This window comes from Orcinus orca, chromosome X, assembly GCF_937001465.1.
Source record: "Orcinus orca chromosome X, mOrcOrc1.1, whole genome shotgun sequence".
Taxonomy (NCBI): Eukaryota; Metazoa; Chordata; class Mammalia; order Artiodactyla; family Delphinidae; genus Orcinus; species Orcinus orca.
The window spans coordinates 36,787,004-36,931,182 of NC_064580.1; the positions used below are offsets into that span (position 1 = coordinate 36,787,004).

At 40.7% G+C, this 144,179-nt stretch overlaps 3 protein-coding genes across 12 annotated transcripts in view; 1 reads left to right on the forward strand and 2 right to left on the reverse strand.

The window, feature by feature from the left end:
• Positions 1 to 457, forward strand: part of MPC1L (mitochondrial pyruvate carrier 1 like) — a 472-nt gene extending 15 nt beyond the window's left edge. The window contains 2 exon segments of the mRNA XM_004286925.3: positions 1 to 263; positions 265 to 457. The exon segment at positions 1 to 263 is cut by the window's left edge and continues 15 nt beyond it. Coding sequence (XP_004286973.1) covers positions 1 to 263; positions 265 to 457 — 456 coding nt within the window.
• Positions 458 to 6,053: 5,596 nt separating this feature from the next.
• CXHXorf38 (chromosome X CXorf38 homolog) lies at positions 6,054 to 23,674 on the reverse strand. Of its 6 annotated transcripts, none has more exons than XM_004281350.4 (7): positions 23,415 to 23,671; positions 23,119 to 23,253; positions 16,840 to 16,959; positions 15,493 to 15,642; positions 15,011 to 15,190; positions 6,905 to 7,067; positions 6,054 to 6,303 (listed from the first exon to the last, which is right to left on the reverse strand). In XM_004281350.4, the coding sequence occupies exons 1-6, from the start codon at positions 23,628 to 23,630 to the stop codon at positions 6,906 to 6,908; spliced, it is 963 nt and encodes a 320-aa protein (XP_004281398.1). In that variant the 5' UTR covers positions 23,631 to 23,671; the 3' UTR covers positions 6,054 to 6,303; position 6,905. The 6 variants fall into 6 exon arrangements, with proteins under 6 accessions (XP_004281398.1, XP_033264398.1, XP_033264397.1 ...); XM_033408507.2 differs by having other exon boundaries at positions 6,885 to 7,067; positions 16,840 to 17,028; positions 23,415 to 23,669; XM_033408506.2 differs by having other exon boundaries at positions 16,840 to 17,028; positions 23,415 to 23,666.
• A 2,320-nt stretch (positions 23,675 to 25,994) lies between these two features.
• Positions 25,995 to 101,276, reverse strand: MED14 (mediator complex subunit 14). Of its 5 annotated transcripts, none has more exons than XM_004281351.4 (31): positions 100,706 to 101,259; positions 95,896 to 95,922; positions 92,233 to 92,338; positions 86,966 to 87,139; positions 86,181 to 86,310; positions 85,586 to 85,714; positions 85,163 to 85,270; positions 84,500 to 84,632; positions 83,372 to 83,522; positions 82,819 to 82,930; positions 79,022 to 79,147; positions 77,114 to 77,192; positions 68,181 to 68,340; positions 64,357 to 64,551; positions 63,833 to 63,967; positions 61,381 to 61,457; positions 55,940 to 56,100; positions 55,707 to 55,853; positions 54,526 to 54,617; positions 53,068 to 53,220; positions 52,259 to 52,528; positions 48,287 to 48,427; positions 46,615 to 46,726; positions 43,491 to 43,622; positions 41,333 to 41,515; positions 40,181 to 40,416; positions 37,931 to 38,110; positions 37,725 to 37,832; positions 31,522 to 31,647; positions 30,909 to 31,101; positions 25,995 to 28,296 (listed from the first exon to the last, which is right to left on the reverse strand). In XM_004281351.4, exons 1-31 carry the CDS (start codon positions 100,915 to 100,917, stop codon positions 28,223 to 28,225), a joined length of 4,362 nt encoding a protein of 1,453 aa, XP_004281399.1. In that variant the 5' UTR covers positions 100,918 to 101,259; the 3' UTR covers positions 25,995 to 28,222. The 5 variants fall into 5 exon arrangements, 4 of the variants coding, with proteins under 4 accessions (XP_004281399.1, XP_033264455.1, XP_033264454.1 ...); XM_033408564.2 differs by lacking the exon at positions 100,706 to 101,259 and adding an exon at positions 100,318 to 100,625; XM_033408563.2 differs by lacking the exon at positions 52,259 to 52,528 and having other exon boundaries at positions 100,706 to 101,260.
• Between the last annotated feature and the right edge of the window lie 42,903 nt (positions 101,277 to 144,179).

Genomic DNA, 144,179 nt, shown 5'->3' on the forward strand with positions numbered 1-144,179 from the left:
GCACTGTGGCGGAGGGCGGTGGAGATCGTGAAGACCAAGGAGTTCCGGGAGTACGTGACCAGCACGCACTTCTGGGGTCCAGTGGCCAACTGGGGCATCCCGCTGGCTGCCATCAAGGACATGTGGGCGCCGCCGGACATCATCAGCGGCCGCGTGACGACGGCGTTCATCTTATACTCGATGGTCTTCATGCGCTTCGCCTACCTCGTACGGCCTCGCAGCTTGCTGCTGATAGCGTGTCACAGCACCAACGTGGTGGCGCAGTGTGCAGGGGGGCCGCTATCTGATCTACCACTACGGCGGCGCCACGGCGGCCACAGCCGTTGCTGCCTCTGTCGCTTCTCCCGGCTCTACCGCCGCTACCCCCGCTACCACCCCCGCAGCTGAAGACCCTGTGACTGACGGCGACTGCCTGGAGGTCACCGACTACGATCCGCTGACCCCAGAACATGATTGAGAGGGCCCTATCAAATCTTTGCAGCTTGCAAGCACTGAACTGTTATTCCTAAAGAAAAGATCAATAAAAAGTTTGGTTTTGACTCTGAAACAGTGCGAATCTGATTGAAACCTGCAGTTCTGTTAATAAAAAATGGCAAATAGCACAGAACTGAAGCTGTTGAGTGTTGTTTATTTCGTGACAGGGAAATAAAATGGTTTTTAGAAGGTGAGGGTAGATTGGCTAGTCTTCCTCTCCACGGGACCTGCAACTCGAGGGTTAGTTTATGTAGGGGAGGAAGGCTGAACGAAAGACACTTCAACTTAGCTAATTTATTTTTTTTTAAGCTCTCCTGGGAACATGCTTTTGTTACTTGTTTCGGGTGTCCGGGCCAGATAAGCCACAATGTTTGTACACCAAAAAATTCCAAGGGCTACTTCTACTGAGGGAAATACTTCCAAGGGGGTTTAAATGAATTCAGTGAAATCCAGCTCAGAGTTTTAAGGAGTACTTAGCAAGAGAACCTAGAATCTGTTGGTGACCGGGAGCAATGACAGAACCTTCAATGGAATCAGGATAAATAAACAACTCAGGTCAGTGGCTGTCAACCCTAAATTCTAGGTAAACAGAAAATAAAAACAAGATTATCTTTTCCTCTTTTCCTCATGCCTAAAAATGGGGGAACTGACAGTTTGTAAAGGTGGTGAACCTATCACCCTGTGTTGCACTGTAGCTAGGGGTGAGGGTGAGGGTCAGTGGTAAACAGTATTAGCCCAGGGTATCCCCCCTAGGAATCCTGTGGGTGCTAAAGGACTCTGCTTGGGAGCATGAGGAGGGAAAAGAGAAGGGTGGGGCTTTGGGTGTAAGGCCATTACCTCTGCAGCAGAGGCTGCCCTTCAGGATTTGACCCCCAATCCCCCCTCCCTCTGGAGAATGCGGGAAGTTCCAGGGTGGTCTACTGGGGAACCCCCATGTATGTGATCAAAACCCCTACTTTTGTTAAAGATTTCAAATGCAAAGATATTGAAAACAACTCTGAAATTTTCTGAAGACATCAGGTTTTGGACAAGACAGGCACTTTACCTTCTGTGGCATCTAAGCAGTAGTCCTCTTTGTAGGCAGTTTCTGCATTTCACATTCTGCATACAGGGGGAAAAACAAACTCTGGAAAGTGACAGTGTATGAGTTATCTATTGCTGTGTAACAAATCACCCCCAAACTTAGCTTAAAAAAACTTAAATATCTCGCACAATTTTGTAGGGCCAGGAATCTGGGAGGGGCCTAGTTGGGTGCTTCTGCCTTAGGGTCTCAGCTGTCTGCTGGGGCTGCAGTCTCTGAAGACTTGCTGGAGGATCCACTTCCAAGCTCACTCACACTGTTGTTTGCAGGAGGCTTCAGTTCCTTGTCATGTGGGCCATAGGGCTGCTCACAACATGGCTTCCCCCAGAGGTGCTCCAAAAGAGAGAAAGCCCAAGATGGAAGCCATAGTCTTTTATAGCTTAATCTGGGAAGTGACATACCATCACTTCAGCTGTGTTCTCTTGGTCACATGGAGCAACCTTGGTACGCTGTGGGAGGACAACACAAGGGTGGGAATAGCAGGAGGCAGGGATCATTGGGGGCCATCTTGGAGACTGGCTACCACAGCTCTGACATAAAAACTCTCCTGCCTTCCTGAAACTCAGTAGAAAGTAATAAATCATGTAAGGTCATCGCCCACCTTCCCCAAGAGATTTCACAAAATGCTCAGTTTACAGTTTTGTGGTCATTACAAACATGCATATATGACAGAGGATGGGTTTGAGAAGCAGGAAAGAAGTTTCTGGAAGATAGGTGGTAGCTCATAATATTTTAGACAGTTCAGACTATCATAAAATAAAAAGCAGTTCTGAAAGTTCTGAAATGAATCATAACCTTGTATCGAGATTTTTATTAAAATTTTAAAGATTTTCCCCCTTTGCTCTTACATGAGTGGAAATTAATGCATTTTTAGATTTGTTTTACAAAATGTATTTTGTAATTTGACTCTTGTATTTCAGTAAAAGGCCACTGTCTGTTGAAGACATATCAGAGCAGGTACGTTTCTAATTAACCTGGTAAGGGGAAAATAGGTAATCCCTGCTGATAATTTCCTGTCACTCTACATTTTTAGAGGGCAAAACGATTAGAGCAAATATCCAAAAGATTGCAACACCGCCATTCTAATGCAATGCTCCACTTACAGGACCTAATTTGTAGCATGCCCACCCAGCTAAGAGCTCTAACCCTTTGTTGCCTAGGATATTAGTGTTTAAAGCCATGTAAGTGATTAATACTTTAATAAAAACACACCCTTCAAATCATTAGGGTAATAATCATTTCATAATCTCCCCAAACTCTCAAACATAATTCTTTCTGGTCTTGGCAATTTAATTTAAACTGTCTACAGGTCTCTACCACTACTTTATGAAGCCAAAAACATTTTCCAAATAGGCAGAGCTATTTTTTCAGAAGCTTTTGTTATTGACACACTTTTGTTACTTCCCAGAATTTGGGTTTTATACTGAGTTCAATAAGTAACATCTTCCTCTTTAGGTCCTCTGACCTTCCTGGCAAAGCCCAGACTAAAATCCAACGAACTGCCTTATCTTTGCAACTCTAATGCTACAACCATTTTTCTCCTCTAATTCTTTCAAAACTATGAACCTCATACTGTGTCTCAGGGAGAGGCTGGGAACAAATCACATTGCTGGACAAAGACAAGGCACTTGGAGATGATGAAGCCCTGTGCGGGAAGGAAACCACTTCCTGGGCCTCTCCTGACCCTGATGACTCACGAGTGCCCCTGGAGGTGGAGCTGACCCCCGCAAAAATGGAGGCTACAATATATTCCAGGAAACGTGACATGTAAGTCTTGCAGTTTGAATTTATGCCTATTATTTTGAAATGCAAAATTTGAATGGAAAGTTTTCAAACTACAGGAGTGCAGCTTTGTTGTAAAAATGTCATACGCGAGTGTGCAAAAAATAGAAAAGCCAAATTCGACCCCAATTCCTTTGGCAGTGGTAACACGGCAAAAAAGCTTGGGAAAAGTACACAACTTTTCAGACCTCTGTTATTTGAAAATACCATAGTTTTTTGAAAATACCATAGTTTTATAGCATGCTATGCATTGTTACACATTCTGCTTTTCTATCTATAATGTCTTACACGTCATCCCCTATCATGGCATTGCAGCCTTCTTTTTAACAGTTGCATAATACTCGGTAGCATGGATGTGCTGTGATTAACCAGTCCCCTCTCTCTTTTGTCCATGCCCTGTGCCCACGTGCACAGACACAGATCTGTAGAAGAGAGTCCCACAGGGCTGATGTCCCTGGATCAACCTTTAAAGCTATGTTTGCTATTTTTTTTAATTATAGTTTTTTTAAAAAAATAAATTTATTATATTTTTGGCTGCATTGGGTCTTCGTTGCTGCGCACAGGCTTTTCTCTACTTGCGGCGACCAGGGGCTACTCTTTGTTGTGGTGTGCAGGCTTCTCATTGCAGTGGCTTCTTTTGTGGAGCACGGGCTCTAGGTGCTCCGGCTTCAGTAGTTGTGGCATGCGGGCTCACTAGTTGTGGCTTGCGGGCTCTAGAGCACAGGCTCAGTAGTTATGGCACATGTGCTTAGTTGCTCTGCGGCATGTGGGATCTTCCCGGACCAGGGCTCAAACCCATCTCCCCTGCATTGGCAGGCGGATTCTTAACCACTGTGCCACCATGGAAGTCTTAAAACTGTGTTTGCTGTAAAGCTACGTTTGCTTTAAAGCCCCCTCCAGGCATGTCTTCCTATCTTCGTTTCAATTTTAATGTAATTAAATGTTGCCAGAATAATGTTTTCTGAACAATATCTTCTTTTTTTTTTTTTTTGGCCGCACCTCCCGCCTTCTGGGATCTTAGTTCCCCGACCAGGGATCGAACCCGGGCCCCGGCAGTTGAGTGACAGTGCTGAGTCCTAATCACTGGACCGCCAGGGAATTCCCTGAACAGTATCTTTAATTCATCAGAGCAGACAATAAATCCAGTAAGATGACAGCTCACATACCATTGTCCATACCTTACATATCCTCCATTTGCATCAACTTCAGTGCCTGGCATGTGGTTGGTACTTGATAAAACGTTTCTTGGGTAGATAAGGAAAAGCTAAATAGATACAAGAGGTATGAAATGAAAGTGTTCATAATCCAAAGTTCCTAAGGTGAGAAATCAGATCTTAAATTGGTTAGTGAATCAAGATTTAATGTGATCCCAAGTTTTGTTATCTTACATGTAGAAACTAGGAAATATTTCATGGAGTATCTTAGTTTGTGGGAAGTTGCAAGATGAAAGAAAATTGTTACTTTACTATTGAAGTCTTCTAAAGGAACTCCATGAAATGAAGGGAGAAAGAAAATGTAAGATTAAAGACCAAATAGTAGCAGGAAAGATGAAAGCAGGAAGTCACAGGCATATGTGGATTCATCTAGGTTTTACAGAACTACATTAAATGCATTTCAGGGTAAAAATGCATCCCCCCACCCCCATTCTCTAAAAATCACATCCTTGTTGGGCAGCTGAGTAAGCAAAGGAGCAGGGCTTCACCTGGGCTCGAAACGGAAGCACTTCCTCCAGGCAGTGGGGAATGTGGCAATTCTGTCCCTCAAGGTCCAGGGGCGACAAGGCCCAGTTCAGTACTGCTGGCTTTGGAAATGAGCAGAGGTGGGGGAAGGTGAGGGTAGAGCTGATCCCACAGATCACTGCATACAATGGGACAGGGGTTTTGCAGTTTAGGAAACAAACAGGACAAAGTCAAAAGTGTATGACTTTTTGGGTAAAAGGAATAAGGAAGTATGAATGAATTTGTGAATTTGCTGAAAGAAAATGATGTCTTTGAACTTCCATAAGAATATTAAAGTTTCATTCCTCAATCTCATAACAAAGGACAAGGCTTAGTTAACAGTGTAACTAACATCTGCGTCTATGAATACCTCTAAGCTATCAGTTGACCCTTCAGTTAATGAATATTCATTGAGCACGCAAGGGCCAGGCCTTGTGCTCGGCACTCAGGTTATAACTGAACCGGAAGAGCTGTGACTGCCACCAAGGCTGACTTTTCTTAAGAGTGCCATAAACAAGCCAGCAACCTCAAAACTTTCCCGGACATCCCTGCTTGTGATACTGGCCTGGGCCCTCCCCCTGCTTTGGTCAGTCAAGTTACTGTGTTCTCCAGCCCACCTCTTTGTCCTACTGCCTCAAGCTACCAGAAACAGGTAGTAACAGTTCTGTACTAACTGGAAATGGCTAGAAAATGGCCTTTCGGGCACATTTTTTTCCTTGCCTGCTGGCGAAAAGGATTTATATCTCAACATGTACATCACAGCCCACCCTTGGGCATCCTCATGAATGAGACTTTCAGGCAAGGGTGTGGGCATAGGACTTGCGTGCCAGTGGGCAGAGAACTCTGCGTGGCCCTTCACACAGGCCTGGCCGAACACAGCCTTTAGTGTTTAAGCAGTTAGAGTTTTAGGACCAGAAAAGAATCTCACCTTTTAAACAGCAAAACCAAACCAAAAACAAAACCCAAAAAACAAACAAAAAAGCCCGGATGACAGCAAGTTTGGCACAAGAGTATCTAATATTTTTTGGCTGGTACAGATCACATAACACCAAGATTAGGAATGTAAAAAAAAAAAAAAAAAAAAAACTCCCAAAGAGTTAAAGGAAAGTCCAGGAAAAGATGACACAAATTCCTTTTTGTTTGAGTGGAGTACTTGGGTAAGTTTTCCCTTTTGCACAGAAAAGGACGGCTGAGATGGAAACCCGGCTGACTTTCACAGAACATGCCTGATTTTTGTTGAAGGTCAACCTAAAATAAAAGAAAATATTTAATTTTCTTCATTTGAGGAAAAAAAAGTAAAATACTGAAGATAGTTACTTATTTTAACAAGTATTTTTTAAATTAATTAATTAATTAATTTGGCTGCACTGGGTCTTAGTTGTGGCATGAGGGACCTAGTTCCCTGACCAGGGATCGAACCCGGGACCCTGCATTGGGAGCGCGGAGTCTTAACCGCTGGACCACCAGGGAAGTCCCAACAAGTTTTTCTTATGAATATAAACAAATTGCTATTATTCATGCCACGGCTAAGAGTGAGGCATCACTGGCATCACTTTAGGGCTGAAATGCTTCTTGATTATGTCATAAAGTTGATTCATTTAAGACTAGACCAGTGACTTCAGGTATACTTGACTGAACAAAGCTGACAGGGAGTTTATCCTGAACTAGTTCACAGATGTGAGAACCATCAATCAGAAAGAGCACAAAGCTCAGTGTCCTTTCTTTCAAATAATAAGGACATAGGGAAACTTCAGATGAGACTATGTGTGTTATGGCCTTACCTAAAAGAACAGACATTAAAGAGATGAGGCTATTCTGTCCTTATTTACCATCATATGCTTAAACTCACTTCAGGCCTTCCCTTCAGGTGTCTGTGCCCTAGGTTCCTTCGAATCCAGTTTTTGAGGCTGTTGATGGAGGCTGTCTAGCTTCTGCATATCTTCTGTAAGACCATTTCTAAGATCCTCGTTGTTTCTCAGAAATTCTTTCACCACTTCCAGTTGATTTAAGATCTGTGAGAAGAAACCATACAATGCACACCTTAGATAATTTTATAGCAGACTTAAAATTCAGATGAGAAACTTACTAGCTCCAAGACTGGCTCCTGTTCATGTGTCTACCAATAGCTGGTACTGGGGCCACACAAGGGCGTGTTTGCTTGTCTCCTTAACATTTTTTGCTTTTAGGGGTTAATATCCAAAATATATAAAGAGGGACTTCCCTGGTGGCGCAGTGGTTAAGAATCCGCCTGCCAGTGCAAGGGACACAGGTTTGATCCCTGGTCCGGGAAGATCCCACATGCCGCGGGGCAACTGGGCCCGTGGTCCACAACTACTGAGCCTGTGCTCTAGAGCCCTCGAGCCACAACTGCTAAAGCCCGTGCGCTCTAGGGCCCGTGCTCCGCAACAAGAGAAGCCACTGCAGTGAGAAGCCCACGCACCGCGAGGAAGAGTAGCCCCCACTCGCCACGACTAGAGAAAGCCTGTGCGCAGCAGCAAAGACCCAACACAGCCAAAAAAAATAAAAAATTATACACACACACACACACACACATATATATAAAAAGAACTCACACAATTCAATAGCAAAAAAACCAGACAACCCAATTAAAAAATGGGCAAAGGACCTGAATAGACATTTTCCCAAAGAACTGAATAGACATTTTCCCAAAGAAGACATACAAATGGCCAACAGGTACAGGAAAAGGTGCTCAACATCATTAATCACCAGAGAAATGAAAATTAAAACCACAATGAGGTATCACCTCACACCTGTTAGAATGGTCATCATCGAGAATCCCCTGGCGGTCCAGTGGTTAGGACTCTGTGTTCTCACTGCCAAGGGCCCGGGTTCAATCCCTGGTCGGGGAACTAAGACCCCACAAGCCATGCGGCACGGCCAAAAAAAAAGGACAGTCATCATCAAAAAGAGGTAACAAATGTTGGCGAGGATGTGGAGAAAAGGGAACCCTCGTACACTGCTGGTGGGAATGTAAATTGGTGTAGCCACTCTGGAAAACAGTATGGAGGATCCTCAAAAACTTAAAAAAGGAACCACCAGGTGATCTAGAAATTTTACTTCTGGGAATATATCTGAAGAAAACAAAAACACCACGCTGAAGAGATATCTGCATCTCCATGTTAATTAGCAGCATTATTCACAATAGCTAAGACAAGGAAACAACGTGAGGGTCCATCAACAGATGAATAGGTAAAGAAGATGTGGTATATATATATATATATATATATATACAATGGAATATTACTTGGCCATAAAAAAGACGAAAATCCTACCATTGGAGACAACATGGATGGACCCAGAGGGCGTTATGCTAAGTTAAGTCAAACAGAGAGAGATAGATACTGTATGATCTCACTTATATGTGGAATCTAAAACAAAAACAAAAAAATAAACTCACATAAAAAGGGATCAAATTTGCAGTTACCAGAGGTGGGAATAGGGAATTGGATGAAGGTGGTCAAAAGGTACAAACTTCTAGTTTACAAGATAAATAAGTACTAGGGATGTAATGTACAACACAATGACAATAGTTAACACTGCTGTATGGTATATTTGCAAGTTGTTAAGTGAGTAAATCTTAAGCATTCTTATCACAAGGTAAAAACCACTTTTTTCCTTTTTTTGGTATCTATACGAGATGACAGACGTTAACTAAACTTATTGTGGTAATCATTTCACGATATATGTACGTCAAATCATTATGCTGTATACCTTAAACTTATACAGTGCTGTATGTCAATTATATCTCAATAAAACTGGAAAAATATTTTAAAAGATGATTTTTTTTTTGCTGTAAAACTTCCTGCATTTGTACAAAAGGGCTATATGTCTATACCTATATGTGTGTGTGTGTGTGTATACACATATATACACACATACGTATACATACACATACATATATATGTATATATAAAAATAAAATAAAGCCCTTTCATTTTGAATTTTGTACCCATTTATTATGATTAAATACATTTACACATACACATATATATATACACACACATATATACAAATGTATACACTCACACATATAATGCTCTTTGATTTTGAATTTTGTACACACTTATTACTAGTAAATATGTATACATATATACATTTACTACTATTCAATATTTATAAAATATACATACATATTTACTAGTAATAAATACACTGGTACAAAGTTCAAGATGAACACAGGGTACAACGTAAAAAGTTGGTCCTCTTCCACATCCTGTCCCCAGTCACCCAGCTCCTCTTTTATTTTATTTTTTTTGCGGTACGTGGGCCTCTCCCTGTTGTGGCCTCTCCCATTGCGGAGCACAGGCTCCGGAAGCCCAGGCTCAGCAGCCACGGCCCACGGGCCCAGCCGCTTCGTGGCACGTGGGATCTTCCTGGACCGGGTCACGAACCTGTGTCCCCTGCATCGGCAGGCGGACTCTCAACCACTGCGCCACCAGGGAAGCCCCCAGCTCCTCTTAAAGGTGACCACAATGAAGTTTCTTGTGTCTCTTCCAGAGATAGTCCACGCATTTACACGTGAGCATATATGTATATACGTGCACACCTTTTTAAAATTTCCGCTTTATTGAGACATAATTGGCACATACACATTTTTAAAAACACAAATGGCAGCATATTAGACATTGTTCTTCAACTGATTTTTTTCTATATCAGATTGTTAAGAGTGGCCTCATTATTTTTTTTAATGGCTGAATAGTTTTTCAGTTATGGACGTCTCATGTATTAACATATTATTTCAAACCTTCTGCTAAGAGAAATACTGCTGCAGTAACTAACCTGGGACATGTGTCATTTTGCATAAAGTGACAGGCTATTTGTAGGATCTGTTTTTAGAAGTGGAATGAAGTTTTAATTGATAGAGTTTTCTGTTTTAATGTTAATAGATTTTGCCAAAACTGTCATCTCTAGAGGTTATACCAATTTAAACTCCCACCAGTAACATCCTTCCTGACATTTAAACTAATAAAAGCATGTATTCTTAGAATAGTACCACGGAAGTGTTTTCACTCGGCTTATCCGAGGATACCCTCACTGGTCACTGTGCTTAATACAAAGAAGAGAGTTATTAATATTTTGGGGTGTGGTGAATTGTTTAAAATGAGGGACCCCCAATTCCAAGCTAAGTCAAGATGATCGACATCTAACGAAGGAAAGTGATGGAGTACCCTACTCTTAGCAGAGTGGTGGTTCTTAAACTTTAGAGATGTACACAATGGACTCTGGTGCAGTAGGGCTAGGGCAGAACCTAAGCAGCACCAGGTTACTGTGATGGCAGTGAGTGAGACGGCCGGTTGCAGAACGATGGCTGCCAGGGATGGGAGGGCGGGGAAGACTGCCTGGGGCTTGTGACCAGGATGAACAGGGAACAGGGAGGGCCAGGGTGGAGCTGAGGATGACCAGAGGTCTTCAGACAGGTTACTAAGTAGATGGGGATGTGCCCTTCAGCTGGAGCTGTTTATTACATGGCTAGAAACAAGCCTACAGCTCCTGAAAGATACCTGGGCTTTAAATAATAAATCTGGAAACCATAAAAACGTGAAATGAAGATTACATCAATGACATAATTCACAGTGTACATTAGTAATTAGTAATTGCGGGTACTGCACTGTTAGCACTCATTGCCTGTGCCGGGTGCTCTAGATGCACCCCAGGGTTCTTCCCATTCCTTGGTTCCCATCAGATGCCCGAGACCATGCCGGCCTGGTCTGTGCATCACACATACCCTCCAAGATGGAGTGGGGTCCTCCCTTCCCATAGACCTTCTCATTTCATGACTTGGGAGCTATGATCCTTTGTGCTGTCACCTCCTGACCCTCTCTGCTCTTGAAATGTGCTCAACAGGGGTGATTATTTTAGCTTGGGGGGAGGAGAAAGAGTCAAAAGGAGTTTTTAAATAAATTTATTAAGAATGGGGAAGGCTTATGCACGTTTATATGTTAAATGGGGAAGGAAGTAAAGATGGAAAAACAAAGTGCTAGAAAAGTAGTCAGACAGACTTGGATATTGAAGCCCAGCTTTGCCACTTAACTAGCTGTGTGACTTTGGGCAAGACACTTGACCTCTCTGAGCTTACTTCCATATATGCAAATATAGGATGATGATACCAACACCACCAAGCATTCCTGTGAGGATTAGAAATAATCTAGTAAAAGCACCTAGCACTGTGTCTGGTACATTCCTCCCTTCCGACAATCATTTAACAAAAGTGTACCGAGAGTCTACCATGTGCCAGGCAGGCGCTGTTCTAGGCAAAAGATGCTTAGCGCCTCCATACTCCCAGGCACTTAAGCCAAAACCCTTGGACTCGTCTTTGACGCCTTTCCTTCTCTCCCACACCACACGTGCCCCCCTTCTCACGACCTCTACTCTTCACCCTTCCACCCTGGTCTGAACCACCACCTCTCTGACCTGGTACCTGTGGCAGCCTCCTAATGTCTCCCTGCTTCCATCTTTGGCTCCCGGCCCTGCATCCTCCACACGGCGGCCAGCGTGCTCCCTTCACCGTTCTGCTGCTCAGAACTCAGTGGCTGCCGCCTCAGGAGGAGGAGCCTGGATCCTCCCAACGGCCCACAAGGCTTCCCTTCGCTCAGCTCCTCACCGCACTCCAGCCAGCCTGCTCAGCTTGCCCTGCCCTCCGCCTGAACGCTCCTCCTCCAGAAGCGCACACGGCTGCTCCGCACCTCCTCCAAGGTATCGCTAAGTCTCAGCTTCCCAATGGGGCCTCCCTGGCCACCCCGCGCAACCCAACCCCCAGCCCCATTCGGCCACTCCTGGTCCCCACACGGTGCTCCACACAACCCTCCTCCTTCTACCTCGCCCCATCATTGCTTATTATGCTGACCGTTTACCATCTGTTTTGTTCACTGATGCACGCCAAGCTTCTAGAACTGTGCCTGGCAAATAGTAGGCACTCACTCATGAAATAAATCTGGCCTATAACCAATGGAGTGTCACTTCTATCCTTTCCCTGCCTGCCTCGACTGCATTCTGTCACTTCCTCCCTGAGTTTCCCCCTGAAAGCGGTCCCCCCACCAGGGTTTAAGAAGTCAGTAATGATTTTCAAGAATGTGCAAGTTCTTTGCATGTTTTTTAGCCACTTACTGCGCTCAACGTTCTCTGGCTGAATTTTGAACCCCCCAGATCCTAACAGAGCGCCGAGGGCCGGCAGGTGTGTGTGAAGGGCTCTTGGGCGGCAGCTGCTGCTCCCATTTGGCTCTGAGGCGGACCGCGTTTTACAATCACAGTTATGCACGCGCAGTGTATTTTAATGGGAGCCCCCTTTTATAATGTTATCATTAAGGCTCGCCAATTGGACAGAAAAGAATGGAGATGATGAACTCTCTGCTTCGTGGTCCCTGGCACTCACTCCCGTGCTCCTTTCGGGGGACTGTCGCACTAAATCACCACCATTAACCCTTTCTTCTCAACTTGGCTTTCCAACCCGAGCTCTGCTGTTTTAATGAACACCAGAAACAGGTCTTGCTAAACATTCACACAAAAAGTGCCGCGGTCATAATACGACCACTGCATTTCTTGATTCCTAATTGCACATTTTTAAATACTTTAACATCTCGAATGAGAATGCGCCTTGCCATTGATAGTGTCTTACAGGAAATTGGCAGCATTTTTTTTTCTTACAAGTGACTGACTTAATGGTGTGTCTTGCAATTCATAGTGTTTTAGAGTCACTGAAATTTGGTTTACCAAATCCTCTGACTTTGGAGACTAACCCAAAAGAACATGAATAATCGTATTTGCTGCTGAACTTTCAAAAGAGGTCTGTTCCACACATCGTGGAAAGCCATCCTTCAGCTTCTCAGAGATAACGTGCCAATCAGTCCGAACTTACAACTTGATCAATTGAAATATCAAGAGAAATGCCACGGTCCACTGAACAGAAAGCATGAAAAACGAGAATTTATCACCTTTATCTAGAGACTTGGGGACCCAGAGGACAAGCCAATTAACCCCAATTTCCTCTCTGTAAAACAGAGATAATGAAGGGTCGAAATGTACAATTGCTAGCTGCTCGGTGACATGAGAGCCGCTGCACGGCACGTGGGAAGGCAGGCCCAGGGCCAGAGCGGGAAGACCCCCGGGCCAGCCCTCATACCCCAGCCGTGAGGCCTTGAGCCCATCAGCACCTGCCCCTTAGGGTTGCTATAAAGCAGGGTATTACCCAGGTCCCTTCCCGCTCCCAACTTGCAGAGACTCCTGGTTTCAGTGTGTTGCTACTGATGCATTTTGCTCTTTGTTACAGAAACAGGAAAAGAACTGCAGCTCCCTCAAGAAAGAGGAGAGAATTTCTGACGACTCAGGGACCGTGAGCCTGATGCCCCGGTTTTCTTCTGTTGTCTGACTCTGCTTTTAAAAGGAGCAGTGGAGAGAAAACTGGGGATGGTTCTAATGGCATTTTAAAGTAAAGCCAGATGAGGGACTTCCCTGGCGGTCCAGTGGCTAAGACTCCGCACTCCCAATGCAGGGGGCCTGGGTTCGCTCCCTGGTCAGGGAACTAGATCCCACATGCCGCAACTAAGACCCAATGCAGCCAAACAAATAAATACTTTTTGAAAATAAAAAAAATAAAGCCAGATGAAACAGATGGATTTAGAAAACAGCTTTAACAGCCTTATTCGTCACTTTAAATACCTATGGTGTGCCAGGGTGGCTGCACCCCAAAACCACTGGTACCCAGTCCCTGTGCTAAAGGAGTTCATCAAGCTGAGTAAAGCACCTGGGTCAAGGTCAGAAGAGTTAGCGTAGGCATATGGACCAGTACAGAGCATAGCCTAAAAAATGAAATACACACTTTGTATTAAAACACGCTGTGTTTCACGAGGTAGCCAGTAAAACTACTTTCCTCGGACGAGGTGGAATTGGAGAGGTAAAATGATCTGTCCAAGACATCCTGGGAATCTGGAATTCTAATCCAGCAAGTGCTGGGCTATTTCTGAACCTTACCAAAATATAATTCTACTACTGTTAGTTTTTTTAATATCTTGCATGTAACAAAGGGGACTCATATCTCCTGTACTTGAGACGATCATTAGCTTGCAGCGTCCGGAGCTAGAAGCCTTGACGATCCTTTAACCCCTCCTTCGCCACCTCCCGCCAGCCCCGGGCCACGCCCCAAGTAATCTAACCAGCCACTGCGGCTCGGCCCCAGTAGTGCCTCCCGCACCCGGCTCCTCCCCCACACCTCTAGCTTCTGTCCTCTTTCTCTCACCCTCACACAACTGCCAAGAGCCTCCTGGCTCGTCTCCAACCTCCAAGTGCCATTAAGACATCACTTTCTAAAAGCCCTATCTGATCTATTCATTTACTCTCTCCTGATTTAAAACCTCTGTTGGCTCCCAACTGCTTTTTGGGAATTAGGTCCAAACCCCTTAGTGAGGCATAGAAGACCTTTCAAAACATGGCTTCGACCTACCTGACCACCCTCACAACCGACCATACCTCCCTCCTACGTCGCCTCGTCACTGTCTGGCCCAGGCTAGTCTTTCATGTCTTGGCAAATGCCTTCTGCCAAGAATGCCCTTCTGCTCTTGCCAATTTGCTGAACTCTGATTTGATTCTCAGTCCCAGCTCAACAGCGCCTTCTCAGCAAAGCCTTTTTCTGCAATCGCCCCTCTGAGCTGCAGAGTCGCGGGAGCCTGCGGTTCAGGATTCTGTGGCCGCCCTTCCTGTGGTCTTCCACTCTGTGGCATATATTAGGCACCCAAATGTTTGCTGATGGGGTGAAAACATTTGTTTAAGGGTAACAGTAATCTGTGCCAAAAGAATATCCATTTCTGGAAATTATTTGACTTTTAAAGCAGAAACATAACCGTTAACAAGTTAAAATGTGCTACTCTTCCTCCCTGGTGCCTTTCTGTTTTGTTTACTCACACAGGGGATATAATGTGGTTTTTTTTTTTTTTTTTTTTTTTACCTCTTCAGGCAACACCTCTTGTCCCTTTGCTTGAAGATATAGCTCTTGAAGTTTTTCCTTTAGTAACTCCATTTCTATCTCGTTTACTTGGTGCTCACTCAGGTAAACTCCTGTTTCATAGTCACACCCATCTGGCTGATCCTCCTCAGGGATGTAAACAGCCCAGTCAGATGTCAACAGCTGTTGGGTTACCGAACAAATATATGAACTGATTGAATGGAAAAGATATTCCAAAAAAAAAAAGATATTCAAAGAATTTGTAATTAAACATCGTTGACTGGATCCAGTCTAATAACATCCCGTGACCACAGAAAAGCTGCTCAGCCCAATCACGATTCTGACTTCATATCAATATTGTTCCCCTACTTACATTCTAGAATTTTGTTTAAATCTAATAAGCTTCAAATTCTAAATGAGTGACTGTGATTCCTTTTTTTCCCCCTTAGGTCTTTATGCAGGAACTGTTAAACGTGATTTTTTACCTGTTCTATTCGGGAGTATACCGCCACAATCTCTGGGATATTCTTAAATTCATTCAGAAAATTTTGGATCTTTATCTGAAAATCTCGAAGCCACACAGAAGATACTTTCATCTCTGAAGAGTGCATGATCTCGTTACGACACTTAATCACCTATAGAAAGACAAAAAAAAGAGAAAAGCCTTCAAAGGCCAATAGTGGGGTAAACTGAGATTTTGTAGTTCCAGAGAAAGACTGTTGAAAGGCCTTGTTAATTCTAAAATCCACAAGTGTGTGGTCTGCAGGTGCCGTCAAGGCTCGAGGGGGATGTTCAACCCCCAGCCACTTGAATAAATTAATTGGGGTAAGAAATACAAACAAGCCTATAACTGTCGCTAGTCCTTGAAATCTCGTGGCCGGGTGGGTATCTCTCGCACAATCCCCCAAATGCCCTAACTTAAAACAACCTGCCAAAGAGCAAAACTATTGGCTACTGGCTCTGAGAATACCCAAAGGCCACGGCAGACAATGCAAAACTCTTTTAATATACATTTCATGCCAAGTCTTCCACACTCTTGGTTAAAAGCTACCAAAGGGGTTGATTTTATACTGTGATAGTTTTTGAGTCTGCTGATGATAAAGGATTCTCAGTCCTTTCAGCTGCTGGCATGCTAGCAAAATATACATGCATTTTCTCTACACATTATAAATAATCCAGGTATGCTATATACCCTTTTCAAGGATCCTTAGAGTAACAAATGTGCCAGAGCTGTTCTCTGGTGAAACAGAGATAGTCTAAATCTCCCAGAGGAAGTCTGACAAGCGTAGCGATCTGTTCTGACACTGTTTATCCATTAGTGTTTATATTTTCCTCAGTTCTAGGTAAATTGGCCTTGCAACTGTTTAGCCAATGAGATTGAGAAGGGCAGGATTCCAATGCTGGCATCCAATGGACAGAATGACGCATTACTCTGTATTTGTTGTGTTTTTTTTTAATATGGAAGATTACTTTGCTTCTGTTTATGGCAGAACAGGGAAGAGAAATTTGAGGCCTGTCGATTTAGTGGCAAAGAGTGCAACAGCAGGTTGTTGGAAAAGTTCAACAGGGTAGGGTTGAAGGGTCAGTCTCCTGCCTGCATTCGCACAGGGGTTCTGGGACATCACAGAAGGTGCATGTGATGTGAGCCCTGCTTGCCTGCTCAGCGATGACAACTGTGGACCAAAGTCTAACTCCTTCGCACACCACTGTCTGGGGAGAGCCGTGAGCTCTGCCCACACGGCTGCTTTAGCAGCACGGGGTGTGGCTCCTGGCTGGTCTTCACAGTACCCACCCGACCAACTCTGTCTGCTTTTCAATCTGACAGTTCTTACCTCTGTGACTTTCTTTCGATCAACCTCGAAGTGATCACAGGAGTTGATGAGACTTAGAAGAGCAACCGCGTCACATTCCTCGGGTCCTGTTTTGTCTGCCAGTCCTCGGGGCATGAAGGCCTGCAGCAGGGGAGGCCCAAGGGGCACCCGAGTCTCCTCCAACCCTAGGAGACATCTATCTATATGGGGCTAGTGGGACAAATGCTATGTGCCTGTTCCCCAAATGATGACTGAAACTCTCTTACTGAGGTTTCGAGTTAGAGCCTCATGAGTCCAAAACACAAGTTGGGAAACAGTGCGGCAGCCAAGCCTCAGCCCAGGGCAATAACTGAAGAGTTGCTCCATCTGTCCACTTGCCATTACAGACGCTTACACACTTGACCTAACTGTCCTTTCTTAATGGCATATAAGCAGGAGGTAGGGGAAGAAACCACCCTTTTCTTTTCCTTACTGAAGTTTCAGTGGCTGAGTTGTTAAAGAAGATTTAAAAGTAATAGTTATTCCCAAGTGGACACTTTAAAATTACTCGAGAAAGTTCAGTATGGTAGTAGAAAGTTAAGAGTCTGGGCTGTGGAATGCGACAGACCTGGGGTCCCAAATCCCAGCTCTGCCACTTGTCAACTGTGTGACCTTGGGCAAGTTACCTATCCTCGGATTCCTCATCAGTAAATAGGGGCTAACTGTCCTCATCTACCTTGAAGGATGTTTCGAGAATTAAATGAGTTAATGCGAGTAAACCACTTGCACGGTGCCTGGCACATGCTAATACACAGGCCACAAATGTTGGCAATTATTATGCTGATGGTGCAAGGTGAGCAGGACCTACACAGGCGTTACAGACGGGGTCCCAGGGTTTGAGATACTAGATACAACAGAATGGCCTCATTCGAGCATGATCTTTCCTTTTGTAGCATCTTATGGTGTGTACCCCCAAAATGGTGTCATAGCAAGGCTTGGGCATATTTCTTTCCTGAAGTATTTCCAAATTTACATCTGAAGGCAACCACTTTACCAAGCTACGAAGCTCGAGAGTACATTCCTGCCAAGGGACTAGAAGAGATGACATATGAAAAATGACTCGCCAAAGAAGAACTCTAAATAAAGAGACCTGCTCCCTTGAAAACAAACACATTTCCGTAGGCAAGCAACCATGCTGCTTCCTACAGTGCTCACGGTGCTATGCGGAAAAAGAAACGTGGTATGGGCCGACACCCCCCAAGGAGAGTCAGGGCTCCGTTCCTGATGGTGGCAGAATCACACACCTCGGCCTCATGTAATTGAGGAGAATTCTACACACACTGGATGGCCCCTATCAAAAGGTACAGTAGCCAAGACCATCACTGTCTCCGGCCAACCCGCTGAAAGTAGATCATGGATGTTACAAGTGTTAACAAAGAACTAATGTATCACAGGCAAACTAATTTGATGAAATAGAGGGAAAAAAGAGGAAGAAAAGAAACACTGCTTATTCCAACTGTGGCTGAGAGGAACACCCAAAGTGGGAGGGGCCTTAGTTGCCTCAAAACCAGAGTTTTTCTTTCCCATTACAAGGTATGTCCAGCCTGGCATTTTCTCACCAATATAAACCTGTCTCTCCCACGTCAAGGTTTTATTCTAGTACTTCTTTCCTTTCCTCAGAACCAGAAGCCGACAGAGGCTCTGCCGCCTCCTTGCCTCTGAAAGCTGTTTCTTAAAATGGTATCGCCTACCGCCAGTTTCCGTATGTGACAAGCACAGGGTGAGAAACACACGCTATTGCCTCTCACTACCCCCTCCGGTCTCTTCACTGAGTAGTAGGAGACAAGGTTGGAGAAATAAACAGGGGCCAGACGTGCTGGGCCTTACTGGACTTGACAAGGAGTTTGGAGTTTACTCTAAGGATATCGGGAAGCCATCCAAGGGTTTTGGGCAAAGGAAGAAAGCGATCTGATTCCCACATGAAGACCGCACATCCTGCTGTGTGAGGGACCAACCAGGGGTGAGCAGAGCAGCAGAGGCGGCCAGGTGGGAGGCTGGCAGGAGAGGGGGTGAGAGCTGTGATGCAGAGATGGCGAGGATGATTCCAAAGATAATTTGCACGTTACAAATAAGAGGGGTGGTGGGGGGAAAGAGGTGAAGCAAGAATGACTGTAGGTAGGTGGTGGGGGGGCATGGGCGCAGGCTGGCGGGGAGAGATGAAGAGTCCTGCTTGAGAAGAAAAGACGAAGTACCCAGGAGGTGGTGAAGTGGAGGCATCAAGTAGCAGCTGGGTATGGGCCCCCGGAGCGCAGAACAGCGCATTGCTAGGGGTACCAATCTGGGAGCCGTCAGCAGAAACGTAGTATTCAATATTTCACTCCACGGGCCTGGGCAGTATCACCAGGGGAGAAGGCGGGATGGGGAGGGACAGAAAAGGCCCGAGGAAGGCCAACCGACACTCAGAAGGAGGCTAAGGAGGAGCCGGGGAGACAGGAGGAAACCCAGGAGGGGAGGATGTCACAAAGCCAGGGCTGTTTCAAGAAGAGTGGCCTGCAGTGCGGCAGCGCCGAATAGCTGAGAGGTAGGAAGGGCGAGGCCAGAGAACGGAAGGTCACGTGTGCCCCTGACAAGACATGCAGTGGAGTGGCGGGGCAGAAGGCAGAGGGGAGTGGGTTGAAGAGTCAACGGGACCTGCATGAACCCTGAAAAGAGAATTAGGCATAAAGCACTTTTTGAGAAGTTCTACTGGGTATGTATGTGGGAGGCAGTTAGAGAAATGGGGAGACAGCTGGACGGAATGGATGAAGGAAGTTTTTCTTTCTTTTCAAATTTTATTTTCCAAGTATTCACTCAATTCTTTTTTTAAAAAAGCTTTATTAAGATGTAATTCACATACCATATAATTCACCCACTTAAAGTACACAGTTCTTCATGGAAAAGACTCTGACAAGTACAGGTTTCTGGTAACTGACTATACTGCTGAACTGAATGAATAAGCATTTTCAGAACTCTAATGGAAAACTGATGAATTCACAAAAGTGCTAACAAAAGATCAAGATGAAAAAGAAAATTAATTACATGGGACTGAGTGAACTGATGAGGATGATTATAATTTTTGTGACTTTCTGTGTGAATTAAAAAAAAAAAAATCCCACAAGGACTCAGAGGCAAAAAATATACAAATCAATTTTCACTGCAAAGTAAAGGAGCTGTTACCGTGGAGGATTACTGGACTGAACGCCAATATCATGACATAGTATGAGTGTGTTTCGTGTTCGGTAATTGCAGTCGTTGTTGCTTTTGTTGTGGTCATCCATTTACAATGCTTGGTGTCAGTTTATTTATCTCTTGTAAAAATAAAATACAGTGTGTGTGTGTGTGTGTGTGTGTGTGTGTGAAAAAAAAAGAATATGAATACAGGGAACTTTGGGAAACTAGAAAATCTAGAAAGGATTCATTGGTAATTATTTATTTTCAATGAATAAAATAAAATGTAATAATACGGCTAAAAAAATAAATAAAGTACACAGTTCTTTGTGATGACATGGATGGATCTTGAGGGCATTATGCTAAGTGAAGTAAGTCAGACAGAGAAAGACAAATACCATATGATCTCACTTATTCGTGGAACCTAAAACAAAAACCCGAGCTCGCAGATGCAGAGAACAGACTGGTGGTTGCCAGAGGTGGGGGGTGGGGAGTGAGCAAAATAGGTGAAGGGGGTCAAAAGGTACCAACTTCCAGTTATAAAATAAATAAGTCCTGGGGATGTAATCCACAGCATGGTGACTATAGTTAATAATACTGTACTGCAGTATTTGAAAGTTGCTAAGAGAGCAGATCTTGAAAGTTCTCATCACAAGAAAAACAAATTTGCAACCACACGTGGTAGTGGACATTAACTAGACTTACTGTGGTGATCATTTCACAAAGTATTAAATATCGAATCATTATGTTGTATACCTGAAATTAATATAACGTTACAATCAATTACACCTCAATAAAAAAAATTAAGCATTTACAGTTTAGTGGTTTTCAGTATATTCACAGAGTTGCACAACTATCAGCACAATTTTAGGACATTTTCATCACCCCAAAGAGAAACCCTCTACCCATTAGCTATTGCCCCCTCTCTCCTTCAGGCCCTGGCAACGACTAATCTACTTTCTGCCTCTACAGAGTTGGCTATTCTGGGCGTTTCATATACATGGAATCACACAATACATGACTGGCTTCTTGCGCTTAGCATCATGCTTTCAAGGTTCATGCAGTACTGTAGCATGTATCAGTACTTCATTCCTTTTTATGGCTAAATAATATCCCATTGTATGGATAGACCACATTTTGGTTATCCGTTCATCAGCTGATGGACATGTGTGTTGTTTCCACCTCTTGGCTATTGTGAAGAGTACGGCTATGAACATTCGTGCACAGGTTTTTGTGGGGACACATGTTTCCACTTCATCAGGTATGTACCTAGGAGTGGCACTGCTAAGTCATATATTAACTCTATACTGAAATCTCTTTCTTTAAAAAAATTGAATAAACCAAGGCAGTACTAAGGCTATTTGTATGGTGATGGGAATAAACTGGGAGGTCGCAAGAGTGGAGACTCAAAGTCCTTGGGCAGGTGGGAGGGGATAAGGTCCAACGCTCAAGTGGAGGGACAGGGCGGTAAGAGGAGAAACGCCCTTCCTCCTTTGTAGCAGAAGGAAGAAGATGGTGCACATTGAGGTAGGTTGGTAGGTCTGGTAAAAAGATAAGAAAGCGAGAGCAAGGTTAGCAGCTGGGATTGCAGGTGGGGGAAGAGGAGTGGGAGCTCAGCGAAGGAGAGGCAGCAACAGTTGTCTCCGGGAACAGGAACCTACGGAGAGACAGGGCCAGGCTGCTGGGCTCGTGATCAAGAACTGAAAGCGAAAGATCCCTCGAAAGATTCTTCCCCAGAGCAGCAGGTGTGGTGTCATCAGGGCTGGAGCTGGGCCTGGCAAGCGCAGAGAAAGGAGGAAGAAGACCGAGACAACTGCAAGGGACCGAACAGAATGATGGACTGTGGAATCTGGGCTGGCTGAGGAAGCAAAGGAAGCTGGGAGGGCAGAGGCTGCTGGGGATTGGGAGAGCTGTGGACTTTGGAGAGGGACGAGGGGTGGGGCAGAGGTGGGGGCGGGTTGAATAAGTACACCGAGGGCAAGCAGGATGTTGGACACCGCAGCTCCCTGTGCTGACACAGTCCGGGTGTGAGCATGCAAGTGGGAGGCTGAGGTCGAGAGGATCACAGGATGTTTGAGAGGGGAGTCCAGCTTGGGGAGAGAATATACACATGTGGTTGGACTAGGTCTGCAGGTGACAGCAATGAAGAAGGGAAAGAGCGGCAGAAACAGGTGGCATGGGCTTCAAGAGGATTCTGAGGGTATGAAAGCAGTGACAGAAAGCAAACAGGTGAGGGACGGTCATAGCAAAGGGTAGAGTTTTAAGTTTTCTTCTTTTCTAAGTAAAAGCAGAAGTTGGCAATTCTATGGCAGCAACAAACAAACGGGGGAGAGGGTACGATGGGTTTACTGGACCACGATAGCCAAAAGTCTGGGGGCCACCGATATAGTCCAACTTCCTCATTTTTGAGGTTAGGGGACAGAGGCTGGCCCAGTGGTGCACCACAGCAGCTGGGCGGAGATTCTGATCCCTGCTTCCCAGGCACCAAGCCTGTGCCTGCTGGTAACTAGCATGTAGACTGACGCCAGAGGTGAATTTGTGTTAGGAGGCTACTTCGACTCCCCCTCCCCCCCTCCTACTGGGCTTCTGGCAAATATCAAAAAAAATTCTTCAATCAGCCCAGCTAGTAAGTCACATCACCAAGATCGGAAAACGGGCCGAACAGTCCCCTTTTATCTGGCTGCCTACCCCACCCCTACCTCCCCAAAGTTTTACTCCTTAGCTAGGCACTTAAGGTCCTTTCTATCTTAACCCCAACTTCCCTTGGCTTATTCTGCCATCCTCATGGCACCTTACAGACAAAGTGAGCTACGCAGGGAGCCTACCCTCAAAAGGCCTTGCCTGCTTCTCCCTCTGTGCCTGTACCCATGATGCCCACTCTACATCTTGCCCCAGCGTCTCTTGTTGAAATCTTCTACTTCACTAAGCTGCGTTGGGTCCGATATAACAGCCCTGAGCCGCCTAGACACTACACCCTTGATCAAAAGCCCAATCTCTCTCTGCATCTGTTTATGGGGGCCCAGCTCCCACACAGACCCAACAGACGCCCCGGGCTCCAGGTAACTCCTACCTGGTGGGCCAACTCCTCCTACCCTCCCGACCGCAGGTGCTTACCTTGGCCACCTCCCAGGCGTCGACCGGCCAGCGGACCGGCCGGCAGTTTCCCCAGTGAACGTCTCCATTTCTGCTGGTGTGATGTTTCAAAATCTCCCGTTTCCACTCTGCGCACACCTGACACTGAGGCTGAAACTACAGGGGGCGGCGGTGAGGAGGGGCCCGGGAGGGAGGGGCGGCGTCTGGGCATCTGAACCCCAGGCACGGCGGTCGGCCCGGCTCCGGGGAGGGCACGAGGCACTGCGCCCGCGGACGGGGTGAGGGGCGACGGTCAAGACCCCGGGCCGGGTGCTCACCTGGCGGGCGCGCGGGCTGCACCGCGAGCCGCTGCGGCAGGTGGCGAGGGGGCCCAGGCCGGGGGCGGCGGCTAGCAGGCTGCGGTGGAAGGCGAGCACCTCGCGGCCGACGAAGCCCTGCAAGCAGCCGCGTAGCAGTAGCAGGCAGTGGCCCGCCTTCACCCAGTTCTTGTACTCGGCGCAGTTGAGGCGCGCAGCCAGCTCAGAGAGCACCATGCCGGGAACGAGCCCGCGGGGCCACGGAGCGAGGGGCGGGGCGGACGGTCGTGCGCAGGCGCGGAAGTCTGGGCGCGCCCGAGGCGACGGCGGCGCTCTGGGCGTGGCCCCGCCCGAAGGCGCCCCGGATTCCCCCAACCGCCCGCAGGCGGCAGGGAGTTCTAGTTTCCGGGGCACGTCGGCCCCACCCCCGTCTTAGATGGCGACCGACGCGTTATGTACTTTGGTGCTCGCCCAGAAAGCCTCTACTCTGTTCCCCCAAACTGAGACCTCGCCAGCCAACGATTGGGCTCCCTCTCCTGAAGCCTGTGCTCCTGTTCTTTTTTTTTTTTTATTGTAGAGGTGTAAGACGGTGCTCAAGACAGTTATTGAATTACTTACGTTCCTTGTGTTATACAATTCTAGAAAGTTTATTTAACTGGATCCTAAGCCCGCAGGTTGGCTGTAGCCTATCTGGACATTAGTGAAATTTGACCGTTGGCTGTCTGCACCGCGCACCTGTTAAGCGCCTGCGGTGTGCCAAGGTGACACAAAGCTCAGAGACATCCGCCATTGGGCTACCTAGCAGAGGCAAAACAGGACGACACATCACCCGGATTCTGGAGGGCTGCATCGCCCCGAGTGGGATGAGGACTTCTTCCACTATGGTCTTGAAGCATCGAGCTTAGATGACTTAGTACTCTTGGTTATATGATAATTAGAGCTCCTTGCATAAGGTAATCTAAGTTCCAAATAAGTGCCATGAGGGTCAGAAGGCAATGGCTTGTCAACTCCGAATGACAAGAGGTCATCTCAATTTTAGTTGCTTTTAGTGAGCTTGAGCTTGGAAAACATTTTAAAATTGTGTGTAGTCAAAAGGCTCTGAGGGAAGAGCCTAAACGTTGAAGCCTTCCCCTGACTTTGTTTCACAGCAAAGTGGCAGTGTTCAGGAGGGTCAGCTTTGGACTCAAAGTGCTGCTTCTTAGCTGTTTGATCTTAAGCAATCTTAATTTGATCTCAGCAAATTACTTCATTTGTCCAGGCCTCAGTTTACTCACGGTAAAAGGAGGCCTACCCTGTTGGGTTGTTGTGACAATTAAATACAGTCTGAAATACTTAGTGCCGGGCAATAGTAAGCTCTCAGTAAATATTAGCTATTATTTTATATTGACCTAAACGTGCCCTTTCATCAATCAGTCATTCCTGGGCAAAGTATTTTAACAAATCACTGGCCACCTGGAAATGGAGGCAATTTATAGAAAACCGTGAGCAGATCATAGCCTCCTGGAATTCTGCAGCACAATGCGGGCTGGCCTCTGCTAATTTTTTCTTAAAAACCTCCATAGTAAATCCATCCCAAGTAAATTTCAAATCATTCCCTTAGACAAACTGTCCATTCCCATTAAACCACATGAAAAAGGAAATTCCACAGGGAACAATGAAATATACATTAACATCTTTCCTTTCTGTCCCTTAAGTTCCCTGAGTATAAATTCTCTTATCATTTTCTGTGTATTGATTTTATATCAGGAACACTTGGATGATAGTAAACTGGATTAAAGTAAAATGTAATAGGTATTTCTTCTGAGGAAGAAACCATGAAAGAAAGGAATATCTTTTTTTTTTTCTTCTTTTTTTTTGCTGTACGCGGGCCTCTCACTGTCGCGGCCTCTCCCGCTGTGGAGCACAGGCTCCGGACGCGCAGGCCCAGCGGCCATGGCTCACAGGCCCAGCCGCTCCGCGGCATGTGGGATCTCCCAGGACCGGGGCACGAACCCGCATCCCCTGCACCGGCAGGCGGACTCTCAACCACTGCGCCACCAGGGAAGCCCCAGGAATATCTTTTTTTATGTTGAAATTGGACCCAGATTTAGAGTAGCAAAATTATATTTCTTGAAGTTATCAAATTAACCATGATCCCAAAAATGACTAACAGACTATTTAGTATCTCGTCGCTGAACAGGTTACTGTGTTAACTACAACATAGTAAAGTTATTAGTGGTGTTTAAATTTAAAATCATGTATATTTTAGTTTATGCTTGCACTTAGCTCACTCAGTGTTAGTTTTCAAACAAAGTTCAGCGCTCCTGTTATTAATAACTTGATATGTTCTGTTAAAGTTTTCGCTTTCTTCCTCTCTAATTCTGAAAATACTTCTAATACATTGTTTTTTTTATCTTTTGGCCGTGCCGCGGCACGTGGGATCTTAGTTCCCCGACCAGGGATTGAACCCGCGGCTCCCTGCATTGGAAGCGCGGAGTCCTCATTTCAGCAGATGGAAAAAAGAATGTGGCAAATCAGGACCAATTTCTTCAAGGTTAAGCTAATAATAAACCAGACTACTACCCAAAACATCTTCATGAAAATTAACTAGAGAGTTGGTAGTTCTCTGAAACTTGTATGAATTTTATTTATTACTGAAATTTCTAAAGTCACATTGAAATACACTACAGACCCAAACCACCTATTAGGCAAAATCCCTATGGGCATACAGTCCCTTCGATTGAACTCGGTTAACAGAAGAGGCAAAAGACATAGTTTGTGATGAAATCTAAGATTCAAATGCTCAGTGTTTTCAAGCTGTAATAAAGTATGCATCAATTCCAAGTATCAAGCGTGATATCAAAATTCACATCCATGGGTTTTCTCTTCATAAGCATCAAAAGCAAATTCTGTTCACTGAATTCTATCTTTTGATTTGCACAATGCATTCAGAGATGACTTATAATAAGGAACAAAGTATCCACTGACTGTATCATGTTTAAAAATGCAATTAATATTTCAAAACCACAATTAAAAGGGAAAATGCCTGAAAATTTAACTCTATTAATAAAATTATTTGAGACAATATTATCCTGCCGATAAAAATACATTTCTTGTATATACATGTAGATTTCTACATGAAAGAAAGGATTCAGCTCCAAATAGGAAAGGGCTGACCCTTGATAAAAGACATCTCAGACTGCCAAACTGATGTGATTACCATTGTAAGGTGAACCAAAAACAGAAGGATAAAAGGTAAGTTAAGGGAAGGATAAAAGTTTAGTCACCTGCTTCTGCATAGTGGCAGAGTTGGGTGAGAAGCAGGAGATGAAGGCAGAAATAAGACATAGAAGAAAGGCAAAGAAGGCCTCAGTTCCGACCAGAAATGAATGGAGAATCAAGCAAAGTTGAGAACAGATATTAACTGCAATGAGATGCTTGAAACTAGAATTTGGCAGTTGATAGTCACAGAAGCTCAATTAAATCATCTTAAAGTAGAATTAGATAAAGCATCTAAAATTTCATGGAGAACAAGTATAACAGTGATCAGATAGCTCAGCATGGTATTACCATTTAAAAAACTTTCCCAAATAACATCAAGTCTCCAGAAGACCTTTGCTTTGGATCATGTTCTTTGAAGCTTAAAAAAGTTCCCGACGGACTGGGAGAGACAGCACAGTGCTCCGAACAGAAACTCTGCTGAGATGTGTAACAGAAACTCCATTTGACCCTGGACAGACCCTGGGTCTTGGATTCTTCCAAGTGAGTGCACTGCACCAGGCTTCTTCCAGGTAAAACATTTCATCATTTTGTTGACAATAAATTAAATTGGGATTGTTTAGAACCACCCCAATTCTGGTGGGGAAGGCAAGGGGGAGAAGTTAATCAAGATAAAGAAACGTCACAGAAATTTCATGCAAGGGTAGAGCATTCAAGTTCTTGGTTTCCTAATTAATGCTATATGCAGAAGTATCCTGTAAACTAAATTTGCCTAACAGAAAAGTTCCCACATCCTCAACAGAGAATGACTGCAGTATTTGGGATCCTTGATCAATATGAACTACTCACTGTTTGTTCTCAAAGATTGGGTTCTTTCTTTTTTACCCAAATCCTACACTGAAAGACAACCAAGGTCCTAAATGTTAACCACCAGTCAAATTAGGAATGTTTAAGGAAAATAAATTAACCTTGAAACAAAGATATTTTGGTCAAATTTCAGACATGTATTATTAGAAATTAATTACTGGCCCCACCAGGTTAAAGATGAAGGGAGGCCCTGAGAAGTCTACAGAGCTGATATACACACAAGTGAGGGGTCACTTTTTTAACCTAGTTTTATTAAATATTGCTTCTTTGGGATGTGTTTATAACAACTCCCAGAACATTTTCATGTAAGGATTCAAAGCGGTCATATTAAAATACAGCTTCAATATAAAGTTTATCACAGTTTTACAGTATTCAAAAATGACAGACCTGCCTTAAAAAACAAAACCCAAAAAAGGACTATTACACCCAAAACATAAGAAAACAATTAAATAAACAAATTTGGCATTTCCATAATTTTATAGTATAAAACAGAATATTAAATCTATTACTGGCAAGCGGACACTGACGTATTACCTAATTTGAAATGTGTCCCATTTAAACACACTATACAAGTTCACTATACAAAAGATTGATGGTCTTTTTGATGAAAGAAGTGCACCCTGAAAATTTTTGCCACTTTAGAATATTCAGCTCTTAAAGTCAAAAAAGTCCTTTTGCTTTTTTAAACTGAAGGCTGAATTCAGATTTTTTTTTTTGTTGTTTTGTCTCTTTTGTCAGCCTTCCTGGTTTAAAAACAATAGTATCTATGGACGCCCACCAGGGGGCAGTGTAAGATTAGCCATTAAATCACGAACAGCTGCAAATATTGTGCATTCACCTGCAACAGAGAAAAATGGTCATTAGCTATTCGCAATACAGGAAAGATGATGTTAACACACCGGTGGGGGTAGGGGTAATTACGTCTAAGATTAGCAAGAACTTTAAAGACCAAAACAAAAGACTAGATTTTAACTGCACGGATTATAGGGGATTAAGCGTTAAGTATCAGATGATACTTGGTTTGGGTTTTGTTTTGTTCATCATGAAGACATTTTGGGCAACTCCCAGTTAGATCTGAATTTAAGACAATATGCCTAGAGTTTCTCTACAGAAACACTGGAGCATTGGATAAGACTTTGAAGTCGGACTTCAAGGCTCCTGACGACCTTTTCTTGAATCTAATGCAAGATCTAATTTTATATTTATATATTAGTTAACAACATCAATCGTGTCCTTCTGATGTTGCATTAAAGGCCAGATAAAAATGTCTACGACAGCACTAATAGAACCTTCTGTGATGACAGAAATATTCTATATGTGTGCTGTGGCTACTGAATACTTGTAATACAGCCAGTGTGACTGAGGAACTGAATTTTACATTTTATTTGATTTTAAATAAATTTAAATAGCCACATGTGAAGAGTGGCAGTTATATTGGACAGTGCAGGTCTATGACACCTATTGGAGTCTCCCTCAAATTTCCAGGAATTGATCAACTTCTGGAGTTCAACGTTAAAATCAATTAATACAAAAATAGAATGATTCCTCCTTCACCGGGGAGGAAGTGATGAGTTTGGGAGGAGGGGAGGGGGGGCTAAAGTACAGCACACCAACAATCCCAAAACAAGATTCGTTTGTGTGCGTGTGTATGGGGGTGTGGTTGGGGGAGGTTAATGATTCATCCTCTCAATTTCCCCTTTGCTCAAAGAACGAAACACCCTGCCTCTTACTTATTGTGTGTGTGTGTGTGTGTGTATGTATGTGTACATACACACACACACACACACACACACACACACACACACGTATCTCAAATATTTCAATACAATAAACCAAAACCAGTTGTAAATATTAGAAACCCCAAACCGGGTCCTTTCCCTAGAGCATGGCCTAACGCTACAGTGGCTGAGAGCGAAGGAAGTGAAGACCTCAATTGAATAATGGCCTTCCGGCAAAGGGCAGGATGTGCAGTGATCCTGCGCAAGTCACTGCAACCTTCTCTCCAACTACTGGAAAATTAAGGTACAGAAAGAAAAATCCAAAGGTTTAACCAGTCTAAGGTCAAATAAAGGAAAAAAAGAAATATACTTCCAAAATATCGCAACAATTTCTTAAATAAAAGAAGTTACAACTTTTTATTTTTTAAAAAACACATTTTCGTTATTGATAGGGAGAAAAACTTGCTCGATCCCAACAGGATCAAACATTCTTTCCTTTAAATTTTAAATTCCATGAGACATAATAATGATAGTCATCTGCTTGCGAAGGAATGGTGTTTATTATCAAAGTTACACTGAACTGCTACTTGGAAAATGCTGATAGCTTTAAACTTTGATTCTGAAGGACCTATTCTGAGCTGAAAGAAGAGAAGTCAAAGGATGAAAGCAGAAAATTATAAGAAGTGGAAGAAGCATTACAACAAAAGAAGCACACCCTTCTCTACTGCCCAGTGTGTTCCTTATAAACTATATGTAGGTGAGAACTTGTCTATGTATACAATATGGGGCAACAAACAGCTGAAAATATAATTTCTCCCATGATTCCTGTGTCTAGTAAAATTTTGACACTGTGGTACCTAAAAAATGTTTCAGAGAACAACTTTCCCTCATTTAAAAAATTAATTCTGTTATCATACTATTCTAAACAGAACGATACAGAGGACTTCCTTAATATTAGAAATAAGCAAATTTTAATTTAATTTCCTTAACGTTAGACATAAGCAGAATGGAAGAGAAGTTCTCTTTGCTGAGCTTTATGTTTTATAGTAAAAAATTTAGCACTGCCAGAAGTTCCGTGTTAAGCATAGGCTACTCCGGTATTGAAGGGACCTTGTTTATCTACCAGAATCATTCTGGTCTCTTCGAAAATGTTCAGTTTGAGAGCTTCATTGTGCACTTGGTGAAAAGGTTCACTTGCACCCGCCTAACACTTATATAAGAAGCCCAAGGAGCAGTGATGCCATTTGTATCAGCTTTTATTCTTCACAAAACATTTAGAAGATACAGAAGTTTGAGTGATATTATTCTATTCATGACTGAACCATGAAATAGGAGAAACCAACATGCATTTCAACTTGGTGATGTACAGAGTGGCAGGTATCGATGGTGGGGCAGGAATTCACAGCCATGGAAAATTCTATCATCCTAACCTAGGGCTTTGTGGCAACGTGTGCTATAAATACAAGCTTCTGGCATTAGCAACTGGGTCAGTCCCAATAGTAAATCACTAACAAAAATAAAGTCCAGGCAGCAGAGACATGGACAAAACTGAAGAACCAGTGAGAAAGGAAGAAAGCGACAGGCAGACATTAAGAGGGCCACAGCAACCAGAGCTCTACTACTAGGACTGGGGGGCAAGGTGGGTAAGGAGGGAGCAGAGGGGAGAAGGGGGATCTCTCAAAAGAACGTTTATAACATATATGCAATAAAATATCATCTACTTGTCATGTACCTTGTCGTGGTGGGTTCATCTCTGCAAACCTCTTCAGAATGTTGCTGACCATCATGGGAGCAGCAACAGAAGAGTTCTGCTGTCTGGGAATGTCTGCCTGCTGGGTGGTACCTGAAGCCATGTCATAAATGATTGGAACTATAATACTAACGGGTTCTTGGGGAGGGACCGATGTTTTCTGAGTTAGCTGAAGCTGTAGACACAACACAAAACAAAAGAGAATAAAAACACAGTAAGAAAACAAAATATTTATGTAAATGTATCAAAAGTACTATCATTTACTCTACTGTCAGATTAAGATACAAGTAAAAGAAAATTAAATAGAACAAGAAAAGTGACAAACAACTAAATATTATGATTAAGATGCAACTGTGTCACACAATTACCTAGTTCAATATATTCCTTACTAAAGGAACCAAGGTTATGTGAGGTCTAAACTGACAATTAAGGGATCTGGGCCTATATTTGGCAGCAACAGGTAATTTCTGTAGGTACCCAAAAGATGCTCTGTTATCCTCAAATGGAGTCTCCCTCAGAAGCTCTGCACACCTGCACCCATATACACACACACACATACACACACAAACACAGGTGCACGCCAGGTGGTACTTACAAAAAATAGCATTTTGGATTTCAGCACCACAGCAGGTGTCCCAGGAGGTGCAATTGGCGGTGCACTGGGAGGGATCGTCAGGCAAAACTGAACGTTCCATTTTAGCTGTGTTGCCTGGTCAGGAAACTGTTTTGAAAAGAAAAAAAATTATGATAAAGTCATATGAACATTTAAAATTATATTCTAGTGTAGGAGCCTGAAAGGTTAGAGGGAATTTTATACTCAATTATCAGTAGATCATAAAGTTGATAACCTGCCTTTTCTCAAAGGAAATATACACATGAAGGTCCTAACTGAAGAGTCAGCTCTGGATTCATGATATGTTCACCTTCCTTCCCTCCCACTTCATTAATTCCCAAGGCCTGCGGGTTCTCCTTCCTCGGTGTCTCTGACATCTGTTCCCTCCTCTCTATTTTCACTGATGCCACTGAGCTCAGGGCTCCGTTACTTCTCCCGTGGCCCCCCTAATGGTCCTTTCCATTGGCTGCCTCTCCCAATCCATCCTTACACCACTGCCAGACAAATGTCCTAGAGCATGGTTCTAATCTAGCTGACAAATGCTCAGTGACATGCAGTGATCCATGCTGCCCCCCTCACCCCCCAAGGACCAACACTGGCATTCAAGGCACTTAACTGGTGCCAATCTAGACTTCTCAGTCTCATTTCCAACTCCTTCCCTAAAACAAACTGCATTAATAATTTTAAACTATATCTACTGGAGCTTTTTTAGTGACATAAATATTTACTCCTTTAAAAACTCAAATGGATTTTTTTAACATAAATAATGTTTCCTATAGCCTATCAGAGCAGAAGCCAAATGCTGACACTACTAGCAAAAGAACACTGCCGTCCCAATATTAATAATAAAACACCAACTGAAAAAAGGAATGAGGTATTTGGAATTACCCAAAGCAATGCTAGAAACATTAAAATGAAAGGCCTACTGCAAGACTGGAAAAATAAAATTAGCTGCCATCTGGATTCCAGCTATATAACTGTATACTTTCATAGGAAAGAAGAGGCATTTAAAAACCTCCCCAGAGGGAGAGAGGGGGAAGATGGCAGAAGAGTAAGACGCGGAGATCACCTTCCTCCCGACAGATACACCAGAAATACATCTACACGTGGAACAACTCCTACAGAGCATCTACTGAACGCTGGCAGAAGACCTCAGACCTCCCAAAAGGCAAGAAACTCCCCACGTACCTGGGTAGGGCAAAAGAGAAAAGAATAAATGGAGACAAAAGAACAGGGATGGGACCCGCACCAGTGGGAGGGAGCTGTGAAGGAGGAAGGGTTTCCACACACTAGGAAGCCCCTTCGCGGGCGGAGACTGCGGGTGGCGGAAGGGGGGGACCTTCAGTGCGGCGGAAGAGAGCGCAGCCACAGGGGTGCGGAGGGCAAAGCGGGAAGATTCCCGCACAGAGGATTGGTGCCGACCGGCAATCAATCATCAGCCCGAGAGGCTTGTCTGCTCACCCGCCGGGATGGGCGGGGCTGGGAGCTGAGGCTCGGGTTTCGGTAGGAGCGCAGGGAGAGGGCTGGGATTGGCTGCGTGAACACAGCCTGAAGGGGGCTAGTGCGCCACGGCTGGCTGCCCGGGAGGGAGTCCGGGGGCAAAGCCTAGAGCTGCCGAAGAGGCAAGAGACTTTTTCTTCCCTCTTTGTTTCCTGGTGCGCAAGAAGAGGGGATTAAGAGCGCTGCTTAAAGGAGCTTCAGAGACGGGCGTGAGCCGCAGTGATCAGCGCGGACCCCGGAAACGGGCATGAGACGCTAAGGCCGCTGCTGCCTCCACCAAGAAGCCTGTGTGCGAGCACACGTCACTCTCCACAACCGCCTTCTGGGGAGCCAGTGCAGCCCGCCGCTGGCAGGGTCCCGTGATCCAGGGACAACTTCCCCCGGGAGAACGCACGCCACGCCTCAGGCTGGTGCAACGTCACGCGGGCCTCTGCTGCCGAAGGCTCGCCCGGCATCGGTACCCCTCCCCGCACCCCCCCTCCCCCCCGCCTGAGTGAGCCACAGCCCCTGAATCAGCTGCTCCTTTAACCTCGTCCTGTCTGAGGGAAGAACAGACGCCCTCCAGCGACCTACACGCAGAGGCGGGGCCAGATCCAAAGCTGAGCCCCTGGGAGCTGTGCGAACAAAGAAGAGAAAGGGAAATCTCTCCCTGCAGCCTCAGGAGCAGCGGATTAAATCTCCACAATCAACTTGATGTACCCTGCATCGGTGGAATACCTGAATAGACAATGAATCATCCCAAATTCAGGAGATGGACGTGGAGAGCAAGATTTATTATTTTTTCCCCTTTTCCTCTTTTGGTGAGTGTGTATGTGTATGCTTCTGTGTGAGATTTTGTCTGTATAGCTTTTTTTTTTGCGGTACGCGGGCCTCTCACTGTTGTGGCCTTTCCCTTTGTGCAGCACAGGCTCCGGACGCGCAGGCTCAGCGGCCATGGCTCACGGGCCCAACCGCTCCACGGCATGTGGGATCTTCCCAGACCGGGGCACGAACCTGTGTCCCCTACATCAGCAGGCGGACTCTCAACCACTGCGCCACCAGGGAAGCCCTGTCTGTATAGCTTTCCTTTCACCATTTGTCCTAAGGTTCTGTGCGTCCGTATTTATTTTTATTGTTTTACTTAAAAAAAAAATTCTTAATAATTATTTTTTATTTTAATAACTTTATTTTATTTTATCCTCTTTCTTTCTTCATTTCTTCCTTTCTACTTTTTCTCCATTTTATTCTGAGCCATGTGGATGAAAGGCTCTTGGTGCTGCAGGCAGGAGTCAGCGCTGTGCCTCTGACGTGGAAGTGACAACTTCAGGACACTGGTCCGCAAGAGACCTCCCAGCTCCACGTAATATCAAATGACGAAAATCTCCCAGAGATCTCCATCTCAACACCAACAGACAGCCTCACTCAACGACCAGCAAGCTACAGTGCTGGACACCCCATGCCAAACAACTAGCAAGACAGGAACACAACCCCACCCATTAGCAGAGAGGCTGCCTACAATCATAAGCCCACAGACACCCCAAAACACACCACCAGACGTGGACCTGCCCACCAGAAAGACAAGATCCAGCCTCATCCACCAGAACACAGGCACTAGTCCCCTCCACCAGGAAGCCGACACAACCCACTGAACCAACTTTAGCCACTGGGGACAGACACCAAAAACAACGGGAACTACGAACCTGCAGCCTGCAAAAAGGAGACCCCAAACACAGTAAGATAAGCAAAATGAGAAGACAGAAAAACACAAACCAGATGAAGGAGCAAGATAAAACCCACCAGACCTAACAAATGAAGAGGAAATAGGCAGTCTACCTGAAAAAGAATTCAGAATAATGATAGTAAAGATGATCCAAAATCTTGGAAATAGAATGGACAAAATGCAAGAAACATTTAACAAGGACTTAGAAGAACTGAAGATGAAACAAGCAATGATGAACAACACAATAAATGAAATTAAAAATACTCTAGAAGGGATCAATAGCAGAATAACTGAGGCAGAAGAACGGATAAGTGACCTGGAAGATAAAACAGTGGAAATAACTACTGCAGAGCAGAATAAAGAAAAAAGAATGAAAAGAACTGAGGACAGTCTCAGAGACCTCTGGGACAACTTTAAACGCGCCAACATTCGAATTATAGGGGTTCCAGAAGAAGAGAAAAAGAAAGGAACTAAGGAAATATCTGAAGAGATTATAGTTGAAAACTTCCCTAATATGGGAAAGGAAATAGTCAATCAAGTTCAGGAAGCACAGAGAGTCCCATACAGGATAAATATAAGGAGAAATACGCCAAGACACCTATTAATCAAACTGTCAAAAATCAAATACAAAGAAAACATATTAAAAGCAGCAAGGGAAAAACAACAAATAACACACAAGGGAATCCCCATCAGGTTAACAGCTGATCTTTCAGCAGAAACTCTGCAAGCCAGAAGGGACTGGCAGGACATATTTAAAGTGATGAAGGAGAAAAACCTACAAGCAAGATTACTCTACCCAGCAAGGATCTCATTCAGATTTGATGGAGAAATTAAAACCTTTACAGACAAGCAAAAGCTGAGAGAGTTCAGCACCACCAAACCAGCTTTACAACAAATGCTAAAGGATCTTCTCTAGGCAAGAAACACAAGAGAAGGAAAAGACCTATAATAACGAACCCAAAACAATTAAGAAAATGGGAATAGGAGCATACATACCGATAATTACCTTAAATGTAAATGGACTAAATGCTCCCACCAAAAGACACAGACTGGCTGAATGGATACAAAAACAAGACCCATATATATGCTGTCTACAAGAGACCCACTTCAGACCTAGAGACACATACAGACTGAAAGTGAGGGGATGGAAAAAGATATTCCATGCAAATGGAAACCAAAAGAAAGCTGGAGTAGCAATTCTCATATCAGACAAAATAGACTTTAAAATAAGGACTATTAGAAGAAACAAAGAAGGACACTACATAATGATCAAGGGATCGATCCAAGAAGAAGATGTAACAATTGTAAATATTTATGCACCCAACATAGGAGCACCTCAATACATAAGGCCAATACTAACAGCCATAAAAGGGGAAATCGACAGTAACACATTCATAGTAGGGGACTTTTAACACCCCACTTTCACCAATGGACAGATCATCCAAAATGAAAATAAATAAGGAAACACAAGCTTTAAATGATACATTAAACAAGATGGACTTAATTGATGTTTATAGGACATTCCATCCAAAAAACAACAGAATACACATTTTTCTCAAGTGCTCATGGAACATTCTCCAGGATAGATCATATCTTGGGTCACAAATCAAGCCTTGGTACATTTAAGAAAATTGAAATTGTACCAAGTATCTTTTCTGACCACAACGCTATGAGAGTAGATATCAATTACAGGAAAAGATGTGTAAAAAATACAAACACATGGAGGCTAAACAATACACTACTTAATAACGAAGTGATCACTGAAGAAGTCAAAGAGGAAATCAAAAAATACCTAGAAACAAATGACAATGGAGACACGACAACCCAAAACCTATGGGATGCAGCAAAAGCAGTTCTAAGAGGGAAGTTTATAGCAATACAATCCTACCTTAAGAAACAGGAAACATCTCGAATAAACAACCTAACCTTGCACCGAAAGCAATTAGAGAAAGAAGAACAAAAACCCCCAAAGTTAGCAGAAGGAAAGAAATCATAAAGAGGAGATCAGAAATAAATGAAAAAGAAATGAAGGAAACGATAGCAAAGATCAATAAAACTAAAAGCTGGTTCTTTGAGAAGATAAACAAAATTGATAAACCGTTAGCCAGACTCATCAAGAAAAAAAGACCTGTATGCAGAAAATTATAAGACACTGATGAAAGAAATTAAAGATGATACAAATAGATGGAGAGATATACCATGTTCTTGGATTGGAAGGATCAACATTGTGAAAATGACTCTACTACCCAAAGCAATCTACAGATTCAATGCAATCCCTATCAAACTACCACTGGCATTTTTCACAGAACTAGAACAAAAAATTTCACAATTTGTATGGAAACACAAAAGACCCCGAACAGCCAAAGCAATCTTGGGAAAGAAAAACGGAGCCAGAGGAATCAGGCTCCCTGACTTCAGACTATACTACAAAGCTACAGTAATCAAGTAAAGATGTAAAAAAAAAAAAAAAAACCTCCACAGAAAGGACAGATTTTTCAATAAATGGTATTAGGGCAGTTGGGGGCATCTGAAAAAATTGGACCCATACCTCACCGTTTGACCCCAAGATATATTTTAAATGGATCAAATATATAAGTAGTTTACAAAATGATTCCGTAACAGTATTAGGAGAAGCCACGGGAGGATTATTTCATGATCTGGGAGTAGGAAGAGTATATTAAATGTATCTTTTTATAAGAGAGAAGCCACTGATAACTTGGATTGCCTGTGGGGAGGAGGACTAGATGGCTGGATAGGGATGGATGTGAAATTTCCCACTGTATTACCTTGTTCTAAATTCAAAAGATATAAGAGGATTGTGTTACCTACCCAAAGACAAATAAAATTTAAGTTAAAAATTAAGGATGCAAGAGAAAAATGAAGTACATAACATAAATGGGTGAAAACCAACATATTACTGTTCCCACCAACTCCAACCTCCTCAGACCGACCTGGCTAGAAAAGTCTGTGTGTCTCTGTAACTTACCAACTCTAGCTTCATAATATGCACACAGTCCCTGAGGATGTGTGTAGGAGCTCCTAACAGCTTGGTGAAAGCTATTAATGTATTGGCTTTAAATGGCGGTCCTGCAACCTACAAGGATAAATAAAGCAAGTTAAGTTACTCTTCATTCTACCTTGACTCCTCTGTTTCACCGACTGTATTAAAATTATGCATTAAGAAACACATACTCTTGTTTCAAAGAATTTCTCTAAAACTTGAAGTTCATCAGGTTTCCACTGTCCTGCATTTTCGGGTGTCACTTTCAGCTGAAGTGTTTGGTTGGTTTTGGGACTAAGGGCTACTCTGCATTTCAGCGCATCAGTCTTAAACATGATCACTCCAGGTTCATTGGAATTTATCAGCTGTAGCTGAAAAACAAGAAGCATGCATCAGATTAACATGTGAAATAATATGTAAGTCAAAGGGAAAATGGAAATGTTAACTAGAGAAATGTTTCAAAAGGAAAACAACTAAGTTGGTACCTGTTCCACAAAAAGGTATCTAGGCACTGGGCACCAGCAATTGCTAACCATATAGCAAAGAGAGGCAATCAGACATTATGTGTCTCCTGATGGAAGAACATAACACCACCTATCAAAACCACAACCAACTTGAGCCTGAATTCAGTAGTCAGATCCACAGGGTTGATCAATATTACAGAAATATGGAGGTCAAAAGAACATGTTAGATGATTCCAAAGGGATGCGATCAGCAAGATCCAGACTGAGAAACTCCACAGGACAAATGATATGGCTTCTTCAACAAATACATTATCTAATGAGAAATGGAGGGGGAACCTATTGTTTAGAAAGGACTTAAGAACATGTATGGATTTTGATTCAGATGGTAAAACCTGTGACAACTTGGGAAATCTGGACACCAATTAGAAATCTGATGATAAAGAAACTATGGATGAAATGATGTCAGGAATTTGCTGTCAAATCTGGGAGGAGGAGTTATAGGTGAAACAATGTTAGTGTGAGTTCACTGTGTTGAAGGTGGGTGATGAGAACAGACAGGTTTATTATATAATTCTCTCTACTTTTGTATATGCTTAAAATTGTCCACAATAAGTTTTAAAAAAAGATCCAGTAGGAAAAAAGAATAAAGAGTTCAATTACAAAATGTTAGATCTGGACTGGGACGATATGCTAGTCCAGGGGTTGGTAAATATTTTAGGTTCTATGGTCTCTGCTGCAACCACCCATAGACAATATGCAATTGAATGCGTGGGGCTGTGTTCCAATGAAACTTTACAAAAACAGGTGGAGGGCAGGACTTGGCCTCCAGGCCCATAGTTTACTGACCTCTGCACTAGCCTAATATGCTGATTATGCAGATGAGAAAAATGAGGTTCAAAGGGCTGAAAGCTTACATGGCTTTTAAGTGGCAGAGGTGAGGCTAGATCACAGGTCTGATGATTACTTTTGAATGCTAATTTATTTCAACTGACGTTAAAACTTTTCTTTCTTTCAAATTTGAATATAAAGGTTGCAAAATAGCTTGGCGCCATCTGTGGTGAGGCTATTTTAAACGCTCACCATTCTGACTACCTCATTAACATAAATATCAATAATAATTATTATAAATAATATGTAACTGAATACCAAAACATTATGTAAAGGTTTTATATGAAGTTATCTCAAATTTCCACAACTGTTGTGAGTTAGGTAGATACTACTATCTACTATTATCAAAAAAGGTGAAGAAATGTGCCGAAGCTCGTACCAGCCAGTGGCATGGCCTGGCTACAAACTGGGGTAGCCTGACTATAGAACTGGTGCTCTCAACTCTGAACTGTCTCCTAAGGGTATCACCACAGGATAGAAGTCTTTTTCTATAAGAGTTTTAAATCAATTCAGTTGCTCATGTGTTTTTTTAAATACTTATTTATTTATTTATTCTGGCTGTGCCAGGTCTTAGTTGCAGCATGTAGGATCTAGTTCCCTGACTAGGGATCGAACCCAGGCCCTGTGCACTGGAAGCACGTCTTAGCCACTGGACCGCCATGGAAATCCCCAATCGCTCGTGTATTTAAAAAGTAGCTCTCATCCTTGTGATCATAAATAATTTCACGATCACAGATTCCGATTCAGCCTGCCTGCAGAAGCATTCCAGAGGGCAAATAGTTCCTCGTATGCTATTCTCTACCAAGTCAGATCCTGGGTGCACTTGTTCTACGGTATCGTGGGGACCTATCTCCAGGTCCATGATAGCCACAGCATGGCAAATTATAAGTGAAGGAATTTGTTAATGTAAGAATGGAAAAGAAAATAGTGGATCCATTTTTAATGCTAGGGTGGAGGGCAAAACACAATGCTAACAGGCTGGTTAAAGGAGGTGAGGGAATAGCACTTCAGTTCAGATCCTACTCTAGGAAGCAACTTAGCACCTGCTTTGACAATCACCACTTAGGAATTCAGCAGGTACCCACATACCGTTTCTTGTTGAATAATTCTTTGAAGGTGTCGTCTCATGATGACGGATCCAAGGAATCTCTCAAGCGGAGAACAAAGGTAACTACCTGCTAGGCCGGGCACGAGGCCTGGCGTTGGAGAGGGCAGCAGTAAAATATTCAAGGCACTGTGAGTGAGGATGGTAGGGATGGAGGCCGCCCAGGAGCGCTGAGGTAGTTTACGAGGTGGAGGCATGTTTGTGGGCATCGTTTGGGAACCTTTTGGGAAGGAAAACGTCATTTTTTTTTTTACAAATACACACAATCTCGTTGTTCCCTGTTTTGCTTTTATTAAACACCTTTACTTTTCTATAGCAATCCATACTGTTTCCGTTACTCCCTGTGGTGTTAACAATCACATATTAGTTTCCTTACAGTTATTCTCCTCCCTGCAGCCAGGTCCCTTGCAGTGTGACTTTGCAGCAGTTCCTTCAAGGAGTGGGGTCTACTTCTTTACTTGGGATCTGGGCTGGCCTTGTGACTTGCTGTGGCCTACAGAATGCAGTGGAAATGACACAGTGCCAGCTGCAGGCCTAGGCTTTTACTGACTCTCTTGGAATTCTGTCTAGCCCCAGGTGAGCAAGCCCATGGTCAAGTATGAGACCACAAGAAGCAGAGAGAAGCCAGGCCCCAGCCAACCCAGGAGCTGACCACAGATGCATGAGTGAGCCCAGCAGAGCCTGGAAGAATCACCCAGCTGGGCTCAGCCCAAATTGCCAATCTGCAGAACAGCGAGCGAACATATGATTGTTGTTTTAAGCCACTAAAAGTCACATGGCAAAAGCTAATGAACATATGTGTACAATTCTTCTTTTCTGTGTTAATTTGCATAACCTTGTCAGTTACCTTTAGGTATCTTTTAAGGTCTAGTAGTGCAGCTAAGTTAGTAGTCATAACAGAGGTACAGGGTTCACCTCAGAAGACTTCTGGAGAAGACATTCTCCTTTCTTACATTTTGCCCGACTTTTACAAATTTAACTACTGTTACAACTAATTTACTAAATGGATAAAAGTTTAAGTTACTGAGTATCCTTATTAAGTCATGACTTTCAAATGTGAGGTTGAGGATAGAATGATTAAAACAGGTCATTTATGTTATTCTAAAAGCTAACATAAAAGTGTCGATGACACTCACTTGTTCCAGCTCGAGGGGAATGAGAAGCATCTGGAACTGGAGAATGTAGTGATGGGTTGGCTGGTGACATCCCAGGCATGCGTGTTGCTGGTGAGGGGCCAGACACTTGAGGAGACCCTGGCCAGTTCCCTGCTCGTCCACTTGGTGACACCATAGTGTATGGAGAACTAGGGTCCAGGGTTCCTGTAAACAAGTAAACAAATGGTTTTCAAAACCTATACTTTAATAGCTGAAAAGCTATTAAATAGCTGACAACATTCAAATGCTTAAACCCCACGTGGTGATATTTTGTCTTTCAGTAAGATATCTCACTGAAGCCTGATGCACATGGCACATTTGAATCTCTATTTGGTGTAGTTTTTGTACTTTTGAACATGATAAAAAAAATTAGGAAGGTAAAAAAATACTGAGAAAGGATAAAATTTACCTTTACACAAGCTCCAAGATGTGTAATATGTAACAATCTACTTTACACTATATAACAAACACTGTGTTTGAAAATATTAAGCAAAAAAATCTCAAAGCTCCTTTAAGGGTAGAAATCTTATATTTTTAAACTAACCCTGACAAATTATGTTTTCATTCTACTCAGAGAAGGCTGAAGAGAGGGAATTTTCCATTTTCTTTATTTAGTAAAGGGTACAGTGACTAAGAAATGCACCAAGAATCAAATTTTGAAAGCAGTGACCTCCTGAACAATCTGATATTTAAATTTCACCCTGCAGATACTTTTAACTTATTTACACCTCTTTGTAACCAAATGACAAAATGAGAAAATACTTCTACCATATATCAGAGAATAAATGTTCCTTACTTAGAAATCTTACAAATCGGTAAGAAAAAACACAAGAATATAGGCAAAGGATATAAACTGGCAGGTGTACAATAAGAAACACGAAAGACTAATGAACATAAAAAAAAGTTCAACTTCACTAATAATCAAAAAACCACACATCGAACAGTAATATGCCATTTTTTACCTATCAAAATGACCAAGATTTTAAAAAATCACAATACCCCTTGTTGGCAATGATGCAGGAAAACAGACATTCTTGTACAATACTAGAGGAAATTGGTACGGCCTTTTAGGTGAGCAATTTGCAGTATGTTTCAAAAGCTTTAGAATTTCTCAAACCCTTTGAGACAGCAATTCCACTTCTAGGAACTTACCTAAGAAGATAATCCTGCGAGCAGAGAAGACACCATTTTCAGTTGTGAAAAAATAGAAACATTCTAAACGTATCGTAATAAGAGAACGGTTAAATCATGGTATGCCCAGACAAGGGGATACTATGAAGCCATTTAGTATGATGATGTAGTTTTTACTGACAGAAATGTTCCTGCAAATATTAATAGTAAAGAGGAAAATCACAGATGCTACACAGCTGTAAAACCTGAGGAAGCTCTTTATGTTCAGATTTGGCACGGGATTCATGATACAGTTAAGTGACGAACGCAAGGCACCGAATACGGTGTGCAGTATGCTGCCATGTGTGTAAAAGAGAGGGGGAAGAACAATCCGCATAAGACATCCCTCCAAGAATGCACGAGAAATCAGTAGCACTAAATGCCTTTGGGAGGAAGAACTAGGTGGTTGGTGGACTCGAAAGGAAACACCTCACTGGCTACCTCTTCTATTCTTTCTCTTTTTGAACAAATTCAAAATAGAATTTTTGAGTTAAAAAATTCAAGTCTCAAAACAATACATATGGTAGGGTCCCAATTTTGTGTGTGTGGGGGGTGGTGTTTAAGGGGAGAGAAGAAGATGGGTAGAGAGCAAGATAGGGCAACAGAGATTTGGGCGGGCAGGCAGGCAAGCGGGGGTGCGTGACAGGCCGAGTGAGGGGGAGAGAGAGTGCGAAGCAGACAGACTAACTGGTAGATCTCTTCGTTGTGTGATTAGGAAAAACGTATTCTTATTTTTGGCCGCGGCACGTGGGATCTTAGTTCCGAACCCGGGCCCCCTGCAGTGGAAGCGCGGAGTCCTAACCACTGGACCACCAGGGAATTCCCAGGAAAAACGTACTTTCTTTCGCTATTTCCCCAATACACAAGTGCTAATTTTGCAAAAAGAAAATTTATTTAACAAAAACTTATTTAACAAAAACTACTTTCACATCAAACTCTTATGTTCTAGCAATTTCCGGTATGGACTCACCATGTGGACTAGCAAAACTGGCCCCTGGTCCTATTGAGATTCCATGCGAGGAAGGGGGAGGAGTTGGAACAAATGATGCTGGTGATGGGGCTCTCAAAGCCCCACTGGGGGAGCTGGCGGCATGCAGATTTCCTAATAAAGGAAAATAATTATAGATGATCTTGCAGGACACATATTATGTCCTGTCCAAGGACCCCGAGTTAAGACTCTCTACAGACTAAAGAAACAAGTAGTAAAGCTCCCGTAAGTAGCACAAAGAAAAACTGGAACAATTTCAGTATGGAAAAAGAGAGACATCAATTCCATGGGGTCCAAATTCTAGCTCTTATATTGACTGATGTTTAAAAAAAAAAGCCAGTGTACTTTTTTATCCACTCACTCACTCATTCAACAAGTAGGCATGAACATCAATTTCATGCCAAGCATTGTTGTAGGTACTGGGGATGCAGCAGTTAACAAGAGACAAAAAATCCTGCCCTCATGGAGTTTATATTCTAGTATAACGAGAAAGACAAACAAATATATGTCAGGTTATGCTAAGTGCTATGGAGAAAAACAGGGCAAGGTAAGGGGGCTATATCGTGTAGTGGTGGAGGTGGGTGCTGTTCTTTATATAGAGCAACCAGGGACCTCTCTGAGAGGGGGCTATGTGGGCTGAGACATGAAGTGAAGGATCAGAAGAGCTAGTGCAAAGGCCCCAATGGTAGCAGCAGTTATAAATAACAGGGGGAGGCCAGTGTGGCTGGAGCAGCGTGAGCAAGGCGGGGAGCGGGGAACGGAAGACAATCAGGTCAGAGAGGTGGGAGGAGGGTCCCAGATCACACAGGGACTTGTAGGCCACTCCAAGGACTTAGGGTTTACCCTGAATGAGATGGGAGGCCACTGCAGAGTCTGGAGCAGAGGAGTCATGACCTAACTTCTGTTCCAGAAGGATCACTCTGGCTGCTGTTGAAAAACAGACTATAGGGCAGGAGGCAGCGAAACCAGTTAGAGGCAACTGCAATTACCCAGGTGAGGGATGGCTAATGACCCGGGAAAGGGTGAAGGCTGAGATGGTGAAGGTGGTTAGATTCTGGATAAATTCTGAAGATGGAGCTGACAGTATTCGGTAACTGACTGACTGTGGGTGTGAGAGAAAGAGGAGTCCAACATGACTCCTACAGCTTTGGCCCAAGTAACAGGAAGGAAGGAAGAAGCTGCCACCTGCTGAGATGCAGTGCCTATGGGAGAAGCAGCACAGGGCAGGGTTGGGGGGTGTTAGGAATTCAGTTTCAGCCATGCTGAGTTTCAGATGTTGACTAAACATCTACATAGAAATGCTGAATAGTTAGCTGGAAAAGACAGGACTCGAGTTTGGGGGAGAGGCCTAGATGGAGCTATAAAAAACTCGGAGACATGAGCTTAAAGATGGTATTTAGCCACAGGACTAGCTTTAATTTAGGATGACGAAGGGTGGGGACTATGGCTATCAAAACTATCAGTGCAACATTAAAATACTTGCTACATTACCATGACTATCCTCAATACCAGCAGCTTTCAAATTCTCTACTATGTAAGAGAATTTCATATTTTTAATGTTCTATTAATATCTAATGCAGTACTAATTCAATACAGTATGAATTCAATATTAACATTGATATTCTATAAATGTTAATCAACTTGATTAACCTTTAAGTATTATATTTACATATTTAGCTGTGTGATCTGGACTAGTGACTTAACTTCTCCATGCCTCGGTATTCATTTAACCGTTTATTCCCTAGGGAATAAACGAATTCGTTTAATTTGTTTAATCCCTAGGCATTACCCGTTTAATGCCTAGGGCTTAAACGGGTAAAGTGCTTAGAACAGGGCTTGGCACACAGGAAGCACTATATACCTGTCTGCTACTAAAATTATTTCAAAATAATCATCTCTCCTTCCTTCTATACGAAACCAGTCTCAACCCACATCCTAGAAACTCCCTCCCCTCGGGTGCTGGGACCCCGCTTCCCGTTCTCCCCCTTGCTCCCCAGCTGCTCCTCCTCAGGCTCCCACACTGTCTACTGTCGGAGCTTCACAGGGTCTGAGTCTCCCACCAGCTCAGGGTTCAGGGGCCTTCAATGACACGACAATGACTTCCAAGTCTTCACCTGGGGTCCCACCACCTCTGATGAGCAGGGAAGGGCTCATCTACGCTAAAAATCCGATACCAGTGCTCCTCGCTAGAAGGTAAGCCCGAGAAGCAGGACTGCTATCGGGCTCACTGCTGAATCCCCAGCACCGTGCAGCATTAGACACAGAGCAACCACTTAAGACAAACCAACGAATTAACTGTTCTGTTGAAAGTCAAAATTTGGCATTCTCCCGCAATTTGTTTTTAAAGCTTTTTTTTTGATGTGGACCATTTTTAAAGTCTTTATTGAACTTGTTACAACATTGCTTCTGTTTTATATGTTGGTTTTTTGCCCGCGAGGCATGTGGGATCTTAGCTCCCCGACCAGGGATCGAACCTGCACTTTCGTGCATCGGAAGGCGAAGTCTTAGCCACTGGACCGCCAGGGAAGTCCCTCTCCAGCAGTTTTTACAGCGTACTTCATGGGGTCGCCAACAGAGCCATCTTGTTCAGACAAGCAGGTTGTGGCCTGCCTGACTCTGAGGTGGGGCACTGTTCACATACACCTGGGCTCTGCCAACTCCTTCTGTAAGGGGGCTTTTCTGAAACGGGTCGTCGTAGCGGGAAAGCAGCCACAGACACTACATAAATGGATGTGGCTGTGTTCCGATGAAACTATTTACAAAACCAGGTGGTGGATAGGATGTGGCCCACAGGCCTTAGTGTGTCGACCTCTGACATAGATCATGTTGTGATTCTTGGAGTTGCGCCATGAGTCTGGCTCTGGGTGACAACAACTCCACTTAACTCAAACCTTTTAAAAGTGCTCCTGAATCATGAACATAGATTTCACAACCCTGCCATAATGAATGAATGGCAAATATCCAGCCACGGACTAGCAAAGCAGTTCCCTCTGACAGCTACGGCTACATCTGTAGTATTTCTCACGGTGTGTGTGCATGTGTGTATGCGTGTTGTCTATCTTGGATCTGAAAGTTGAACACAACAAGAGAATAAGTAATATCTTACCTGGAGACTGTGTGTGCATCATAGAGGGAGACTGGTTAACTGTGCTGTGATAAGATGTAGGGGGCGAAGTTAGAGGATAAGCGCCTGATGATCCTGGCTGCTTTGGAAATGGCTGAAAAGAAGAACATTCCATGTTGGTAAAATGGCCAACCATGCAGATTATGTGAGTGTGGCTTTCCCCAATAAAGAGCTACAGTGTTGACATTTACACACATCACTGGTTACCAAATAGGAAAGGTGAGGTATGAAAATGCCCAAAATTCACATCAATAATGCAAGTTTTAAAAAACTTCCTTTCAAAATGTTTTAAAAATAGCAACAGTCTCATTCCTGACCTTGCACTACCACTGCTTATAGCCCCCAAGATGCTTTTTGCTCATTTTATCTACCATATAACTGACTTATCTATATTATTTATCTACCATTTGACTGAATCTAAGATAAATTTTCCCCATATTTTAACATCTCTGAAATCAGTGTGTGTCTTCCAATTCATGGCATGTCGTAGTTGAACTGGCAGTGTTGTTTCGGGCGGTACATAAAAACAATGCATTTGGTGGAGTTTTAGAGTCAGTGAAATATGGTAGTTCAGCCTGATCTCTACTCACCTTCACCTTCATCTCCAGTAATGACCATGTAATTCTTCCTAGTCTATGTTTTTAACTTGAGGTATGAATCACATACAGTAAAGCACACGACTCTTAAATGTATAGTCTGATGAGTTTCTATAAATGTAACTGCCACATAGATCAAGATACTGAAGGACATTACCAGAAGCCCAGAGGCCTCCCTCACCCACCTTCCAAGTCTCTATCGCCTCCCCAAACTCTGACTTCCATCACTCAAGCTTGGTTTTGCCTGTTTTTTGCATCTCATATAAATACTGAATGTACTCATTAGTGTCTGGCTTCTTTTGTTCAACATTACGTCAGTGAAATTCATCATTTCGTTGCATGCAGCAGTAGCTTTTTTCATTTCTGTAAAGTATTCCACTGTATGAATATACCCCCGTTTACTCATTCTACTGTTGCCGGATATTTGGGTTGTTTACAATTTTTGCGTAAATAATGCTGCTGTGAACATTCCTGTGTTTTTTGGCTGCATTTCTGTTGCATATATACCCAAGGTAGAACTGTTAAATCACAGGCATGCATAATGTTCAGCCTTAGCACTCTGGAATAATGCTGAACACCACTGCAAGGTAGCTGTACCATTTTATACACCTTCCAGTAGTAAATGAGAGTTTCAGATGGTCCTAATACCAAATGTTGGCAAGGACTATCAATTTTCTTTTCCTTAAAGACATTTCTGTGGGTATGGGGTATTACCTCACTGTGGCTTTAATGTATAATTCTGTGACGCCAGATGACACTGTTCACCTTTTCTGTGCTTACTGGCCATTTGGACATCATCTTTTGTGACCACATGGGTGATCACCTGACATTATTTTAAGTGCGGGAGTCTGAAGTTAATGCTGTTTCTGGTACTATTTACTTCCCATCACTAGAAGCCTCCTCCTGTCTCCCTCTGTCACTATTTCTTCATATGAATTTCTTGGGCATCTCGGGTCCACCAAGGACCTCCTTGCCTTTCAGCAAAGAAGCAGAGCCACCTATGGAACCTGTTAAGTAACACAAATATGACACCGTTTGGAATGGCAGCTAGACATCACCTGTTGCTGGGGTGGTGGCTGGAGTTGTGAGATTAAAGAATCCATCATATCTCCTCCAATGGGAGAAGGGGGATTATCATCCTCATTTACAGACCTTCTTCGAGCATCCTGATTGCTGTCAACAAACATATTCAGGAATGTCTATGGATATAAACAGGTAAAATTTAGATTATTTTACCTAACTTTAGTAAGATATTCTTAATCACTGAGAATGTGTTAACAGAAACAAACATATTATGTCCATTATCTGAAATATAAGTTTGACACGTGGCCACTATTGTTAGGCCAACCTAGAAGAGAGAGTGATCAATTTGAAGAAAGGGGGAAAATTGAGGAAAAGTTAAACACAACAATAAAAATCACATCTAAGTTAAAATGTTATTATGTGAGCAAAAAGTTGAAGGAAGAAGTTCACCCTGGCCAAAATATTTTCTTATTAATTTCTGAATCAAAAACGTGGAAAAGAATAAAAAGTTGTATGGTAGGCATATAAGTAACTTCAATGACTCGGAAAACTTCCTATTTAGTGAGAGTTCTCACTTTTTAAGCCAGAAAATATGAAAGAGGAAAGCTGAATAAAGAAACTAAGCCACCTTTTCCCTTTTTATTTTATGTGACTTAATCTTAAACATCAAGAGTGGGACAGTCTTGTTTTATAGGTTATGTCATCTAAAATTAAGCAAGGCTACCAGAATTTGTGTCTCAAGAACAGATTCTCTTTTTTTTTTTTTTTTTTTTTGCGATACGCGGGCCTCTCACCACTGCAGCCTCTCCCGCTGCGGAGCACGGGCTCCGGACGTGCAGGCCCAGCGGCCATGGCCCACGGGCCCAGCCGCTCCACGGCATGTGGGATCCTCCTGGACCGGGGCACGAACCCGTGTCCCCTGCACGGGCAGGCGGACTCTCAACCACTGCGCCACCAGGGAAGCCCCTCTTTTCTTTTTAATATAAATTTCATTTATTTATTTATTTATTTTTGGCTGCGTTGGGTCTTTGTTGCTGCGTGCAGGCTTTCTCTAGTTGCGGTGAGTGGGGACTACTCTTCGCTGCGGTGTGCGGGCTTCTCATTGCGGTGGCTTCTCTTGTTGTGGAGCACGGGCTCTAGGTGCACAGGCTTCAGTAGTTGTGGCACGTGGGCTCAGTAGTTGTGGGTCGCGGGCTTTAGAGTGCAGGCTCATTAGTTGTGGCACATGGGCTTAGCTGCTCCACGGCATGTGGGATCTTCCTGGACCAGGGCTCGGACCCGTGTCCCCTGCATTGGCAGGCGGATTCTTAACCACTGCACCACCAGGGAAGTCCCAGATTCTCTTTAATATGCTCCACCTTCCCAATCTTCAAAAATATAGATTACAAGCTTATCAGAATTACTGAAAAGCTTTTAAAGGTACAAAGTCTGATTTCTAATTAAAGATAATAGATTATTCACAACACACATTTCATCTTCTCTCAACACCCCACTGAAGCTCCTAAAAAAATTTTTTTAAGCAGTAAGTCACCAAGACAAAAAGAATGGGATAAGAGAGAAATAGCAATAAATTCTAGGAGGTTGCAGAGCAGATGGTTGAGTGGTAACTGAACTATCTGATGTGAGGAAGTTTCTTCTTAAGCAAGCAGTGGGGAAAGCCAAGAAGCAAAGCTATTTCCATCCAGATCTCCAAGATACACAGGAACTGGCAGCATCAGATACCCCTGGAAATGGAAATGAAACAGACTAAGAGCAGAGGACTGGGTGAAACGTCTTAAAGACAGTAGTGAAACCCTCCAGAGCCTCTGGCACTCCCACTGAGTTAGGCTGACCTTTACCACCCAGGTGGAAGGTCTCTGATTGGGGGCGGGGGGGGACCTCTAGGATCAATTGACAGCAGGGGTACCATACTAAAAATAGAGATTAAAGTTTACATACTGAATGCTGAGAATACTAGTTTCCTTCTCTTATTTGACTTGCCAAATATTGGGAGCCAGATGCACAACAGCTATGCAGAGTCTTGATACTCTTCTCTTGGTACTCACACTGGCCCAACAAAAAGACCTGAAGCTACTGACATTGGGAGTTACCCAATGAAATGGCCCAAGCAGATCATCCTGCAGTGAAGATTACAGTCAGCAAGTGTCACCTTTAAATAAAAGCACAGAGTTAAGAATCACTTAATATTTGAAAACTACTAATATGAAAGAGATGAAAACAAAAAAAGGTGGATGAAATGGAGATTATGTAGGAAGAGGTAAGAGAAGATAATGCAGCCATATAGAACAGGACGTCATAAAATGAACTTTCAGAATCAAAAAGAGCTCTCGGAATTTTTTTAAAAGATGGCAAAAAAAAAAATTCTTGATGGAAATGAAAAATAGAAGGATTGGAAAAAAACAAAAAAAGGAAATCTCCCAGAAACAGAGAGATAAAAAACAGGAAAGATAAGAAAATTAGAGGATAAGTCCAGGATGCCCAACTTCAGAATAGCAGGGGTAGCAGAAAGAGCTAACAGTGAACACAAAGGAAAAGACTCGAGGAAGAGCACAAGGAAATTCCCCACAACAAAAGGATGTAAGTTTCCAGACTGAAAGAGTCCACTTAGTCACATAAGGTTCAAGAACTGGAACAGGATGAAATGTCTCAATGGTCACAACAGAAGCTAGGGCACAATGGGGCAATGCCTTCAAATTCTCCCAGAAAATGACTGCAACCTAGAATTCTACACCTAGCCGCTCTCTCAACTAGATGACGCTAAACTAAAGATGCTTTCCGACATACAAGGTCTCAAATTAACCTCCCGTGTATCTTCTCCCAGGGAGCTACATAGAAAGTATTCCACCAAAACAATGAAGTAAACCAAGAACAAGATGTGGGGTCCAAGCCACAGGGCATGCAACACAGGAGAGAAGTGAAGGAATCTCCTGCTTCACCACCCTTCTGCAGATTCCTAAATCAAAACTGGGCAAAAGGTCTGGAGCGCTACCATTCCAGACTGGAGTTCAGAGGACTGTGGAAGAGATGTCTTCAAGATGAAACTGGTAAGGTATCTGATTTGTGAACGTACTGAGGGGAGAGTTACATACATGGGAGACTTTAAGGTTGAGTTAGTGATAAGTACAGAGAGAGCTAAGAAACAAAAAAGTTAATTAATAGTTCCCAGGAAAATAAATGCTGAGTAAGAAAGGAAAAGTAATCATAGTAAGCTTGGTAGAATAGTGTTAAATACTCATAATAATGTGAACACTGAAAAATTACCTAAATTGCTACCTAACCATATCACAAGGTTGGAGGAAAGAAAGAAGATGAATCGGTACTGGGAGCAGCCTGAAAAGGGGAAGGGGCATATGAGAAAGAACTGAAAAAGAATTAAATCCTCATCTTCCATTACAAGAGTCAGATAATGCCCTCAACTAAGAAGTCAGCAAAGAGCAATGAAAGCATGCTATTTAGAGGTAAGGATGTAAATACCAAGAGAATGAGCTATACTGTATAAGAGTTGAAAACAGCGTAGGAAACTGGCAAGACTGGGACTAATTTTCAAAACAGGCCATTTGGAACTATTTGACTCTAAACTATAAGAACATACAACTGAGCTGTCATACCAAAATCTCCAGGGGTTGTGGCCCAAGACCCTACATTTTAAAAAAAGTATCACAGCTGAACTGATGAACAAAGCTTTTCAATATTCACTGATAAAGACTACTTTTAAAGTTCCTTGAAGCTCCAAAGAGCAAATAGGACTCTCTTTAGTATCTTCACTCATTACATGGTAAGGAAATAAAAGGAAGGACATCTTATCATTTCATATACCTAGGCACAGCACTTTACCAGAAGTTCTAGCTCCTTCAGAATGAAGTTGCAGAGATGATGAATTAACATGGCTACTCATTAAATTTAAACAGGAATTTGTTGCTTTTCCTCCCCGTTATTTCCCCCTCGAAGGAATTGTTTTAGAGATCACATTTATGTTTACTAATGCTGTAAACACTGAAGTCCATTACCTTGAGTCCTGGTGCAGGATAAAAACCTTCAACTAACTTGCTATTATCAAAAAGACTATAGGCCCCATCGCGTATTGCCACAACGCCTCGACTCCGGCAGTATATATCAATGCAATACATGTTCCTGAAGGCCAGTCTGATGTGGGTGGACGACTGCGGCAGGATGGAGAAGCACTGGTAGGCAGTGTTGGTTCTCTGGGTCAAGCCCAACATCGGCACAGTGGGCAGTTTGTTGATGGCATTCAATGGAGCCTGAGTATCAAACAGTACCTACAAGGAACAAATGCAGTGAGAGCAGCCAGTTTCTGCTAAAACCTCAGAATTTTCAACGTAAAATCGTCACAAACGAGACAATGTCCTTCTGGCACATTCCATAAAAACTTTCGTCGTTAAAGATAAGTTAAGTCCACATGATTTTTTCCTTTTAGTTAAGGGTACTTTAATTAATTAATTTATTTATTTTTGGCTGTGTTGGGTCTTCGTTTCTGTGCAAGGGCTTTCTCTAGTTGTGGCAAGCGGGGGCCACTCTTCATCGCAGTACGTGGGCCTCTCACTGTCGTGGCCTCTCTTGTTGCAGAGCACAGGCTCCAGATGCGCAGGCTCAGTAGTTGTGGCTCACGGGCCCAGTTGCTCCACGGCATGTGGGATCCTCCCAGACCAGGGCTCGAACCCGTGTCCCCTGCATTAGCAGGCAGATTCTCAACCACTGCGCCACCAGGGAAGCCCCCAAGTCCACATGATTTTTTGAGGAGTTTTACACGAGACACTAACACTGAGTCTTATTTTAAATAGAAAATGAACTTAATTACCTGTAATAACTGAACCACATTTGGTGTTTTGTTGAACATTTCTTGAAGCTGATGGAGAATGGTATTGTGACAGTTACTGCATCCTGAGTTTGGACCAACAGTTCCCAAAGAAATGTGAAATTTCTGATGTATGGAATTCCACTGGATACTAATCTAAATCAAAGAGATTACATGTTTCAGAAACCGAGAAAGGAACGGAGTCAATCAGAAGAAAAAATAATGTTTAAACAGTAAGGCAAAATGCCAAAGATCTAAATGAGGTCTTTTTTGGAAGCAACTCATGAGACCCTGTAAACTGCAGATGTGCTGTCCCTATGGACATTCACTGAGTATGTGTGTGTTAGACAGACCACTTCTACTAAATAAAACAGAAAGAGAAGGTGCTAAAGAAAAAATTTTGATTAAACTTTATTTGAAAATTGTCATTGTTTCTTATTTTTCCATTTTCTCTTGAACGGAATAAGAGTCACCCCCTAGGTGAGTACCGTATTAAAGGGAAAAGGAAGCCAGCCCCAACAGATGCCACCTTCGGTTAACAGATTTTAAAACACTCAAGTAATTTCTGATATTACTTTATGTGGAAGAGTCCAGAAAGAAGCTAGCTGGCTGAATTTATATACTAAATTTCTAGGACTTTATATATGGGGTGGGGAAAAAAAATAAGAAACTACAGATTATGGGGAATACCTTCAAGATTAATACAGGATCAGATAATGTTAACAACCATGTGACTAAAAGCACAGACATACCACACTGTTCAAGACCATTCATATATAATCTTCATTATAGTAATCACGCTGCTAAGCAGATTTGAAATCAGTGAAGGAAAAAAACCCCATAAATACCAAAAGTATATTACCTTGCCCAAAACTCTTCAAGAATACATACTCCAAAGAGGGTATAGTTTTTGTTTTCAATTTTAAAGAGTTAAGCATTATAGTATATTTTTTATCAACAAAGTATTTAAAATTTACCATTTTATCCCTAATTTTTACTTGAACCCTCAATTATTTCAAGAAAGTTTTCATAATTTTTGAATTCTTGAGTTTTTAAAGATATATGAGAGGAACTTTAGTTTTTTTGGGGTTTTTTGTGCACCCCACCCCCCCACCCCGCCAAGCAGACACCCTGAGACCCCTGGAAACCCCTCTGACCTCCACTCACCGTTGCCAAAACGCCCCAATCCCCACAAACGGAGTGTTTAACCCGTCCAGGGAACCCCCTCGCCTACGCTTCGCACTCAGGCAATCCCCACCCCATCTGAAGAGGTGGAGCCCCTCCTGGGGATTCCACCCCAACTCCCCCACAGGAGTCATCTCCACCAGCCAGGCGGCTTCTCCGCCTCCTCCTCGCAGCCGCAGCCGCCGCCGTCGCCGGGAACCCCCACAGCTCCTCCCGCTCCCGCCCCCGCCACCCCATCCCCGAGGAACTTTAGTTTTAATTAATTCATAGACTTACTGAACTTCCCTTGGTGGTTCCATAACACAAGATAAGTTTTCGGTAATTATAAACACGAACTTCTGAGAAAATGTTTAGATGAGTGGGTATGTCTAAACAGAAAGAAAACAAAAAAGTTTAAGATTATACATACGAAATTTTAAAATATATATTTGAAAAAGAGGGCATCTTGGCAATAGTATATGCCTAGATAGAAAGGTCTCTGTATATATAACTTAGTTTAAAAAAAAAAAAAAAAAGAAAGGAGAAAAGATAGTAACAGCATAAATAGGTAGTAGGTAGTAGGGCTTCCCTGGTGGTGCAACGGTTAAGAATCCGCCTGCCGATGCAGGGAACACGGGTTCGAGCCCTGGTCCGGGAAGATCCCACATGCCGCGGAGCCACTAAGCCCATGCGCCACAACTACTGAGCCTGCGCTCTAGAGCCTGCGAGCCACAACTACTGAGCCTGCACGCCTAGAGCCCGTGCTCCACAACAAGAGAAGCCACCGCAATGAGGAGCCCGTGCACCGCAACAAAGAGTAGCCCCCACTCGCCGCACCTAGAGAAAGCCCACGCGCAGCAATGAAGACCCAACGCAGCCAAAAATAAATGTAAAAAAGAAAAAGAAAAATTTCTTAAAAAGAAAAAAAAGCTGAAAGCATTTCTAATAGTTTACTTAGTTGGTTGACAATAGTAATAAGAAGAAATAAATAAGTAGGTAGTAGGCTTCAATTTCCATTTCGACAAAAGGGGGCCAGGGCAGGGGCAGAGATGTACTGAAGCAGTATAGCATAGTGGTTTATGGGTTCCAATTCCAGCTCTGCCCTTTGCTAGCTACGTGAACTTCAGCAAGTTTCTTAAGTCTCTGTGACTTGTTTTCTTCATTTGTGAAATGAGGGATGATAAATTACCTCATAGGGTGACTGTGAGGAGTGAATGAGTTAATACAAGCGTTTATTACATTGTGTGGCACACAGTAAACTCTCAATAAGCACTATTATTATAATCTGGTATACCTGTGTGTTAAAATTTCTCAATATATACGAATCATCACAGTGGCTGTCTCTCGGGGATAGACTGATGATTTTTTTTTTTTTTTTTTTTTTTTACAACGTGCATGTTTCACTTCCTCAGTTAAAAAAGGCGGTGGCGGATGCTTCCCCCCCTCCCTCCGCACCAAAGGAAGATTATCACTTGTACCTGGTAGAGAACGTGCAAATTCCAACACACACTCATATAATCGTGCAATGCTATTCCAGTCATTAAGGAACATTTCAACCACTTTTCTACCACCAACAGGTTCAGACAACAGGTTTTCATATGTCAGATAAACATGCCGGGATGGTCCTACAGATTAAAAGAAAAGATTAATAGTAATCAATACAAAAAACAACCCAGAAATATGCAAAGACAAAGTGTGTGAAGCATCTCACCTTGCTCCCTGGTAGAGGTGCCATTAAGTGGACAATTTGCAAACACTAACTCTGCCACCCAGGTGCGGTTATTTCTACCTTGTAATCGGAAAGTGCAATCAAGAAGAGAGCGGTCCAGAGCCTTTTGCGTTTCCTCATTTACACCCTTACAGGGAGGAATTCTGGTGATGAAAGACAGCATATGAAGTGTACTTCGTATCACAGAAAGACAAAAGCACAATCTACACAATGACAGGCAGGGTAGCATATTAGAGCTTTGGTTCAAAGTCCACTACTAGGCAGCTTCTGCAAGAGAAGGAAACAATTCACAGCAGTTAATAGCATTTAACCCACTTCCATTCATATCAATATGGATTAGGACTCTCATTTTAACAGTGATGCTCGCCTTCATCCTTAATCTTGTTATTAGAAAAGACCACAATTTCTCAGAAAATCAAAGATACTGGCTTTCTATGAAATCTACCTAGAACATCCTCAAGGAAAAGCTAAGGAGAACAAAATATTTTTAAGACCACTCTTTGAAGTCAGGATGACACAGTGAAAAGAACAAGGGCTTTGGAGTAAGGGACCTGCATTCTAATTCTGACTCAGCCACATTCAACCTCTCTGAATTGCAGTTTTGCAACTATAAGATGGAGATAAATAACTACCTTATGGGTCTCTGATTTTAAAACATGACAAAACATATATATAAAGTACTTATGGTGGCTGATACAGCAGGTATTCATATATGTTAGTTTCTCCTTGCAGTAAAACCAAGTCTTGCTCACTGACTGCCATGACAAAATTTCAGGTTCGTTATCTCCCCCCACCTTCTCCCCTCCTCCTCTGTAGAGGTAACTCACTGTGATGGGGCTACACATGTATCAACTCATTTAACATACATACTGTCACTTATATATACCACATATACAAGAGGAATGTATTAGCTTCGGTGTCTTAAAATACCCATCTCTTGCAACTTTATGAACTATCTTATTTGTCATAAAACATGATGAGGTAATATATTTTGGCTGTTTTTTTCAGTAATGGATGAAATAATGAGATAATATTTAATTACACATTACCCTTTAACTCACAGGGAAGGTGAGTTAATTATCAGACTTGGTATAATAATTATCAAAATCAGCAAAAAACAACAAATATAACTAGAAATATGGAATTTGGGTTCAGGCCTCTCATTCAGATATAACACCTAGACCAGGCTTTCTCAGGGTCGGCAATATTGACATCCTGGGCTGCAGAATTCTTTGCTGTGGAGGGCTTTCCTGTGCAGGTTATCCTACCCTGGCCTCTACCTACCAGCTGCCAGTAGCACCTCCCACCCCTTCTTCTCAGTTAATGAGAACCAAAAATATCTCCAAACATTGCTCAATGTTCCCTGGCAGGGAACACTGCCCTGAGGTTGAGAACCACTGACCTAGAATAAACAATTTAAGAGAGAAAAAAGAGACAGAGATTGTATATGGTAAAAAATAAAATCTGTAGGGGGAAAGAAAGTTATCCAGGTTGCATAAAAATAGAATTAATGTACTGAAATTTTCTCAGTAAATTAAAAATTCCACCACAGCTTGTTTTAAATGTACACGTTTGGGCTTCCCTGGTGGCGCAGTGGTTGAGAGTCCACCTGCTAATGCAGGGGACACGGGTTCGTGCCCCGGTCCGGGAAGATCCCACATGCTGTGGAGCAGCTGGGCCCGTGAGCCATGGCCACTGAGCCTGCGCGTCTGGAGCCTGTGCTCCGCAACGGGAGAGGCCACAACAGTGAGAGGCCCGCGTACCGCAAAAAAAAAAAAAAAAGTACAGGTTTTAAAGTTTTTTCAAAAGTTAGTATTTCATACTACATACTTGTTATCACTCACTACCAAGAAGATTCTGTCCAACATTATTTCGGGTAGTTATTATAGAAATCGCATACACTGCACATATGCTTCGAACTTCGGGTATACTGAAGACTTTTGCCTGCCCTTACCCCTCAAAATGTACCTCTAAGCCACAGTAGTTATAAAGCAGCCAATTCAGATAGATTTTTTAAATCCTGATTTTGAAAATATAAATGCAGTACATTATCCTTCTTTCACATAAAATAGGTATTTCATGAAATCCATCTGGTTAGAAAATGAACACATAGAAGTCAGCATGTTTGGAAGTAAGAATTAAGTAAGACTCCTTCCAATTTATGTTCTCAGGGACAACACGACCCTGAAAATGCATTCTATGTCACTTTCTTAATCTGTGATACCGATATAATTGGCTTTATTTCAAGGAACCTGCAAAATATGTACTTGCTTTTAAGGTTATACATGTAACAGAGAGAAATAACAATAACTTTAATCCTCCCTGCATGATCATGTGAGGTGGAAAAAAAAAAAAAAACAGGTTCCCCCAAAAGGAAACCTGACAAAATCATTACAAACACAAAATACTATTATTCAATATATTTGCCAAAAATTAAGAACCGAGGAAGATGTTCCCCGGACAATGGATTTAACATATCTGAAAATTTCTATCATTTCAAAAAAGTTTTTTGATCTAAACAGCTACTCCTGACTGATTTTTCTCCTGTAATTCTGAATACTGAACAAATTTAGAAAAGTAAGCTCTGGTCTTCTAGGGCAGATGTGTATCAGCACTGCTCCTTCTCCGCCATCACGTGCTGCGTGTCAGTTTCGTTCTGAGGGATTTTACAAACATCAGTAACCACGTTATGTCCCCACAGTGCGAAAGTGGGGAGGAAGATCACTGAAAGTGCTAGTAAAAGCAGCACAACTGCACCTACAAGGAAAGTGGGGTGGATTTTATATAGATTGCACGTGCATATGCAGGACTCAGTCGCATAACTGACAAGCCGAGTCACACAACTTGCAAAAAAGAGCTGGGCCTGTGCATTACTTGCATAAGCTACCAGAGGCAAACGAATCACGAGATGAAAAAACCTTGTGGGCGTGGCTGGAGGACCAGCACCACTGCCCATTACTGTAATGTTAGTTCAGGAGAGGGTGGAAAGTTTGCTTAAGAGCTCAAAACAAGGCACTGCGAGCATGCTGCTCTTGAGACTGTGTCATCTGAGCGGTGGGATCAAGGCTCTTGAGTTTGCACAAGGCAACAGGCCCATGAACCAGAGCAGTCTAAGGTGTTTACCATATTTTCAGAGATACAGCAAGAAGGCCTGCTCAACAGATTTTCAAGGAGATAAGCTGAACAAGAACAGAACATATTTTTTAGCAAAGAGGAGAAAACTATGCTCAATTTTAAAGCTTTGAAGTCATACTCCCATTTAATATGAATATACCTAGGACTAAAGGCTTAAAAGAAGAGTTTCTGAAGATTAAATGAATTGGAGCAATTACTTACTAATTATAATTAGATCTATCCCAGATTTTAATTTAATAAAATCATATTTAGACATTTATTATTTTTTCCTTCCCCCGATAACGGACAGCTTGTACCAAACAGATCTCTTTATCCATTTCTATATATTTTCCTTTTAAGTTTTAAATAAAGGAAACAATAGCCAGGATATAGTAAAGACTTTCTCAAAAATTATTGTAAAGTGAAGATTAAAAAATATGAAGTGCTTCCTCTCCACGTAAGGACTATAATGAATTCTCTTGAGTTCAAGAATAAAGGGGACTGAAATGTCTTTTGTAAAAATGCCGAGAGCAAGATATTTTAAGATTCTTGCAAAACATGAAAAATATAACTAAGAGACTAGAACACAAATGTTATCATCTATTAATCTACAGTTGTCAAAAAGAGTATAAAAAGAAAAAAACCCTATACTTTAGGCAGAAGTAATATAAAACCAAAGGCAAATTAATTAAAAGTTTTACATTTTCCTTTTGATGTCTATTCTAAGACCAGCTCTCTCCCCAGAAAGCTTTTTGTGGAGATGGCATTAAGGTAACCAGGCAGGGCAGCTATTCTAGTTCTTCAACTCTTTATCTAACGTGAGCACCATGACACATGGGTGGAGTGCACGCTATCTGCGAGTCCTTCCCACCTTCCACAGGGCAAATTGATTCCCAAGTAACAAAAATTAAAGCCCCGCTGGCTCAAATTGCAGAGCCGCCATGTCTTGGCAGACAGGAATTCAATAAAAATTGCTTCTATGATTTATATTATTAAGCAACGTCTAATAAACAATACAAATGTCCAAAAAAGAAAACTGCTTTGTGCACCAAAAAGGGTGATCTCTTAAATGGCATTCTAGCTTTGCAAGTCCATCCTGGTCACCTTATAAATCACACACGCTGCCTTAGTTTTCCCTCTAAGCATCCTTTGGCCCCCTTGTCCTCTACCCGTTTAGAACCAAGCCCTCTGCCCATCTCCCTCTGCGTGCTCTTTCCTGGTGATCTAAGTTACTATCCCAGCTCGATTACTTTCACCTTGGTACCGACTCATTTACTTCTCCTGCCCAGACCAGTCACCTGGGCTTGAGACACAACCCTGCCTGCCCAAAGGGATGTCTAGGCACCTCAAACTTAGCAAAGCCCCTTCAAACTCACATCTTCGGTCCCGTCTTGGAAAACATCACTGTCATCCATCATTTGCCCAAGATAAAACTAAGAGTTATCTTTGCCACCTTCTCCTCTTTCTCACCTTCGACATCAATCTAATCACCAACCCCTTAAGATTTCGTCCCCTAAGTCCTTATGGAACTTTCTCTGGTCCAAGCTACTAAGAACTCTGGTGTGAACCATTTCAGCAACTAGTTTTGCTACTTCAGTCTTGTTCCCCTATCAGGGTGAGCTTTCAAAAACACCTATCTAATGATGTCAGTTTCTGCTTAAAATCATCTGATGGCTTCTTACTGCCATTGTGGTAAAGTCTAAATTCCTTAAGGACACTTACCAAGACCCTACAGGATCTGACCCCTTCCTGCTCACGTCTCTAGGTTCATCTCTCCTAACTCCTGCCACGCCCAACTTCCTTCAGTTCCAGGATGTCGAGCTTTCTCTTCCCTCTAAGCCTTCATTTTCGCAGTTATTCCTTCTGGTTAGGGGTGCCCACACCCATTCTAGCTCCCTTTCCTCTGGCTAATTCTCACCTCTCCTTCAGTCTATGTACAACTGGTACTTCCTCAGGGATACCCTTCCTGACTTCTGAACTGGCCCAGATCCCCCTGCTATGTGAACCCACAGCATCCTGAAGGGCCCTTTCAGAATTCAAGGCTGACACATACTCACACTCAGTAAACACCTGCTGAATGAATGAAAGATAAGCCAGAGGAAAGACATCCTAAAATACCAAGTGCTGCTGGATCTCCACTTGGCAGGTGAAAGAGAACGCTCCCCCAGACTGTAGTAATTCCATGCAGAAATCTGTGACATCCGCAGGTTCTGAACTCGGCTTTATGCTGACTCACGGAAGGAGAGGGGCAGCACTGGCAGTGTGGCTGCAGTGTGTGGCACCAAGTCAGACACGTGACAGGGACTTACTTCAATAAGCGAATCGCATGACTGAAGCCATCACCTTCCATTTGCACTCCTTGATGTGGAATCTCCAGATTGGACAGCTGGAAACAGAAAAGCACAGTTACGTCAGACCACCAATTTGACAAAGGAAACTACCTTTTCTAAGTACTACTGTCTCTATTCTCGTGGCGTCTGTACTAGAGTCACTCTGTCCCAAACTGACAACGTATTAGGCATGAGCATTGTGCCCCATCATCCGATTTCCTGGGAAACCAAATAAGACTGGTTTTCTTGTGTGATTCAATTATGTTTGTTTGAAAACAAAGTTCGAGTCATAGCCACATCTCATTTTTAACCACAAACAATATTTTTCCGTTTATCACTTTTCTGGAATACATTTTTATTTTTAACAACTATTTCCTCCGTGAAACCCAAGAAGAAAAGATTTCCACTTTATGCATTTACCCAGTGAGATATCATTCCCAATTGGAGGATTCAGTAAATGAGTTAAAAAGATAAATGCAGGGATAGTGCCTGAGACCTTATCAGTGGAACTACAGGTTATTTGGGTATGCCAGGAAGTCATCTGATCTAGCAAAGAAATGCCTGCCTTCAGCACATATTCCCAGGCCTTCTCTGACAGAGTATTTATTTATTTATACCCACCTTGTTCCAGAAAGGATTTAAAGCAGCCCTAAGCATTTCACTGAGCCCTGCTCTTTGGGCCTGGGAAGAGCAGAGGTTTAGGAAAATAGCTGCTGACCAAATAGGCAGGAGGGGTCCAGATTCAAAAGGAAGCAAAGTGTGGGAGGGCTTCTCTTCTATGGATCAGAAATATAAACATTCCTGGTAAGACTAGATTTAGTTATTCACATCTCAATATAAATTACTTTAAGCAGAAAATGTGCTTGCTTTTACCTTTAACATATCTTTTTCATTGAGAGAAGAAAAAGTTACGTTTTTAAGAGCTTGACTGAGTTCAGTAGACTACTACAGAATGTTCCATGGCCTATGTGTGCAACAGGTATAGGAGCACAGGGAAGGGGGACAGAGGCCATATGCCTACAGGTGTCTATAGGGACACTACGAAGACACAAGCTTTTGCAACTTCTAGCCTGTGGGTAATGGGGAAGACAGCAGACAATGAATGAGGCATTACACTGCCCCTGGGCATCATGTAGCCTCCCTTCCCACTGCCAAGGGAGTAACTGAATGACATTCATGTAACCAATCCACATGGCACGATGAAAAAGCCCAACAACACAGTTAAGTAGATACAAGCACGGACACCGCACAGTTTTGGAGCTTTGGCCAGTTCCCAGACAAGAGGACATCCGTCAAGCTTACAGTTCTAGGAGCGGGGACGTTGTGGACATAAGTATCTACTTTAGCCTATTTCTGGGCTTGGATTTTCTGGGCTACTGCTGCTCCTCACAATTTCACACCTTATTCTCGGCCTTCAGATCCCAAAACCCTATAAAGCAGCGGTTGGCATACAACAGCTCATGGGCCAAATCCAGCCACTGCCTGTTTTGGTAAATAAAGTTTTGCTGGAACACAGCCACACTCATTTGTTTAAATATCAACTATGGCTGGCTCACACTACAACAGCAGATTTGAAAAGCTGTAATAAAAGACTATGACCCACAAAGGCTTAAAATATTTACCATCTGGCCCTTTATAGAAAAAGTCTGTTGATTCCTGCTCTAAAGAATCAAAATGTTTTCAACAAGTCTTCCCAAGACTATCATCGTCAGCCCAACTGAAATAATCCACTTCCATGTTTCTAGGTCTCTTCTTCATTCCCAATAATTTACAGAGGGGAGGAGTCTTACAGAAAGTAAAACTTTAAACTAGAGGGAAATAATTAAGGTTTTGATGTATTACTTTTAAGGGCTGCCAATCCTTGGCCAAAGCCCTTTTTGGAAATACAAAAACGCAGGTTCTGTTACCTCCCTTTACTTTCATGTTTGGGGATCATGCTGGATATCACGATTGTGTACTCTTGAAAGACACTAACTCTGCATAAGTCTATTGCTTCTTCCATAGGAAAAGAGTAAAAATTTAGTTTAATATTCTTTCTGACCCGCTTCTCAGAAAGGAACCCAATTTTATTAGTAAGCAATATGGACAGCTTCACCCACTGAAAAAGGAGCCACCCCTTTATCAACTACCCATCTCTAAAAGGGTAAATAATGCTAAGAGGTATACAAGTAAGATGTTAATTCTCAAAAGTTGTCTTTTTTTTTTTAAACTAGAAGAATTTACTTTCCATTTCCACAAAGAACAGAAGGCCCACAATTTGGAACCAGAGAGATGAAATAATTTAAGTCATGTTTTACATGTATACCACGAGATGCTGTGATTTCAACCCCACCCCTCCCAAAATATACAAGTGATCACAACCATCTGGTTCTAATGGAATTCATGTAGCTTTAGCAAGGCATTTAAAAATTACTTAGATACCCCAAATTACCTCCAACCGAAGTCCTACAAATGGCATATTTGTATCACACATAGCGACAAAGTGAGCTAGAACTTTATTGAAGGCACACATTTCTCCTGATCGTTTGGTTTTCTTGGGTTCTACTGGACACAGATCATCAGACAACTAGAATTTAAGTAAAGAACACAAGTGGGTAAAAAAAGTACATGTGATGCAATTAGTTAAGGCAGTTGTACCACTGTAACAAAAGTCAAGGTTAACCAAAACAAATGTTAATTCATTCAACAAATATTTACTGAGCAAATATTGACCTAAACGCTGGAAATTTAGTAGTAAATATTATGTATTTAACAAGCTGTCTTTTGGAAAATGGTATATAATTATTAATTAAGAGAGAAACATTTGCAAGAATACATAGACATTTGTTACCTAAACCTTATTGCTGCTCAGTATCTTAAAAACCATACCAAATTCTTTCCCATTTAAAAATGGTTAAAGAGCACAGCAAAGTTCATACACGCAAACCCTGTGCTCATTTCTGTATGTGATCATACCTTGCGCTTGGTACTGCTTCTAGGCTGCTTCCCGTTTTTTGTACGATAAACGAATTCCTGGATGTTTTCCTTGAACTGCTGCAGCAGGAGGGCCATGACAGGGCTGTCTTCACGATCTGCAGCATTCACAGACATGAAGTAGTACTTGTATGACAGCTGTGTGGGTTTATTGGGAACTTCCAACATCTCCACAACCTAAAAAAGGCCCCAAATCAGAAATGAGTCTCAGAGACATAACTGATAAGTGTTGGATATTTTCCTCCTTATATCAAGTAGGGCTCAGAATTATACACCTAATGTGGATGCCTTTTTTCTTTAAACAAGGACGAATCAGTCATGATCTCAAAAAAAAAGGCACTGCAATTAAATATGGAATTTGTTTTCTAAAAAAATAGATCAGGCTAAAGAACAATGATAAAAGTAAATGCAACCATAAACTAGAGCAAATGGAACATTTAGACTATCAGCATTAGGTGTTCTTGAATTCATACCTTAGCTTATAAATTGAAAACATTTTCTGCTTAAGTCCAGCAGGTCTTCTAGATTTTCTAGAATGGTATCTATTTTGAATTGCCCTGCTGTCTCTCTTAACCAATGAAACAGCCTAAGAATTCCACTCTTATGGCAGAAGAAAAATGACAACTACCTCTCATACTTGGAAGCATATAAAAATAAACTCTGATTTTTCAACTGAAATATACAGTCACTGTGAGGATAATAACATCAACAGTAGTTAACACTGATATAGAGCTTACTGTGTGCCACGTACTGTCCTAAGTACTTGACAGATGTTAACACATTTAATCCTCCTAAAAACTCTATGAAGTAGGGATTCTTATCTTCATTTTTCTGATAACGAAACTGAGGCACAAAAAAGTTAGGTTAATTGCCCAAGGTCTCAGAGCTGAGAAGTGATACGTTTTGATCCTAGAAGTCTGGATCCAGAGACCTTGCTCTTACTCACTATAACAGCTTACTATTTTCAAGGTCTACCTAAAATTTAAAAGTCCCCTAAATACTTTAAGAAGTGAGAGAAATGAATGCCATTGGACAAGGCTCTTGACCAACACATACTTTTATGTCTCTGTTCCTGCCTCCCTTCTCTCCACCTCCTCCTCCCCACACACTCTCTTCAGGAAATTGTTTGGTCAACACGTAAGCATAAACGCTGAGGCACCTAAGGAAATGGAAGGATTAAAAGTAAAATGGAACTTCACTAAAGCTATACGGATGGCAAATTAGCACATGAAATGATATTCAACATCATCAGCCATCAGGGCAGCATAAATTAAGACTACAATAAGATACCACTACACATCTATCAGAACGGATAACATTTCTTTTTAAGAAATTACTGTTGTGGTTTATGGGTTTTTTTAACTTATTAAGTTATTTATTTATTTTTGGCTGCATTGGGTCTTCGTTGCTGCACGCGGGCTTTCTCTAGTTGTGGCGAACGGGGGCTTCTCTTCATTGTGGTGTGCGGGCTTCTCATTGCGGTGGCTTCTCTTTGTGGAGCACGGGCTCCAGTAGTTATGGCACGCGGGCTCAGTAGCCGTGGCTCACGGGCTCTAGAGCGCAGGCTCAGCAGTTGTGGCGCACGGGCTTAGTTGCTCCGCAGCATGTGGGATCCTCCCAGACCAGGGCTCGAACCTGTGTCTTAACAACTGAGCCACCAGGGAAGTCCCGAATAGCTAACTTTTTAAAAAAAAATCACAATACCAAGTGCTGGCAAGAATTGCAGAGCACCTAGAACTCTCACGTATTGCTGGCAGGAATGCAAAATGGTCTGGCCACTTTGTTTTTTTTGTTTGTTTGTTTGTTTTGCGGTACACGGGCCTCTCACTGTTGTGGCCTCTCCCGTCGCGGCTAGCACAGGCTCTGGACGCGCAGGCTCAGCGGCCATGGCTCACGGGCCCAGCCGCTCCGCGGCATGTGGGATCTTCCCGGACCGGGGCACGAACCCGTGTCCCCTGCATCGGCAGGCAGACCCCCAACCACTGCACCACCAGGGAAGCCCTGGTCTGGCCACTTTGGAAAACAGTTTGGCAGTTTCTTATAAAGCTAAACATACACTTAGTGTATGACCCAACAATCCCACTTTTAGTTACTTATCCAAAAGAAAACTTATGCTCACAAAAAAATCTATATGCAAAGGCTTATAGCGGCTTTATTCACAATTGCCCCAAACTGGAAACAACCCAGATGGCCTTCAATGAGAGGCTGGTCAAACAAACTGTGATACATCCATACCATGGAACACTACTCAGCAATAAAAAGCATGAACTATCATATATACAACGATATGGATGAAAATCAAAGGCATTATGCTGAGTGAAAGAAACGAAACTGAAAGGCAAATCTACAGAGACAGAAAACAGGTCCATGGTCACTAGATGAGAGTGGGGGGAGGGTCTGATTATAGAGGAGAGCATGCGGGAGTTCTGGGGGATGATGGCAGTTACAAAACTGTATGCATTTTTTAAACTTCAGACACTAAAACATCTGAATTTGTACTGTATATAAATTATATCTCAATACAGCCGGCAAAAGTAAAATAGCAGAAAGACATTTAAAGGCAGGAAGACTTTCCTCTGTTCTTAATGTCCATGGTAGTTCTTCCCACTACTATGAACGTATCATCCTTAAGTGAGAAAGATGAAGGATGAAGAGTAGTATACATTCAGTTTTGGTCTAAACCATGAGAAACAAATTATTGCTTTATAGTAAATCACTAGTCACTGAAGCTTAAAGCCTGGCTTTTTGTTGATACTAAATAAGGTCAGAAAGTAATAAATTATAACCATTTACTTCTGTGTGTGGCTGGGTACAAAAGATCTTTGTGTGTTCATAGGTTTGATTATTATGTATATCATTTCATATGTAGACCGGGCAGCTCACAGAGAACTGAAACAACAATCCTCTGTCACGTGCCAGATCTAGTTCCACAGCTGGTATTTTAGAATTCAGAAAAAAGTGAACTTCACATCAATGACAGACTTATTCATCGACATAAGTAACCCTAACTTAAGATATATCAGGCTACCTTTTTATGACAGTATCTTTTAAAAGTACAGCTTAAAACCTTAAAAAAAATGCACTCCCATTACCTTCAACCAACAATCCTGAATTAAGTTGTTTCAAACACCTTAGAATCTTATCTAGAAATAGCTACTTGGTATACACAAAAATTTCTACAAGCAGGAAATATATTTATAAAATATATGAGTCCATATTTCAAACTCTTTCAAATTTTAACCAATGATCTCAAAGAAACTACTAGAAAACATCTGGAGTGTAAAAGGAATGAGGATTTTACAGTGTACTGAAAGGTACGTGCAATCAATAAAATGGATATATATGCCTTCAATCAATTAAGGATGAGAAAATAAAGCTACTTTAGTCAGCCATATTTAAAAGGCAGCGTTATGCAAGTTAACATTTGATTAGAGCCAAACAAGTTTATCTAACACCAAAACATCTCCAAACCTTCACAGTAGTTGCTTTCAAATTTTTTCTTACACAGAGATGCCTCATTCCAAGCAGAAACTAGGCCTCACTACAGGAGAGATCCTAGGGTGAGGGATAGGGGCATACCTTATATTCACCAACCCTGCCTAATCATTATATAATTTCTTACAGACATGATTTTCCTCTCTCCCTCATCCCTACCATCTCTCTCCCCTCTACTGGGTTGAGAATCACCATACAAAATTCAAATATCCAATAAAATACGTTTGCAAGTTAAACCAAACAATAAATTATTCAAGATACTAATAGAATTACTGAACTCGATCACCCAAATCACCCCTTTGCATACTTACGATGTAGTATTGTGGAAGACGGGTAAGTTTAATGAACAGCTTATTCTTAGAAAGGTTTCCAATAGGATGGGTTGAATAATTGGACAGCTGCAATGTTTCACTGCTTATTGTAGGCAAGTGTTTTATAGATTGTTTGCAACGCTGTTGTCCAAGCCAAAACCTTAAAAGAGATAATCCAAATCACAAAATCATAGACTTTTCTGATTAACTGTGCGCTACTGATTTATAAATAGATTAAAGACCACTAAGAAACCAATTAATATGAAATTTAACTGAACTAGTAAAAGGACACATGACCATAATGATGAATCATTCCTCTAGTTTTGTACTGGACTGTTAGTTCTAGTTCTAGTTTAAGGAGTTTAAACTGCAGTGTGAATGGATTTTAATTAATAAGGTAGAATTAACTAGTATTAAGGCTGAGACACTGTATCAGTTTATTATAGGAGATGAAAGATTTCCTATGCTTTATAAGACAGCACAAACTAATCTCAGCATCTTTTATAAAATGCCTGAAGTGTTTATAAAACAAAATAGAACAACAAACAATAAGTATAGAAGTATCTCATTTTTCTGGTATCACTGGAGATATTCAGTCCCAGTTTTTATACTGTGCATATAAAGTGACAGGTATGCCTAGCAGGTGCCAGTAAGTGTTGCTTACCTTCTTCCCCGCTCTCTCAGTTAAGCCACCAGATTTCACTTTGATGCTTCTACTACAGTACTCCTCTTATTCCTTTTATCTGACTGTCTATCCTTGAGGCTAGGATACCATATAATATGTGAAAAAGGGATAAAATGATTGGTACACAAACTCTCACTGATCCACAATGAGACAACTCAAAATATAAGAATACAAATATAGAAGCTTTTCATAGCAACATAACAGTGCCACAACATCCAAGATCACGATCACTAGGCTTGCCTTGCGTAACAGGGCACAGACCAGTTTGGATGTTGTTGCATTTCTGTGGTGAGCCACATGTGATACAAAATATGTACTAGTCATGTACAGTAAAACCATGTTTAATAATATAATATTTTAAGGGCACTTTGTCAACTATTACCCCCCAAAATGTATAGAATCTGGAAACTGCTTTTTCACCCTGAAAAACAAATTTAACTACAGCTTCACAGGATCAATTGCTAGAACTATTAATAAAACAATGAAAATAAATTTTTAAAATACACCAATACTTGCCTCATTCTGGATGACAGTTAAAAACGAATATTCTGAACTTGCAAAAACTGCTTTCAGATCTCTACATCCACTCTCATCAACATACCTTTGTGAGACTGGTATCTCTACTATGGATGTTATTTTAAAAAAACCATGGAAACACTTAAGATACACATTATCTCCTGTGATTTTCATCATCAACAGTCCAACCGAGATTAATTACAACAAACCAGAAACAAGCTCATTTGCCACATTAAAAACCTAAATCTATTACAAATGTAATATATATAAATTATAAATGTGTGAATAATACATACAAGATATTCTTTCAAAGCATATATGGGATTGCTATTTCACTCAACTTTTTTTTTTTTTTTTTTTTTTGCGGTACGCAGGCCTCTCACTGTTGTGGCCTCTCCCGTTCCGGAGGCGCAGGCTCAGTGGCCATGGCGCATGGGCCCAGCCGCTCCGCGGCATGTGGGATCTTCCCAGACCGGGACATGAACCCGCGTCCCCTGCATCGGCAGGCGGACTCTCAACCACTGCGCCACCAGGGAAGCCCTCACTCAACTTTTTTGTTACGACTTTGCAGAAGAAAAAAAAAATTTGAGTGAGTTACGGGCGGAAGACGGAGGAAGAGTAAGACTCGGAGATCACCTTCCTCCCCACAGATACATCAGATATACATCTACACATGTAACAACTCCTACAGAACACCTACTGAATGCTGGCAGAAGACCTCAGACCTCCCAAAAGGCAAGGAACTCCCCACGTACCTGGGTAAGGCAAAAGAAAAAAGAATAAACAGAGACAACAGAATAGGGACGGGACCTGCACCAGTGGGAGGGAGCTGTGAAGGAGGAAAGGTTTCCACACACTAGGAAGCCCCTTCGCGGGCGGAGACTGCGGGAGGGGGGGAGCTTCGGGGCCGCGGAGGAGAGCGCAGCTACAGGGGTGCAGAGGGCAAAGTGGAGAGATTCCTGCACAGAGGATGGGTGCCGACCGGCACTCACCAGCCCGAGAGGCTCGTCTGCTGACCCGCCGGGGCGGGCGGGGCTGGGAGCTGAGGCTCGGGCTTCGGTCAGAGCGCAGGGAGAGGGCTGGCGGCGTGAACACAGCCTGAAAGGGGCTAGTACAGCTAACCGGGAGGGAGTCCGGGAAAAAGTCTGGAGCTGCCGAAAAGGCAAGAGACTTTTTCTTCCCTCTTTGTTTCCTGGTGCGCGAGGAGAGGGGATTAAGAGCGCTGCTTAAAGGAGCTCCAGACACGGGTGCGAGCCGGGGCTAACAGCGCGGGCCCCAGAAACGGACATGAGACGCTAAGGCCGCTGCTGCCACCACCAAGAAGCCTATGTGCGAGCACAGGTCACTATCCACACCTCCCCTCTCGGGAGCTTCTGCAGCCCGCCACTGCCAGGGTCCCGGGATCCAAGGACAACTTCCCTGGGAAAACACACAGCGCCCTCAGGCTGGTCACGCTGGCCTCTGCCTCTGCAGGCTCGCCCTGCATCCGTACCCCTTCCTCCCCCTGGCCTGAGTGAGCCAGAGCCCCCGAATCAGCTGCTCCTTTAACCCCGCCCTGTCTGAGCGAAGAACAGACGCCCTCAGGTGACCTACATGCAGAGGCGGGGCCAAATCCAAAGTTGCACCCCGGGAGCTGTGCGAACAAAGAAGAGAAAGGGAAATCTCTCCCAGCAGCCTCAGGAGCAGCGGATTAAATCTCCACAATCAACTTGATGTACCCTGCATCTGTGGAATACATGAATAGACAACGAATCATCCCAAATTGAGGACGTGGACTTTGAGAGCAAGATTTATTATTTTTTCCCCTTTTCCTCTTTTGGTGAGTGTGTATGCATATGCTTCTGTGTGAGATTTTGTCTGTATAGCTTTTTTTTTTTTTGCGGTACGCAGGCCTCTCACTATTGTGGCCTCTCCCGTTGTGGAGCACAGGCTCCGGACGCGCAGTCTCAGTGGCCATGGCTCACGGGCCCAGCCGCTCCGCAGCATGTGGGATCTTTGCGGACCGGGACACGACCCTGTGTCCCCTACATCGGCAGGCGGACTCTCAACCACTGCGCCACCAGGGAAGCCCTGTCTGTATAGCTTTGCTTTCACCATTTGTCCTAAGGTTCTGTGCGTCCGGTTTTTTTTACATTTTTAAAAAATTTTTTTCTTAATAATTTTTATTTTAATAACTTTATTTTATCTTACTTTATTTTCTTTTATCCTCTTTCTTTCTACTTTTTCTCCCTTGTATTCTGAGCTGTGTGGATGAAAGGCTCTTGGTGCTGCAGGCAGGAGTCAGCGCTGTGCCTCTGACGTGGGAGAGACAACTTCAGGACACTGGTCCGCAAGAGACCTCCCAGCTCCACGTAATATCAAATGGTGAAAATCTCCCAGAGATCTGCATCTCAACACCAACACCAAGCTTCACTCAACGACCAGCAAACTACAGTGCTGGACACCCTATGCCAAACAACTAGCAAGACAGGAACACAACCCCACCCATTAGCAGAGAGGCTGCCTAAAATCATAATAAGTCCACAGACACCCCAAAACACACCACCAGACGTGGACGTGCCCACCAGAAAGACAAGATCCAGCCTCATCCACCAGAACACAGGCACTAGTCCCCTCCAACAGGAAACCTACACAACCCACTGAACCAACTTTAGCCACTGGGGACAGACACCAAGAACAATGGGAACTACGAACCTGCAGCCTGCAAAAAGGAGACCACAAAGACAGTAAGATAAGCAAAATGAGAAGACAGAAGAACACACAGCAGATGAAGGAGCAAGATAAAAACCCACCAGACCTAACAAATGAAGAGGAAATAGGCAGTCTACCTGAAAAAGAATTCAGAATAATGATAGTAAAGATGATCCAAAATCTTGGAAATAGAATGGACAAAATGCAAGAAACATTTAACAAGGACCTAGAAGAACTAAAGACGAAACAAGCAATGATGAACAACACAATAAATGAAATGAAAAATACTCTAGATGGGATCAATAGCAGAAAAACTGAGGCAGAAGAACAGATAAGTGATCTGGAAGATAAAATAGTGGAAATAACTACTGCAGAGCAGAATAAAGAAAAAAGAATGAAAAGAACTGAGGACAGTCTCAGAGACCTCTGGGACAACTTTAAACGCACCAACATTCGAATTATAGGGCTTCCAGAAGCAGAAGAGAAAAAGAAAGGGACTGAGAAAATATTTGAAGAGATTATAGTTGAAAACTTCCCTAAAATGGGAAAGGAAATAGTTAATCAAGTCCAGGAAGCACATAGAGTCCCATACAGGATAAATCCAAGGAGAAACACGCCAAGACACCTATTAATCAAACTGTCAAAAATTAAATACAAAGAAAACATATTAAAAGCAGCAAGGGAAAAACAACAAATAACACACAAGGGAATCCCCATCAGGTTAACAGCTGATCTTTCAGCAGAAACTCTGCAAGCCAGAAGGGACTGGCAGGACATATTTAAAGTGATGAAGGAGAAAAACCTACAAGCAAGATTACTCTACCCAGCAAGGATCTCATTCAGATTTGATGGAGAAATTAAAACCTTTACAGACAAGCAAAAGCTGAGAGAGTTCAGCACCACCAAACCAGCTCTACAACAACTGCTAAAGGAGCTTCTCTAGGCAAGAAACACAAGAGAAGGAAAAGACCTACAATAACGAACCCAAAACAATTAAGAAAATGGGAATAGGAGCATACATACCGATAATTACCTTAAATGTAAATGGATTAAATGCTCCCACCAAAAGACACAGACTGGCTGAATGGATACAAAAACAAGACCCATATATATGCTGTCTACAAGAGACCCACTTCAGACCTAGAGACACATACAGACTGAAAGTAAGGGGATGGAAAAAGATATTCCATGCAAATGGAAACCAAAAGAAAGCTGGAGTAGCAATTCTCATATCAGACAAAACACTTGAAAATAAAGACTATTAGAAGAAACAAAGAAGGACACTACAGAATGATCAAGGGATCGATCCAAGAAGAAGATATAACAATTGTAAATATTTATGCACCCAACATAGGAGCACCTCAATACATAAGGCCAATACTAACAGCCATAAAAGGGGAAATCGACAGTAACACATTCATAGTAGGGGACTTTAACACCCCACTTTCACCAATGGACAGATCATCCAAAATGAAAATAAATAAGGAAACACAAGCTTTAAATGATACATTAAACAAGATGGACTTAATTGACGTTTATAGGACATTCCATCCAAAAAACAACAGAATACACATTTTTCTCAAGTGCTCATGGAACATTCTCCAGGATAGATCATATCTTGGGTCACAAATCAAGCCTTGGTACATTTAAGAAAATTGGAATCGTATCAAGTATCTTTTCCGACCACAACGCTATGAGACTAGATATCAATTACAGGAAAAGATCTGTAAAAAATACAAACACATGGAGGCTAAACAATACACTACTTAATAACGAAGTGATCACTGAAGAAGTCAAAGAGGAAATCAAAAAATACCTAGAAACAAATGACAATGGAGACACGACGACCCAAAACCTATGGGATGCAGCAAAAGCAGTTCTAAGAGGGAAGTTTATAGCAATACAATCCTACCTTAAGAAACAGGAAACATCTCGAATAAACAACCTAACCTTGCACCGAAAGCAATTAGAGAAAGAAGAACAAAAACCCCCAAAGTTAGCAGAAGGAAAGAAATCATAAAGAGGAGATCAGAAATAAATGAAAAAGAAATGAAGGAAATGATAGCAAAGATCAATAAAACTAAAAGCTGGTTCTTTGAGAAGATAAACAAAATTGATAAACCGTTAGCCAGACTCATCAAGAAAAAAAGGGAGAAGACTCAAATCAATAGAATTAGAAATGAATATGGAAAAGTAACAACTGTCACTGCAGAAATACAAAAGATCACGAGAGATTACTAAAAGCAACTCTTTGCCAATAAAATGGACAACCTGGAAGAAATGGACAAATTCTTAGAAATGCACAACATGCCAAGACTGAATCAGGAAAAAATAGAAAATATGAACAGATCAATCACAAGCACTGAAATTGAAACTGGGATTAAAATTTTCCAACAAACAAAAGCCCAGGAACAGATGGCTTCACAGGCGAATTCTATCAAACATTTAGAGAAGAGCTAATACCTATCCTTCTCAAACTCATACCACAATGTTCATTGCAGCTCTATTTACAATAGCCAGGAGATGGAAGCAACGTAAGTGTCCATCATCGGATGAATAGATAAAGAAGATGTGGCACATATATACAATGGAATATTACTCAGCCATAAAAAGAAACGAAATTGAGTTGTTTGTTGTGGGGTGGATGGACCTAGAGTCTGTCATACAGAGTAAGTAAGTCAGAAAGAGAAAGACAAATACTGTATGCTTACACATATATATGGAATCTAAGGGGAAAAAATGTCATGAAGAACCTAGGGGTAAGACAGGAATAAAGACACAGACCTACTAGAGAATGGACTTGAGGATATGGGGGGGGGGGAGGGTAAGCTGTGACAAAGTGTGAGAGTGGCATGGACATCTATACACTACCAAACGTAAAATATAGCTAGTGGTAAGCAGCCGCATAGCACAGGGAGATCAGCTCGGTGCTTTGTGACCACCTAGAGGGGTGGGATAGGGGGGGTGGGAGGGAGGGAGACGCAAGGGGGAAGAGATATGGGAACATATGTATATGTATAACTGATTCACTTTGTTATAAAGCAAAAACTAACACCATTGTAAAGGAATTATACTCCAATAAAGATGATAAAAAAAGAAAAAAAAGAAAAACAAATTTGAGTGAAGAGTATCTTGTCTGTATATGTTCACTTTCAATGAAAAATAAATAGATTTTGAATTTTTTTCTTGTATTTTTTGTTCTGATTTTATGTATTGAAATGCAATTTTATGTCTGTTCACTCTAATAAAAAAAATGGAGGCTTATATTTTGAACATGTTTTTTCAATTCTTTTTTCTAGAATTTGTTTTCATTGCATGTTATAAAAAAAAGTAATCACATGAACAGATGCCCAACACCATTAGTCCCTAAAAAATGTAAGTAAAAACCACAGTCAGACACCTGTCCCACTCACTAGGATGGCCACTGTCAAAGACAGTAATGAGCGCTGACAAGGATGTAGAGAAATGGAAACTCTCATACACTGCTGATGTCACTGTAAAATGGCACAACTACTTTGCATACTAGTATGGCAACTTCTTTAAAAGCTTAAATTTACTGTATGATCCAGTAATTCCATTCCTAGTGGAATGAGAAGTCTAGCCATATATTTGCACATGAATACTCACAGCTGTGTTATTCATAAGAGCCAAAAAAGTGGAAACAATCCAAATGTCCATCAACTGATGAATGGATAAATAAAATGTGGCCTAGCCATACAAGGGAATGTTAGTTAGCCATAAAAAGGAATGGAGTACTGGTACATGCTTCAACATGGATGAATCCCAAAACATTATGCTAAATGAAAGAAGCCAGTCACAGAAGACCACATACTTTATGATTCCATTTATATGAAATGTCCAGAAAAGAAAAATCTACAAAAACAGAAAGTAGATTCATAGTTGCCTGGGGCTGAGGCTGGGAATGGGGATTAACTGTAAATGAGCATCTTTTTGAGGCAACGGAAATGTTCTAATTGTTCTAAAACTGGATTGTGGTTATGGTTGCAAAACTCAGTAAATTTAATACAAGTCACTGAACTGTACACTTAAAACAGTTGAATTTTACGATATGTACATTATATTTCAATAGTTATTTCAAAAAATTTAACGTCCCATGATAGATTAGTGATAAACTGGTCATTCACCAAAGATCATCTGAGAAGCACCACTGTAAGTGACAACCAGGGGACCTTTCCTATAAATAATGTGAGTTTAAGTATAGGTACACATTTGATAAGTTTAAAGCTTTTGGGACTTGACTTTCTGGTTTTAGGTTATATTTCTACTAGCTGGAACTGCCCAAAAGCGTTAAGTTATGCAAGATGTGAATTATCAAGATTTAAGTATTTAAATCCCACTGAACAGTCTGGCCCCACACCGCCACACCCCCACTCCCCCACCCCGCCATTTGCCAGTTTGGTTTTAATCTCTGATATTTATTTTTATCCCTTGGAATTCTGTTTTATCGATTTAAAAAGAGTCTGTTAGAGTTGCCATAATGGTACCTTTGTGTACCAGGGTGGTAATGAAACCTCACACAATTATCTCTAGCTCCATTTTCAGTTTTATTTAGTTTAACAGTCTGAAGCATTCAAAGGATTCTGAGACAAACTGAATGACAGTATTAGAGAAGCAGAAATGACTACTCTGAAAGTGTCAGCTGGTAGATTCATACCATGAAGATTATCCCAGATAAGAGCAAATAAGACTCTACTGCAAAGAACACTAGATACAATAAAATTCATTGTGTAAGTATTTGGGAGAGTGCTTGCACAGGAGAAAATGTGAGTGTCAAAGCTGAGTGAATCAAAGCTGAGTGTCATGCCCTTCATACCTATATTTGCTCTAGAGGGGAATTTGATACAAAGCACTGCCATCTTGGACCTATTCCAAGAAAATTTAGATTCTAAGTACCAAAAGGTACTCAAGTTTCATGTCATAAACATTAAGGATAGTGGGTGATCAAGAGTAATGATGGAGAAGAAAATATTATCTTGTCAAAAGAAGTTTCCATTTTTAGTTTTGAACTACATAAACTCACTTAAGTTGCTGAATCCAAGGAATGATCCGTTTCATATCATCATTCACAGACTTCTCCATGTCATCCAGTGTGGCCTGGTCTATAACATAAAGTACTTCATTAATTAATTGCTTACATGAGACACAAGATATCCAGGTAGCCCAAAATTTAAATGAAAATTATTGTTTTAGGCAGAAAGTAGTGTTATTTTTGAGTCAGAGAAAAACTAAACGGAACGCATCATGAGGCATAAATTAACCTAATTTGTTTTCCCTCTTTAACATTTAGGGATAATTAATAGCAAATGTACATTAGCAGGAAGAACAAGTAACAAACAACACGAATTAATTCTTTGCCTATAGTTTAATTACCAAAATTCTTAGTCTAATTAGTTAATATTATTAATTTGTATGTATTCAAACTCATAGTATTACTAGACTTAGAACCTTAAAAATTATAAAACTCCATTAAAATGTTTATTTATTAAACACAAATGATCTCTGGCATAAGCACGATCTGTTGGCTGAAGATTAGCTTGCTCAATGTCACTTAGAATTTTTAATGACCTAGAAAATGCCAATAATAGAATGTTGAGCAAAAAGCAAAATATAAAGTGAGTTCAACTAAAGAAAGAAGTATAGAAAAAATTAGAAGAGCACTGCTATGGATTGAACTGCATCCCCCCAAATTCATATGTTGAAGCCCTAACTCCTCATGTGATAGTGTTTAGAGGTGGAGCCTTTGGGAGATAATTAGGTTTAGATAAGGTCATGAGGGTAGGCCCTCATATAACATTAGTGCCCTTATAAAGAGACACCAGAGAGCTTGCTCTCTCTCTCTTCCTGCCACGTGAGGATACAGCATGAAGGCTGATGACTATAAGCCAGGAAGAAAGCTCTCACCATAACCTGACCATGGTGGCAACCTTATCTCATACTTGAAACCTCCAAAACTGTGAGAAAATAAGTTTCTGTTATTTAAGCCACCCACTCTGTGGTTCCCTGTTATGGCAGCCTGAGCTAAGACAAGCATATATCCCCTAAAAACAATAATTACCAACAGGCAACTACTTTTTTGCTTCTCTCATTTTTACATGTTTAGTTTTTCTACTTATGAGTATGTACTGTGTTAATCATCAAGAAAACAGTTAAATAAAGTTTTGAAGAGCACACAACAATTTCCTAATGTGTCACTTATCATTTAGCCATCATAAATGTGATGTGATTCAAAGTAATGAGGCCAGTGTTCCATAAGCAGTTCATAGAAAAATCTATCTTTATAGCCATACGACATAGCCATACGATATAGCCATACGATATAACCAGAAAGCCTTTTATTTTCATCAATCTATCTAGCTTAATATTAATTTCAAATGGTAAATGTGCTAATATATTCAAGAACACTATTCCATCAGCAATACAAAAACACTAAGTTCCTAGTATTTCATCATTTCAGAACACCAACTTGGTAACAGAACATGCTAGAAATCAAACTTCAATTTCTACTGTGTTTAAGCCAGAAAAAAAATCCTTTCCTACAGGATTCTGTACCCTGAGTCATCTGAGATGTTTATACTGTCATAAATTTGTTCTTCAGCTGTGAATGACATTAGATTGTAGTCTTCTCCATGACACCCTACTATTAGTGGTAAAATAGTTAATCTAAGAAAAGATCAGCCATCAATATTATTACTTTTACATAAGAGAAACAACATGAATGTACTTCATCCTGGGGAGTTTCACTTCTGGTACCAGAGAGTTAAAATGGGCCCCAAGGAATAGACATCAGCCAGAGTTATTCCTTCCATATCTACTTTCCATACACCGTTTATACCACCCCTCCCAATACCTTATGGCAAAAAATTTTTATTCTGCTTTTGTTAAAAGTATTTTTCTTTACCTTGAGTGAGTCTATCATTTAGTAACTTACCAAGTCCATAAAGCATCAACTGGAACATTCCAGAATGCAAATCTACAAAAATGTGTAGACACTCCGAATTACCACAGGGCTCCAAGATGGGAACAACAAGAGCTGGAAGTGCAGTCTCTATGGAAGCTGAACAGTTAAGAATTAAGTTATATTTCTATCTGAATATCCACCCCCCCAAAAAAATACATATATTTCTCAGTGAGTAGAAACGAACCAACTGCTGAATGATCCTGAATGTTACAGGAAAAACATAATTTTGCTAAACTGGGTTAGTAATATTACGTCACTTAGTAGCTCAAAAGCAGAATGTAATCTACAAGGTGACCTGAAACAAACACACCCATCTCAAATACTACGGCAAAGAAAAAAACCCTCCAAGATTCCTTTAAAAAGGTTAAAATAGCTCGTGAAAATTTAACCTTATCAGTGAGCTGAGTTCTAGTTTTACTTTCACTCAGTAATTACTAATAAGCTAATTTGAAGGATTTTCTTTCTGATATAATGGGAAAAAAATATTGTTTGGTAAATAGAATAAACTTCATTTATGGCCTAAATATTTTTAATGCCATTTTTCATAAAGAGAGGTTTTTCTGGCAATTAGGGCCCATGTATTTAAAAAAACCTCTGAACGCTATTAAACATTGATTATAAAGGAAAAGATTTTTTCAAGTTATTTATGTACCTCATTTTCAAGTCACAGATGAAATAAGAACAGAGGCAACTGCTAAACACAAATTCCCAAAGCTGCCAATATACTCTTTCTAGAGTTTCACAGTATTTCCACCAGGCCCGATTAACTTTCCTCTTAATCTCACAAGTTGGTATAACACAATCCAGTAAAGGAGCAAAGTCCTGAAAGCACACCATGTGCTCATCACATTGATGACCTGCTAAAGGAATATGCTCTTCTGGTTACCACAGTCCTTTAAAGCTACACTGCAGGAGAAAGGCGGGGAGTGAGTAGAGTGGTAGCGTAGGCCCAGCCCTTCACCAGGTGTGACTTCTCTGTGCTACTTTGTTAAACAAGGACAATGACATCTTCCTGTCCACGCCATGGGTTCAGGAAGAAGCAATGACAAGCTTGTAAAGGTGCTTTAGAAAGCAAAGTGCTCAATAATGTACATTTTCTGTATTTATGTACCAAAGAAACAAACCAAAACCTCTTGTTATAAATTTGCAACAATTAAAATAGGTGATGTTGCCACTGGTACTGTCTATACAAACAAAATAATAAATCAAAAAAAGATTGCAGGAAGCATATTTAATCAGAGGAAAACAAACTGCTTTCAAGTGTATCTAACATATTTGCATACAAATCTTTAACATGCAGGTCCAGCATAACTCATCTAAAACAAACAAAAAAACAGGACAAAAAAAGGCACAAACGGGAATTTCTTTTACAATATTCTATCATTCAGACCAGTGTGACAAATTTAAAAAGTGCTTAGAGATTTGAAGCAGAGTTGCTGATTTTTAAAATATATCTGTACTGTCTTAATTCCTAATGGGATAGGAATGTACTCTTTAAAACAAAACTATTTTTAAAGTGTAGCAACGGAGTAAAACTAATTCTGACAATTGGGATGACAACTATAATTTCAATCTAATTAACAAAATTAAATATTTTTGAAAAGATAGGGCATCAGAGAAGAATACAGAGAACACAGTCCAAAAGATAGAAAATACTTTGATGTACATCTCTGAACATATTTTATGGCTGCCGATGTCTGTATTTTTCTTTACAGAAAATAAAATATATAAGGCCTTAAGCATTTAAAGGCAACAGGTTTTAATGGAGTGTATCCAGAATGGAGAAGCTTATGGAGAATTAAAGGCCGTGCAAAATGACTGAGCTGCACACTTCTTCCTGCAGCAGGAATATATACAAATCTCCTCTTTCATTTCTCCCTATCTATTTATTGAGGACAAAATGAGGAATGTACCAACAGACAATAATATAAAGTGGGAAGACTGAAGAGAAGCAACTAAGCCCAATTAGGAATGGCTGTGTGTGGTTCACAGCTTCTGAACTGACCTTGAGACCCCAAATCTGGTGCTGACAGAGCACAACCCAAGGGAGAGCACCCTGGCTTCCTAGAGTCAGGTGATGATGAGAAGGGGCTGCAGGGCAAGTTACCTTTAGTGCCTTGAACTGCCTTTTTAAAATTGCTCTCCCAGAGTCCTGCCTACCCTTCCCTGAGACATTCCCACCCCACATCTCCCACCCTCAAGAAACCACACAATGCCCTCTGGGCTGTCTAAAACCTGCTATCTGTACACTCCCCTAGCCCTTCCTTGAAATGCTCCATTCTCCCGAGCTACTCATTTCCTCGGCTTATTCTAGTGAGGAGTTGGAAGAAAAGCCAGCTAATTAAGGGTAATTGCACTAAGGGGTTCGCAGAACAGACTATGGTCCCTGGTCCCAGCAAAGGATCTGACTAAAGCATGCTTTCCCATCACAAAAGAGATCAAGTAAGACTACATGAGAGTATAAATGCATGAACGTGAATTTAAAAAAACAGTTAAAGCATATGTCCTAAAATGGTGGGTCAGCAGACCTTTTCCTACAGCAGTCCTTGTTTCCAGAATTGTTCCGATTAAAGCAGGGCTGAGGGGCCAAACCCCACGTGCAGAAACCTCCCTCTCCTTCAAAACAGTCTCCAAAGCACCCTTCTCTAACACTGAGGACTCAACAGACTCGTAGGGCTTGAAAACCACTACTGTAGCACACTCCCACTACAGTTAAGAGATCCAGGAAGAGCCTGGACTAACATCCTCAAATTACAGATGAGGAGAATGGGGCCCAAAGAATTTAAGTGACTTGTTCAAGAGCAGAAGAGCAGCTGAACCCACATCTTTTGGCTACTCAAGCAGTGACATCTCTACAAAATGCTGCTAAAGAAAAATCTTCGCAACTTACGTGAACAACACGCAAAACTATTCCTAGGTAAACACACGTTCAGTCCATTTTTCAAAGTAGTTTAAATATCCCCCAGGCAATCATACGGAGGTTTTTTTTACTTACTAAGACTTGTTTACAGATGATACTAAAGTAAACCAGAGCCTATCAAAAGATCATAAACCCCAATTTTCTACAATCCCAATGATATTTTAGAATTTCACTATTTTGAAAAATTAGAAATAATTAAAATTAGAAAAATTAAGATTGCAAAAATACTGTGGGCACCAGGTAATCACAGCCAAAAACTGGGGTAGGAATAGTAAATATGCTCATTGTAATACTGTGAAACGATATTCCTAGAATGAAAGCACTTACTTTGTAAATGACTGACCGTCCCCATACGCTCTGAATATACCAGGTAATTAGAAGATTTTTCACTATGTGTGCATATCTTTATTTCTTATTTTGAATCCTGTTAATGTATTAACAACTCAAAAACATTTTTAAAAAGACAAGGGATATATTTTGCTTCATTCAAACAGGCATTATTTCATAAATACATTATAAATATTTGCAAAGCTGCCTTAACCTTTTAGAAGAAAAAACAAAAGAAGACTCATATTAAAATGTTAAAATAGCTTCTATTTCAATAGGAAAGAAAAGTTTTAAGGAGAGCTGATATACATACATTTCAAAAATAAGGTCAAGCTAAATGAAAAAGAAGAAAGTAAGGGAAAAATTAAGACAAGCTTGGTAGATCACAAATTAAAATGCAGCCTCTACAACAAAATCCGTATATCAGGAAAAAAATCATTAAGAAAGACTCTTCAGAAAATAAAAGTGGATACTAATTTAAACAAAAGAAAGACAGAAATGCCATTTTAAAAGAACCTACAATTCTCATTGGCATTGAAACCTCTAAGAATGGCCTTCAGTTCCTGGAGCTTCTGATGAGCTCGTGCATGGACACTGTCAATCAGGAGTTTTTCTATTGATAAATGATCAATCTGCATAAACAAGAACAGAATTGTATGTGCAATTTAAACATTTTTACTTTAAAAGCCCGAGAGTAGATTATTGTGCTCCAAGATACTTCCTTTTAGAATCACAATGATTAAGCGTTAACCAGTAAAAGAAAGCAAACTTAAAATTAAAAAAATAAATTTAAATGGTATTGATAACTTAAAGGCTACAGTTAACATTCTGGCAACTATAGATCTGATCTAAATTACAGAATTTGAAAGAACATCTTAAAAATTATATTAGATGTTAAAACAACCACAACAAATGTACAAGCATAACATTCATTTAAAATAAGTTTCATAAAGGGTTTTAGGAACAATTAGGTATTTTAAAGGATTTGTGCTAACAGTTTAAGTATAAATGGTAAGTTATATTACTATATTCATTTAATCAAACCAATATTGAAATATATTGAGTTCTTTTACCTTCATGGCTCTTTCTACTAATTTGGAATCAGAAGCTGGCAAAGGAGGATCATGAAAAATCTGTAAAGGCTTGGAGACATCATTCTCATCAATTTTAATTGTAACTTTGTGAACAGATGCTGTTCCTGTTTTTCTCCCAAGAACCTGTTGACTAAAGAGAAAAAAGAAATATTAAGAATTTTTTCCAACACAGTCTGTTAACTTCTGGAATAAAAGAGAGACAGTCTATTGTGCACCTTATCCAGAGTCTAGAACATGGCAGGTCCTCACTGTTCGTTGAGGGAATATTAATATTGGGAAAACAGCTATTCTGTAATCCAACACAATATGATTTACTACATTAAAAAAAAACACAGACACAGAATTTAAAAATAAAACACATGCACACACACACAAAAAGGCCAAAACAATCTTTAAGTGGTGTCTATTCACCTTTGATTCCTTTACAGAAAATGGGAATCAAGCAAAGTTCAAATAGGGAATAGAGGATTGGAAAACAGCCTGATACTGATTTTCCCCCAAAAAACTTCCCCAAAAGTTTTTAAAAGGTGCAATCCAAAATATAACACTGTGATAAGCAAGAATTTTTTTAAAAATGATACCTGATAATCTAACCTAATGGTCTTTTAGCAATCTGGTATGAAGCCAGAGTAATCTAATCTTTAAGAACAGTAAGTTTTGAGCTTCCCTGGTGGCACAGTGGTTGAGAGTCCGCCTGCCGATGCAGGGGACACGGGTTCGTGCCCCGGTCTGGGAGGATCCCACATGCCACGTGAGCGGCTGGGCCCATGAGCCATGGCCGCTGAGCCTGCGCTCCGCAACGGGAGAGGCCACAGCAGTGAGAGGCCCGCGTACCACAAAAAAAAAAAAAAAAAAAAAAAAAAAAAAGAACAGTAAGTTTTAGTACAAATAGATAAACGTCTACGTATTTAAAATATGCCATGTTCTAAGAAAGGTGTCAATTATGGATGTCCTATGTGGTTTATATACCATAGGACTTTACCATACAAAATCATGTTGCTAGAGGTACACAGAGGTATATGGTAAATCAGATGTATGAGAGAAAGAGAGAAACAAAAAGAGTATTTACAGTCATTGCATGACCCCACCAGAATCTACTTTACTTACTTCCAAACTGAGAGGGAGAGGCACTTTCCTGCATGATACCTTTCCACCTGTACGAGGTCTCCCCACCGCTCTCGGATTAACATTAGAGTTTGGGAATGTAGCACTTCTAACTGAAGTGATAAGCAGAAAGAATCTGATGGATCTTGTTAAGCAAATCTAAGATATTACTACAACAGCCAGTGAAGTATAAGCAAACTTCATTTAACAAACGCTCTATTCCCCAAAAGTTGGCTATTATACTTCTCCAATGACTTATACAAAAAGTGTTGGAATTTGTGACATAATTTTAGAAAAAGGTTTTGTATTTAATTTTGAACCAATATAAACAAAATGTAAGGTCCAGATTGCCCCTTAATTCATCATAGTTTAGAGAATATGGGTAGACTAAATGGTACTATTTTTTCTCTCCAAATAGTACTATTTCTACCTTATCATGTAAAGTTTTTACCTGCAAAGTCAATAGTAAAATTTAAAACTTCATTTTTTATAGACATATCACTATTCTTTACACTGGCCAGTTCCCCAACCCCCGTTTCCACCCAAAAAGGGTGACGGGGAGAGTTTAAGCTGCTCTAGTTCAGGACTAGGGGCAGATGGAAATTGTGTGTGTGTTGGGGGACACAAATTCTTTACAAATACAGGGCTCAAATTTCAGAAGGATACGCAGGCAGTTGTACATGTCCTGAAGAGGTTTCTCATCGGCAAAGAGCCTAGACTGTACCAGCTGATGGATAAAGTTGATCTGCATACTATGAACCAAGGCTCGCCCATCTTCCATTGGCAGGAGAAAAGAAGGTGGTTAATCAGAAAAGTGTACAGATTGTGTCATAGACCAACTAAGGAAGAGTATATTCACTAACGATGAGTTTAAAAAAAAGAACTGAAATTATCTATGAAAACTAGAGAGTACACTAGAGAAACACTGAAACTTCTGTGGTCAGTAGGCAGTTACAATTATCATAAAATCTATATCAGATTACAGGATAAATTGCTAAACACATGTATTATTCTGCAAGAATGTTTCAATAATATAACACCCAACATTTAAATCAATACATATGATTTAAATCATTATTTATGATTTACCTCCTGTTTCCTTATCCTCAACTAGAATTTCTAGCTTGAGAAGACGCCAGGGAACATCAGGGTCATCTCCCATCACAGTCAAGGTGGCTTCAAATTCTCCTTCCACTCGAAACTTCACTCGGCCATTTGCTTTCAGAAGAAGAAGAAGAAGGTCTACTTTGCTAGAAAATAAGCAGCTTCCCACTAACCTAGAACTTTCAGTCTCGCTCACGAGAAATTTTAAACAGACGTAAGAATCTTTCATAAGTGTTCAGACAATTCACTGGTTCCTGCATAAACAGTAGCCAGCTTCCAGGTCATCAAGAAACCAAAGGCAACTCTTCTAACATCAAGGAACAGTATTTTCTTGAGGCTCAACTCTAGGACCTAGTCTCTCCTCCAGCCCCAGGTAATCCTGCCCACTCCCCAGCTTCAAATACCAGCACTGCATTTCCAGGTACTAAAGGGAAATGATATGGCACAAGTTTCGGATTCAAACACCACCAAAATTGTAGGTCAAGACTTCATAAGGATATTTTAAAAGATAAAACCCCAAAAGCTGTTTGAAAAATATTCTAACGAGTCAATTCTTTAAAAATGTATTTCAGGCACATACCAACTGTAAGATTTGCTAACTGAGGAGGAAGATCTGTGGTTACAAGTCGATGTCTAAGAATCTGGTTCAGCTGGTGAAGTGTAGCTTGTTTCTCAATCTTGGTAATTGGGTCTGGAGGAATAATTTTATCCTACAAAAAAGTTTAAGTAATCTAAAAATAATGTACAAAGAGACATAATTTTTACCTGCGCCTGTTCTAACACAGTATTTTCTTACTTTACCCAAGAGAACCTCAACACTCATTTCCGCAGTCTACATCCAATAATAGTGACCATTACTATCATGCATTAGAGTGTCAATGATTCCACCAGTCCCCCAGCTAAGATGGTAATGCAACACGATCTTCTTCATGTTCTATTTATGAAACCAACTTAATGTCACTAGATGACTTTCACCACTTCTTAGAAGTATAAAGTACAACAGCACCAAGTGAGTCAACAACTACCACAACAACAAATTTTTAAAAACACTTCCAAAAAGCAACTAGCGAGCCGTATTTGCACATCTGAAATAGATGTTAAGTTACCTTCATAATTCTGTTCACCCCCACCTAAATAAATAAATAAACAAACTCATTTTGATAGCTACTCACATTCTGGCTCCAATTTATTTCAAACCCGCCCCCTCCAAATTTTAATTATAGAGAAAAAAGCAAACTACATGAAATATTTATTTTAAAAATACAGAACAGTTTTTTGTTTTGGCTGGGCTACTTATTAATATTGTAGAATCCAATGCCAAAGCCTTCAACTTTTGAGGGTGGGCTGGGGTAGGAATGCACTTACCCTAATGCAGGTTGGTAGCCGTGGGTAAGATCCAGTAGTCAGTACATCAATAGCATATGGGATGGCGAAACTAGGCAGGCGTGCATGGACCAGAGCATCTCTAGCTAATGAGGCCAGGCGATCAGCAGTATCCACAAAGAGGATGGCTTGATGATCTAAGAAGCTCGAGATCATCTTCAAAGCAAAGGGTATATGTATTACGCTTCCTTGAAAACCAGCCACTTTTCACGTCAAATATCATTTATTGATTCCAAAGTAAACTCTGAGAGGAATTACTATAGCTTTTCCATATTTCAAAATATTTCATCAAAAAATTTTCCAGTAATTTGAGGAAAGAAGAAATATTTTTAAAAACCAGTAATTTTCTATCAATTTAAATAAAAGGTTTCCCGATTCGTTTCTCCATCTTTAACATTACACATACATATGACAAGTTAGGAAAAATAAATAGAATACAATGCTTTTTCTCTTACAGACTTCTCGAGTTGATTGGTAATAAAGGAGACATAAAAGCATGGTCTCCTGGACCCAGACTGCCTTGGTCTCAACTTTAATTCTGCAACTCACTAGCCCTATAACCTTGGGCAAGTTGCTTAAATCCCTCTTTGCCTCAGTTTTTTCAATATAAAATGGAGATGATTTCCTCCCCCTCATAAGGTTGTTCGAGGATTAAGAGTTTATGCATATGAAACCTTTAGAACAGTGCCTAGAACATATAAAACACACAGTAAACATTGTCCATTATGAGATCTAGGCCAACTTCACGTCCATTATAGAAATCCTTTCCATCAGTTGTCTACTCAATGCATTTCACAAGTGTGCCTAAACTAGTAGAGGTCATCACGAAGCTGAAAACTACTTCCTTTCTGGAACAATACTTAAAAGTCTTTCACGTCCTTCCAACGAGGGAAGCCCACTCTATCTTCAAGCTGAACATTCCAAATTCCTGACTCACCATCCCTATTCCACTGCCTGGAAATGCTCCAGTTTATCAGTGATCAACTTAAAATATGGTATCCAGAATTAATAACACATCATGCACACATAATGCCCTACATTTTCTCAGTATTCCCACACTTATTTTACTATCTGATTTTCACGACTCTAGGAAATAGACAAAACAAGATAATTACTCTTATCTTAGAGATGAGAAAATTGAGGCTGAGGTTTAGACACTTGCTCAAAGATAGTGAATAATCAGAGAAGCTGGAACCAAAAAATGTTTTTTCTAACTCTTAGTTAGACCAGCACAGCCCCTCAGAAGTGCTACCTTCCATGACTAGTAAAATGGAGTTCTATTAACACCACCAACACTACCTTCTTATCAGCAGCCACGACACTGCTAACACACAGCAAGCTTGAAGTTAACTAAAAGGCCTTGATCTTCTGTGCATGAATCTCTATCAAGCAAGGTCCCCTTTCCCACCCTGAACCTAAAGCATGACTGTACTCTGATTTTTAACATATTTGAATCCTGCTTCTCTCAACTTCCGTATAGGTTTTTACTCAGATTTAGGTCATGCCAAGTCTCCATTCACTCAAGACACTGTAAAAATGCTTAGGCCAAAGAATACTAAAGATTTCCGTCCAGGAAGATGTGCGTCAACCCTAGTGGGGTGCCACAGTTCTTCGAGCCTACATCACTCCACCTTAAATGTGGGTTATTAATGAAACTCTCTAAACTACCTTGCTCAACTCAAGATAAACTAGCTCCAGCTATATTTCTTTGACTTCGAAATCAAATTAATAAAGATAAAAGTTTAGTTTTGAGTTACTTATTAGTGAATCCATATAGGTCCCTAATAATCATGCTCTTTTTTTATTCTTAAGTACTCACATACCAACTGTTGATATGATTAATACCAATCTCCTTTAAAATTTAACTGAGCACCAAAGAGACACTTCTCTAAGGAAAATATACAAATGGCCAAAAGCACATGAAAAGACGTTCAACATCACTAGTCATCAGAGAAATGCAAACAAAAAACACAGCGAAGTGCCGCTTCACACCTACCTACCAGGAACGGCCAGAATCAAAATGTCAGACGATAACAAGTGCTGGCATGGAGCAATTAGAACCCTCTTACATTGCTGGTGGGAATGTAAAATAGTAGAGCCATTCTGGAAAACAGTCTGGCAGTTCCTCAAATGATTATTAAATATACAGTTACCGTATGACCCAACCATTCCACTCCTAGGTATATACCCAAGAGAAATGAAAACACATGTCCACAGAGAAACTTGTATATGAATGTTTATAGCAACATTATTCATAATAGCCAAAAACTGGAAACAACCTACAAGTCCATTAACTGATGAATGGATAAACAAAATGTAGCAGATCCATACAATTCAGCTATAAAAATGAAGTACTGATACATGCACAAGTACAACATGGATGACCCTTGAAAACATCATGCTAAATGACAGAAGCCAATCACAAAAGACCATATATTATGATTCCATTTACATGAAATGTTCAGAATAGGCATATTTATAGAGACAGCAGAGGTTGCTTAGGGCTGGGGGGTACTTGGGGTGATAAAGGGTAATGATTTTCTTTTTGAGGTGACGAAAGTGTTCTAAAATTGACTGCTAATGGTTGCACATATCTGTGAATATACTAAAAACCACTGAATTGTACACTTTATTATTACTATTTTTTTTTTTGGCCGCACCGCACAGCGTGCGGGATCTTCGTTCCCTGACCAGGGGTTGAACCTGTGCCCCCTGCGGTGGAAGCGCGGAGTCCTAACCACTGGACCGCCAAGGAATTCCCAGAATTGTATACTTTAAATGGATAGATTGTATGGTATGTGAATTATATCTCAAAATTGCTTTTAAAAAAAGCTCAAGGAGGAGAGAGATATTTTTTCTTTTTCCTAGCTAAAACGTTATCCAGACTGCTTTACCATTATTTAGAGTTCTATAAACCATGTATTTATACACTCATCTAAACACTTTATATGTCTGGCGTGGCTAAAGATCATTATCTATTAAGAACCTCTAATGAGTCTAGTTAAATAATCATTAGGTTGAGAACACAAGTGTCAAAACGTGAATAATCCTCTAATTCTCCAGCTGATGGACTTTATCCCTGACAAAAACACATCTCTGTATCTACATTCACAAAACAAAAATACCAAAACTTTATGTATAAAGTTCAATATGAGACTTTATTCAGAATGCGACTTACTGGAACAGCCAATTCAAAAAACTAATAGGAAAATACTATACCATGAATTAATGAAAGATAAATACAATACGGCTCAATATCAAAACCAAGAGTTTTGGCTTTTGCTTGATATTATTTTAACGACATACAGCTCAGTAGTATCAAACAGGTAATTTAAATACCCATGGTATAATTAGGGATTTAAAGCTAGATTTGAAAAATTGAATACTTGGATTTTATATACCTCAGTAATACTTAACTCTTCACTGAAAGTCTGAATACCTTTAGGAAAAGATTACCTCAAATTAACTAATTACTGAAAAGAAACCTTAGGCTTCTCAGAAATACTACCATGCTTCTTCATTTTGGCCAAAATAGATTCATTAGACTTGGTGCCCAAATTTGCAAAACAATGAAATGAATTGTAAACTTTCTGGTAAATAAGCTTGGAATAAGCCTGTTTATTAATATTTATAATAAAAACTATCCTTTGATGACAACATGAATAAAATAACTTTTTCCCCCATAAAGAAAATTCAATATATGGTACAAAATATCCTCCCCCTTTGATCAATGCTATATAAAAGGATGATACCAGCTTACTCCTAGAGACAAAAGATCTGTGGCTAGAAATGTGTCTTCTTTTAACTTTCAAAAAATATATTATTCTAGAATTTTAAATTCTCAACTTCTTCAAACCTCTTTTTTCCTTTCACTTTAGCAATTTTCACATAAGCTTTCTTTCTAATGATAAGGGAACCTAGTGAAACTGAGGATAGCAAATGCACTGGGCTAAAATTGAGGGGAGATGTCAGAAAATCATATGCAGAAACACACTGTGTTGTAGATTTCTTTCTAAAGGGAAATTTTATGGAATATGCAAACCCCAATAGACCTGCAAATGTAAAGTTACTATACAAATATTTCGGGGGCTTCCCTGGTGGCGGGGGCTTCCCTGGTGGCGCAGTGGTTGAGAGTCCGCCTGCCGATGCAGGGGACATGGGTTCGTGCCCTGGTCTGGGAAGGTCCCACATGCCACGGAGCGGCTGGGCCCGTGAGCCGTGGCCGCTGAGCCTGTGCGTCCGGAGCCTGTGCTCCACAACGGGAGAGGCCACAACAGTGAGAGGCCCGCGTATCGCAAAAAAAAAAAAAAAAAAATTTCAACTTAGCTTGTCAGGGTGCAAAAAATAAATTATGGTGGATAAATAAATGCTCTCATTATTTTAAGATTTTATTCATTTTATTATAATTACTCTACCCTTTCCAATACGAAATCTATTCTCCTCATTTTGTGTCTCATCTGTTAACACCATATCATCCTCCCCAAGTTATGAGCTCAATAGGCTAACACAAGATCCCTACTGATGTTTCTCCTCCTTAACATTTCTTGAACATAGCTTAAAACTTTTGTGGGGGGTAGGGGGTGCATGTTTTAGAATCTTTGGTACACTTCGCTACAGGTCACTCCTTTGAATTCAAAAGAATGACTCAACCAACAGTCAAAAGACCATGAGCTTCCTGAGGGCAAGGACTATGCCTTATTCAAGTCTCCATCCACTATGCCTTATGCCCTGTGTGCAATAAAGGGTTGGAGAATGAACAGATGAATAAACGAAGGGACAGATAAGTGCTATCATCAGCTCTGGGGCCTTGAAAAAGCCATTTAACTTCGAGGAACCTTATTTCCTCATCTGTAAAATAAGAAAAGACTGACTCTGCCATTCTCAAAGGGTTGTCAAGAAATCAATAGGCAAATTTAGGGAATACTTTGCAAACTCTAAGGAAGCATACGAATGTAAGCTAACCATTTCCCCCTTTAGGTCCAGTCTCATATTTAATGTCTTCTAGCGTAATGACATCTCCAGATATGGCCTACTCTTTTTTCTGATTAGGTTTCCATAAACAAATACTAAGTTTCTACAGATATATACTATACAGTATCATACAGAAATAATGATTACTCACATAAGTAATGTATCCCAAAACATATCAGCAGATATAAGTTAGAGCTAAAATTAGAAATTATGCCTATTACAAGTTAACATTCCAAAAAAGTTATTTTATATAAAATAAAGTCAAAAGTTTAACTCACCGCACATTTTTCCACTTTGCCAGCATTATTAGCCCATTTTACTAAAGCTAATAATCGAACAAAGAGTTGGCGTGTCCGGCTAGCAAACTGCACTATTTCTATTTTCCTTTAAAATAAAACAAAACAACTCTTAATGAACCAACAAATTTGAAGGAGTATTTCACAATTTATTTTATCTGAGCTAAAATATGAATCAGTCTTTGTTTACAACCATTACAATGAAATGAACCACCTAAAATATTTATTTAAATATGAATTATTGTCACATTTTGTATACCACCTGCATATACTTCATTTTCTACCTCAGAGTAACATCTCCAATAGAATGCTTAAGCAATGAATCACATTTTCAAACTAATTTTATACTGCAATAAAAGTTGTTTACTAAAATATACTAAATTCACAAATATAAAATTATTATATAGAAGTTAACTGGGTCACAAAGGGGACCAAATTATGGTTTGAAGTTGAAATTATGAATTAGTAACCTTTCTGGTAAGAGAAAGGAAGTGAAATAGCTCTTTACCAAAACCTGAAACTGTATTATTTCTACAAAGGCAAGGGCCCATTTCCCATCTTGCAAGAGCATGATTTATAAAATTGAATAAAGAGCTTAACTATGCAACTCTTGACCAAACTAATTTCAATAACAAAGTACTAAAAATAAAAGCTAAAAGGTCTGTCCATATCTATTTTTATACTATACCCACTACAATGCTTTTTCTCCCCATACTCATCAGTATTTTTATCATCTCCTCACAAAGGCTTAAAAGCTCTACTAAAAGCTTTACATTGTCAATCAGCGTGTTAGCTAGACCTCTCAACTTCATGTCGGCTACAAAACTGATAATCATACCTTTCATGGTTTACCTTATCACACACAAAAAAATATTCGACAGGCCAGGACTGATGACAGGCCCCAGCAAGACACCAACCTCCCTCCAAGTGGACTCTGACATATTAATCTTGTTACAGCTGTTCACTGACCTGTAGATCCAACCCACACCTCTGTATCTCACCAACAGCAATACCATGATGCAATGCGCCAAAATGAAAGTTTCTGCTGAAGCATAATCCTAACTGAAGACCACAGAGTCTAGATCCTATTGAGAGCATACATACCCCACAAACAACCTGAAAGACTTCCTTAAGGTTCAGCCTGCAATATGATTATTGGTGGTAGAAAGAGAAGAATCAAGGACACTGATACAATTATGACTCTTTACCAGGGTCTGTGAAGGATCCTTAGAGATAAAACAAGCAGAGAGCATCACAGGCAAGACTGGAACACAGCAGAAATGTTAAATGTACACTAAGATCTGGCAGTCACCTCAGTGCTAGGAGCCTCAGTGCTGTCATTCTAACTCAGCAACAGCTTACAGAGGATGTGAGGTCTCTTCTCTCACAGAGTAAACATATTTGTATATTACTAATTCCGTTGCCAGAGGAGCTCCTCCACTGGAAAGGAGACATCCCCCTTTGTAAACTATTTTAATATGGTTTTTTCTTGACGCCCCGCTGTCTCAAGTGATAGGCAGCATGAGTTGGTTTTCCAAGGCCCAGTTTCCCTTCCTACCCCAGAGTGGACAGAACAAATCCTGATTTTTTTTTTTCTTTCCCAAATGAATGCATTGTGGGTATTTTATTTACTTTTGGCTGGTATCAAATATATTTTTTTAACATCTTTATTGGAGTATAATTGCTTTACAATGGTGTGTTAGTTTCTGCTTTATAACAAAGTGAACCAGCTATATATATACATATATCCCCATATCTCTTCCCTCTTGCGTCTCCCACCCTCCCTATCCCATCCCTCTAGGTGGTCACAAAGCACCGAGCTGATCTCCCTGGCTGCTTCCCACTAGCTATCTATTTTACATTTGGTAGTGTATATATGTCCATGCCACTCTCTCACTTCGTCCCAGCTTAACCTTCCCCCTCCCCTTGGCCTCAAGTCCATTCTCTAAGTCTGCGTCTTTACTCCTGTCCTGCCCCTAGGTCCTTCAGAACCTTTTTTTTTTTTTTTTTTTTAGATTCCATATATATGTGTTAGCATACGGTATTTGTTTTTCTCTTTCTTACTTCACTCTGTATGACAGACTCTAGGTCCATCCACCTCACTACAAATAACTCAATTTCGTTTCTTTTCATGGCTGAGTAATATTCCATTGTATATATGTACCACATCTTGTTTATCTATTCATCTGTTGATGGACACTTAGGTTGCTTCCATGTCCTGGCTATTGTAAATAGAGCTGCAATGAACACTGTGGTACATGACTCTTTTTGAATTATGGTTTTCTCAGGGTATATGCCCAGTAGTGGGATTGCTGGGTCGTATGGTAGTTCTATTTTTAGTTTTTTAAGGAACCTCCATACTGTTCTCCATAGTGGTTGTATCAATTTACATTCCCAACAACAGTGCAAGAGGGTTCCCTTTTCTCCACACCCTCTCCAGCATTTATTGTTTGTAGATTTCTTGATGATGGCCATTCTGACTGGTGTGAGGTGATACCTCATTGTAGTTCTGATTTGCATTTCGCTAATGATTTAATGATGTTGAGCATTCTTTCATGTGTTTGTTGGCAATCTGTATATTTTCTTTGGAGAAATGTCTATTTAGGTCTTCTGCCCATTTTTTGATTGGGTTGTTTGTTTTTTGATATTGAGCTGCATGAGCTGCTTGTAAATTTTGGAGATTAATCCTTTGCCAGCCGCTTCATTTGCAAATATTTTCTCCCATTCTGAGGGTTGTCTTTTCGTCTTGTTTATGGTTTCCTTTGCTGTGCAAAAGCTTTTAAGTTTCATTAGGTCCCATCTGTTTATTTTTGTTCAAATCCTGATTTTCATTTCCTTCCTTAAAAACGGACCAGCCAAACCATAATACAGGTATGCTTCAATTGTCTCTTCCACTTCTATCTTTTCGATCTATGTCTAATTCTCTCTGAAAGGTCACTGGGGGTAGGGAGTGGAGCGTAGTCACTAATAAATGCTAAAATCCGCCCTAGTGACTTGGTATTTAATAAAAAGATGAACCAAGGAGCATAAGTAGTTCCAAATATAGAGTCACGTAGCCTATACTGTAGCCACAGTTTAAATCTCCATCACCTAATTTCTTTGAAAGCTTAATTTATCTTGTTCCTTTGGACTATGGAAACATACTAGCATTTAGAAATGTCTTAAGCCCCAAACTCCAACTGAATCAAAATTCTCTTAACTATAAAACAGCAATAGCAGTAGACAAATGTCCACTCTCTATAGATATCTAATAGCATCATTGCAGCAAATGATAAATTAGCAGCAAACTTTCTAAAGTCAGTCTCTTCCTCAGCTTTCTCCATTTAGTTCTGATTTTCTACATCTTCCTACCCCCTCAGGCACTTGACCCGGTCAGTGATTCAATAAAGATTTCTAGAAGAGAAGGTCCAGAGCTGCCCTCATACCAAGAATTGTCAAGGATGAGGAAATTATATTTCCCAGGGCTCCTTAAACAAATGGTGTGAAGTCACCCTAGGCTCTCTGCGCCTATGTTCCTGGTCCACAACTCTACCACCCATACCTACACATACCTCCCCGCCCCGCCACTTTCTCTCTCACTCACACACACACATACTCATAGATATATCAACACAGACACAGATTTAAGGTTTTTTTCATACTCACCTTTCCACATCAGATTTCCTTGGCAGTCTAAGAAGAAAAAAAAAAAGAAACTGACTAAATACATGCACACCTTCATTAAAATATGATAATGGTCTTTACTTTGACTTATTAAATACCTTAGTATTTCAGAAAAACTGGATAAATAGAAACTACAGGCTTGTGTGGCTCCCTACTCTTTTTTATTTTATGAGTTTCCGGCAATATAGCTACAAAGGAAAAACTAACAAAGGAACATTTCTCTCCATTCAAAGTGCTTCAAAAGATACTGCATGAACCTCAAACATTTAAAAAGACCAAGTCTTACCTTAGCACACTACATCATAGCGAGTCAGAGAAAATATTCTTTTAAGACCAAAATGATCACGGTTGCAAGGTACTACTTAGTTGCCAGCCTCCCCATATTCAATGGAACCTTGCTTCCAAGCACTAATCCCTCCATGTTTTGTTATGGTGGGCAAAACTAGAAGCTAGGCACACAAAAGGGCCAGCGTCAGCCAAGGGATGTACAGTAATTATGATGTTGCTTGGTTAGATGCAAATGATTACTTTTAAACAGCTCCAGTGAGGTTTTGATCTCTTTTTTGCTAGTTCTCCAGTACGAAAGCCAGCAACCAATGTCACCCTTTTCCCTGAAATTATACCATTTAACACTCTCACATCCACCGATGCTTAGAAACATCCTGATTTGCTTCCTGAATCACCACATTCTGTAAACCTCTATCCTATGGTCCAAGATTCAACAGCCTGAACTCTAAAGCCTCCCCTACAGCTAATGGGCTCTTGAAGAATACACACTGAACCGCTTAGACCCTCTTCCCCCCGACATGCCACAAGTGCAGAAAAACTAAAACCACCGCCAGAGATTCGAGGTACAAGGAAGGGAAACTATTAAAATGAGCTCTGACTTAGAGTTACCTACAATTCTTCGGGTAGACAATGGGATGGAAGCTCAAGTTATGATCCAAGTGATACAAGAAACTAGATAGGAGCTAGAAGGGCCAGCAGATCAGAGGATGAAGCAAAAATTAAGGCCTTATTATAAGACTGCAAGTAAAAGCAGCTACTGGGAAGTTCCTATACCTGTGAAAGATCCGGAAAACACTCCTTGAGAAGACTCCCCTGTCCTCAAGAGAGGGAGAGAATGAGAACCATGGATACTTGTATGTGAGAGAGGGAGAAAAACAGAAGAGTAGAGCCTTTGGGGGTAGAAAGAATAGGAATCATTGTTCTAGCCGCCCCCCCCCCGACCCTAAAAGGATCATCTCTTGCCAGAGGTGGTGTCATTTCAGGGACAAAGGACAGGCTTTGCTGCCTACATCCCTCCCCCCCCCCAATTCCTCCTAATCTATTTAAAATTCCTTTATGGATGACAAATCCACCACTTGGGGCAAAAACCAACCCTAAAGGGCGAATCTTTGGAGGAAGTCACAGAAACCTTGTTTACACCAAAGCGTTTTAAGACAAGTTTACATGACTGAGATCCTAGCATTTTCTGATTTTAATTAAAAGAGGTTTTTAAAAGGAAGAACCTAAGTCTCTAAAAAATCACAGCAGAATGTAAACTCTAAAATGAAAGCATGTATTACATGAGTCGGGGGAGGAAATGAACAAGCAAAAGGAAAAAAAATAGAAATCTGGGGCCAAAAACAAACCACCTTTTTTACTTTCAATAGTCCACAGACAAGCATCAAATGTGGCAGAAATAAGACTCAAAGTATACCTTGAACACTGGTTTTATATTAATACATTAATCCTGGCAGTTTTTACCTGGAACAAGGAAAAATACATGATTTAGGAACTTCCAAGGTATATTCCTAAACCAATTTTGGTTACCACAAATCAAAAGAGAAAAAAGTTATTTTATATACCTATGTATCAAGAGCAACAGTGAATTTTCCCCTTAAATTCCCCAGGTCTACAATGACAGGTGCCCTGACTTAGAACAGTTATTGTTCTAAGCCCTGGGGGAGGTAGCAAACAACTCAAAATCCCTGTCCTCATAGAACTTCCAGTGAGGAGGAGACAGACGACAAACAGTAAGTGCTGCAGAAAAACAAAGCAGTGAGTAAGAAGGATAGGTTGAAGGGGCAGAGTACTTCTCATGGGTGATCACCAAAAAGTCTTTCTGATAAGTTACATCTGAACAAAGACCTAAAGGAAATGTGAAAGCAAGCCACACAGATTTCTGCGAGAAGAGCAAAGGCTCGCAGGTGGAGTGTGCCTGACCCTATCAAGAAAGATCAATAAGAATAGCGTGACTGAAACAGAAGAAGCAAGGAGAGTATTAGAAATGAAGTTAAAGAGGTAAGGGAGAGAAGACACATCATGTAGGATATTAAAGGTAGACCACAGTCTTGGTTTGCTCAAGATAGTCCCGGTTTATGCCTGTCGTTCTGCCATTGCTATTAATAGCACCACCTTTCATGCTCAAAAGTGTCCTGACTTGGACCATAAATTTTATGGTCACTCTCTATATAGGTGACTATAAAAAGTTTTTACTCTAAGTGAGATGGGGAACCACGGGAAAGTTGTGAGCAAATAAGTTTTAAAAGGATCATCCTGGGGCTTCCCTGATGGCGCAGGGGTTGAGGGTCCGCCTGCCGATGCAGGGGACGCGGGTTCGTGCCCCGGTCCGGGAAGATCCCACAGGCCGCGCAGCGGCTGGGCCCGTGAGCCATGGCCGCTGAGCCTGCGCGTCCGGAGCCTGTGCTCCGCAACGGGAGAGGCCACAACAGTGAGAGGCCCGCGTACCGCAAAAAAAAAAAAAAAAAAAAGGATCATCCTGGCTATTTTATGGAGGAAAAACCGTAGAGGGGCAAGGGTAGCAGCAGAGGCCCCAGTTAGCAGACTACTGCAGTAACACGAGCAAAGGATTAACACTTGATGGAAACGTTGAAAAGTGGTCAGATTCTGAAGTCAGAGATGACAAGACTTGCTAATGTACTGAGTGTGGGATTGGAAGAAAGAGGAGCCAAGAATTACTCCAAAATTTCTGGCCTAAAAGCATCAAAAGGAAGAATGGAGGTACTATTTAGTGAGATAGGAAAGTTTTGGGGGCATCGAATGGAATCAGCAGTTTGGTTCTGGACTTGGTCCAGAACTTGCCCATTAGGTACTTAAACGTAGGCACCTGGATACAGAGTCTGCAGCTCAGTGGAGGCGCCTGTGCTGGAGAAATAAGTATGGGAATCATCAACCGATAAAGGGTGCAGGATGAAGTATAAAACTATATACTTATTCTACAGCAATAAAATGTTTCTTTTCGGGCTTCCCTGGTGGCGCAGTGGTTGAGAGTCCGCCTGCCGATGCAGGGGACACGGGTTCGTGCCCGGTCCGGGAAGATCCCACATGCCGCGGAGTGGCTGGGCCCGTGAGCCATGGCTGGCCACTGAGCCTGCGCGTCTGGAGCCTGTGCTCCGCAACGGGAGAGGCCACAGCAGCGAGAGGCCCGCGTACAGCAAAAAAAAAAAAAAAAAAAAAAAAGTTTCTTTTCATAACTAAGTCCTGAAACAGTAACAACAACACAATTCAAAGAAGTGCTACAAATGCCCTATGGAGAAACAAATTATACAAATTACACAAACACTGACGGCGGCAGTTTTCAACAGTTTCCCATAGCTCTACATAGGACGGGTACATGATATCTTCTCATGGATACTCAAATTCTTATGAAATCCAACAACTAATGGTGCAGAGAAGTATATTACCACAATAATCCCTCATCATGACAGCTATTTAAGTTTCTCATTACACGGGCGCGGGGGGGGGAGGCTTCTTTCTGTAAAGTACAGTGTATCAAAATTCTCAGAATGATGTTTTACAGGAATAAGTGGAGCCTATTCTAATTCTTTAAGTCATCTGCAAAAAAAAATATTTTAACAGTCTCTAGCAACAAAGTACTGTGACACTGCACAGCCTAATACCTACATACTCGTGTATTTCAACTGAATACACTGATCTGGAGCCTACCAATAGATAAAAGATAAAAACGAATCTAGATGAAAACTAGTAACTCTTACTTTTTCTGAACATGAATTTAAAAGTGTAAAACAGCAATTCAAGTATATATACCCCTAAATTTTAGTTTCTTCACACACGTGAAAATCTTTACAGTGTATTCCGATCCTATTCTGAAGAGATTAACACCCTAATCATGTCGCAAGGCATTTCACCCGGTAACTTGGTGATTTACAAACTCCGTTCATACCCCAAGAGACAATAACAGCAGGCTAGTTACAAAACAATCTTACACTAAATGCGTGAAGACTTCAGTCCCAAACGTTCCAGAAAAACAAACAAACTTGGAATCCAAAATTTCACATTATTTTATACACAATACATCTCCTGAGTTCAAACTTTGTCAGGAGTAATTACAACCCACATTTAAAATGTACCGTAAGAAGCTGTAAAACAAGTTCTCACCTTTGGGTTTTTTGGGGGGGGGGTTTTGTAACTCGAATAGTATGTATTCCTAAACCGTAATCTTGGGGTCTGGGCTAGAAAGCTTCCAACCAAGAAATCAATAGGGTTCAGCTGGCAAATCGAGCAAAAATTCCAAGGACTGGCTTTTCAGGGAGTCTAACAACGTGCATAATTCACAAGTCTCGGCTGCTTCATCTCCAGAAAGACCCCAAACGCAAAGCTTCTCCTCCACCTCCGCTGGGCCCCAAGAGTTCAAAAATTCTAGACTAAGCAGTCCAGCAAAGAGGAGAAAGCAGCAGCCTTTTGGGGAGAAGGAGGTGCGAACCTCTCAGCCGGCTGGGCGGGAAGGGGGGGGCTGGGGAGCAGGCGTGGATTTCGCGGCACTTACAGATCAGTCAGCACCATGAGCTCCGAGTAGGCCCGGTGCAGCAGAAATTCGATGAGGGTGCTTAGCCGGTAGCCAGGGCTAGCCGCCGCCGCAGCGGCCGCCGCCACGGCGGCTCCCGGAGGAGGAGGCGCCGGGGCTGACGCGGGGCCGCTGCTGCCCCCTCCGCCGCCTCCGGGCGGGACCAGCTGGTTCTCCAGCTGCACTGGGGCCATCGCGGCGCAGAACCGGGCTTGGCGCAGCGGCACAAGATGCGGACCTCGAGTCTCCCTCCCGGGCGCTCGGTCACCGCGCCGATGTGGGCGCGGGCGGAGTCGCCGCCGCCGCCGCCGCTTACTACCGCCAGGCCGCCTCTGAACAGGAAGCCGTGCGCCGGCCGCGGAGGCCCGCCCCCATGTAGCGACAAGCCCGCCGGCTCCAGGGACTGGAGCAAGGGGCGGGGGGGGGAGGGGGCAGGGGGGAGGAGGGAGGGCGGGGAAGCGGGGCGGGCGCCGCAGAAAAGCTGCGCTCCCGCAACCGATCAGATGCAGCTCCGCCAGGCAGCCGCAGCATCCATGTTGTTGACTGCCCAAAGCGGAAGTTGTTAGGCAGTACTGAAAGGGAGCCAAAGGGGAACTTCCGACAGCAACCTGTGCCTCTTCTCCCTGCTGTTGGGCGCGCGGACGCTGGGGGGCGCGTGGGAGTGGGGCGGGGCCGGCGCGCTGGCAGGAAAAGCGGAAGCGGGGGCCTGGCGCCCCCGGAAGTGGATGTGAGGGCGGGGCCGGTGCGAACGTCAGCAGTTGCCGCGCCCTTGCCCTCTCCGCCCTCTGGGATTTAAAAGCCTCCAATTTGCGCTGAGGTGTCGATCAACGCTCCCCAGGTGGGTGCCACACGATCGGGAGGCCACCCCATCCCAGATGTTTGTGACTTGTGGTTCTGGACTCGCAAATTGTTGCGGCTGCGTGCTTCTGACTTCTCAGATCTTTGCCCCGCCCACAGTCTGCCCATGCGCCTTTCGTGGGATAGAAGACGTTTCCGTCATTTTTTTTTTTAAACTGTGGGAAAAGATTCGAGAAAATCTGATTAGGGGTAGGAGCAGGGCCACTGGCAGAATAACCTCACTTTAACGGAGTTGAATATATGCTGAGTTCTTTACCGACCCCCAAATCCTGGCAGTTCTACCACGGAAACAGCCCTTAAATCCTCTACCGCTGATTCTCCCACTTGGTTCTTGTCCCTGCCCTTGAAGTAGCCGCCCTGCCTTCCAAGGACTTTCAGTTCATCTTCTGTGCCCTACTGCCACTTTTTCTCCCCTCATAATTCACGTTTAATAATTTTGCTTCCTGCGTTAAAGCGGCGATTCTCAACCTTGCCTGCACGTTGGAATCTTGGGCGGTGGAGGGGTGGGTGGCTTTAAAAAATATTTATGCCACCCCCACCCCCAATACATTCGACTTTAATTGGTCTGGGCTTCAGGATTTTTAAAAGCTTCCTAAGTGATTTTAATGTGCAACCGTTTAAAAGCGTCAATTGCTGCGACCCTTTTCAAACATCTATTTGCAGATTCTTATCTGTAACTCTTAGGTGTAAGAGATGCACATGCTGTTCCCTAAGGTTAAAATACTCTCATTCTTGTCCACTTGTGTAATTCTTAGTCGTTCTTGAAGACCATTCACCTGTCTTTTGAGGGTGTAACTTTTGGAGTGTAATTAATCACTTGCTCCCTCTTTTGTGATCCTAAAGCACATTTACACAAACAATACCATCATAGTACTCAGCAAAAGACATTAGATTACTTACACTCCCACCCCCACACACACAGGTACAGTTGCTGGAGGGCAGATAACCTCCCTAAGATTCATCCCTATGCTGCTACCTCAGGAAACAAACACATTGTTTCTAAGTTAGTTAGAATGTTACCTTTTTTTTTGCAGTTGTTTTGATTTGTTTTACTGAAGGTTCTTTTTCCTCTTCTGAAAACTATTGACTTCACTTAAAACGCCGTGGTGGTCACATACACACAAGATGTACAAGATGGTCCTTAAGGTCTTTTCTAATACTCACATTCTGATTCTGTGTGATGTTGATGGGATTTTAACTCTGCCTTATTGCATTTATTAAACACAGTTATACACCATGCCTCTTGGTATTCATTCTATTTGGCAGTAAGATTCTACCTAGGGAAATTACAACCAATTTGCAAATAAAAAAAAGTAATGGGTGGATGGGGGTTGTTTTAGAAAAGAGGAATTTTCACCGGCATCCATCGGGTTAGATATTAATGAAATTTCTGTGAGTCTGAATACGTATCTTTAAAAATTGAAAAGTACTGGTTATTAAAAACGATATTCTAATGGAAAATAGGGTGAAAATACAAGAATAGAACTGTGAGACTTGATGTGCTTGAATTGTTGGAGATCGGGAGGTAATTTAAATGAAAACTGAAAGTTATAGCGCACCTCCCAACCTGATAGTACAGACAATTAAGCAAATATAGGAACTGCTAATCGAAAAAATGAATAAGGAAGGAGAGAAAATGTTAGCATGTTTGGCTGAGTTTCTAAAGGAATGGCTCATACCCAAACTTTTGGAAATAGTGTAATTTATCATTTTAAAGCCTACAGTACAATGTTTGGCACTGTAGCATAAATACCTAATTTTTCATTCCCACTCTTCAATTGTTGCTCTATTTGGTCATCACCAGATTCTATCACACCTGAGATAATTTCAGAACTAGCAGCATATTTCCTCAGCTCCTAAATCAACCTAACACTTTAGATCTTTCATGAAGTCAATCTGATTTTAATGAGGAACAATTTGACTGCAAAATATGGGGAAAAAAGAACATTTCCTTATAAGCCCTTTTGATGGAACATTGAAAATTTGATACATATACAGTTGACCCTTGAACAACTTGGGGGTTAGGGACACAGACCCTCCTTGCTGTCAAAAATCCATGTATAATTTATAGTTGGCCCTCCCTAACTGGAATTTCTCCTTATCTGCTGTTCTGCGATTTTCAACCAACCTCGGATCATGTAGTAACATTTACTGAAAAAAAAAATCTGCATATAAGTGGACCCATGCACTTCAAACCCATGTTGTTCAAGGGTCAAATGTAGTTTCCTTTTGAAACATACAGCTGCCCCTCAGACACAAAAGTCTGGGAAAGGAAATGAAAAGTATTTTTTCTTTCTTTTTTTTATGATATTACAATCAATTCCTCCAAAATGGAGAGCAAAAGCAGTAACTGCTTTCATTTAAGAGATGCTCCTTTCATAGTGAAGTTGAGGGAAGGAACTCACTGTGAGTATGGTCTGACCAACCTAGAAAAAATGAGAACACTTGGATGGCTTTGCATATAGAAGAAAACCCAGACTTCTTAGCGTGGTCTCTAAAGCCATTAACACAGTGGTCCTTGCCTGCTTCTCCACCTCCATCTCCTGCCACTCTTTCCTTCATTCACTTCACTGTAACTTCACTGGATCAAGTACATGCCATTCCCTAAGGTGTTAGGGCTTGTCTACTGTTCCAGATACCTGAAACACTGGTATCCCAGCTCTTCACGTGGCTGGCTTCTCATCCTTCCAGTATCAGCTTAAATGAGAAAATCCCCAGAGAGGCCTCTCCTGACTCTATGATACTAGGCAGGTACAAGGAAGTTCATCGCAACGTTGTTTGTAGAAGCAACAAAAATAAGAAGAATCTCAACTGTCTCTCAGTAGGAGAATGGATACATAAATTACTGTATTTCTACATACCTCTGTAATTGAATAAATTAGACCTACATGTACCAACATGGAGACACCTCAAAAACAACATGGAATGAAAAAAACCCCATCTTTTTGATACCATTCCTATTTTTAAAGCACACAAAATACTCTATAATTTAATATATCGTAGACAAAGTAAAAAATGTAAATGAGGATAATAGACACCACCTTCAGGATAGTAGTTACTTCTAAGGAACGGTTAGGGATGAGGTGATGCTTTTTATTGGTTATTAGCTATTAGTTATATCTAATGGGTTTCTTGAAGAACAACCTGAAGGAAATGTGACAATATTAATATATGTTAAATCTGGGGATAGAGATATGATTGTTAATATATTCTGCACATTTCAATACTTTTGAAATATTTCATAATTTTTAAATTTTTAAATTTTCTATTGGTATTATTTACACAAGCTGCCATAACGAACACCCCACCAAATCTCAGTAACTTAGCACAGAAAGGGTTCATTTCTTGTGCTCACAAAGTTCAGTAAAGATGTACCTGATGGAGAGGCTCTCCTGTAAGTAATAACCTACAGATACAGTCTCTTTTCATCTTGGGAAGCCATCGCTCTAACCTGGAGATTTTTTTTTTTTTATATATCCACCCACATTCCATCAGCCAGAATTAGCCACATGGCTTGTTTAAAAGGCCAGGGAGCTGGGAAGTATAGTCTTCCTGTGTGCCTAGGAAGAAAATGAAATGGTTTGGTGAACAAATAACATTGTTTTTACCACAATATTAAGGTAATCTTTTTTTCTTAGAGCACAACATCTGAAATCAGACCACTTAGAAAAAGATCCTAGCTCAACCACTTATGATCTTAATGCATTCCAGGAAGTTACTTCATTTCTCTGGGTTTCTCAGTTTGCTCATCTGTAATAATAGTATTTACCTCAAAGGATGATTATGAAAACTAAATGATGTTTATTCTTTCTTTAATTTTACTGAAATATAGTTGATTTACAATGTTGTGTTCAATTTCTGCCATACAACAAAGTGACTCAGTTATACACACATATATTCTTTTTTTTTTTTTTTTTTCGGTACGCGGGCCTCTCACTGTTGTGGTCTCTCCCGTTGCGGAGCACAGGCTCCGGACGCGCAGGCTAAGCGGCCATGGCTCACAGGCCCAGCCGCTCCACGGCATGTGGGATCTTCCCGGACCGGGACACGAACCCGTGTCCCCTGCATCGGCAGGCAGACTCTCAACCACTGCCCCACCAGGGAAGCCCACACATATATTCTTTTTCATATTCTTTTCCATTATGGTTTATCACAGGATATTGAATATAGTTCCCTGTACTATACAGTAGGGCCTTGGTGTTTATTCATCCTATATATAATAGTTTGCATCTGCTAATCCCAAACTCACAAACCCTCCCTCCCCCATGTCCCCCACACCACAACCACAAGTCTGTTCTCTATATATGTGAGTCTGTTTTTGTTTCATAGATATATTCATTTGTGTTTTCTTAAAACTTATTGAAAACTGACATTTTTTTGAATTTTATTTAATTTTTTTATACAGCAGGTCCTTATTAGTTATCTATTTTATACATATTAGAGTATATATGTCAATCACAGTCTCCCAATTCATCCCACCACCACCACCCGTCCCCCCCCGGCACGTTACCCCCTTGGTGTCCATACGTTTGTTCTCTACATCTGTGTCTCTGTTTCTGCCCTGCAAACTGCTTCATCTGTACCATTTTTCTAGGTTCCACATATATGCATTAATATAGGATATTTGTTTTTCTCTTTCTGACTTACTTTACTCTGACTTACTTTACTCTGTAGGTCCATCCACGTCTCTACAAATGACCCAATTTCATCCTTTTTATAGCTGAGTAATATTCCATTGTATATATGAACCACATCTTCTTTATCCATTCATCTGTCGACGGCACTTAGGTTGCTTCCGTGACCTGGCTATTGTAAATAGTGCTGCAATGAACATTGGGGTGCATGTGTCTTTTTGAATTATGGTTTTCTCTGGGTGTATGCCCAGTAGTGATATTGCTGGGTCATATGGTAGTTCTATTTCTAGTTTTTTAAGGAACCTCCATACAGTTCACTATAGTGGCTGTGTCACTTTACATTCCCAACAACAGTGCAAGTGGGTTCCCTTTTCTCCACACCCTCTCCAGCATTTGTTGTTTGTAGATTTTCTGATGATGCCCATTCTAACTGGTGTGCGGTGGTACCTCATTGTAGTTTTGATTTTCATTTCTCTAATAATTAGTGATGTTGAGCAGCTTTTCATGTGCCTCTTGGCCATCTGTATGTCTTCTTTGGAGAAATGTCTATTTAGGTCTCCTGCCCATTCTTTGATTGGGTTGTTTGTTTTTTTAATATTGAGCTGCATGAGTTGTTTATATATTTTGGAGATTAATCCTTTGTCCACTGATTCATTTGCAAATATTTTCTCCCATTCTGAGGGTTGTCTTTTCTTCTTGTTTATAGCTTCCTTTGCTGTGCAAAAGCTTTTAAGTTTCATTAGGTCCCATTTGCATATTTTTGTTTTTATTTCCGTTACTGTAGGAGGTGGGTCAAAAAAGAGCTTGCTGTGATTTATGTCAAAGAGTGTTCTTCCTATGTTTTCCTCTAAGGGTTTTATAGTGTCTGGTCTTACATTTATGTCTTTAATCCATTTTGAGCTTATTTTTGTGTATGGTGTTAGGGAGTGTTCTAATTTCATTCTTTTATATGTAGCTGTCCAGATTTCCCAGCACCACTTATTGAAGTGACTGTCTTCTCTCCATTGTATATCCTTGTCTCCTTTGTCATAGTTTAGTTGACCATAGGTGTGTGTGTGTTTATCTCTGGGCTTTCTATCCTGTTCCATTGATCTATATTTCTGTTTTTCTGCCAGTACCATATTGCCTTGATTACTGTAGCTTTGTAGTATAGTCTGAAGTCAGGGAGTCTGATTTCTCTAGCTCTGTTTTTTTTCCTCAAGATTGCTTTGGCAATTTGGGGTCTTTTGTGTCTCCATACAAATTTTAAGATTTTTTTTCTAGTTCTGTAAACAATGCCATTGGTAATTTGATAGGGATTGCATTGAATCTGTAGATTGCTTTGGGTAGTATAGTCATTTTCACAATATTGATTCTTCCAATCCAAGAGCATGGTATATCTCTCCATCTGTTTGTGTCATCTTTGATTTCTTTCATCAGTGTCTTATAGTTTTCTGAGTACAGGTCTTTAAACTCCTTAGGTAGGCTTATTCCTAGGTATTTTATTCTTTTTGTTGCAGTGGTGAATGGGATTGTTTCCTTAATTTCTCCTTCTGATCTTTTGTTGTTAGTGTATAGGAATGCAAGAGATTTCTGTGCATTTATTTTGTATCCTGAATCTTTACCAAACTCATTGATTAGCTCTAGTAACTTTCTGGTGGCATCTTTAGGATTATCTATGTATAGTATCATGTCATCAGCAAACAGTGACAGTTTTACTTCTTCTTTTCAAATCTGTATTCCTTTTATTTCTTTTTCTTCTCTGATTGCTGTGGCTAGGACTTCCAAAGCTATGTTGAATAATAGTGGTGAGAGTGGACGTCCTTGTCTTGTTCTTGATCTCAGAGGAAATGGTTTCAGTTTTTCACCATTGAGAATGATGATTGCTGTGGATTTGTCATATATGGCCTTTATTATGTTGAGGTAAGTTCCCTTTATGCCCACTTTCTGGAGAGTTTTTATCATAAATCAGTGTTCAATTTTGTCAAAAGCTTTTTCTGCATCTATTGAGATGATCATATAGCTTTTATTCTTCAATTTGTTAATATGGTGTATCACATTGATTGATCTGCATATATTGAAGAATCCTTGCATTCCTGGGATAAATCCACCTGATCATGGTGTATGATCCTTTTAATGTGTTATGGGATTCTGTTTGCTAGTATTTTGTTGAGGATTTTTGCATCTATATTCATGAGTGATATTGGTCTATAATTTTCTTTTTTTGTAATATCTTTGTCTGGTTTTGGTATCAGGGTGATGGTTGCCTCATAGAATGAATTTGGCTGTGTTCTGTCTGCTGCAAATTTTTGGAAGAGTTTGAGAAGCATGGGTGTTAGCTCTTCTCTAAATGTTTGATAGAATTCACCTGTGAAGCCATCTGATCCTGGACTTCTTTTTGCTGGAAACTTTTAACCACAGTTTCAATTTCATTACTTGTGATTGGTCTGTTCATATTTTCTATTTCTTCCTGGTTCAATCTTGGAAAACTATACCTTTCTATGAATTTGTCCGTATCTTCCAGGTTGTCCATTTTATTGGCATACAGTTGCTTGTGGTAGTCTCTTATGATGCTTTGTATTTCTGCAGTGTCTCTTGTAACTTCTTTTTCATTTCTAATTTTATTTATTTGAGTCCTCTCTTTTTCTTGATGAGTCTGGCTAAAGGTTTATCAATTTTGTTTATCTTCTCAAAGAACCAGCTTTTAGTTTTATTGATCTTTGTTATTGTTTTCTTTGTTTCTATTTCATTTATTTCTGCTCTGATCTTTATGATTTCTTTCCTTCTGCTAACTTTGGGTTTTGTTTGTTCTTCTTTCTCTAGTTCCTTTATGTGTAAGCTTAAATTGTTTATTTGAGATTTCTATTGTTTCTTGAGGTAGGCTTGTATTGCTATAAACTCCCCTCTTAGAACTGCTTTTGCTGTATCTCATAGGCTTTGGATCATCGTGTTTTTGTTGTCATTTCTCTCTAGGTAATTTCTGATTTCCTCTTTGATTTCTTCAGTGATCTCTTGGTTATTTAGTAGACTGTTGTTCAGCCTCCATGTGTTTGTGCTTTTTACGTTTTTTTCCCCTGCAATTTATTTCTAATCTCATAGCATTGTGGCCAGAAAAGATACTTGATATGATTTCAATTTTCTTAAATTTACCAAGGCTTGATTTGTGACCCAAGATGTGATCTATCCTGCAGAATGTTCCATATGCACTCGAGAAGAAAGTGTAATCTGCTGCTTTCAGATGGAATGTCCTATAAATATCAATTAAATCTATCTGGTCTATTGTGTCATTTAAAGCTTGGTTTCCTTATTAATTTTCTGTCTGGATGATCTGTCCATTGGTGTAAGTGAGGTGTTAAAGTCCCCCACTATTTTTGTGTTACTGTCGATTTCCTCTTTTACAGCTGTTAGCATTTGCCTTATGTATTGAGGTGCTCCTATGTTGGGTGCATATATATTTATAACTGTTATATTTTCTTCTTGGATTGATCCCTTGGTCATTATGTAGTGTCCTTCCTTGTCTCTTGTAACATTCTTTATTTTAAAGTCTATTTTAAAGAGTCATGTACCAAAATGTTTATTGCAGCTCTATTTACAATAGCCAGGAGACGGAAACAACCTAAGTGTCCGTCATCAGATGAAGGGATAAAGAAGATGTGGCACATATATACAATGGAATATTACTCAGCCATAGAAAGAAACGAAATTGAGCTATTTGTAATGAGCTGGATGGACCTAGAGTCTGTCATACAGAGTGAAGTAAGTCAGAAAGAGAAAGACAAATACCGTGTGCTAACACATATATATGGAATTTAAGAAAAAAAAAGTCATGAAGAACCTAGGGGTAAGACAGGAATAAAGACACAGACCTACTAGAGAATGGGCTTGAGGATATGGGGAAGGGGAAGGGGAAGCTGTGACAAAGTGAGAGAGTGGCATGGACATATATACACTACCAAACGTAAAATAGATAGCTAATGGGAAGCAGCCGCATAGCACAGGGAGATCAGCTCGGTGCTTTGTGACCACCTAGAGGGGTGGGATAGGGAGGGTGGAAGGGAGGGAGATGCAAGAGGGAAGAGATATGGGAACATATGTATATGTATAACTGATTCACTTTGTTATAAAGCAGAAACTAACACACCATTGTAAAGCAATTATACTCCAATAAAGATGTAAAAAAAAAGTCTATTTTATCTGATATGAGTATTGCTACTCCAGCTTCCTTTCGATTTTCACTTGCATGGAATATCTTTTTCCATCCTCTCACTTTCAGTCTGTATGTGTCTCTAGGTCTGAAGTGGGTCTCTTGTAGACAGCATATATATGGGTCTTGTTTTTGTATCCATTCAGCGAAGCTGTGTCTTTTGGTTGGAGCATTTAGTTCATTCACATTTAAGGTAATCATTGATATGTATGTTCCTATTACCGTTTTCTAAATTGTTTTCGATTTGTTTTTGTAGGTCATTTTCTTCTCTTTGTTTCTCACTTAGAGAAGTTCCTTTAGCATTTGTTGTAGAGCTCGTTTGGTGGTGCTGAATTCTCTTAGCTTTTGCTTGTCTGTAAAGCTTTTGATTTCTCCATCAAATCTGAATGAGATGCTTGATGGGTAGAGTACTCTTGGTTGTAGGTTCTCCCCTTTCATCACTTTAAATATATCATGCCGCTCTCTTCTGGCTTGTAGAGTTTCTGCTGAGAAATCAGCTATTAACCTTATGGGAGTTCCCTTGTATATTATTTGTCGTTTTTCCCATTGTTGCTTTTTAATAATTTTTCTTTCTCTTTAATGTTTGTCAATTTGATTACTATGTGTCTCAGCATATTTCTCTTTGGGTTTATCCTTCCTGGGACTCTTTGGGCTTCCTGGACTTTGGTGGCTATTTCCTTTCCCATGTTAGGGAAGTCTTCGTCTATAATCTCTTCAAATATTTCCTCAGGTCCTTCCTCTCTCTCTTCTCCTTCTGGGACCCCTATAATGTGAATGTTGGTGCATTTGATGTTGTCCCAGAGGTCTCTTAGGCTGTCTTCATTTCTTTTCATTCTTTTTTCTTTATTCTGTTCTGCGGCAGTGAATTCCACCATTCTGTCTTCCAGATCACTTATCCGTTCTTCTGCCTCAGTTATTTTGCTATTGATTCCTTCTAGTGTAGTTTTCATTACAGTTATTGTATTGTTCATCTCTGTTTTTTTGTTCTTTAATTCTTCTAGATGTGTGTTCCTTAATTCTTCTAGGTCTTTGTTAAACATTTCTTGCATCTTCTCGATCTTTGCCTCCATTCTTTTTCTGAGGTCCTGGATCATCTTCACTATCATTATTTTGAATTCTTTTTCTGGAAGGGTTGCCTATCTCCAGTTCATTTAATTGTTTTTCTGGGGTTTTACCTTGTTCCTTCATCTGGTACATAGTTCTCTGGCTTTTCATTTTGTCTATATTTCTGTGAATGTGGTTTTTGTTCCACAGGTTGCGCGATTGTAGTTCTTCTTGCTTCTGCTGTCTGCCCTCTGGTAGATGAGTCTATCTAAGAGGCTTGTGCAAGCTTCCTGATGGGAGGGACTGGTGGGTAGAGCTGGGTGTTGCTCTGTTGGGCAGAGCTCAGCAAAACTTTAATCTAATTGTCTGCTATTGGGTGGGGCTGAGTTCCCTCCCTGTTGGTTGTTTGGCCTGAGTATACCCAGCACTGGAGGCTACAGGATCTTTGGTGGGGCTAATGGCGGACTCTGGGAGGGCTCATGCCAAAGAGTACTTCCCAGAACTTCTGCTGCCAGTGTCCTTGTCTCCGTGGTGAGACAGAGCCACCCCCCACCTCTGCAGGAGACCCTCCACCACTAGCAGGTAGGTTGGGTTCAGTCTCCTATGGGGTCACTGCTCCTTCCCCTGGGTCCCAATGTGCACACTACTTTGTGTGTGCTCTCCAAGAGTGGAGTTTCTGTTTCCCTCAGTCCTGTTGAAATCCTGCAATCAAATCCCACTAGCCTTCAAAGTCTGATTCTCTGGGAATTCCTCTTCCTGTTGCCAGACCCCCAGGTTGGGAAGCCTGACATGGGGCTCAGAACCTTCACTCCAGTTGGTGGACTTCTGTGATATAATTGTTCTCCAGTTTGTGACTTACTCACCCAGTGGTTGTGAGATTTGATTTTATTATGATTGCGCCCCTCTTACCATCTCATTGCAGCTTCTCCTTTGTCTTTGAATGTGGGGTATCTTTTTTGGTGAGTTCCAGTGTCTTCTGGTCGATGGTTGTTCAGCAGTTAGTTGTGATTCCAGTGCTCTCACAAGAGGGAATTAGTGCACGTCCTTCTACTCCATCATCTTGAACCAATCCCTAACATTTATTCTTAATAACGTTTGCAAAGGGCTTAAAACAGTAATTGATCTATAAATATTAACTATTATCATTATCATCCCCTAGGAGCAATAATGTTTATATTTGATTCTTCACCTAATAACCTATGAACGTTCTGTCTTCTCCTACCCTCAAGTGGCTCTCTCTGATATTCCCAGCAGCTAACATAGTGCCTAGCTATCTGGCTTTAATGAGTGAATAGAACAGGCATATTCCTTCATCTATACACTGTAATTTTATTTATATTGCATTAACTTACTTGGGATTAAGACTGACTTTCATATATTTACATGTGAAATCAAGTGTCTAGGAGTTCTTTTTAAATGGCTCAGAAAAAAAAGTTGGGGGAGGTAGCTGAAATAAGATTGGCAGAATGTTGACAGTTGTTAAAGTTGATGATGGATACATGGGAGTTCATTATACTCCATTCTTTCTCTTCTTTTCTGTATGTGTAAAATATACACAATAAAAAAAACTGGGGGAGGGGGGACTTTCCTGGTGGTCCGGTGGTTAAGACTCCATGCTTCCACTGCAGGGGGCATGGGTTTGATCCCTGGTCAGGGAACTAAGATCCCACATGCTGCGCAGTGCAGCCAAAAAAAAAAAAAAAAAATTAAGAATGGGTAGTAAACTAAAGGCCCAGATCTTTTTTCTTTCCTAATGAACAGCCTCTAATATATATCTACTCAATTTTTCAGATTTTAAAAACTTTTTTTGTAATTTATAGAGTGTTTAAAACTAACATTAAAAAAGAAAACTACAAGAAACTTTAATTATAACTGCTTGTAAAACAGATGAAAATGTCAAATATTTTAACAATTTCTGTTTCAGGCCTTGATATAAGAATGTTTCCAAGGGACTCTCAAAACACACACACACACACACAAATTTATAATCTTAAAAATTTCTAGCTTTGCTAAAATTCAGTATCTTTTTTTTTCACCTCACATAGTTACCTTTTCAAAAATTTTGTGGTGAGAACATTTAAGATCTACTTTCTTAGCAACTTTCAAGTGTACAATACATGTTAACTATTTTAGTCACCATGCTGCATATTAGATCCCCAGAACTTGTTCATCTTATAACTGGAAGTTTGTACCATTTGACCAACATCTCCCCATTTCCCCCAACTTCCGGCAACCACCAAGTTACTCTTTGTTTCTATGAGTTTGGCTTTTCTAGATTCTAAATATATCTGAGATCATAGAGTACAGTTGACCCTTTAAAAAGGTGAGGGGTGGGACTTCCCTGGTGGTCAGGGGGTAAGACTCTGCACTCCCAATGCAGGGGGTCCAGGTTCGATCCCTGGTCAGGGAACTAGATCCCACATACATACCGCAACTTAGAAGCCCGCAGGCCACAACTAAAAGTCCGCATGCCTCAACAAAAGATCCCGCATACTGCAACGAAGATCCCACGTGCTGCAACTAAGACCTGGAGCAGCCTAAATAAATAATAAATAAATAAATATTAAAAAGGTGAGGGGTGAGGGCACTGACCGTCTGCCCAGTTGAAAAATCCATGTCTAACTTCACAATCAGCCCTCTGTACATACCGTTCTCCATCTGAGGATTCAACCAACCATGGATCATGTAGTACAAATTTAGTCAAAAAAAAAAATTCACTGTAGTTCAAACCCATGTTGTTCAAGTGTTCACTGTATTTGTCTTTCTACATCTGACTTATTTGACTTAGCATACTGCCCTCAAAGTTTTATCCATGTTGTCACAAATGACAGGGTTTCCTTTTTTTTTATAGCTAAATAATATGCGTGCATGCATGCATTTGTGTGTGTGTGTGTGTGTGTGTGTGTATTCCACATTTTCTTTATCTGTTGACAGACACTTAGGTTGTTTCCATGTCTTGGCAGTCGTGAATAATGCTGCAATGAACACGGAGGGTGCAGATACCTCTTGGTAAAATTCAATATCTTTTAAATAAATGATTTCTAGTGGGTGAACAAAGGAAAGAGGAAAAGAGGGGTATTATTAGAAACAGAAAGAAGGGGGAAGGAACCCATTTAGAATACAATTATTATATTCTTCATTAAGAGATAAAAAATCTGGGCTTCCCTGGTGGTGCAGTGGTTGAGAGTCCACCTGCCGATGCAGGGGACACGGGTTCGTGCCCCAGTCCAGAAGATCCCACATGCCGCCGAGCGGCTGGGCCCGTGAGCCATGGCCGCTGAGCCTGCGCGTCCGGAGCCTGTGCTCCACAACGGGAGAGGCCACAACAGTGAGAGGCCCGCGTACCGCAATAAAAAAAGAGATAAAAAATCTCACCTTGCCTTGTTCTACCTTTGTTAGGGAAGAACCCTCAACCTCTGGATTGCAAGGAGTAAACCTGGCATCCATAGGTACTGGAACTAGATCACGTGATCAGAGTAAGACTCAGCACAGCAACAGCAGAGGCATCAGCATGGTAGCTCTGGTTCTCATGCCCCCAAGTCCCAGGGAGTTATTCAATGAGCCCAGACAGAGTCTGTGAGCAGTGAGATGCATCACAGCTAAGGAACCCAGGGCCAAGGGCTCAATGCCTTAATTCCTATCAGTCAGATTGAAAAAAGGTTACACTGGTGCACATATGAGGGGGGAGCTGAGGTGTTAGACACACCCAAGCAGTCCAGCTTTCCTGAGGGTATCAGGCAGAACTGAATAGTCCTGCTATGGTGCGGGTGTCCCACACAGCAGAATAGTTTTGTTCTGGCCACACCCACATGAGTTCTTCTCTTTTCCTAGCACTCAGATGGGATGACAAACCCAGCAGCAGGGTTATATTGCCAATTGCACCCACTGCTTGACTCAAGGGGACCATGTGATTATTTTGTGATGCTGCAGTGCTGGGTCTAGGGGACAAAGAAAGCATTAAATATTCCCACCACCTCAAACTTCCTAGGGAATGAAGGTGTTCATTCTTCAGGTACCAGGGTTATTGTTCTCTTTCCGTGGCCACATAGTTCATTTGTTCTAGGTCAGTAGCCACTCTTTCTCCCTAGGGAGCCAAAGGCTGCTCTCAGAGTCATCTAGGAGAGGGAGCTACAATGGCCCCTAAAAGTGTGGCCACAATCTATTCACTTGTGGGACTAGGCTTGCTTCTCCCTTGACTCTATTATTTTCATGAAATAAGAAAAGACTGTTGTGCCTTTCCCTTCCTTAGTTTTGTCTTAGATCACAGTCTGTGCCTGGTTTGGGGTGCCTATCTTTATCCTGGGCATTTTGGGGCTCAGCATCATCACAGCCTACCACAGAGGGCCCCCAAGTACTAAAACAAAGATAATGGAGTCTTTCTTCCACTTGGGGCGGCGGGCAGATCGAAGTATCTTTCCAGCCATTCTCTGCAGTGAGAGGCTCATCGTGGGGGGCTGTCATTCTGTCCAATGCTCATTGTCAGTCTGGAGCACCTACAGCACTCGGGCTTCGAATAGCTTCTTCCATGGTATTCCGTGGGATTTTTATCAGCCTCGGGAGAGTCTTCCTGGGTTGGCCATAATGTAGTCATCGGAACAGAAATCCAAAGTAGCAAGCCTTGTTGAGGGCCTAATTCTGTCCCAACTGAATAGTGTGCATGGTAGCTTGAGGCATGTGAGACAGCCTCACTGCTGCCATTCATTCTTGTTCCCTCATCACACAGACACGCCAGCCAGGTCTTTAACGGCTCCCCAGGCCATCAGCCAAAGCCATCCCAGGTGTCCCTCACCATGATGGGTCAATTAAAACTGATTTTGTCAGGCTATAGGTTTGTCCCTGGTGGTCTTGGGCATATTAGGCTAGAATAATTTGGAGTTTCTACCAAGGTACGGCTGAGATCCTCATTGACATGGACCAGGACCTTTTTTTTGTTTGTTTCTTTGTTTTTCTGCGGTACTCGGGCCTCTCAGTGTTGCGGCCTCTCCCGTTGCGGAGCACAGGCTCCGGACGCGCAGGCTCAGCGGCCATGGCTCGCAGCCCAGCCGCTCCGCCGCATGTGGGATCTTCCCGGACCGGGGCACGAACCCGTGTCCCCTGCATCGGCAGGCGGACTCTCAGCCACTGCGCCACCAGGGAAGCCCGACCAGGGCCTTTGACTCAGTAATCACGTGCACATCTGCAGCCCCTTGCATCTCGTCCACTTGAGGCATCTCTGTCCCTGATTACATGGATTTTTGCTCTGAATCTGGACTCTGTTGATTTCTTTGGCCCTCTGGTATCAGATGTGTCATTTGTCTCCTGGGATTTTAGAGGTCTGATCAGACTTTGGTGTCCTCTGGTGAAATTTAGCTTTTAACACCATCTTCTATCATCTGCGTGTCCACCATCTTGTCTGTTGTTTGTCTGAGAACTTATGAGAAATTGACTTTGGAAGAGATCTTTGTAAATATTCTGCCTTCCGGGAGGCTGCTGATTCTTCCAGTCAGCAGTCGAGGTGACTTAACATTAGCGTTAAGGGCCCAACTCATTTGTAAGTGATATTTTTACACCTGACCAAGTGTCAGCCGATTTCTCCTGGCTTTATTTGCTAATAAACTTGTACTAACTTCCGGCATAACTTCACTGAGGACAGTTTGGAATTGTAGTGGCCACTTTGGGCAACTTTGACATGAATAAGATTGTTCATCTGAGAGGAGCTTTAGAACAAAAAGAGACCAAAAATACTCATGAGGAGACTGGCTTGTCTAAAAGAGAGAGACCATGTTATTTTTTCCATACAAGTGTTAATATCAATAAGTACTGGCTTTTTAATAGTATGACTTGATAAAATTTTCAAGGTGCCAATAACAAATGCTGGAGGGGCTGTGGAGAAAAGGAAACCCTCCTACACTGTTGGTAGGAATGTAAATTGGTGCAGCCACTATGGAAAACAGTATGGATTTTCCTTAAAAAACTGAAGATAGACTTGGCATATGATCCAGCAATCCCACTCCTGGGCATATATCCAGACAAGCCTATAATTCAAAAAGATACATGCACCCCTATGTTCATAGCAGCACTATTCATAACGGCCAAGATATGGAAACAACCTAAATGCCCATCGACAGATGAGTGGATAAAGAAGATGTGGTATATATCTATAATGGAATATTACTCTGCCATAAAGAAGAATGAAATAATGCCCATTTGCAGCAACATGGATGGAGCTAGAGATTATCATACTAACCGAAGTAAGTCAGAAAGAGAAAGACAAATACCACATGATATCATTATATGTGGAATCTAAAATACGACAAATGAACATATCTACGAAAACAGAAACAGACTCAGATATAAGAACAGACTTGTGGTAACCAAGGAGGAGGGGGTTGGGGGAGGGAAGGATTGAGAGTTTGGGGTTAGCAGATGCAAACTATTATATATAGAATGGATAAACAACAAGGTCCTACTGTATAGCACAGGGAACTGTATTCAATATCCTGTAATAAACCATAATGGAAAAGAATATGAAAAAGAATATATATATATGTATAACTGAATCACTTTGCTGTACAGCAGAAATTAATACAACATTGTAAATCAACTATACTTCAATAAAATTTTAAAAAATTATCAAGGCCCCAAGTTATTGTTTAAAACACCTCTAATGACTCTAGTGTGGATGTGTATATATGACTATATGTCCAAATGGGTGTTTAGCTTTTACAGTGATAATTTTATTCTACAACTTGCTCCTTCTCTTCTATTACATTTTTTTCTCTTTTCATTACTTGGGAAATTTTAAAGGTAACTGATCAGAAAAATCATTCTGTCATATTCATATTCTAAGAACATCTAGTACAGATAAATATTCATAAATGTCTATGAGAAAGAAAAAATGTAATAAACTGTGCTTCTTTCACTTTAAAAAATATATGACAAGTACATTTAAATAATAGCCTTTGTTACTAGAAGAATGTCTTCTCCTGGTTTTAATCTATTAAAATTAATGCAAGCCAGTGTTCTAGTCTATATAAAACTAAGGCCAAACTTCTCATGATTTAGATTTCCTAAATTTCCCACATTGGTCTTATGGATCAAATAACTTTTCATTGTTTCCACAAGATGTTAAAGTTTACCAAATTGTGTTTCACTAAATGAAAATGGTGTTTCACTAAATGAGAATTTAATGACAGATATCTTTTAAAAGAGTTTGAGTTTATAAATTTTTTATGATTCTACAGATCATAAGGGCTTAGTGTGTTAGCTAAAATTACAATTTCCAGATCTTTAGTTAACATTTGTTAAGGTTTTAAATATTAGGTTGAATTCACTGGTAAATAATCTTTGGCTATTTGAATAACTTCTAAGTATAAAAATATACAAAACTTTGGTCACTAAACATAGTTTCAATTTACCCTTATTCTTATGTATTATAAAACTTTTATAAGTTAACAGAATGTTCCAGGCCTTTGGATGATGTATGTGCTTATTTTACCACCTTAAAATTTATAAATATAATCTAAAAAGTATATTCAGGGAAAATTAGCTAGATGGTTCTTGGCTTCCTGTCTAGTGGTTTTCTCTGGGTCTAGAGAAGACAAAAGTTGGCTATGTAAACTAAAGGAGATAATAAAAATGATTAAGGCTGTACACAGTATAGGGAATTCCTTGCTGGTCCAGTGGTTAGGACTCTGCACTTTCAATGCTGAGGGCACGGGTTCAATCCCTGGTCGAGGAACTAAGATCCCGCAAGCTGCACAGCGAGGCAAAAAAAAAAAGGTATACACAGTGTAAGAATCACGTAAAATACAAATATGTGAACAAGAAAATGTTTTTCCTGATGACAGATTTGTCCGTCACCTAAGGAAATTATTAGTTTGTTAAAATAGTAATTTTAATGTCATACATATTTTATTTAATATGCTAACACTAATTATATCTTGAAATTAAAGTCTTTAATTTTACTGTTTATTAACATTGCTATATATTTACATCCAAACATATTCATATAAAAGTATATTATGGAATGATGTCACTGAAAATTGTGGAGTAGGGAACTCCAGGGCTGTGTCCCTCCACAGAAGCAACTAATGAGCTGGCAAAAATGATCATTATCAACTTTTGCACAACTCTAGAATTTGGTCAGATACTTACAACAACGAGAGGAAGGCTTGGTGAAGACAAAAGCATTTTAAATTGCCCACTTACAATCCCCCATACCCCAGATTGGTGGCAGCCATGAGGATAGCAGCCCACACCCCTGGTGTAGGTTGCTAACGCCTAAGGGAGCAATATGGACCTTATTCTCAAATAATTGTTGTTGTGGGTTTAGACTTGCCTGGCAGCTCCCTAAAGGACCTGCACAAGACTTACCTTTGTTTTGCTCAACTGGGAGCATTCCCAGGCCTGGAGCAGCTTCCCAAACAGCTTTTGCCAAAAGCATTTAAGGGCCCAAGTATTGGCAGTAGCAGCCTGGGACAAAGAATGACAGTCAGGACAATAAATACAGAGACCATAAAGCCTGGAAAGGAAGAGATTGGGAAAGGAGATACATGGGAGAATAAGGAATTTAAAAGCTCCCACATGCACTTGGGAATCAAGAAGGCCACATGCATGCCCAGAGTTGGATGCGTGCTCAGAAAAAACCCTGAAAAGATCCTAAACTCTCACCTCTGGCTTGCCTTCAGGTTCTGTGCAAGCAGGATGTGAAGGCTAAGTAGATTTGCAAAGGGCTTGGGTAAGCAGAGTTGCAAAGGGCTTGGCTAAGCATTGAAGGAGTGCCCTGACACTAAGCCAATCTGCAAAGACTAAGAGAGGGTTTTTTTTCCTTCTCTTTTCCTCCTCCTTCTCCTCTCCATGTCTTTAAGGAAGCTGTCAAAACACTAGCCAACCACTAAGCTAACAGAACAAACTTATGTGGCCACGTATGACAAAGAATACAGACTTAACAAAAATAGTTTAGAAAAGTCACTAAGCAAGTAAACAACAATATAGATCAATGGGATAGAGTTGAGAGTTCAGAAATAAACTTGCATATCTATGGCCAATGGATTTTTTATGAGTGCCGAGATCATTCAACGGGGGAAAGAACTGTGTCTCCAGTAAATGGTTCTGGAACAACTAGGTATCCACATGCAAAAGACTGAAATTGTTAAGAGGTACAAACTACTATGTATAAAATAAATAAGCTACAAGGATATATAGTACAACACAGGGAATACAGCCAATATTTTATAATAACTATAAATGGAATATAACCTTTAAAAATTTGTACACCTGAAACTTATATAGCATTATACATCAACTATACCTCAATAAAAAAAGAATGAAATTGGACCCTTTCCTAGTACCATATACCAAAATTATTAACTCAAAAGTGGATCAAAGATTTACATATAAAAGCTAAAACTATAAAACTCTTAGAACAAAACATAGGGATAAAACTTCATGATCTTTGATTTGGCAATGGATTCTTAGACATGACATGAAAAGCATAAACAATAAGAGAAAAGGTAGATAAATTGAACTTCATAAAAATAAAAAACTGTGCATCAAAGGAAACTATCAAGAAATTGAAAATACAACTTACAGATGGGAGAAAATATTTGTGAATCATAAATCTTACAAGCGTCTAGTATCCAGAATATATATAGAACTCTTACAACTCAACAAAGGACAACACAATTTTAAAATGTGCAAAGGACTTGAATAGACATTTCTCTAAAGAGGATATACAGATGGCCAATAAGCAAAAGAAAAGATGCTCAACATCACTCATCATTAGGGAAATGCAAGTCAAACTATTTTAGAGTGTACAGTTCACAATGAGATACCATTTCACACCTAGCAAGATGGCCGTTATTAAAAAACAGAGAATAACAAGTGTCGGCGAGGCCATGGAGAGATTAGAGTCCTTATGCATGGATTGTGGGAATGTAAAATGGTGCAGCTGCTGTGGAAAACAGTTCGGTTGGTCTTGCAAAGTTAAACATATAATTAGCATATTAATTAGCATATTAACAATTCCACTGCTATGTATATACTCCAAAGCACTGAAAACAGGTATCCAAATACTTGTACACAAATGTTCATAGCAGCACTGTTCCCCAAAACAGAAAGATGGAAACAACCCAAATGTCCATCAATTGATGAACAGATAAAATGTGGTAAATCCATACAATGGAATGTAATTCAGCCATAAAAAGAAATAAAATACTGATATATGTTACGGCATTGACCAAACCTCAAAAATATGCTGAGTGAAAGAAGCCAAACACAAAAGGTCACATATTGTATGATTCAGTTTATATTAAATACCCCAAACAGGCAAATCCACAGAGACAGAAAGTAGATTAGTGGTTGCCGAGGCCTGGGAGGGGAGAATGGAGAGTGACTGTTTAATAGGTACCGGGTTTCCTTTGGGGATGTGAAAATGTTTTGGAACTAGATAGAGGGGATAGTTGCACAACACTGTGAATGTACTAAATGTCTCTGAATTGTACTCTTTAAAATAGTTAATTTTATGTTATGTGAATTTTAATTTACCCTGATATGAAAGTGACAAGAGTAATTTTTAAAAGGTCTATAAATGGTAACAAAAAATTAAGGGTATATTCAATGTTGATAGATTTATTTATTTATTTTAAAAGGCATTTAAGTACCCTTCTGGAAATTATTACATGGATTACATGGGCTTTCCTTCTGTAGAACAACCAACTAAGTCTCTGCCTGGAAAACAGAGGTTTCTGTTATGACCTATTTAAAATTTATAGGACATATTTTGTTAAGACCGAAAATATTCTTTTTACTCTTTGTACTTCTTGCAAACTCTTGAGTAATTTCAACAAAAGTTTCTTATTTTTTCAGTTAAGCCCTAAAAATCACTGTCAATTATTACTGTGGTTTTAAAATATATAACTGTATCTTGGGTTTAAAAATTATGACTTATGTTAATGTCTTCCGTCTCCTGACAGTTCCTGATTTTGTCTTTCCCTTATCAGACCCTACATATGAAATAATAAAACTGTAAAGATGTCTTTTGTGCCTAAACTATCTTTGGATTTCCTGGAATGGCCTCATAAAGATTTACTTCTTCACCTCATAAAAAAGAAGGATAACAGAAATAGGTTTGTTTCAGTATTCTCCACGTTTAAGTAACTCAAAACTATTGTGAGAACTCTTTTGCTTCCCAAAGTTAAGATCGAGAGGGAGGGGTGGGGGGAGAGCGAGGTGGAGGAAGCTAACACATCGAAAAGGTTCAGCATTCTTAGATTACTTATGCATAAGTTAAATAGAGCAGATACACTTCAGTGTGTACTTCTTAGGTTAGAGCAAATATCCTCATGCTCTAGCACACAGACTTGTACAATAATTGTCTACAAAGTGATTTTCTTTCTAGATTTCAATACCCTTGTCAATCAGGGACAATCCTGGTCCACTCTCATCGATATAAATCAGAAACTACTGGAAATTTGTTATTGTCCCCACTGTTCATAATATTTTCTTACTCCCAGGGTAATTTTGACTCTATCCTTATAAATTAATTGTGTTAGACCCCAAGAGAGGATGCCATTCTCTTCCAGTCTGCTACTGCTGATTAATATAATACATTAGCCAGAGGTGTTCAGTCATATTACTAAGGCAGAGATAATCTGACTAATTTTAAAACCAGTATTGGTTTAAAAGATACCGCCAAGGATGTTTTCACCTACCTGTGCCGTAATCCTGTGAAAACTGTTAAGGTGGGATAGATACTGTAGCCAAGCCTCAAGCCTCCTTTGAAAACCTCCAAATAGATTTATATGGGATACAAATATGTTCGGCCGTTATATATCTACTTTTGAGGATCATCAAATGTTATCAAAAAGCCACTACTTTAACAATAACAAAAAAGTTGCTTGACTTGTTTTTTACTTGGGAAACCTTGATTTTCTCTCTAGTGATGGTGACAGTCACTTCTCTAGAACTGTTGCCAAACATCTTTGGGAGATATTACATCTTACTCAAAATCTCCATTGTCCATATCGCCTTCAGTCTTGTATTCGACATGTCCAAGAAGAGTTTTCACTACATCCTTTAAAAGAGTGGTTCTCAGCCAGGGGCTATCCCCACCCCCGGGGACATTTGGCAATGTCTGGAGACATTTTTGGTTGTCACAACTGGGGGCGGGGTGCTACTGGCATCGAGTGGGTAGAAGCCAGGGATCCTGCTGAACAGCCTCCAGTGCACAGAACCGTCCCTCATCCCAACAACAAAGAATTAGGAGCCCAAACTGTCAATAGTGCTAAGGTTGAGAAACCGTGCTCTGAAACAAAGTCTACAATTTAATAAAACTCAGAGACTTCGTCTTCTGAGAAAAGATATCGAGGAGAGACTTCCTCCAACTTTGATGAGGACATTACCAGGTACTCTTAACTAACACAACAGTAATACTCCAGCATATTGATCCTTGGACCCATGTCTCTCAATTAAAGAGACAAAAACCACCCTTAAATCACTGGAATACTGTATCAGTTGCAGACCTCAAACTAAAGATTCTTATAAATCCTTCAGAAGCAGATGACAGCATGAAGTAGACGGCTTTCACCCAAAATCCATAGCACACGATAGGCTTTTTTCCTTCTTTACCAGATTAAGGTTTAGATTGCTGACTTCTTTAACTACAGTATATATAGGGTCTATTCTTTCTTTTCTTTTTTTTTTTTTTTTTTTTTGCGGTACGCGGGCCTCTCACTGTTGCGGTCTTTCCCGTTGCGGAGCACAGGCTCCGGACGCGCAGGCTCAGCGGCCATGGCTCACGGGCCCAGCCGCTCCGCGGCATGTGGGATCTTCCCGGACCGGGGCACGAACCCGTGTCCCCTGCATCGGCAGGCAGACTCTCAACCACTGCGCCACCAGGGAAGCCCAGGGTCTATTCTTAATATTGCTCTTTGAAGCCTTAATCACTCCTTGGTATAGATCCTACACCTGGCTACAATTTGCTCACGATTTGGCTAAAAACATACAATTAAACCAGCTGTTGAGTTTGTACTCACTTTCTATCCAACTTCCTATGGTACGGATCAATTGGTTTCCTAGGTAATTGAACTCAATACTAAGTGACTTTATAGGTGACAAAGAAGTTTCCTTTAAAAATGAGATAACTTAGCTAATACCCCCATATCTGGCTCTGTGGGCTCTTCAGATTGGGGATAAGACCTGTTGTCTTAATTTAATTCAGACACCTTTTAACTTACAAGTATTCTTCAAACTCTGATGATAAAACCTTCTCTTAGTATTTGTCTGTGTTACAGTGTTCAAATGTGTGATCTTCAGAGTCTTAAATGTTACCATTCAGATATTGTCACAGAAATTGACTCACCAGTTCATCTTACAATGAAAGAAATGAGCAGAACTTACTAATCCAACTGTCCAAATAGCCTTCCAATCAATGGAACTCAGACAGTGGTGCAGATCTGGATTTCACAAAATAATGTCCTATGGATTGAATTTCATAGCCCTTGGACAAAAGAAGACACTGTGAAAGTTAAATTTAGCTCAGAATCTTCCCAGCCATTCATTAGGCTTGAATAATACGCAAAGTCAACTGCACTGTCAACTGAAAATAGTATTTCTCTCAAGGACACGCTGCAGGTAGAAAATGTCCTAATAACCACTTTCGTTGTGCGACTACTGCTGCCATACTCATTGAGAAACTTTGTTCTCTAAAATCATGGACTGTCAGAAGCTTTGCTGTTTGAAATTATATCTTCAAGAATAAAACATCCCACTCTTGCCTGGAGGATCTAAGTCACTTTGACCTAGAGAAGCAGCCACAATTTCCATCCTAGGTGCATAGCTTCAGAAAGGGGTCCTGGATTCAATATCCCACATACAGCTTTGCAGCTGTATCCCACTTTGCAGCTCAGAGCTGACATTGAGCTCTTTACACACAGCCTTACTTTGAGCCTACCAAAACACTGCTTCATTTAAACGTCACCTAAACTCCACCCTTTCCCTAAATTCCATAATGACTCTAGCCTTTCCTTTATTTGATGAGATGCCCCATGGTTCCTCTTGTGTGATCTCCCTCACTGCAGTGGATCAATGAACCTGATTTTGTTACACTACAAATGTGTCCTTGGTAGTCTGATTGGGCTAACACAGAGTAAACCTCTTACTTCCACAGATGCCAAAAAAGTAGACAACGGGAGTTGATAAATCAGAATAAAGCATTTTATTACAGCATAGAAAACAAGAGGAGCATCAGCATGGTGGTACCAATTCCTACGTCCCCAAGTCTCATGAGGCAATGAGCTAGGCTACACACATAGCAGACTGCACTGCAATCCAGGGCCAAGGGCTCAGTATATTTTGTAGTAAGTGTCAAACAAGCCAGTCCCGGACTTCCCTGGTGGCGCAGTAGTTAAGAATCCACCTGCCAACGCAGGGGACACGGGTTCAAGCCCTGGTCCGGGAAGATCCCACATGCCGTGGAGCAACTAAGCCCGTGTGGCACAACTACTGAGCCTGCACTCTAGAGCCCACCAGCCACAACTACTGAGCCCGCGTGCCGCAACTACTGAAGCCCACGCACTCTAAGGCCTGTGCTCCACAACAAGAGAAGCGACCGCAATGAGAAGCCCACGCACACCACAACGAAGAGTAGCCCCTGCTCGCCACAACTAGAGAAAGCCCGCGTGTAGCAGCAAAGACCCAACGCAGCCAAAAATAAATAAATTTATAACAAACAAAAAACAAGCCAGTCCCCTTTCCCCAGAGTACTCATGTTTTGGTCACCTTGACCGACTTAATTGTATACATGACTCTCTATAGAAACTATTCAGTATCAGGGGATGGTTAGGCCTTAGTGTGGCACACTTAGCAAGGCCAGGCAAGGACGTTTGGGACCCATGGTAGACTACCTCTTCCGAAATCACTGGAAAGATTTGTAGAGAATTCATTTTTACTTCCAAAAAATTTAGCCCATTATTTCTAGACACTTTTGAACAAGATAGAATGAGCCAAAAGGGAAGGAAACTCCCACTTCTAAGCTAAAAGCAAAGTTTAGAGAGAAAACAATGCTCCTCAGGAACACGTGAATTATAACTTTGGTTTTTCTTTGATATTTATGAAGGCTGCCAAAATTACTCCCTCTAAATGTTACCAAAAGCTTGTTGAATTAGGTATCATTGAGACATAGGTAGCGGTAGAGCAGCATATTCACTAAACCAAGGGTCCAAAATAAGATTGCCAAGTATCATGAGGTTGTCCATTCTTCAGTAATTTCATTTATATATGTTTTCTTAATTTTTCAGAGTTTTATATTTTTGCCAGCCGAAACAACTGGAAATGTATTTGTTGTATTGGAACCTAGACTATATTGAATCCAAACTAGTTGACTTTGAGGGCCACCACAATACAAAAATACACATGGATGAATCTATACCTTGAGAGCTGATACTAGGGTGAGCATTTATCATCGCCTGGAATCACTGTATAACAATTTTTCAGGGCAGGAAAAAGTGAGACTCTGGTACCTTATATCTGGAAGCAAAATAACAGTTCTGTCAGGCTGAATTTCCATGTCAGTTATTTCCTCTTTATGGATGTTGCATTCAATTATTCTGATGTTATAGGTCATTAATTAATGTCAAAGCATTTCTCTTTGACAACAGAACACTTTTCCACATAGAACAAAAAATAAAGAGATTTAAGAGACCATGCAGAAACCTGTATTCAGGAACACTAAACCCATCTGTCTCTGCTGTAATTGTCACAGCCCATTTGCAGACTTTCCCAGTTCTAGTGTGACCTCAGCCAAACACTAGATTAGGTTTCCATATCATTAGGACTGTGGGCACTGATTTGAGAAAAAGAGAATAAGTGAAACTCTGCCTGAGTAAAAACTAGTTGTACTTGATTTTTAAAAAAATTCTCAAAGTCCAAATATCTCCTGTTGTATCAGCTAGCAATGATTTTGGTTGCAAGAACAATGTGGCTAGCAGTAGACAGGAGTTCATTTTTCTCACATAACAAGGTGACTGGAGATTTGTGGTTGCTGGGGAATTGGTTCAATGTCTCAACTGTATCAGGATCCTCTGCTGCATAACTTCATGGTCCCCACATGGTTGCTGCAACTCCAGGCATGGCATGAAGTAGAGAAAAAGAAATGTTTCCAGGATTTTTGTCCTTTTCATTATATAAAGCAAAACTCTCCCAGAAGCCCTCTGACAGATTTCTGCTTCTAGTTCATCAGTCAGAAACCGTGAAGCATGGCCACTACTGGCTATGAGGGAGACCGGGAAACCAAGGCTTTTTGTAGCCTCTAGAATGGGGACCAGGTGAGAGCAAAGGCAAATGGGAACAGACGTCGCGTTAGCCTGTCAACACATGTGAAACACATATAACTTCTATGCTATTCAGTTCTACTCAGTGGGACACAGTGTAGCAAAATGAAGGAAGAAATCACAGCAGTTCCATCTGACGGGAGTTCATAATCTCGTTTCATTTATTTTGCCAAAATACAAACCAAAGCCACTGTTCAAGCTTTCCTTACTAATATTTCCTTTAATGTACTGTCTGATCTGACCCAATTTAACGTCCTGCCTGCACGCATTTGCTCATGCTGTTAGCTCAGCCTCAAGGGATCTCTTCCCGTTTCTACATATTAAACATTTCATTTATTCTTTACAACCTAGCTCAAATATTCTCTCTCCCATGAAGTGTTCCCTAATCTACCCAACTTTAAATTCTCTGTGAGTTCCCAAGATACATTAGTATTGTCTAAAATAACAAGAGCTTGAATGCTTTACATAGGATGATATCTCAACCTTCACAACCAGCCAATGAAGTAGGTACTATTGTTATTCCCATCCTATCGTTGTGAAACCAAACTTCAGATTAAGTAATTGGGTGAAGAGCACACAGTTTGTAAGGGCTAGAGTGAAGATTCAACCCCAGCTCTATCTGATGCTGAAATCCATTCTCTTCCCATTATGCCATCACTTTCTCTATATACCCGCTGGCTGCAAAAGGGTAAACTAGGATAGGGAGAGCATCTTATTCACCTCTAATTACTCCCCTCCTATACTCACCCACTGCCTTGGAATTCAGAGGTGCTCACAAAGTTATTAAGTAAGTAAAGCTGAAGCCTCTGTCAATATGGCAGCAAAGTAGTACATCAGAAGATTAGAAATCAGACTGTCTGGGTTCAAATCCTGACTTACTTGAGTTATTTATCTACCCTATGCCACAATTTTCTCACCAGTAACATAAGAACAATGATAGCTTCTCTGTCTCTACTGGGTTTAAATGAAACAATTTTGTAAAAAAAAATCCATCTGTGCGCTTGGTGAGACCTAGCATCCTCAAGACTAGTATCTTTCTTGAGCTCTTACAATATTTTAGTTATTATTTCTTCATTCCCTCCCTTCTACTATCTGTTTTGTCCATATAGAATCACTAACATGTACACATTTAAACTTGTGGATCCATCATCCCTGTCTCTTGGTGTGTCTCTTATACTTTTCATTTCTTTGTCTCTATGCACTGTATTCTGGAAAAATCTCTTGGTTCAACTTCGTCTGTGTTTAAGGTGGAAATTAAGCCAGTATACACCATTAGGGCATTCTGTTTTGAGTCTTCCTGATTAAGTGTATATTCTGATTGTTTGATACCTATGTCATACTAGGGAGCAAATAGTTTTAATATCATTCCTAGGTGTGCTTGTTATTCTTTTCAGCCCATCTCTTGAGTTTTTTTTTATTTCAATGATCATATATTTCATTTCTAAAAGCTCTAGTTATCTCTTCCCTCGTGCACTTTCCTCTAGAATCTCTCTGGGGATATTATACTTAATTTTAAAGTCTTTGATTTGCCATGTTAACTGTTTCTTCCACTTGGGGAGTTTGCTAACTTTCTTTTATGGTTGTTCTTGGTTTTGTGCTTATATTTCTTTGAAGTATTTTATTATTCTGTCAATGGATTTTTGTTCCATGTAATGAATTTGACATCGCTAGCAATGCGGGGGTCTACATAGGTTTCATTTATCTGAATTAATCTGTAACGTCATTCTTTCAGTACAAAGACATATAAGTATTTTTGCATGGACCTTGTTCTGGCTGTATAATTACCAGCCACATGGGACTGGAGCCTCCTTTATGAGCAGGTGATGCTATATGGGAAGCTCTGAGGGGAGGAAGTCTCCCTGAAAAATCAAAATCCCAGGGATATGCCTCTTCTGGGTTTGAAGTCCAAATTTATACTACCTACGTGGTTTGATAATCCCAAACTATAAAACCAACGTGAAGAATTGGTCCTGGTCCAGTGATACCTCCTCAAGAACTCAATGTGCCAATTATCAGTTTGCTGCCTCTCAGCTCTAAATCTACATTTCTTGGCCATGCTTCGTGATACTGGACCTTGTAAACATTTCTCCTTTGCCAGATAGTGTAATGTTGGGCTTTGTCAAGTGAGGGTGCTGGAGGAACAGTGTAAAGCACAGAAGAGGCAAGAGCTCCTCTTTCTGGTCTGGTGTGTTTTTCTTTCCTGAATCTATGGTGCAACTGTCAGTGATGTGCAGGAGATGGAGTGGTGCTCACCATTCAGCAATCTTCACCAGAGTCCCAGCAGGTGGCATCTTTGCCAACAGTGTATAGGAGACCCAGTGGCACACACCCCCAGTGAGCTTCCCTGGCACCCTAACAGGCAGCTCCCTGCTCTCCAGCCCTAGCTCACTAGGCCCAGCTCACTAGCACCCTGGTGAGCAGCTCCTTGATCACCAGCCTTGGCCTTCCAGTTGTGGACCAGCTCTGACCTGTTGTACCTCAGAGGATTTCCCCACCATCCAGTGGGCTGCAACCCACCCTCTCTGATGAGGTCGAGGTCTGAGTCTTAGCCTAGGGGTGGGGAAGGGGCAGTGCTCTTTTAAGTTTTTTTCATCCTTGGATCCTTTCCCTCAACTCTAGAGATAGTAGGGGCTCCCTGCAATGCTATTCCTGTGTTCTTCAGAGTTCTCTTTTATCCATTTAGTAATCACCTTTAATTCATTAGTAATTCTTTGTATTAATGATGTTCAAATTACTGGTGTGTTTTATGTCTCCTTGCTGGACCCTAATTGATACACCTGGCAAAAGTAAATGCAAAGAGACCCAGTTGCATTGGATACACATAGAAAGAAAGAAAAAAACCCACCGCTGTTGAACTTACAATAAAAAATTATAAGGCCTCATAAGGAAACAACTCACCACAAGTAGAAATCAGCAGACATAATAAGTGGAAGGATTAGAGCCCCCCAAACCAGAGATAATAGAATAAAATTAGAAAGAGAATATAAAATCAGAATATTTTAGATAATCAAAAACCTAAAAGAAGGATCAAAACACTAAGAACAAGACTCTATGAAAAAAGAACAGATAGCTTAGGAAAAATAACCATAGAAATACAAAGATAAAAAACAGGCACTGAAAAAAGATTTCATGGATGAATTAAAAAGCAAATTAGACACAGCTAAAAAGAGAATAAATGAATTATGTAACAGATTTAAGGAAATGTTTCAGAATTTTGTGACACAGTGACACAAAGATTGAAAATATTTAAAGAAATTTAAGAGAGCTGGAAGATAAAATGTGTAAGACCTAGAGCAGTGTTTATAGTTTGCTACCTTTTGAGTAAGAAAGAGGAAAATGAGACTACGTATTCATATTTTATTTCAGTAAAAAACTCAAAGGGTGCACCAAAAATGATAAAGAATAGTACACCTGTGTGAATGTGCTTGTGGTAGGGGAAATGGTAGATGTGGGTGAGGGTGGGACTGAGATTTTTGTTACTGCATACATTTTATTATTTCTTTTTTTAACCTCGAGCTAATATCTCACTTTATTCTTTTCCAGTTTTGTTGAGATATAATTGACATACAGCACCATATAAGTTTACAGTGTACAGCATAATGGTTTGACTTACATATATTGTGAAATGATGGCCACAGTAAGTTTAGTGAACATCCATCATCTCATATAAATACAAAAAAAAAAGAAAAAGAAAAAAGAGTGTTTTTTTCCTTGTGATGAGAACTCTTAGGACCTACTCTCTTAACTTTTAAATATACTATACAGCAGTGTTAAATATAGTCATCATGCTGTACATTGCATCCCTAGTACTCGTGTATACACGTTATATTGGTTTAATTTACAAACCATGTGTGTTACTGTAGGTCCTCTGAGAAGCAGAAGCCAAGATGGAATCGGACATGCAAGAGACTGATTGGGGGAAATGCCTCTGTGTGTAAAAGGGGAGGGAGAACCAGAAAGTAGGAAAGAGTCTTCAGACCACTATGCAAGTCTGAACCCTGGCAAAAAGGGAGCGTTGCCTAGGCAGATTTTGAAACTGCAGTGCAGTTCTAAGAAAGGCTCAGCCAGGCTAATGAGGAGTCCTTAAGCCAAAGTAGCCCATCAGAGGAGTCACATGTCTTGCCAGAATGGGTCTGCCTTAGTATCCTTGCCCTGCTTAGTCACTGACTGAGAGCAGCCTGTGTGAAATGTGGCCTCGGTGGTTTCCATGCTAATGTGGTGGTGGATTCAGAGTGCAGCAGCTGAGGCCGTCTGTCAGTTACACTCCCATAGCAAGAGATCTGAGTAGCATATTTTCAAAGCTGCCACCCCATGTGATTAAATTTTGTATTCAGAGAAGGACAAAATAAAGACATTTTCAGACAAAGACGGAAGGAGCTTATCACTCACAGACTGTCACTCTAAGAACCTCTGAAGGATTCACTTTGGGAAGAAATATTTTGAATCCTGAAGGACAGTGTAGGATGCAGGAAGTGATGGTGAACAAATAAATTGGTAAATATGTGGGAAAGAAATTGGTAAATATGCAGATAAATCTAAATAGGCATTGACTATTTAAAAAAAAAAGATGACAACAATAATTAATTCGGGTGTATTAAAAACAAGGTGGAATTAAAACATTGGCAGTGACATGTAAAAATGGAAGGGGAAATTGGGGGTAGAGTATTTTAAGGTCCAAGCATCAGTCAGGCTGTAAACAAGTTAAGATGAAGTCATAGTGGATTAGAGTGGGCCCTAAATCCAACGATTGGATTTGATGAATAGGAGAAAGTAAGGGGAGGTTTACATAGAGAGATGCACAGAGGGAAGAAAGCCATGTGATGATGGTGGCAGAGATTGGAGTGATGCAGTTACAAGGCAAGGAACATCAAGAATTACCAGGAGCTACCATAAACTAGGAAGAGGAAGTATTCTTCACTACAGTCTTCAGAGAGAGCATGGCCCTGCCACACCTTGATTTTTGGGTTTTGCCTTCAAAACTGTGGGAGAATAAATTCCTGTTGTTTAAGCTAACAAGTGTGCGGTAATTTGTTACGGCGGCACTAGGAAACTGATATACTGCCAAACTCTTCCAGAGTGGCTGGACCAGTTTACATTCCCACTGCCAGCGTATGAGAGATCCAGTTTTTCTGCATCCTCACTAGCATGTGGTATCATTGTTATATTTTATTTTAGCTGTTCTAATAATTCTGTAGTGATATCTCATTGTGGTTTAAATTTGTATCTCCCTAATGACGAATGATGTTAACATCTTTCCATGTACTTATTTGCCATCCATATCTCTTCCTTGGTAAAATATCTGTTCAGGTCTTTTGCCTATTTTATAATTGGATTTTTTCCTACATTTTGAATTTTTTTACATATTCTACAAAGAAAGCTTTTAGCAGATATATGGTTGCAAATATTTTCAACCACACTGTAGCTTGTCGTTTCATCCTCTTGATAAGAGTATTTCATAGTACAAGTTTTTAATTCTGATGAAGTCCAGTTTGTTAATTTGTCTCTTTTTTGAATTGTGATTTTAGTGACATTTCTAAGAACTCTTCACCTAGTCCTGGGTCCTGAAGATGTTCTCCTATGCTTTCTTCTAAAAGTTTCATAGCTTTACATTTTACATTTAAACCCATGATCCATTTTGAATTAATTTTAGTACATACAATTTTAGTACATAGTGTGATGTTTAGGTCAAGGCTCACTTTTTTCTTTTTTCTATGAATGTCCAGTTGTTCTGGCGCAACTTGTTAAAAAGACTGTCTTTCCTTTATTGATTTGCTTTTGCATGTTTGTCAAAAATCAATTGGCCATTTCAACAAATAATGTTGGGAAACCTGGATATTCACAAGCCGGAGAATGAATGTGGACCGATACCTCACACCATATACAAAAATTAACTCAAATTTATCAAAGACCTAAATGTAAGAGCTCTCTGTTGTTCAGATTGTGTAATTTATATTGATTTGTCTTTGAGTCCACTGATTCTTTCCTCCATCCTCTCCAATCTACTATTGAACCCTTCCAATGAGTTATTTCAGTAATTGTACTTTCCAGTAATTTTTTTTTCTTTTTTAATATCTTCTATTTCTTTGTTGAGAATTTTTTTTCATTTGTTTCAAGAGTGTTTATAATTGCTCACTGAAGCATTTTTATGATTAATGCTTTAAAATCCTTGTCAGGTAATTCCAACACCTGAGTAATCTCAGTGTTGGCATCTGTTGCAATTGTCCTGGTTTTTGGTATGAAAAGTTGTCTTTGATTGTATCCTCGGTATTTTGGGTATTATGTTGTGAGACTCTGGATCCTAATTAATCATTCTTAGCAGGCAGTCCTGTTTAGGTGTAGGGAATAAGTCCACCTTTTGTCCATTTGTAAAATTGGTTTGCTTGTTTTCTTATTAATGAGTTGTAAGAGTACTTTGTATATTCTGGATATACAAATCCTTTATCTGGATATGTGATTTGCAAATATTTTCTCCCAGTCTGTGCCTTTTCTTTTCATCTTCTTAGTGGTTTTTATTGGTGTTTCTTGTGGTGTTTTGCAGTTAGAAGTTTAAAAGTTTTGAATTTTGATGATGTTGGATTTATTAATTCATTCTCTTATGAATCATACTTTTGGGGTCATATCTAAGACACCTTTTCCTAACCAAGGTCCTTAAGATTTTCTCCTGTTTTCTATCACAGATTTTATAGTGTTGGCTTTTACATTTAGGTCTCTGATCCAGTTTAATTTTTTAGTATGGTGTGCATGTGGATGTCCAATTTCCCCAGCACCATTTGTTGAAAAGATTATCATTTTCCCCATTGAAATGCCTAGCACCTTTGTCAAAAATCAACTGACCATAAATATAAAAGTTTATTTCTAGATTCTCAATTCTTTTCCATTGATCTATATGTCTGTCTTTATGCCAACACCATACTATATTGATAACTACAGCTTATAATAAGCTCTGAAATTGAGGAGTGAAAGTCTTAAACCTTGCTTTTTTTTTTTTTTTTTTTTCCGATACACGGGCCTCTCACTGCTGTGGCCTCTCCCGTTGCAGAGCACAGGCTCCGGATGCGCAGGCTCAGCAGCCATGGCTCACGGGACTAGCCGCTCCGCGGCATGTAGGATCTTCCCGGACCGGGGCACGAACCCGTGTCCCCTGCATCGGCAGGCGGACTCTCAACCACTGCGCCACCAGGGAAGCCCCTTAAACCTTGTTTTTAATTTTCAAAATTGTTTAGGGTATTCTAGGTCTATTCCATTTAATTTTAGGATCCATACTAAGTCAGAAACTGTGAAGGATCTGAGACTTTATCCTACTTTCCAACAAAGTGAGTTTGCCACAGTTTCACACACATATACTGACAGCAGACATCAGACCCCTGTGTCAGTGACACAGATGGTTTATCACTCACAGTAAAAGCAGAATCCAGAGTAGCATCTTGCATTAGCTCCCCATGTGGCTGTTCTCTACAGGGCAACACAAATGAGGGTCAGATGTTTACCTGCACATGCAGTGGGTTTCAGCACAGGAAAGGATCCCCCAAATTATGAGTCTCTAAGCTTACATAAGATTGCTGGCACATCTGCCCATTCTCCTCTTTAGGCAGGGAGGAGGAGACAGCCAGCCAGCCAGCCAAACAGACAGAAACAGAGACAGAGAGAATGACTTCATCTTCATTCAGGATTGTAAACAAATCTTCTTTCGGGAGGAGAGGGAAAGGCCTCTTAGATATATCACCTTGGAATGTAAGCAAATACCTCTCTTAAAGAGACATATCTCTAAATCTCTAGCTTCTAAAGCCTTTGCTGTTCAAACATGTTCTTTGCTCAGAAGACCTAACTACAGAACTGTGAAATATCCCATAGAAAATTGTTTCCCAACAATCAGTTTGTCAATTTCTGCCCCCCAAAAAAATCGGCTGGAATTTTGGTAGGCATTGTGTTAATCTACAGATCAGTTTGGGGAGAATTTCCATATTAATAATACTGAGTCTTCCAATCCATGAACATGAGATGTTTCTCCATTTATTTAGATCTTTTTTTTTTTTTTTTTTTGCGGTACGCGGGCCTCTCACTCTTGTGGCCTCTTCCGCTGCGGAGCACAGGCTCCAGACGTGCAGGCCCAGCAGCCATGGCTCATGGGCCCAGCCGCTCCGCGGCATGTGGGATCCTACCGGACCGGGGCACGAACCCGTGTCCCCTGCATCGGCAGGCGGACTCCCAACTGCTGCGCCACCAGGGAAGCCCCTAGATTTTTTTAAATTTCCCTCATCAGTGTTTTTAAATTTTCAGTGTACTTGTCTTGTACTTATTTTGTTAAACTTATCCCTAAGTATTTTTATTATTTTTATTTATTTTTTAAAGATTTTTTTTTATTTTGGATGTGGACCATTTTTAAAGTCTTTATTGAATTTATTACAATATTGCTTCTGTTTTTATGTTTCAGTATTTTGGCCATGAGGCATGTGGGATCTTAGCTCCCCGACCAGGGATCAAACCTGTACCCCTTGCATTGAAAGGCAAAGTCTTAGCCACTGGACCACCAGGGAATTCCCTATTTTTTTTTTTTTTTTGAATTCCCTATTTTTAATGCTATTGTGAATGAAATTGTTTTTTTATTTTTGGAAATATAGTTGACATGCAATATTATGTTAGTTTTAGGTGAATGGAACTCTTAATATCACTTTGGATTGTTTATTGCTTGTACATAGTAATACAATTGATTTTCATATACTGATTTTGTATCTTGTGATTTTGCTGAACTTATTTATTGCTTCTAATAGTTTTTTGTATGTGAATTCCTTAGGATTTTCTACATATAGGATCATGTCATCTTCACATAAAGTCAGTTTTACTTATTCCTTTACAATCTGGATGCCTTTTATATTTCTTGACTGATTGCACTGGCCAGAACTCCTGTACAATGTTGAAGTGGCAACAGTGAAGTGGAAAGAGTAGGCATCCTTGCTTTATTGCAGATCTTAAGAGGAAACGTCCACTCTTTTATCATTAAGTATGATGTTAACTGCAGGGTTTTTGTACGTCTTTATCAGGTTGAGGAATTTCCCTTCTATTCTAGGTTTGTTGAGAGTTTGTATTATGAATATCAAATGCTTTTTTTTCCTGTATCTATTGAGATGATCACATGGTTTCTGTCTTTTATGTCACATTGTTCATTTTCAAGTGAATTTAATTTTTCTGAACTTTTAGAAGGGAGATATGGATTTATAAGTTTATGGCTAGAGCTCTCTCCTGCTGGTTTTGTTAAGTGTTGAAAACTATGGTGGCTTAATTTCTGAGCTCTTCAGCCTCCATTCCCTCCTCTACTTTTTCTGGGCTGGTTCTCTCCTTTGTCTGTATTGTCACTATCCTGTTCAATTTAGATTCATCAGCAGATTTCCTCAGTGTGGATCTTTAACATCAAAGGATGCTTTCACTGGTTAGTCCCAAAAGCTCATATGTTTCAGTCAGGCTGTTTTAGCCCTCTTAGACCTTACTGTAGATCCATGGTACTCAGTAGCTATTGGAATGTTATAAACTTTACAGTTTTAGCTCCTGTCCTCGTACTGGCTGTATGAGCTCTCAGTGAGAACCTGTTGGTTATATTGTTGTCCTCAGGTCAGTGAGAGTCCCTATTGCTTCCCTATGCTTCCTTCTGTACATAAGCTGATACTGTAAGTATTGTAGCTGTCACTAGTTTGTCCCTACTTGCTCATAGTTTGTGGGGTTTTTTGGGGGGGGATTTATCATCCAGTTTTGTTGCACAAATAGCTCCTATTTAAAAAGAAAGCTAGAAGCTAAATAACTTAAACATAAAAATGGGAAACCAAAGAACAAAAGTGAAGTATGTCAACTCCTGGGACCAGTACTGTGACAGATGTGTGTGTGTGTTATATAATCCCTTTTGTTGGACCACATCTTTTGTGCGCCAGGTGGCAGAAATAATTGGGAATGGACAGGGAAAAAACAACAAAAAAAGTGACACTCTTCACCTCTACTACCTCAACTTGCTAATTTCTTTTTTAACAATTTAATGAAAATCAAGTTACATTAGGGACTATGGTATTATATTTTACACAAGGTAGTTCTGAGTGGAGAAGAAAGGCAATTAATGAGCTGGTGTTTTGGTGTTGCAACACATGTAATTCGAATCCTTTAAATAAAGATGTTTGAGGTTTCTATCATGGTGGGATAATGAGACCTGTTATTATAGTATATTCTCTGTTCAAGGTGGGAGACCTTCAGACTGAATTTTACTCCCAACTGCCATCAGAAGACAAGTAAAATAAGCAAATATTCATGACCTAAGTACGAATGATTACTCAATAAAGTCCAACAAATGTGAAACCAGTGAAAGTAGTCTAGAGGCTCTAGGTAGATATTTTTAAACCAAATAACTGTGACCTTGATTATACGGTAAGATGATTTATGCATATATAGATATAAATATCTAGATTCATATTTAAAAGTAAATATCTTAAAATCTGGCATGCTATGTGCTTAGAATTCTCAGTGACTAAAATAGGGAATTTCCATTTTTAAAAAGGAAGATGTTTCAATGGGATATTTCAAACCCACCTCCACACACACTATTCTTATCCCAAGAATTTTATTTCCATCGTTGTGCAACACTTTGAATTTCTCCACAAATAACTTTATACTTTTGCCTTAAATTCCCTAAATGCTTAAAATCATGTATCTTAAACCTTAAAAACATCCCTAGTTCACGTAATAATTTATGATGCCCAAGTTTGGAAATGTAACTCCAATTCCTTAGCTGAGAATAAATTTTGAAAATTATTTTTAAGAATTACCAAAATCAAAAAAGTAAAGATTAACAAGAAGCATTTATCTTGAATATTGAGCCTTTATAATAAAAAGTAGGGGATCTACTTCTCTAGTCATTATATTTTATTGAGGAGCCATAGAAGGAAGCATATACTTGCAAGATGTTTTTAAGGTACACACATTTGAAAGCAAGTCTTAATTTTAAAATCAATCTAGTTTCAAATATTTTTCCAACTGCCTGGTATACTCCAATTAGATGCCATAATAACTGGTTATGCTTTAAAATTATAGGAAGAATAATTAAAGGATTTACTAAGGAAAATTAAAAATACATCGCAGAGTGATGATGTCCAAGTAATTTGAAAATTCAACTTACAATTAGTGCTAGTTCCAGAAGAGAGATTTATAGTAAGCAGAGCTTGGTGAATACAACTGTATGTCTAATATTATCTGTATCTAAGAAATAATTTATTTCACTTAAGCCTGTTCAAAATTGAGCTAACACTGAAAAAGAGATTAAGGTAAAAGATGAAAGGTTTTCCTGGATATCAACCAGTGTCCCCAATTTTTTAGGGCAGGGAGTGGGAGAAGATGAATGACACAAGAAAGGAAAGCGATCATGAAGGAATTGCTGAGAAGAAAAAAGAACACATGCCCAAGAACAAAACAAACAAAATCCTGGCTCTTGAAGATCTACAGTCTGGAGAAGAAGGAGGAGCCCATATTCACAACTCTTATGAATACACTGAATGGGGACCTGACAGACAACATTATCTTTTATTATTTAGAGTTATAACTATTGATAGAATCAAAACGTTGTGATTGAAGGATATTGAAGGAATAGCTTGTAGAAGATATTTGCCCAGTGACCAGCATTATAGTTCTTAAAGCATAATCGTCAGCCAATAGTTCCCTGTTGAAACACATTTAATTAGAGTAGGCAACATGATTCATTGAAAATACTTACTGAGCCCCTACAATGTGCCAGGGATCGTTCTAAACACTGAGATTAAAGAGAAAACAAAACAGATAGAAGTTCATACCTTCATAAAATTATATTGTGGTTGGAAAAACACAGATAAAAACAAGATAAATAAAATTATAGATAAAAATATAAAGATATAGATACAGATATAGATACAAAAAGAGCTATAGCAATAGAGCTAAGTGCTAAAGAGAAAAAACAAATGAAGCCAGGGAGGGGGATAAGATGTCTTGGGCAGCGGTGATGGTGGTGGTTTGAAGATGAATAAGAAGGTGACATTAAATAACATCTGAAGAGAGTGAGGGTATTCAGGGAGAGAGAATTCCAGGCAGAGGAAAGAGCAAATGCCAAGATGTTGCGACAGGAGCTTGTCTGATGTGTTAGATGAATTACAAGAAGGCCAGTGCGGCTTGAGCAAAATGAGGGAAGGGAAGAGAAATAAGAGATGAGGTCACCTCTCAGAGTTACAATTTTTTCCTTGTGATGAGAACTTTTTAAGTTCTACTCTCTTAGAAACTTTCAAATATACGATACAGTATCGTGAACTATGGTCATCAGGTGGTACATTACACCCCCAGAGCTTATTTATCTTATCACTGGAAGTCTGTACCTTTTTTTACCACTTTCACCCAATTCTTCCATCCCCCCAGCCCCTGCCTCTAGCAACCACATATCTGATCTCTGTTTCTGTGAGTGTGGTTTCTTAGATTCCGTATAGAAGTGAGATCATACAGTATATGGTATACAGTACGTACAGAACGGACTTCGGTGATCTGACCAAATGAATAAATGATGGATATTAGCTAAACTCATTGTGATGATCATTTTGTGGTATACACCTTAAATTTATACAATGTTGTAAGTCAATTATATCTCAATAAAACTGGAAAAAAATAATGGCAACACCAAGTGTGGGTGAGGTTATGGCGAAACTGGATCTCTCATACATTGCTGGTGGAAAGTAAAATGGTACAGCTACTCTGGAAAACAGTTTTGCAGTTTTTTTAAAGACTAAACACACTTCCAATATGGCCCAGCAATCACACTTCTCGGTATTTATTACAGAGAAACAAAAAAACTTATGTCTACACCAAAACCTGTATATGATTGTTCATAGCAGTTTTATGGGTAATAGCCTAAAATTGGAAACAGCCCAGATGTGTTTCACACATGATGTTAAGCAACTTTTGTACATCTGTGCCACGGAGTACTACTCAGCAATAAAAAGAAGTGACTACTTACTATATATAAAATAGAGAGCTAATAAGGACCTACTGTATAGCACAGGGAACTCTACTCAATACTCTGTAATGACCTATATGGGAAAAGAATCTAAAAAGGAGTGGACATATGTATATGTATAACTGATTCACTTTGCTGTACAGCAGAAACTAACACAACATTGGAAATCAACTAGACTCCAATAAATCTTTTTTAAAAAAGAGGAAATGTGATTTAAAAAAAAAAGAAGCGACTACTGATACATGCAACAGCTTGGGTGAATCCTAAGGGATTATATTGAGTGAACAAAAGCCAATTTCAAAAGCTCACATACCTTGTGATTCTATCCGTACGACATTCTCTACCGACGAAATTATAAAGATGGAGACTAAATTAATGGTTGCCAGGATTCGAGTTGGTGGGGTGACTATAAAGGGTTAGCAAAAGGGTGTTCTTTCCAGTGACAGAACTACACACACACATTGTACCAATGTCAGTTTACTGGTTTTGATATGGCTTCACAGTTAGGGAAGATGTACCTATTGGGGAAAATGAGTGAAGAATACCTGGGGTCTCTCTGTACTATCACCGCAATTTCCTGTGAATCTATAATTATTTCAAAGGGAAAAGTTGAAAAATGTAATTAAAAAACCAACAAGAAAAACCTTTATTGAAAGACATTGAAGACCTAGAGAGAGAGAGAGAGAGGTCAGAGAGGTAATTGAGGGCAGCTCATGCCCCACCCATTGTGAGGTCTTATAACGATTCTGAGTGAGCTGAAGAGGAACTGGAAGTTTCAAAGGTGTTGTATCATCAGACTTATGCTTTACCAGGACCACCCTGACTTCTGTGATGAGAACAGAATGAATCAAGAGAGGGCTTCTTTTTAAGATTAGAGAAATAACAGTTTCTTTGCAAGGTACACTAATGGAACAGTCCAGTAGAGAGGGGGGAAATTGATGACGCAAAAAAGAGAGGGGAGAATTATAACTTATCAGCGACTTAGCAAAGATAGCTAACTAGTCACCTTAAGCAATTGAAATATATCTAACATACTATATAATTTACTGATTTATTATACTTATTGTCTGTGGTCTATCTTCCCCCACTGGAAAGTAAACTGTACGGGGGCAGGGACTTCTTTTTGTTTGCTTGTGAAGGCCAAGCATGTAATAGGTGCTCAGTACATTTTTGCTGCATGAACATATTCTTACAGGCATAAAGAAAAAAAAGTTCTTGTCACATAAGCACAAGAACTTGCTTTGGAGTGTGGGGCAGCGCTTGGGATGATGGGAAGAAACGGTGCCTAAAGAAATACAGAGAGAAACGCCAAGCCAGCCATTGGTACGACTCCATCCTGTAGGGACACAGAAAGACATTGTCCTTTTATGCTTCATGTTTTATGCTTAGTTTTGAAATCCTTTTGTATCCAGAGTGAAATGTAGGGAAAGATTTTCATTCTCTATCACATGATTACCAGAAGTACACACTTGATAAATATAGTTTGAAGGACTACACTCCTTTTCAAAGGGCTCCCCAGGCCAATGATTCTGGCATTAGGCCATATAATTTCCTAAAACATCCCCAACCCTGAGGTACACACACCAACCACTGCAAGAGTCATTACTAAAGATTAAATATTTTTATTTTCTTAAAGACTAATTTTAGGGAAGCATTAAAAATGGATTCATTTGGCCAGACCACAGAATTCAGTTCTGCCGATTTTCTTTATATAATATGCTGGGTATTCTCTCTGACAGTAATCAAGGCCTGTGGAAAAAGAGCTTGTGCTGTGGTACACTGACCCTCTTGTCCAGAGTATTCAAGCAAATGTCAGATTCTCTTCTCTGGTTTGGAAAAGTTAAGAAAGGGCATATTCTCTAGAACACAAGTTATAATTTCTAACACTCATAAGGGTACCTTATTCGAAAACAATTCAGCTTGAATTGCTGTTTAAGGGCTGAAACTCACATACTGCTTTGAGCTTCAGTGTTCATTGCTTAGCTAAGAAACTGGACATTATTGTAAGTGATAAATCCATTTATCTCTCTGTAACAGAAAATAATCAAGTACCTTTCCTCTCCTCAAAGAAACAGTTGTCGTCCTCATAACCTAGCAAGTTACAACTGAATTCATTATCTCATTCACACAAGACTGCCATTTTAATTTGTGGGAATTACTACAGTAAACAATTTTGTAAGTAGAATAGACAGAAGTCATATCTTTTAAAAGATTTCTTGATCTCTATATTTTAGGGAAAAGTGAATCTTTGATCTTTTGTGCCAGAGATGAACTGACCTGATTTGATAGGTTACTGGGTTTTTTTCATAATTAACATACAATATTATTGACATTTTTGTGTATATACGCTTCTATGAATTCTAACACATCTATAGATCTGTGTAACCACTACCACAGTTACGACAGAGAACAACTACATCACACACCCCACCCCACTTCCTCTTGCTATCTTGTTGTAGCAGGGGTTGGCAAACCACATCCGAGTCAAATCTGGCCTGTGGCCTATTTCTTAGGGCCAGAAGCTAAGAATGGTTTTTACATTTTTAAGCGTTGCAAAAAGAACAAAAGTACCAAACAAAAATATAGAAGAACATGCAACAGAGACCATATGTGACCCACGAAGCCTTCAAGTATTTACTATCTGTCCCTCTGCAGAAAACATTTTATAGTCATGCCCTTGCCCTGCCCCTAACCCTTGGAAACCATTAATCTGTTTTTTGTCACTAAAGTTTTATCTTTGAAAGATGTCGTACACATGGAATCACACAATATGCAGCCTTTTGAGACTTCGGAGCACAACGCTTTTGAGAGTCATCCATGACGTTGCATTTGTCAATAGTTCTTTCCTTTTCATTGCTGAGTAGAATTCTATTGTATGGATGTACCACCACTGGTTTATTCATTTACCTGTTGAGGGACATTTGGGTTGTTTCCAGTTTTTGGCATCTATGAATGGAGCTGTTATGAACATTCATGTATAGATTTTTGGGTGAATATAAGTTTTCATTTCTCTAGGGAAATACCTAGGAGTGGGATTGCTGGGTCATATGGTAAGCATATGTTTAACTTTATAAAAAACTGCCAAAGTGTTTTTCAGAGTGGCTGTACCAGTTTGCATTCCAACGAGTAAAGTATGAGAGTTCCACTTGCTCTGCTTCCTTGTCAGTATTTTTTATTGTAGCCATTCTAATAGGTATATAGTGGTATTTCCTTGTGGTTTTCATTTGCATTTCCCTAATGGCTAATGATGTTTAATATCTTTTTATGTGATTATTTGCCATCCATATATCCTCTTTGGTGAAGTATTTGTTCAAGTCTTTTGCTGTTTTTTAAAAAAATTTTAACTTAATTTTATTTATTTTTTTATAGAGCAGGTTCTTATTAGTTATCCATTTTATACATATTAATGTATATATGTCAATCCCAA

Excerpts from the sequence above, each read along its gene's own strand:
- CXHXorf38 (XM_033408507.2), bottom strand. The coding sequence starts at position 23,630 with ATGGTGCTCTCTGAGCTGGCTGCGCGCCTCAACTGCGCCGAGTACAAG. Across the intron at positions 15,643-16,839 it reads ATCGAAAGAAAGTCACAGAG|GTGATTAAGTGTCGTAACGA; the intron begins GTAAGAACTGTC and ends GTCTTTCTATAG. Across the intron at positions 7,068-15,010 it reads AAGAGGTGTTGCCTGAAGAG|ATCTTAAATCAACTGGAAGT; the intron begins GTAAAAAAAAAA and ends TTCTTCTCACAG.
- MED14 (XM_004281351.4), bottom strand. The coding sequence starts at position 100,917 with ATGGCCCCAGTGCAGCTGGAGAACCAGCTGGTCCCGCCCGGAGGCGGC. Across the intron at positions 64,552-68,180 it reads GTCTTCCACAATACTACATC|GTTGTGGAGATGTTGGAAGT; the intron begins GTAAGTATGCAA and ends GGCCTTTTTTAG. Across the intron at positions 46,727-48,286 it reads AGCCACCACCCCAGCAACAG|CCATTTCCAAAGCAGCCAGG; the intron begins GTGATGTCTAGC and ends TCTTCTTTTCAG.